Source organism: Odontesthes bonariensis, chromosome 4 (assembly GCF_027942865.1).
Source record: "Odontesthes bonariensis isolate fOdoBon6 chromosome 4, fOdoBon6.hap1, whole genome shotgun sequence".
Lineage (NCBI taxonomy): Eukaryota > Metazoa > Chordata > Actinopteri > Atheriniformes > Atherinopsidae > Odontesthes > Odontesthes bonariensis.
The window spans coordinates 3,780,102-3,924,280 of NC_134509.1; the positions used below are offsets into that span (position 1 = coordinate 3,780,102).

The 144,179-nt window shown below is 41.0% G+C and overlaps 6 protein-coding genes across 7 annotated transcripts; 3 read left to right on the forward strand and 3 right to left on the reverse strand.

Annotated features, from left to right (window-relative positions):
* Positions 1-7,190: 7,190 nt before the first annotated feature.
* On the reverse strand, positions 7,191-68,865 carry LOC142378248 (uncharacterized). The gene is made up of 66 exons (XM_075462536.1): positions 68,479-68,865; positions 51,373-51,540; positions 51,194-51,285; positions 50,993-51,114; positions 50,224-50,386; positions 46,849-46,971; positions 39,802-39,921; positions 39,596-39,724; positions 39,450-39,497; positions 38,782-38,823; positions 37,973-38,035; positions 37,815-37,889; positions 37,249-37,332; positions 37,092-37,148; positions 36,012-36,065; positions 35,875-35,928; positions 35,700-35,753; positions 34,502-34,555; positions 34,370-34,423; positions 34,244-34,288; positions 33,681-33,734; positions 31,335-31,379; positions 31,201-31,254; positions 31,069-31,113; positions 30,940-30,993; positions 29,750-29,794; positions 29,595-29,648; positions 28,661-28,705; positions 28,373-28,534; positions 28,222-28,275; positions 28,083-28,136; positions 27,959-28,003; positions 26,965-27,018; positions 26,808-26,852; positions 26,666-26,719; positions 25,843-25,896; positions 24,734-24,787; positions 24,529-24,636; positions 24,325-24,414; positions 24,184-24,237; positions 23,852-23,959; positions 22,856-22,963; positions 22,479-22,532; positions 22,305-22,358; positions 20,172-20,279; positions 20,022-20,075; positions 19,882-19,935; positions 19,742-19,795; positions 19,579-19,632; positions 19,348-19,455; positions 18,339-18,392; positions 17,913-17,966; positions 17,734-17,787; positions 16,451-16,504; positions 16,259-16,366; positions 16,127-16,180; positions 14,818-14,871; positions 14,621-14,728; positions 12,739-12,792; positions 12,573-12,608; positions 12,439-12,492; positions 12,017-12,329; positions 11,056-11,168; positions 10,895-10,963; positions 9,297-9,530; positions 7,191-9,224 (listed from the first exon to the last, which is right to left on the reverse strand). Exons 1-66 carry the CDS (start codon positions 68,558-68,560, stop codon positions 9,078-9,080), a joined length of 5,223 nt encoding a protein of 1,740 aa, XP_075318651.1. The 5' UTR covers positions 68,561-68,865; the 3' UTR covers positions 7,191-9,077.
* Positions 68,866-71,251: 2,386 nt separating this feature from the next.
* On the forward strand, positions 71,252-80,534 carry LOC142379192 (retinol dehydrogenase 8-like). Its single transcript, XM_075464330.1, has 6 exons — positions 71,252-71,509; positions 74,539-74,700; positions 74,796-74,975; positions 75,165-75,258; positions 79,048-79,231; positions 79,334-80,534. Exons 1-6 carry the CDS (start codon positions 71,404-71,406, stop codon positions 79,559-79,561), a joined length of 954 nt encoding a protein of 317 aa, XP_075320445.1. The 5' UTR covers positions 71,252-71,403; the 3' UTR covers positions 79,562-80,534.
* A 994-nt stretch (positions 80,535-81,528) lies between these two features.
* On the forward strand, positions 81,529-94,011 carry palb2 (partner and localizer of BRCA2). Of its 2 annotated transcripts, none has more exons than XM_075462537.1 (13): positions 81,529-81,616; positions 81,839-81,941; positions 82,016-82,075; positions 82,161-82,341; positions 83,193-84,584; positions 86,407-87,686; positions 87,769-87,921; positions 88,745-88,827; positions 89,115-89,264; positions 89,955-90,071; positions 92,571-92,658; positions 92,745-92,935; positions 93,013-94,011. In XM_075462537.1, exons 2-13 carry the CDS (start codon positions 81,864-81,866, stop codon positions 93,242-93,244), a joined length of 4,005 nt encoding a protein of 1,334 aa, XP_075318652.1. In that variant the 5' UTR covers positions 81,529-81,616; positions 81,839-81,863; the 3' UTR covers positions 93,245-94,011. The 2 variants fall into 2 exon arrangements, with proteins under 2 accessions (XP_075318652.1, XP_075318653.1); XM_075462538.1 differs by having other exon boundaries at positions 83,196-84,584.
* Positions 94,012-94,239: 228 nt separating this feature from the next.
* On the reverse strand, positions 94,240-99,443 carry plk1 (polo-like kinase 1 (Drosophila)). Its single transcript, XM_075464331.1, has 11 exons — positions 98,752-99,443; positions 97,902-98,070; positions 96,980-97,124; positions 96,795-96,888; positions 96,478-96,703; positions 96,316-96,358; positions 96,118-96,215; positions 95,926-96,003; positions 95,548-95,702; positions 95,250-95,432; positions 94,240-95,159 (listed from the first exon to the last, which is right to left on the reverse strand). Exons 1-11 carry the CDS (start codon positions 99,112-99,114, stop codon positions 94,965-94,967), a joined length of 1,749 nt encoding a protein of 582 aa, XP_075320446.1. The 5' UTR covers positions 99,115-99,443; the 3' UTR covers positions 94,240-94,964.
* A 912-nt stretch (positions 99,444-100,355) lies between these two features.
* Positions 100,356-112,376, forward strand: lgalsla (lectin, galactoside-binding-like a). Its single transcript, XM_075464332.1, has 6 exons — positions 100,356-100,489; positions 103,845-103,889; positions 104,958-105,041; positions 105,900-105,988; positions 107,702-107,882; positions 111,091-112,376. Exons 2-6 carry the CDS (start codon positions 103,845-103,847, stop codon positions 111,232-111,234), a joined length of 543 nt encoding a protein of 180 aa, XP_075320447.1. The 5' UTR covers positions 100,356-100,489; the 3' UTR covers positions 111,235-112,376.
* Positions 112,377-122,010: 9,634 nt separating this feature from the next.
* LOC142378250 (myelin and lymphocyte protein-like) lies at positions 122,011-130,850 on the reverse strand. The gene is made up of 4 exons (XM_075462539.1): positions 130,710-130,850; positions 127,612-127,779; positions 124,775-124,900; positions 122,011-123,025 (listed from the first exon to the last, which is right to left on the reverse strand). Exons 1-4 carry the CDS (start codon positions 130,797-130,799, stop codon positions 122,951-122,953), a joined length of 459 nt encoding a protein of 152 aa, XP_075318654.1. The 5' UTR covers positions 130,800-130,850; the 3' UTR covers positions 122,011-122,950.
* Positions 130,851-144,179: the final 13,329 nt, after the last annotated feature.

Consider the following 144,179-nt stretch of genomic DNA (forward strand, 5'->3'; position numbering starts at 1 on the left):
AGCTCACATTTGTTCATTTAATCTTGAATTTAATGTAAGATGTTGAATGTGTTCCTAAAAGCTTTTTCATGTGACATAAAGATTGAGGGGATTATTCATTAAATGTTCGTTTGGTCATTACAAAATATCACAATAAAAAGTAAACAGAGAATTAGCGGGGTTTGGTGCGTTTGTTTTAATGGGATGGGACATTTTATAGAGTGGTGTTGAATGATATTTAATGTGAGCTAAGATGAATTTAAAAAAAATCTATTATCTACAGACATATGAACAGTGGAGGAATAAATGCACAATGGAACAATGTTTTGATAATTAATTATATTAAATCAAAACTCAATAATAATAGAGAGAACAATAACTTTGTTCAAAGGGGGTGTTGAAGATGAAACATTGTTTTAGAAAATTTGATAAACAGCTAATGAAGATTTAGAGCAAGTAGGGTTAGATATAGAAGGCAACATGACAAGGAAAAGAAGAAGGAGTTGCATGGACAGGTTATGATTCAGGGGCATTCTTCTGCACAAATAGTAGTAGGATGAAACATTAAATCTGTAATTTTATTTAAGTTCCCTGTCGTTTTGGATATTAACTACTAGTATGTCAACGTTCGTTTTTATTGAAGGGAGCGTATTATTCAAAATTCACATTTTTTATAATGTTAGACTTTCATTTTGGTCTAAATTTGGCCTAATTTCAGCCAAAGTGTTATTTCTCCTGCATTATGCTAGATGTAGTGATCAATATGTTCAGTTTAAAAGTAAAAATGAAGGATTATATGGTCAGTATGAAAAACTGGGATGTACTTTATGTTATAATCTTAAGAGTCTCTGTCTCATTTAACTATACAAGCACTTGTTATGTGATTTTATGGGCAAATGTTTTTGTGTGTTCAACTTTAAGATCAGTGTGTTACTTATACTTAACGTATGGGATTTCATATTTATGGATGTGATAAGTGAGATTGTAATGGTAATGGAAAAATGTATTTAACAGTTAAATTTTTGTTTTTTTATTTATAGTACCTTTGTAGCGATGGTGCTGTGTCAAGGGAGGATGTTTATTATAAAATGGTCCAATCATTTAAAAAGTGTTTGGACCTCCCAGAAAAGAAAGAGAGGAAGAGCCAGGAGCAGAGAGGGGATCTTTTGGCAGGCCAATTAAAGTCATTGGAGGAAAAATTGGCAGCAACCATCCAGGAGGTGGATGTGTTGAAAAGCACAATCGCTTTTTGCGATGATGGTATGTATTTGAATAGTATGTAATGTTGGTGGTGGGTTTTATTGATGATTTAGTTGTTACTATGGTAATTCACATTTGATTGAACAACAAAATAACTGGACTTCTATTTTGTAGTTGAAGACATTTAGTTTCTTATCTAAGTAGGTTTTTCCAGTCAAAAAGCAGATTGTTAGAATTTTTGTTATTTTATGTTTGAGGATTTTGGAGACTGGATTTAGATGCAGATAATAAAGGTTTGTCAGGGTCATTATTAGCTGGGTGTCACTGGGGGGGCCATTTGCTGTTTAATTTTTTGAGTGAACTGCGCTAAGACATGATTTCAGATTTTTGGAAGTTATTTTGGTCAAATATCAAGGTAACAATGTAAGTGCTTTAACATTGTTTTTACGAGGCCCTAATGTTGAAACTCAGGATATTTGACACTTCTATAGAAGTGTTTTACAGAGTTTCACAATATTACCTTCTGATATATGGTGTAAAATATATGTATACATTTCATACTATATGTGTTCTATATTGTTGTACAAAGATGATTTTATTCAGTTATAGAAAATACTCCAAACTGTTATTTATCTATGATATGGCATATTGAATATTACACCACATTGCTTATATTTTAACCCACTGCACAGGACTGAAGCAATGCATAAAGTTAAGAAGTTTTCAATAGATGAAACATACAAAATGTTAAACTTATATATCTATTACATTACTATTTGGGTTAATAATTCCAACCCAAATTTGTATATTTAAAACAAACACACTGACACACAAACTGAAATAAAGATATTAACATTTATTTTTAAACATTTACACACAATACTATAACAAAAACATTTACAAAATCGTCAAAAATCTTAAAAAAAACTATGTATAAAAAATACAAATAAACAAAACTAAATTAACACACACATTTTTTGACAATTTATAACACTCTTCAATTTAACAGTCTCCTTCCAAGTCAGTCTGACTCTCCTTATCCGCCTTATCTAAAAAAATGTAATATGAAAAACATCAAAGTCTAGAACACATTTAAGAACATCTGGAAACTGGGTTCCTGCTCAGCGCCTCCATGAGCGTCCTAATACTAATACTCTTCCCCGTCAGCAGAGTCCAGGCCCACCTCTTCGTAGTCCTTCTCCAGAGCAGCCATGTCCTCCCGGGCCTCAGAACTCCCCCTCATCCATGCCCTCCCCCACATACCAGTGGACGAAGGTGCGCTTGGTCCAGGCGAGCCGAACCTCGGCTTGTACGGAGGAGCTGCCTGACTCTGTACCAGAGGCTTTGGTGCAGACGGCTCCAGGGACTGATACGCAGATCCGATCACTGAGGATGTGCATCCCTTTGTTGTCGTCAATATAAATGTATATATATATATATTTTATTTATTACAACACTCTACTACAATTGAAGAGTGTTATAAATAGTCAAAAAATGTGTGTGTGTGTGTGTGTGTGTTAATTTAGTTTTGTTTATTTGTATTTTTTATACATAGTTTTTTTTTTTTGACGATTTTGTAAATGTTTTTGTTATAGTATTGTGTGTAAATGTTTAAAAATAAATGTTAATATCTTTATTTCGGTTTGTGTGTCAGTGTGTTTGTTTTAAATATACAAATTTGGGTTGGAATTATTAACCCAAATAGTAATGTAACAGATATATAAGTTTAACATTTTGTATGTTTCATCTATTGAAAACTTCTTATCTTTATGCATTGCTTCAGTCCTGCGCAGTGGGTTAAAATATAAGCAATGTGGTGTAATATTCAATATGCCATATCATAGGTAAATAACAGTTTGGAGTATTTTTTGTAACTGAATAAAATCATCTTTTATCAGATTGTAGAAGTTTTGGAACTCAAGACTTAATACTTGGAAACCTGGAAAAACAGAAGTCATTTATAAATAACACAATTAAAGCTATGGTAGGTAATCCTAGAGAGCTAGCAAGAGAGCTAGCAAGATTCGAAAGTGTCCCCTCCTCTAAGCTCCACCCCCCCCTCCCCATTCCGTCAGTGCGTCATCCAAAGCCGGTAGAACCGCATGCGCACACGGAGCAGGGAGCTGACAGAGGGGGGCGTAGGCAGAAAGCAGAGGCATCTGATTGGTTTTTGTAGGCGCTCCAATCCGAGATCAGCGTCCCGCTGATCTCGGATTGGTCAGCTTTTTCTCAGTCCTGCAGCTGCCACAGAGGTCTGATTATTTTCGTCCCTTTTTCTAAATACATCTTGTATAGATTTCTCTCAGGACAGACGGACCATTTCACCCAGTATTACAAAATGTGTTTCTGAACAGGATTACCAACCATGCCTTTAAGGAACGTCGGAAGCGGGATTCGATCTGGGGCTAAGAAATTTGGCTTTGCATTGAAGTGTGTGCCTTATCCACTCTGCTATACATCACTCCTAGTAATACAGAGTGACTAAGAGGTTAAAGTCACAGGTGAGACAAATTGATATATGCAGAATTTGTGTTATTTGTATTTTAACTGGATATAGCAATAATGATGTCATTGAAAACGTGATTTTCAGTAATTGGTAAAATGAGGTAAGGAATTTAGATATAATTAATTTTTGGTTTTGTCAAGAGCCGTTGTTTCGATCTCGAGAGGCGTATTGCTGATCCACGTGACTTTGGCATTCCTTAGTTTCAATAGAAGTGGGAGTGTCGTTCTCACCTGTTTTAAAAATCGCTCTGGACAGATGTAGTCAGTTCTTAAAATTAAATCATGCGATTTCACGCGGGGGACAATTTTGGGTAACGTTTGGTGAGTTTTCGAATACGTTTAGGCCTCCCCATTTGCGTTTCCGCGTGGAAAAGAAAAAGAAGCCGGAATAATAATAATAGTGAAATCCTTCAGATACAATAGGCCTTGGCAGCGCTTAGCTGCTCGGGCCTAATAATAAAACGGGTGGTCTGTGGTGTAGTGGGTTGAGCAGGCGCCCCATGTACAGAGGCTATAGTCCTCGCTGCAGCTGGCCCCGGTTCGAGTCCCGCATCGGACGGCCCTGTGCTGCGTGTCGTTCCCCCTCTCTCTGCCCCCTGCTTCCTGTCTCTCTGAACTTTCCATTAAAGGCACAAAAGGCCAAAAATAAATAAAATTGCAAAAAAATAAAACCTGTGTTAATGCGCAATAAAATATTTATCGCCGTTAAATAATTGAAGAGTTAACGCGATAATAACGCGTTAACTCGCCCAGCCCTCATTTTTAGTCTTTTATTTTTTTTTTAAGTTATTTTTCCTAAATGTGTGTAAAAAAAAAAAAAAGTAAAACTGTGACACAGATCCTTCCTCGTCTTAGGCTCTGCTACATGTCTACGTGTTTGTCAACCTGCCATCAAACTGGGAATGAGCATGAATGAAATATTCGGCCATAATGAAGTCCTAGTTTTTATATTTATTCAGGACGACTATTTGCAGCATGCCAGTTCATAAAAGATTGAAACATTAAAAGTGCTTGTACTCATTAGAGTACAAGAGAGCAGGCATTCTGCCACTTTGACTTTAATTAAACACAGTGTGATAACATCCATGTCCCACCAACCATTAATTATAGCTGAACATTTAGCAGCCAAACACCTCTGGATGCTCCGGCTAACTGTTCACGTGCCTCCTCTCTATGGTTTCATCGTTCTTGGAAATGTTCCCGATGCAGATGTTTTGTTAAACACATGAGCAGGCAGAGGGAGAATAAATGGCTGGGCTGAGATGAGGGTGGGCTCGAAAAAAAAAAGAAAGAAACACTGAAGCAGGGAAAGAGATGCATGAATGATGCATGATCAGGCTGCAGCAGATGCTGAATATAAAATGAATGGCCACAATACACATTACAACCCTGTCACTACGGTGCAACAGTGTGTCAGACGACAGGAACCGATGACCTTTGGTTCAACCGATCATCAGGCCCATTCAGGAGGTTTGGAAGTCACATTTGATTCTAACCTCAAGGTTAAACAGGAAGAACCGAAGGTTAGTGGACTACAATACACTTTGGAAATGATACAATGTTCAATTATTTTTTTCTTTTATCTGTTTTTTTTTAGGTTTACATTTTGTTTTATATTGAGCATTTTTTCTTTGTACTTTTTTGTTTTTGTTTTGCTTCCTGTTTCTGTTTGCCTCACAGCTTTCTTCTGATAGTCTAATTGTCCATCATCTCATTCTCATCAGTCTTAAAGGCTAATCCATGTATATATATACAGATATATATCTGTATATATATATTTACAGATTGATTTTAATACCCAGTAGTATGATGACACTTTTATCTTATTAGATTTTGTTGTATTTATTGCTTTCACTGTTCTTTTATTGTTTTTATTTGTTTTTACTTATTCTTCTCTTTATTTATTACCTGCTGTAAAGCACTTTGGTACATTGTAATGATTGTCTGTAAAGGGCTGTATAAATAAAATACATTTACATATACTCAAACAAATACTCTACTTAGTTTCATGCTCCCATGAGCATGGCCTTAATTTTCCAAGAGGCTTTATTAAATTTCCCATTTGTTTCCACTCCTGCTCACTCGTGTCTTATGTCTTTATTTCAGCTCCATCCTGAGTTCCACCCTGAAACAGTTCAATATTGACTGTAACTCTGACTACAGGAGTTTTACAATCTCTCCTCAGGCTTCCAGTCACTTGAATAACACAATTCAATGTTTCTCTGAGGCATCAAAGAATTTTTGACCTTTTCAGAGATGAATTCATTCTGTGTCATATCATAATTCAGATCAATATGTTACTGATAACACCACATGTAAAATGTGTTCGTAGGAACAACAGAAGTAAGATCTGTCTACAACCATCCAGTTACAAGGTGCATGCGTTCTTGAGTAAATGTAAATTACTGTGAACTACATATATGCTAATGTGGTGTCTGCTCTCTCCAACAACCCTAAATAGGATGGTTAGCTTAAATCAGCTATTTAGTGAAATGCCAGAAGGAAAATGTGAAAATGTCCATATTCAACAAGTGTTATTGTCTAAGAACCATAAGTTAGTGCCAGATTTTCTCCCACTTCAACCAATAATGGAAAACGCCATTGTGTCGCATGGATAAACTTTCACCAAATGGAGACATTTTTAAATCCAGGTTAAAAACATTTCTTTTCTCATGTGTCTATGCATGAAATCTGCACGATATCTTTGAACTTATCTGGACTGTTGCTTGTTTTTAAATTCATTTAAATTATTTTATTTGTTTCTCTTTATATTCTTTTATGTATTTTTAATGCTTCTTCCACTCCCTGCTGTAATGCTTTTATTTTATGTGAAGCACTTTGAACTGTTTGTACATGAAATGTGCTACAAATAAATTTGATTTGATTTTAGATAGATAAAAACCTTCCAGAAGCAGGGCGGCTGTAGTCTCTTCCGGCTGCACCAGCTGAAAACCTCTAAACGCTACTTAATGATCCTCAGATTGTATTCATTTGGTTATCTCTCCAGCTATTTTTTCATTTGGTCACCAAACCCCATAGCTGTGAGCTAAAGCAGAAAAAACTGTAGGAGCAAATTAGCCAAAGAGTTTCGTTGTTATCGTAAATAATTTTATCCTTAAGATTTGCTTAAGACAGCTTTTTATGACCTCACTTACATTAGTAAACTGCTTTCGTCAACCATATAGTCAGCCACAAGAAGCTATAATCAAAGATACTTTGACCTGCTAGTTACACTGGAAGGAAAGTCAGAATAATGCAAAGCTAATTAGATAAATTAGACGGTGGATGTGCCAAACTTAATGGCAACCCTTTCAACATTTAAGTGACATGCACATAATTTAATGTACATTCCAGCAGCAAATGTTTATTTCTGCTGAGATCACTTTTTTTGGAATAACTGGAATATGTTTGTTAAATGTTTTAGATTAGTAACTGCATTCAATAAAATGTCATATTAAATGTACATTATGTACTTTTATTAAAATGTGTTTATCACTTGCCACACAAATATGAACAGAAAGACCTTGAGGCAATCACGTACCACAGTTTGGTTCAATATATTGACAAAATATAAAACATAGTTTCACAAGATAAAAAAAAAATAATAATAAAAATGCTCTGCCCCAAATCCCTTTTACAAATAATTTCACTCACTAGGACCTACATAATAGCACCATGATGAATTACACTGCAATATACACCAATCAGCTCAAACATTAAAACCACTGCTGCTGTTAAGGGCCCCCTAATTCTGCCGAGGGGGGTGGACACAGGACCTCTGGAGATGTTTGTTTTAGGGCTAGGCAACGATTAAAATGTTTAATCTAATTAATCACATGATTTCCCTGATTAATCACGATTAATCGCATTTGTATGCAAAATTAAAAAGTAGCGTATAGCCTTTAGCATTTAGTTTTATTTTAAATGTGCTGCCATATGAATGAAAGTGCCATAACATTTGTTGTGCAAACACACTTTTAACATCAGCATCTTTCTGTAGTTTTTATGTAGAAGCCTCGCTCCACTGTCTGTTTCCTTGAATGACTTGCTGCTATCAGTTGTGTGTTTTGCCTTTAAGTGATATTTTAGACTGGAACTACTACGCTGAGAAGACAATTCAACTTGGCTGTAAATGCAGGAGGTTTTTTTTAATTTATTTTGAAATATGTGCTTTTATGTTGAAACAAGTAAAACAGGAAGTAGCGCCGGTTAGCTCCGTGAGCTACACGCATAAAACTTTCGTTAATGCGCGATAAAATATTTATTGACGTTAAATAATAAACAAGTTAACGCGATAATAACGAGTTAAGTCGCCCAGCCCTAATCAAAACTAGAAGTAATGAGGCAAAACAATTGAAAATGCTCCTACTTTTTAACTGTAAAAAAAGACAGAAGTGTGGCTGTCCAATTTGTCCTCTAAAATCTGATCCCGGAGTTTTTTTTTAATTTATTTTGAAATACGTGCTTTTATGTTGAAACAAGTAAAACAGGAAGTAGCGCCGGTTAGCTCCGTGAGCTTCACACAGAGACCGAGGAGCACCTGTAGCGGTGATGTCCAACTTTGGTGTTTCGGCAGCAGAAAGCAACAGACTTTTACAACAATAAAACCTGCGTTAATGCGCAATAAAATATTTATCGGCGTTAAATAATTAACAAGTTAACGCGATAATAACGAGTTAACTCGCCCGTCCCTAGTTTTTTTAGAAGCTACGACGCTCACAGGACATTCTTCGGTTTCTGGGAGGTACTGATTGTGGCCCCTGTGGTTCTGGCCTGTTCAGTTGCTCCATCTGTTCCCAGATGCTCCATCAAACTGGGATCTGGACAGATTGGAGAGTCTGGCCCCTCCAGCTGTTCCTTAGTCGTTCTGGAATTGGGGTGGGATGCATCACAATGCTATATTCAGGAAGTCCACTTGTCATGGAAGACCTGTCAGTGGTTTTAATGTTCTGGCTCATTGGTGTAGACCACATAACATAGTTATTACCACATAATTACAGCATCAAACAAACACAACAAAACGATGTTTGACAACAAAAAACAGGGTTGGTGTGTGTTGCTGAAGTACAGTGAGGTTTTTTCTGTGTTTTTGGAAAGTGATTCATGATGTTTGTGTGCAGGAGGGGAACTGAGTGCATCGCTCGACCGTTGTTTGAGCTGACATGAGGGAAACTGTGAGAGGATCATGTACTCCTTCAAAGAGGAAAAAAAAACTCTGTCGCTGAGGATAGGCCAACATATAAAAGCGTGAATATTTTGACAAGAGAACACGGATGTAACGTCAACTTATAAATATGTTTTCTTTGAATGTAGTTTTTTCCCTGCATGTAAAAAGTGTCCATGGCTCTTCTTTCTATATTAAATTACTCCTGCTGTTGGCTCCCCCAACTTTGTTAACCGTTGAAGCACACCGGACCGACTTGGAAGCCGAATTTCTGGCTCCCTTTTCCAAAATCGTACACGGCCACATCGATGATGGGCAGCGTGTTGGACTGCGGAGCGTCAAACTCCAGCAGCGTCCTCTCCTGCCCAGAGCGTGTCTGCAGCAGAAAACAAAGATAGTTAAACGACTGACAAACAAAGCTGCGTCACGCTGCGTGCGTGCCACTCACCTGACACCCGTCGTACAGCGCGCTGATGTAATGTGAGTTCTCGTGCGTGAGCTCCTCCCCGTCGCTGCCTCTGAAGTGCAGTGCGTGTTCGTGGCTGTAGGAAGCTGTGTGCAGCCAGGCAGCGGAGTTGAGGCAGTGGTAGGTGAACGTCTGCTTAGCGGTGGCGCTCAGCAGCTTCAGGAAGCTCAGCTGGACGATGTGGGTTGAAACACCATCTGACCCCGTGTAGGAAAACTGGAGGATAGGACCAGAACCGTACATGTGTCTTAAGAGTATGAATGAATGGATAAGTACAGTTTGTTTGTGGGCACATTAAGGCCTAGTCCTAATGTAGACTTCCAATTAGCTAAAGCCTGATAGAAAATCATAGACATTAAAGGGATAGTTCGCCTCTTTTGACATGAAGCTGTATGACATCCCATGTTATCCCATACATTGATTACTGTAACTGGACTTAAACATCTGCAGCTCATCCAGAACCCGGACTAAGAGATCTGAACACATCACAGCAGCTTTAAAATCTTTACTCTGGCTTCCAGTCAGTCACAGAATAGATTTTAAAAGCCTGCTGATGGTTTACATCTGTGATGTGTTCAGAGAATATAAAGCCAGCAGAGCTCTTAGATCCAAGGACTCAGGCCAGCTGGTCCAGTCCAGAGTCCAGACTAAACATGGAGAAGAAGCATTTAGCTGTTATGCTGCAAACAAGTGGAACAAACTGCCAGTGGAGATTAAACTTTCACCAAATGGAGACATTTTTAAATCCAGGTTAGAAACATTTCTGTTCTCATGTGTCTATGCATGAAATCTGCACGCTATCTTTGAACTTATCTGGACTGTTGCTTGTGTTTAAATTCATTTCAATTATTTTATTTGTTTCTCTTTATATTCTTTTATGTATTTTTAATGCTTCTTTCACTCCCCGCTGCAATGATTTTATTTTATGTGAAGCACTTTGAATTGTTTTGGACATGAAATGTGCTATATAAATAAATTTGATTTGATTTGATCAGCAACATCATTTCTGAACATCTTCTTACCCCCTGCTGCGTCCTGTGAGCAGAGTTCCAGCCTCGTTTTGGTGTTGATGAAGGTAGTCCGGCTAGTTGGCTGGGGTTTAAAAAATAAAGCGTTTTGCTTCTCAAAACAATATGCGTTCAAAAGAGTAATACATTTGCATCACAAAATCATTCTCCAGGAAAAAGTCAGACCTCACAATCTCTTGGCCCTATTTTCTCTCCTTTCGTATGTATTAATGTATACAATAATGTATTACTCTGTTGAACGCATATTGTTTTGAGAAGCAAAACGCTTTATTTTTTAAACCCCAGCCAACTAGCCGGGCTACCTTCATCAACACCAAAACGAGGCTGGAACTCTGCTCACAGGACGCAGCAGGGGGTAAGAAGATGTTCAGAAATGATGTTGCTGATATGGGATGTCATACAGCTTCGTGTCAAAAGAGGCGAACTATCCCTTTAAAGCTGCTACAGTTTGAGTCCTCTACCCTCGCACAGTCCAGAAATTATATCAAATAATGTCCCGTTTGTTTTTTCCCAGTTGAATCATGAAAATAGGATTTAATTATCACGCTATACCTGTTTTCCTTTCCTGAATTTACTGTACCAGGTGCCAGGCTTTTCCCCTTTCCAGGCTGCCAACTTTACCTGAAGACACACGCACACAAAAAAAAAAGTCAACTCAGGTCATTAATTCACAAAACAGATGACGAAGATATCAAATTCTGGTGTAAACTCACCGACTGGAACTTCTTATCGGGGTACAGACACGTTTCTCCCTCTGCGGTGAAGTTACAGAACACCTTGAAAGAGTCTCTATGGCAACCCTGGTTGGGATCTATCCAGTACTCACCTGGAGAGAAAAACAGAAAGAGAGCAGATCAGAGGAGACTAACATCCTTTAGGCTAGAGCAGAGATACTCATTATGCGGCTCCTCATGCTTTAACTGGCGGCTCGCACTCGCATAGTAGCTTATAACAATATGGTAACAATAACAATACATTTTTTCAAATAACACACAGCGAATAATGCACAGTATTATGTATTTTTATTAAGTTTGCGTTTTTGTAGTATTATGTATTTTTATTAAGTATTAATTAAGGCTTAATGGTGTTTCCTAAAGGGGACTCTGTTAAACCTGGTAACGCAGCCCGCTTAAACCACCTCACACATGACAGCAGAGCACGCTAGCTCCTTTAGCCAGCGCGAGATGCAGGCACAATGGAACAATGGATCGGTTTTTAATTAAAAAACCAGCACAGAAACCATGCTCATCCTGAATGTCTCACTATGATTACAACAACAAACTACAAATACAACATGAAGAAAGTCGAGGACATGCACACCAGCTTCCGCTCATCCCAGTATTAAGGTAAATGTGGTCTTAATTGAAAATGTATTGGCTGTGCTGTTTCTTTTTTTGTGGGATGTTTTATATGTAGAAATGCATATTTGCAAAAGGGGACTTTAGTATGTTGTCGTAAAAGTGGCTCTTCCCTTGATTTTGCTGCCAATGTGGCTCTTGTGAAAAAAAATAGTTAGTATCACTGGGCTGGTGGCAAGGTTGACAAAAAAACCTGGAAAATAAAATTCCGATACAGCTGACAAATCCAGAAACACAAAAAAAAAGATAAACAAGGAGAAGTAATGAGCCTAAACATGAAGGGATGTAGCTGTGATGAACAGATTTCTCATGATACCATTGGGGAGCTCTGGGTGGAGGAGCCAGAGCTCTTTGCAGGTGCGGGCGGGGCTGTGGTACGTTCCCTGTGGGTTGCGCAGGCCTTCCACCTCCACCTTCATGGAGGAAAGCGACGCAAACACCTCTTCCATGCCTTGGTCCTCCTTATCCTTCATCCAACCGTTCTGCTCTGCCTGGTCCCCTTGTATCAATCCATCCTCTCCATCCGCTTCCTGCTCCTCAGTGTCGAATGCGGCGCCATCCACCATAGTGTGAGTTCTTCTTCTCCTTCCTCTCTCTGGCAGAGGCGCTATCCCAGTGGCTGGCCGTCCCTAAAGAGAGGAGAAATAGGTGAAGAGGGGGAAAAAAAAGGGATTATAAAGATGAGGAGAGTAAATAAAATCTGAATGCTTATCTTAGACTTATCTAAGAGGAACTCACTGGGGGTCCTGGAGGCCCCGAGGGTCCTGTGTCTCCTCTGGGGCCAATAGGGCCCTAAATAAAAACAGCAAAAGGTTTAGGTTCATAGTAATAGCACTGAATAAATCCAGCAAGGCAATAAACAACAAAGATACCTGGTTTCCTTTCGAGCCCTTTAAACCAGCAGCGCCCTGTGAGCGGTTGAAAGAAGAGAGAAACGATAAAGGTTAGAGGATAAATACCCCTTCAGCAGTCTCCACACCAACCAAATGATCGTGTATTTGTAGTTTGTGTGCTGCCGAGATTGTTCTTTTTACTCACAGACAGGCCCGTGGGGCCGGGAGGGCCAGGGGGACCTAATGGGCCAACTGGACCCTGGTAGTACACAAAGAAAGAAAACAGTCATGTGAACAGAATACGCAGATCAACTGGAGGTCAGTACGATAAGAATAAGTACTATAAGTACTATAAGTACAATCAGTACTATCAGTACTATCAGTACTATCAGTACTATAAGTACAATCAGTACTATCAGTACTATCAGTACTATCAGTACTATCAGTACAATCAGTACTATCAGTACTATAAGTACTACCAGTACAATCAGTACTATAAGTACTATAAGAGATGTTCTGAGTGATCCCACTGAGCATTTTTTTTGGGTTGAAAAGACATTTATAAGACATGTAAATAGTCTGTAGACATCTAGTGTTGTAGATGTCAAAATTTTGTTTGGAGATTCAGTTTCCACGGTGATGCCATATTTCACCATGATTGGTAATAAAAATAACTGTGCACCATTCAATGTAGGACTCACATTTCTCACCAGCTATTAAGCTGCACAGCAACATAAAAACAGGATAAACCATCACAACCTGCCAGTAAAAGCGTTGGGAGTTGTTACTCATGGATCATTACAGCGTTATATATTTATGTATTCAGCTGCTGCCTTTATGATGTCCGGAGGCACCTTGTTGTCAGCAAACAGCTTGTGAGGTTCCATATTTATGATTCAACGAGAAATCCTTTTTTCTTTTTTTTCCTGTCGACCACATTTCATCAGTTTAGAAAAATATTTTCCTTTGATCTAAAACTGTCCCTCTTTAAACTCACAGCCAAACAAAGTGACTGTGTGTTTTTGTGAGATTGAAGCTAAAATATCAGAGCTAAAGCATCGTGAAAAACTATTTTCTTTACATTGCTGCATTCGACTGCTTCTATTTCAATGTTCCAGAGGCATCGTGGATCACCACAGAGGCTGTTTATATAACATGTTATGACACAAAATGCGCAAAAAAAAAAAAGATCTGCCACTGTAGGCGAGTGCTGCCATTTGTTAGGGCTGATGGCTCTATTTACGGGAAGGCCATAGCTGATTCAGGCCACTTGAAACTGGGGTCTCAGTGTTCATATTTATTGTGCATAATGCAGAACAGTGGTCCACAAACCAATGGGTCTGAAAAGTAAAGCTGATAACAAATGATACTGATGATATGATATGATTGATCAAATGATATTATGTACATGTGACATTATTGTGGTCATTAACTCGTGTTTCCCTGTTCCAACAGGTATCCTTTGAATGGTGTTACAGTGGTTTTTTCCCTCTTTTCTGTCCTCTCAAACCCCAGCTGGTCGAGGCGGATGGCCACCCTTCCTGGTTCTGGATCTGATGGCCACCCTTCCTGGTTCTGGATCTGATGGCCACCCTTCCTGGTTCTGGATCTGATGGCCACCCTTCCTGGTTCTGGTTCTGATGGCCACCCTTCCTGGTTCTGGTTCTGCCAGAGGTTTCTTCCTGTTCAAAGGGAGTCGTTCCTCTCCACAGTCGCCTCAGGCACGCTCAGGACGGGAGATTGGACTGAAGACAAGTTTCGGTGCAATCTGCTGGTTTCCTTAGCTAGGAAATTGTTTTTGAATTGGCTCTATATGAATGAATTGGATTATTTTGTAAATACTTATGATTACAATGAATTGAATTCCAATTGGCTTGAATTGGACTTTATTATTTAAGTGCCTTGAGATGACATTTGTTGTATTTGGCGCTATATGAATAAAACTGAATTGAATTGAACAAAACTTCTACAAATGCCATCACAAAAAGGTTTCCAAGCTTCCAGCTCCAGTGGTCTCCTATTTAAAAAAGTGGATGATTGTTTGACCAAGATCCGGGTTTGTGTGAGTGTTTGAGTGTATTTCGCACCTCATCTCCTTTTGGACCTTGTAGTCCCTGGTTTCCTGGCAGTCCTCTGTCCCCCTTCTCTCCAATATCTCCCGGTGGCCCTATGAGACCTATTAGACCACCATGTCCCTGCATTGACATCATAGATGAGGTAAAAAAACAAAAACAAAGCCACTGCAATGGTCAATGTAAAGTTTGGTGTGTAAATTTGAGCGCACCTTGTCTCCCTTCCTGCCAGGGTCCCCCTTTAGTCCCGGTATACCTGGTGGACCCTGAGGAGAAGAAGTTATGATTAGGACAAACACAAGGCCCAGACAGATAAAAATACCAGGGCTGGGTGAGTTAACTCGTTATTATCGCGTTAACTTATTAATTATTTAACGCCAATAAATATTTTATCGCGCATTAACGCAGGTTTTATGTGTATAGCTCACGGAGCTAACCGGCGCTACTTCCTGTTATACTTGTTTCAACATAAAAGCACGTATTTCAAAATAATTTTTATTTTTAAAAACTCCTGCATTTACAGCCAAGTTGAATTGTCTTCTCAGCGTAGTAGTTCCAGTCTAAAATATCACTTAAAGGCAAAACAAACAACTGATAGCAGCAAGTCATTCAAGGAAACAGACAGTGGAGCGAGGCTTCTACATAAAAACTACAGAAAGATGCTGATGTTAAAAGTGTGTTTGCACAACAAATGTTATGGCACTTTCATTCATATGGCAGCACATTTAAAATAAAACTAAATGCTAAAAGCTATACACTACTTTTGGATTCATTTTTGGATTTTGCGTACAAATGCGATTAATCGTGATTAATCAGGGAAATCATGTGATTAATTAGATTAAAAATTTTAATCGTTGCCCAGCCTAAAAAATCCAAATGTTTATCAGCCTGACAGAGATGGCGGAGGTCATTAAGCTGCATAGCAACATAAAAACAGGAGACTCCAGGGCTGGATAACATCAGCAATCCCTGCTGACAGCCTGTCAGCGGAATATTCGAAGTTGATACCAATAGATCTTTGCAGCTTTTTATACAATTTCTGTCATACTGCCAGTAAACTAATCTTTTCTCTCAGAGAGGTATCGAGGGAAGGAAGCATTTGGGGACAGATTGTGTGTTAGGTCAAGATGACGGCTCACTTTATTTGATTTCCCCCTCCGATAGTCACTGTACTGTCTGAAACCAAAGCTACGTCTTCAGACTGTTTAAAACTATTTCCCTTTTGACTATTCTAGTCTTTCCTCGCTGTCAATCTTCGATGAGGTTGGACATGTTCCCTTTTAAGTTCTAGCCTGAATAAATGCACAAGAAGTGTTGCGTTTTAAGTCTCACTTTTTATTCATCTCCTCTGAAGAGTGTGCTTTTTTTTTCCATGACAAGGAGTAGTTTATTATGTAATGAAACACATTTAATCTGTTTGGTTTTTTTAGGTTTTGGTTTTATCCTCTGACTCTTGTCAGGGAAACAAATATATTTTGCAGAAGTATGTATTTTTTCATTTTATTCTTGGGGTAATCTTACCATGGGACCCGGTGGTCCTGACTGGCCCGGTGGTCCATTCAAACCCTGCTCACCCTGTCAAAAATACACAGAAAGGGAAGTGATTGGGCTGCCACCATGGTGTGCTTCAATCTTTTTCTGAAATGTACTTACTGCAGGGCCGGGGATCCCTCTTAGGCCCTGGAGACCAAACCTCCCAGGATGTCCCTGAGCACCTATGGGCCCCGTCTTTCCAATGGGACCCTCCAATCCAGGAGCCCCCTAAAGTGACAGAAAACAGGGACACCCTCAGAAACTGTTGAGCATTAATTAGATATTATTCAAAGAGATGTTTCTAACTCTCACCTTTGCTCCTTTCAAACCTGCTTTGCCTTCCTTCCCGGGTTTGCCCAAGTGGCCCTGAAGAACAACGTATTTTAATTTCATTTTAAAAATCTTCACATACTGTAAACTGTGAGAATGCTCCAACTTTACCCTGACAGGAAAATACATTTTAAACTTTACTTAATGAGACAGGAAACAGAAAATAAACTACTTGAAAAAAATAAAAAATAATCCTACTTTCTAATATTTTGCTGGTCCTCCTTTAGGTTTGATTCCAGCATGCATTTGCCATGCTTTTGTTTCAATAAGTCAGTACAGCGTCATTCATTGCCATCCACAGTTACATGAGCTTTTTGCCCGGATCTTGTATTGAGGATTGTATAATCAGACCGCTCTGTGGTGGCCAGTCCATGGCTGTGTTCCAAACCGCATACTACATACTACATACTTACATACTACATACTTACATACTACATACTTACATACTACATACTACATACTACATACTACATACTACATACTACATACTTAAGCTGATTCCGCTTAAGCTCTAAACTCTGTAAACTTAACCAACATTTGAAACATTTTCAGGTGAGAAAGTAGTCGTTTAGATCCCCAACGTGTTGAAAACCTGACAAAATACCGGCTATTTACAATTTTGTTCCCACGAATTCGGCGCTACTAAAGCTAGCCGCAGTGAGCAACGCACTTCCGGTTATTTTCACAAAATAAAATACCCGTTGCCTTTTATCATAGGGAAAGCCATTCCGATAAAATTGGTGCTTTTGTTTTGAAAACAGGAAGTGAACCTACCCTCGTTGTAGCTAGCTTGAAACTGCCGTTTTGACAGGAAATGACGATCGGCGATGTCACGTTACGTTGCATCTTGGGTAGTTTGAGTATGAATAGTAACCTCATGATGCATACCCAACATTTCGGAGAATCTAGTATGCATCTGGGAACTTCTCGCTTACTCAAACTCGCACACTAACTCAAAAGGTTAGTAGGAGTAGTAGGAGAAGTATGCGGTTTCGAACACAGTGTCAAAATGATATCTCATTCTCCCTGAATCCCTCTTTAACAATCTGAGTCAGATTAATTCATGGCATTGGCATCTTGGAAAATCTCATCAGGGGAGATAAAGCTGGTCATTAAGTGACTGGTCAGCTGACATAATTCTTTTGGACACATAATGTTGCTGAACAGGCTGCATGGTTGTGTCCTGGATCGAATCTTGGTCCTTGTTTAGTTTTTTTCTTTTTTGCCAGGCAGTGTACCGACAAATTACAACAAAAGGTACGCACCCTTCGCCCGGGTGGGCCAGATGGCCCAGGTTCCCCTGCTGCCCCCGGTGGTCCCTGAGAAATTGAAAAAGAAATCAAGTTGCATTGTCATTTACCATGTTGTTGATAACACCTTTCATTCTAATGAATTGACAGCTGTTATGGATGTCTAATTATGTAGAGAAGATAGGGAAGCTCACAGATTTTCCAGGATCTCCCGTGTCTCCTTTAGTTCCAGGGAGGCCATCGACACCCTAATGAGGAACAGAAAACCGTGACCTAAAGCACAATTTAACTGCACAACAGAAAGATCTACCGTGGAGTAGAACTGAGCAACTGAGGTATTACATCAACCTCGAGTTTATGTGATGATATGTAGTAGCTCTGTAATTTCACCTTAAATTTGGATATTCATATTCCCTGCACCAACTGTTCCTTAAACATCATTTTGGTTTAACAGAAAACGATCTGAATTCACATGAAATCTCAATGTGGCCCGTCTCCTCTCTGCGTTTCGTGAAGTTCAGCCGGTTAGTTTTGTTGCTAAATGGTAGATGTTATAAAAGGGAAACAACTTGGCAAAGGATTTGAAGGAGGAAAAAGAAAATCTCCAAGCAGACACTCACATTGGGTCCGGCCTCTCCCTGTTGGCCAAGGTCACCAGTCAGACCTATCGGACCCTGTGGGAAGAAAGAACGTGAGCTAGGACGCCATTAAATAGGACATTTATATAACAAGTAGCAACTTCAGAAGCAGTTTAGGATGGCAGAGTTTGAAACAAATGTCTTCTTTAAATGCTATTTGAGCACATTTTATCTATAAAATGTTCAGATTTCTCACTGTTATGGATAATCCTCATGAGCTGGAAGAGACCAACAAATGATGGGCTTTCACCCTTTCAGCTGGATTATTTATTGTCTGTAGCCGTAAGAGATAAAATGTACCTCTGTTCTGGTGTGTATGTGTGTGGATAATGAATTGCACTCGTATTTTAAGTTGAGCTGCGATGTATTAAACTAGTTAACTACAGCAGGAGCAACCACTTCATTTAATTAAGTATCAGGAAGTCAGTTCCAAAATACAATTTTCCCAAGTTTTGAATAGACATTTCCCAGTTTATTCAGTTTCGCCTTTAGTTGGCTAGCTTTAGCTACCTCACCAGCAGGATTTCCCTTGACCGAGTCTGTTCAGAAATGAGACGACAAAACTTAAAGGTTGTTTTCCTTATGGTTTTTCCCAACTGACATGCCCCTTTATGACACCAGTTGGACTTCCTAGATCTACTAAATCCAAGGAAGCACAGATTCTGATCAGGACCTTTAGAGAGCGTTCATATCCCTCAAACCATCTCCTGAACTTGATCTTTTAGACCATCGAATGAGGAGAAATATAACTTTGTTCAAGCACAACTATTTCTTAGAAAAGTTTGCTGAATTTATGTGCTTAATATGACCTAAATACATCTGGATTCAACAATGTTCTCATTCATTTACTTAAGTCCATTTTTACCAGTTTTTAGTCGATTATTTAGTGCTTTTCAAACTCAGTAGGCAAACAAAGTGATACCAAACTAAACTAGAATTCATCGTATGGTCTATGCTATAATACAGTTGTTTGTGTTGCATTGTCTCTCACAGCATTGCCCTTGGCTCCATCCTCCCCTGGAGGACCCCTGGCTCCTGGAGGACCAGCCGCACCTGAAGCGCCTGTATCTCCCTTCTCCCCCTGATCTCCTTTTGCTCCCTAAAGTATAGTACAAGCAGAGTGAGCAATTATGAGGGGTGGGGCGCAAGAGATGGATGACGACGACTTTAATTGTGTAAGACACGGTGAAATCATAGAATGTCCCCCAAAAAGTAAACTCACTAGCCTTCCTGGAACACCAGCTGATCCAGGGTCACCTGCCTCGCCATCCTCACCCTGAGCGGAGGAGAAATTAAGAGTAGAAAACACAGAAGGATATTCTTCAAAAATAATAGAAGGATATCAGTGTTATTATCTCAAGTGTGTTTCACAGTTTTTTTTTTACCTTTTCCCCAACAACACCTGGTTGTCCCGTCATTCCTGGTCTACCAGTTTGCCCCTGTGCAGCAGATGGTGGTTATCTTTTCAGAATTCAATACTTAATTTCAAGAGAACCAATAAACATCTAATTTACGGTATGCTTACCAGTCCCCCAATAGGTCCTTGAGAACCGGCAGGGCCTAGTTGACCAGGTGGACCCTAAAACCATGCAATTGTAAAATGAATTGAACGAATCATGTAAAAGAAAGAAAATTAGATATTTAGACGTGTGAGTATGAGCTTACCATTAGACCCACGTGTCCACTCTCACCCTTTTCACCTGGCAGGCCAGGCATGCCCTTGAAGAAAATTTACAAAATTGAAGGATTAGGGCGCTTCATCTCCTAAAATGACACTTCAAAGCTCTGCATGCAGATGACGGAAATAACTCTCACCTGTAATCCCGTCGGTCCTTTAGAGCCCTTAAAGCCACGGAGTCCCTCATCACCTTTGGGGCCGTACATGCCCTGCTGGCCCCGAGGACCCACCAGTCCGTCCACACCCTGGCACACAGAGAAGGGTCGAGTGAGTCTAAAGTCCTGGAGAACGTTATCACCCTATCATCATGTAAGACCTGCTGAAACTGGTTGTGTGTGCAGACAAGTGGCAGCAACGTTATGATTTCATGGGACTGGCATCAAGGCCAGCTTGTCAGAAATGGGTTACATTGGAAGTTGGATTTTCCTACATAGTAGAGCGGATAAAAGCAGAATTTGAGTGTTTTCTATTTGTTCTCTAAAGGCTTCTGATCAAATCTATCCGATTGGAAATTTGAAAATCCAAGATGGCTGCCAAATTAGCCACCAAAATATCCTTTGTTTGTTCCTGGTGGCCATTCCTATGTTTTCAAGTATGGTGAGTTGGATTTTGTGACTTCAAATAGGATAGAACACAGAAAAAAATCATTTTGTAAAACATTAATATGAGTATTTTTGCCCAATAAATAAATATATTCAACTTATGATGTCCATCCAATGTTTAAATAAAGTTTTAAATTAGGCTAGGCTATATAGAAACAAGTTTAGCAAACAATTATTCAAATTTGTTGTTCTTTTAAGAATTTCATGAAGTAATTCTTGATAATAGGAGGTAGTTGATAGTTGACTCAACAGTAGCTTATATAAAGAATACTGGCAGATACTGTATATTGATGTAGAAATACATTCTCTTTTTTCTAACATTTGCACCAGCATTCGCAGCAAATATTTATCAGGTTATTTTAATAGGCTATATTTTTCTGTTCCAGGGTCGTAAAAGCATCAGCCTTTGAAACTAAATGTCAGACCAGCCATGGCTGTTAGCTCTACAAGTAAATCAAGGACCACTGACTGGACCAAGTGTTGCATATGTCAACTAGATACAAAGGAAGATCTAAAGTCTCCCCAGACTATGTCTATATACAAATACAATACAGTATATCTTAAAGAAATATGTACACTTATTTCATTCAAATATATCAACTACACACATTTCTATGAAAAATGGAACTTCGGGAGGCTAATTTGGCAGCCATCTTGAAAAATGGCCACCATCTTGGATTTTCACATGTCCATCGGACAGATTTCATCAATAGGCCCTGGAGAACAACCAAAACAAATGTAATGTTTGTATCGTAATTTGCACGATTTTTCTGTTATCTGCTCCACTACACCTGGTGTGGAAAATATCAGGTACATGAGCAGAATAATACCTGTTTGGATGGTCAAAAATGAGGACAGCAGTACTCGCATCATACCAGAAAATGACCTACTACTACTACTACTTCTTTATTTATAAAGCACTTTAAAACGACAGCAGCTGCGACAAAGTGCTGTACAGACGAAAATCAATAAACATGCAAAATATGGAAAAAGAAAACAGAAACAATAAAACAGGATAACAGAAAGTAAGAGCAAAAGTCTCAACATGTGTTAAAAGCCAAAGAATAAAAATGTGTCTTAAGATGAGTTTTGAAAGTGGACCATAAAGGGGCACTTCTGATATGTAACGGCAGATCGTTCCATAGTTTGGGAGCAACAACACTAAAAGCTCCGCCTCCTCTGTGCTTTAGTTCAGACCTCGGTACCTCCAGCTGATCAGCTGACCTGAGGCAGCGAGCGGGAGAATATGGGTGACGCAGCTCAGAGAGGTAAGATGGGGCAAAAACAGATAAAAGAATCTTAAAATGAACCCTAAAATGCACAGGCAGCCGGTGGAGAGAAGCCAGGATAGGGCTGATGTGCTCCCTCTTCCCGACTCCGGTTAAAAGCCGAGCAGCAGCGTTCTGGACCAGCTGGAGACGCCTGAGGGATGACCGGCTAACAAAGGTGGGCAACTGATTGTTTCTTCATATTTAACAGACATGAAAGAGGTGTTAGTCTTTCTCTTTTGACTTTCAACTGTAACAATGGTTGAAGCTAAAAGAGAAAAAGGGGTTTTTTTTATTTTGGAGATTCACAAACCTCTCATCGTATTTTTGCCACAGTGTGATTTGAGATGTTTTTTTAGCTGAAAAGAGAAGCAGAATAAACAGGGAGATAAAAACTCACTGGAAGTCCTGGCTGACCAATTGGCCCCTGAGTGCCAGTGGAGCCCCGGGGACCCTGTGAGAGAAGAGTGAAAGAGAAAGAGACACAAAGAGACACAAAGAGACACAAAGATCAGAGCTGCTGGTGCTGTGGAGCACGGTCCATGTTGATGTGCTGCTCCAGCTCCAGACTCACTCCTTCCCCTTTGTCTCCTTTGCTGCCTTTCTGCCCGGGTCCTCCCTGTTCTCCCTGTGGACGCACACACACACAAAAGCTATCACTGCAGGGAACGAACGCACACTCCAAGTCATGCTTTCTGGTTATCAGGCACACGTGAGGACTTTTCACAAATGCCTTTTAAACCAGGACAGTAGTAACAAAGGTGAAATGGGCTGTGTGTGGAGGGGCGTGAATCATGGAACATGCCCCTGCATGGTGTCTATGGTGTCGTCTCTAAGCGACAAAATAAGTCCTTTTGTGAAAGGCCTCTGTCTACCATGCATGAATTACTAAGGGTCAACAAGGACGTCTTTTTTGTGCCAATTAGCTGCGTGAAAAGAGCCATCGTTTACTTTATCTCCATCATCTCCTGGAGGTCCCGCAGGGCCTGTAGTTCCAGGCATTCCTACTGGTCCCTGATCCCCATCTTGACCTGCTGGTCCAATGGGACCCTTCTCTCCCTGAGACAAAACAAAATACCCACTTTTAATATGTGATATTTGCATACAAATACATACACACATATGTGACAATTAGTGAAACCAAACATGGGTACATTTAATGCGTTTTTTTTCTTTCCATTAGTCAATTTGTGATGGTTTATTTCGTTTAGGTGTAACTATGCGATGTGACTGGAAACAAATTCAATCGAAGGGGTTGGCATTAAAACAGAGAGAAACATAAGCTGTTTTCACACTGAGATCCGCTACCTTAGCGGGTCCAAATTGCCACTTCATCCCGCGTCGAGCAATGTGAAAGCTTGGCATATTTGGTGATCCGTGCCGCCTGAAGCCGAGTTCAGGGGGCGTTGCCTAGTGGCAGAGCGTCACACGAAACACATCAAATGCTGGGCGTGTACAATGACGTAGGCACAAGCCATGCGTCGGAGGTAGGGTTAAATACACCTGTCTGCATCAAATTTTTCAAACCAACGATGGCGGGACACCTTGAGGACTCGTTTTTGTTGCTGGCTGTTTGTTCGGTCACGCAAGTGTATATGCAGTTCATGGAGATGTTATCTTACGGGGGGTGGATGGTCACAACGTGGGATGCCACTGAAGAACACATGCAGAGAATACAAGAGCACTATAATGTCCAAGTTGAGGAAATCCATCGACAATTTGAAGCAGAAGAACACACCACGCCACGCCCACGTCCACGTCCATCCAGCGTCAATTGCTTTCACATCAAATTCGGCTCGGCAAAAAGACTAGGGTCTGACGCGGGTCGAATGGCGAATCGAGTTGACACCCCAGCCCGGATCGTCAGTGTGAAAGGAACAGCGGACACGCTAAATTCGCGAATTAAACGCGGGTTCTTCCTCAGAGAAAGCTGTTAGGTGAACTCACAGGCTCCCCCTTTTCTCCCATCGGTCCAGGTCCTCCAATTGCTCCGGGCCGACCAGGCTGTCCTATGGCACCGGCTGATCCCGGGGGGCCCCTCTCACCTGTCGGGCCCTACAGAGAGCACAGCCGTCCTTAAATGTCTTAGTAAAATACTAAGATAATGAAGGGTAAATATAGACCTGCTCACATCTTTAATCTTCCAATGATGCCACAGTATTTGTTCAGTGGAAATATTGCAAAAGAATAACTATAAAGCAAAACTGGATGAATAGATTTAAGAAATAAAAACAATTTAGAGCGCAGGAACAGTTTCTAAGTGCGATACTATAACTCACTATGGCTCCTGAGGATCCACCAGGTCCTGATCCTCCTTTCAGACCAGGCGGTCCCTGTAAACATCATAGGTTCACTTTGTGGTCTATTTTAACATAATATTAAAAAAAAGCAAAAAAGTGGTGCTTGTTTTTTTGTGTTACCATAACTCCCGGAGCCCCTCTGCTCCCTCTGAATCCCTTCAGTCCTGGAGGACCATTCTTCCCCGATGTCCCAGGTAAACCAGGATCCCCCTAAAAGGCAAAAAAATTAAAAATCACTCACCAAAAAAGTAGATAAAATAGAAAACATCGTATAAAATAAAGACTCTCTATTCAATGACGTGTGTCTTGAGTTTGTGGACTGACCTTTCCACCCTCTTTCCCTGCAGCCCCAGGTAAACCGTGCTCTCCAGGTACACCTGGTGCTCCTGGGTGACCTCGGTCTCCCGTTGGGCCAGATTCTCCTGATTTACCCTGAAACACACATAACAAAGTCATTGAGTGACACACATCAATAAAATTACAAAAGAATTACCATGTTACAGTACTACATGCACACAGTGGCGCTTACCTGTGGTCCCACAACACCTGAGGGTCCTGGAGGTCCCGTCTTTCCTTGGAATCCCTGTTATGAAATAAGATTGGTATAAAACATTCTGGTGTTAGTGGTTGATGGTTTGATGGTTTAGAAGAGACTATTGCTGCTGTTAGATCAGAGAGATCAACTGGGCAGAAGCCGTCTGAATACAAATCAGGTTCTAAAGCTGCTTCTAAAGCTGCTGTACTTGATGATACATCAGTGATAATAATGGGAAGGACTCCATCTATCTTCTCTCTGATAGAAACAACTTTACTGATAAAGAATCTCATGAATTCATCACACTGGAAAAAATCTAAATCTTACCAAGTATATTTGTCTCATTGAGTAATTCATTACACTTGACATAAGACACAACTGCCTAACAAGTACTATTTCAGCCAGATATAGGGACTTGTTTTAATACAATACATCTGGAATATCTTGTTAAGTGAAAAAGTCTTGAAAACATCTTGTTTTGAGTCATATGATGTTTCACATGAAACAAGCTTTTTTTTTAAGCTAATTTCAAGATCACTTTTAACTCAAAAGTCCTAAATATCACATTTTATTTCAAGAAATCTTGACAAGCCGATTTTCACTAGTTCCATTGGCAGATTTTTTTCCTTATTTCAAGCAAAAACGTCTTTTATTTGTTGTTTTTCTTACTCATTTTTGGAGGGGGATTTTTACCAGTGCACTGCTGAGAGTTAAAGGAACACCTGGCTCAACAGAGCTCGGACTCTTTGTCAGACTGGCTACAGCGCTGAAGAGAAACCTGGGATTGTTCTTAGTCTCTTCTATCAATGATGAATAATAAGCAGTTCTAGCTTTACAAAGGGCTTTCTTATACGTTATTAAACTATCTTTCCAGACTAATTGAGACTCTTCTAAATTAGAGGAACGCCATCGTCTCTCCAGCTTTCTTGCAGTCTGCTTTAAAGCACGCAGTTGAGTGGTATGGCGTCATTTTTGTTACCTCAATCGTGTCAAGATCAGTACTTGTGATGAGTTTGGGCTATGCTGTCCACAGTGAGAGGAAGTCAATGCAGTTTGCTAATAATGACACCTGTGCAAGCTGACTGTCTTATGATCACACTCACCGGCTCTCCTCTTTGACCCGGGTGACCCGGAAGGCCATCCTTCCCAGCTGGGCCCTACAAACACAGACACATGCACAGAAACACCGAGGTGAGTAACAAATATAAGATCACACTGGAAAAAAATCAAAGTCTTACCAAGTATATTTGTCTCATTTCTAGTCAAAATATCTCATTACACTTAAAATAAGACACAACTGCCTAACAAGCACCATTTCAGCCAGATATAGGGACTTGTTTGAAGACAATACATCTGGAATATCTTGTTAAATGAAAAAGTCTTGAAAACAAATTGTTTTGAGTCACATATCATATGAAACAAGCTTTTTTTTTTTACATTTGAAGAGATTTTTAAGCTTATTTCAAGATCACTTTTATCTCAAAAGTCCTAAATATCACATCTTATTTCTAGAAATCTTGACAAGCCGATTTTCACTAGTTCCATTGGCAGATTTATTTTGCTTATTTCAAGCAAAAACGTCTTTTATTTGCTGTTTTTTTACTTATTTTTGGAGGGGCATTTTTTCCAGTGCATGCATTAAAAAAAATAGTCTAAATACGTTGCACCCAGCTTGCATTTTATAATTTGACTTGTCAATTATGCAAATAAGAATGCAAAATAGGTAAAACTAGGATTTTTTTTAGGATCTGTGGACAAGGTTTCTTCTTATTTTGCTCTTTTTCCCCAAAAGGAAGATGAGAAGTCAGAATGGTGGAGTATCTTGATTCAGTTGAAAGACTAATCAATCTAGTGAATGTAAGACTGGTGAATCAGGTATAAGTGTGTGTACGTGTGCTACATGTTAATGTGGAGGAATTCACTCACACTTGTTCCTTTAGGTCCTGGCTCTCCGTTCCTTCCTTGTGGCCCTTGAGGTCCCTAAAAAACCCACAACCAGCCAATAAAGAGAAGATTAATCATCAACCGATTAGTCAGTTTACACATGTATTAAGACAGCTACTCATACCGTCTCTCCAGATGATCCTGGAGGACCATCGTGTCCTGAGGCACCCTGTGAAGGATTGAGAGGGAAGAGCAAAATGGGAGCAGTGATGGAGAGCAAAGCTGAATCACAGCTAAAGGTGATCATATGGGACTCTTGGCTGAGCTGAGAGTCAGCTGACCTTTTCTCCTGATTTCCCAGTAGGCCCTCTCGCCCCCCTGGCACCGCGTGCACCCTGCCAAAGTGGAAACATGTATGAGACCAAACCCGAGCTTCTCCACGTTCTCCAAGCGTGTCCATATCTTAACCCATACTAACAAAATACTCCTTCTATTTCTGTTAACTTGTCAATATGTATACACCTAAATTAGGGCTGGGCGTTAACTCGTTATTATCGCGTTAACTTGTTAATTATTTAACGCCGATAAATATTTTATCGCGCATTAACGCAGGTTTTATTATTGTAAAAGTCTGTTGAATGCATCAAATTCACACAGTTACAGCAAACACCACGAAGCATGGAGTAATTTAATAAACATAAACTAGCAGGTAGCATCACCACTACAGGTGTGAAGCTAACGGAGCTAACCGGCGCTACTTCCTGTTTTACTTGTTTCAACGTAAAAGCACATATTTCATAATAAATTTGAAAAAAAAACTCCTGCATTTACAGCCAAGTTGAATTGTCTTCTCAGCGTAGTAGTTCCAGTTTAAAATATCACTTAAAGGCAAAACACACAACTGATAGCAGCAAGTCATTCAAGGAAACAGACAGTGGAGCGAGGCTTCTACATAAAAACTACAGAAAGATGCTGATGTTAAAAGTGTGTTTGCACAACAAATGTTATGGCACTTTCATTCATATGGCAGCACATTTAAAATAAAGCTAAATGCTAAAAGCTATACACTACTTTTGGATTCATTTTTGGATTTTGCGTACAAATGCGATTAATCGCGATTAATCAGGGAAATCATGTGATTAATTAGATTAAACATTTTAATCGTTGCCCAGCCCTAGTCTTCATATGAGAACTGTTTACACTCCAAAATGTTTTCTGATTCAAATATGACAGAAATCTTCCAAAAAGAAAACTGGAGTAATGAAAAAGGTTTGGCTGGCTTGATGCAGAATGAAAGGACTTAACATTCAACCGTTTTGGTAATCATAGACTCACATTTGGACCCCTCTGGCCTGCACCTCCTGGTTGCCCTGGAGGACCCTGGGTTATGGCAGAAAAAGCAGGTTATATCATCATATGATGTCCTGACACATAACTGTCACTGCTAAACTCTACTCACCTTCTTCCCCTTTTCTCCTGCAGCTCCCAGTGCACCCACGAAACCCTCAGAACCCTACAGAGGAAAAAGACACAAACATTACTTTGCATTTTACTGCCCCACTCATTAGTTTGCTTTAATTATTTCACTTTTTTTTCACCTTTGGCCCCTGTCGTCCTGGATATCCTGGCAGTCCCGGAACACCCAGTTTACCCTAAAAAATACAGCCAATATGAGACCCTTTAAGTTTAAAAAACACAACAACTTTTAGGAATTTAATGATGGCTTATCTGTTTTGATAAGTTATGTACCTTCTCTCCAGAAGTACCAGAAGGGCCAGAGTCTCCCTGAGGACCCAACTGGCCTTTCGGCCCTTCAGGTCCATCTTCGCCTCGGCCCCCTGTTGCTCCATTGTCACCGAAGTCCCCCTTTGCTCCCATCTCCCCTTTGGCCCCTGGAAAACCATCTTCACCCTGCAGAATGAAAAAAAAAAAAAAAAAGAGAGAGGACAGCAAAACAGATTTAAAATCAAGATCATTTCAGTTTTGTGCATTTTAAGACTGAAGAATATCTTGAAGATGAACATTTCGCTCTTTTACCTTCTCGCCTTTGCTCCCTTTTAATCCCCTGATTCCATCTGCTCCCTGTTAAATTGGAAGATAAACAATAAAACTGGAAATCAACAAGAGAGAAGAGAAAACATAAAACAAATATAACATCACAAATGCAACACAAGACATATCACAATTAGGGCTGGGCGAGTTAACTCGTTATTATCGCGTTAACTCATTAATTATTCAACGTCGATAAATATTTTATCGCGCAATAACGCAGATTTTTTTTACATTTTTTAAAAATTTAATGGATAGGAAAGTTCAGAGAGACAGGAAGCAGGGGGCAGAAAGAGGGGGAACGACACGCAGTACAAGGCCGTCCGATAAGGACTGGAACCGGGGCCAGCTGCAGCGAGGACGATAGCCTCTGTACATGGGGCGCCTGCTCAACCCACTACGCCACGGACCACCCCTGTTTTATTACTTATTTTATTTTGTAAAAGTCTGTTGCTCACAGGCTTTTATTTTGTAAAAGTCTGTTGCTGTCTGCTGTGGAACCGGAAAAGAAAGTAATCGGCGGATCCACCAAACATGGAGAAGGGTATGGAACTTTTACTCTGCCATTTTCATTTTAAAGTTCTTCCAGACGGCGGAGTCGACAGAACCAAAGTCATCTGTAAACACTGCCAAGTTGAATTGTCTTCTCAGCGTAGTAGTTCCAGTTTCCAGTAGTTTTCCACTTTCATTCATATGGCAGCACATTTAAAATAAAACTAAATGCTAAAAGCTATACACTACTTTTGAATTCATTTTTGGATCTTGCGTACAAATGCGATTAATCGTGATTAATCAGGGAAATCATGTGATTAATTAGATTAAAAATTTCAATCGTTGCCCAGCCCTAATCGCAATTTAAGTGAAATCATTTATAATTGGATTTATTATGTGTAAACATGAATTGAATAATAATCTTTTCTACCTTAACTCCTCGTTGTCCAGGGTATCCAACAGGCCCTTGCACTCCTGGAGGACCCTAACAATGACACATGATGATCAATAAACTTATTGGAGGTTGTAATGATATCAAAAACAACACACACACAAAAAAAAAAGCCACACAGACACTAGACTTACCGGCAGTCCTTTTTCTCCCGGAGTGCCTTCTCTTCCAGGGTGACCCTGTTGACAACAAGACGAGTTAATGTCTGCACTCAGGCATCTAGAAGTAATGGTGAGGTTCAGATTAAAATCTCAGAGATGGAATGTGTCGGTGTTACGACCCCAGGGTCGTATAGTGTGTGTGTGTGTTAGTGCTGCAGCCAGGTGAGCTGTCCCAGCTGTGGCTGAGCAGGCCTAATCAGCCGGGCTACCTTTAAAAGGAGGAGGAAGACGCCTCCGAGTGCCATTGGGGCAGCTATTGTTGGTGTTTCTGCAGCAGCTTGTGCAGGGTGTTGAGAGCATAACTCTTTCAGTGGAAGGAGGGGGATCGTTTGCATTTTGTTTTGGTTGCTCTGTTAATCCTGATTTTCTCAACAGGTTCCGTTAAGATTGTGGGTTTTTTGGGTGTTTTGTTTGCCTTTTTAGTTTAGCTTACAGCTGAATTTTATTTAGTTATTTATTTATTTATTTATTATTTATTTATTTATTATTTATTTATTTTGGGTTTAGTTTACTTTTATCTATTCATCCATTATTTTAAATATTTTTTTATTTTATTATTTTATTATATACTTATTATACACTTATTTATCCAGTGTTTTTCCTCATGGGGATCTTCCACACTGGGGACTATGCCCACTCGGTCTGTGGGGATGGCCCTGGTTCGGGGTGGCTGGGGGATCCTGCTCTGCAGCCCTGGCTGCGGTGTGGACACCGGCCTGCCCTGATCCGGGTGGTTCCCTGTGGTGGCGGCCTCTGTGGTCATTGGTGGGCTGGACAGATCCCCAAGATACCGTTTCCTCACTTCAGCGTCAAGCCAGATTTTAATGTTGATTGTTGTTGATGTTGCTCATGTTGGGGGGTGTTGGGGGGGGTGGTATGTGTGCAGTGTGGTTGTCGGTGTGATGTTGTGTGTGAGTTTATGCATGAATTGATTTGATTATTGATTTTATTATGTAATGCACTTTGTGCTGCTTTTTAGTATGAAACGTGCTGTATAAATAAAGTTTGATTTGATTTGAATAGTGTTGCCAACTCTTTAACCTCAGCCATCAGTTCTCCTTGTTTTATTTCCTCAGCCCGGGACACTTCGGTGTTACCCCGTCAGAAACAGTCAGTAAGGGAGCTTAGAGGTATGGATGGAAGTACTGATAATGTGTACTTACTGGGGGGCCGTCATTTCCAGATAAACCCCGCATCCCTTTCTTCCCTTGAGGTCCCTGTTAGACAAAGAACAGTCGATCGGTCAAGGCTCTTCAAGCCAAAGCTGAAAACATCAGCGGAGGCTCTCTCACCTTTTCTCCTGGCAGGCCCACTAACCCCTGAGGACCAGGAAAACCCTGCAGAAGATACGCTGCGTTAGCATTCAAACGGAGTCACCAGTGCTTTACTCAGGCTCACTTACTGTCTGTGTTTTCTGCTCTTACCAAGATCCCAGGATTCCCTTGCTGTCCAGATGCTCCAGTGTCTCCTGGTGGTCCCTGTTCACAGAAAGGAAAATGATGTCGAGGGAACTCATTTGTTATGTGGCAGCAGTGTCGGTTCCATTTAATGTACTCACGAAGTTTCCCTTTGAGCCTTGAGCCCCATCGATTCCTCGAATGCCCTGTAAGCAGAGACAATGACATTTAAGGAAAGGCATGCACTTTGTTCTGCCTCTTCAAGTGCACTTAAGTGGCCTCTTGTTATAAAACATTCAAGAAAGCACAAGAGCCTTTTTCTTTTAGGACACTAAAGGAGGATGAATCTTTTAATGAGCTGCCAGCTCCACAATGCGTCCTTGCATGTGGTGGATCTTCCTGTTACACGAGCCCTCACTTACAACAACAATCTGCTCACTCAAGAGAAAACACACATGAGGAGTGCGTTGCCCAGTACGTTTACCATGAAACTACAACTAAATGAAATTTAGTTTAAGATATTCTGCCTGCTAGCTTGAGAGTTTTCCTGCTTAATGAACCAACGTCGAGCATAAATATGTCATTTAAACCACGTAAACTGTGTTATCAAATACCGAAGAGAGCAAACTCGTGTTGCCACAAGTGCAAACATCCATTACACATGACTGAGAGAAACTGCTTCAGGCAAGTAAACTCAATTTGTCTGATGAGATAAGAATTGCACAATGTCGTGTAAACAAATTAGGAACCAACCAAACATTTTAATGAGATTTTATCATGTGGAATTGTCTAATGGACCACAGGGGTGAGAACTGTCTATGAGCGGAAGAGGCTTTTTCTGCACACAGGGAAACGCTTCTGGGACGCACAGCAGGAGGTGAAAGAGATGTTTCAGATTTCTTGTAATGGGGCCACTTCTGCATCAGACAGTTACACAGAATGGCCCCTCAGCGCACAGAGTTACACTGTTGCACACTGTTACACACTGTTACACACTGTTACACTCTGTTACACACACTGTTACACACACTGTTACACACTGTTACACACTGCTACACTCTGTTACACACTGTTACACTCTGTTACACTCTGTTACACTCTGTTACACACTGTTACACTCTGTTACACTCTGTTACACACTGTTACACACAGTTACACTCTGTTACACACTGCTACACTCTGTTACACACTGTTACACTCTGTTACACTCTGTTACACACTGTTACACAGAGCGCTGCGTCCCGGCCTGCTATCCCGCACGAACGTTCAGCAGTTCAGAAAGCGTAGCAACATAAAAACAATAGGGCTGGGCGCGTTAACTCGCCAATTATTTAACGCCGATTAATATTTTATCGCACATTAACGCAGGGTTTATTTTTTTTAATAATAATCTTTTTTTGGGGGGGGCTTTTGTGCCTTTAATGGATAGGAAAGTTCAGAGAGACAGGAAGCAGGGGGCAGAAAGAGGGGGAACAACACGCAGCACAGGGCCGTCCGATAGGGCTCGAACCAGCTGCAGCGAGGACTATAGCCTCTGTACATGGGGCGCCTGCTCAACCCACTACGCCACGGACCACCCCTGTTTTATTATTTATTTTATTATTGTAAAAGTCTGTTGCTCCCAGGCTTTTATTTTGTAAAAGTCTGTTGCTCACAGGCTTTTATTCTGTAAAAGTCTGTTGCTGTCTGCTGCGGAACCGGAAAAGAAAGTAATCGGCGGATCCACCAAACATGGAGAAGGGTACGGAACTTTTACTCGGCCATTTTCATTTGAAAGTTCTTCCAGACGGCGGAGTCGACAGAACCAAAGTCATCTGTAAACACTGCCAAGTTGAATTGTCTTCTCAGCGTAGTAGTTCCAGTCTAAAATATCACTTAAAGGCAAAACACACAACTGATAGCAGCAAGTCATTCAAGGAAACAGACAGTGGAGCGAGGCTTCTACATAAAAACTACAGAAAGATGCTGATGTTAAAAGTGTGTTTGCACAACAAATGTTATGGCACTTTCATTCATATAGCAGCACATTTAAAATAAAACTAAATGCTAAAAGCTATACGCTACTTTTGGATTTATTTTTGGATTTTGCGTACAAATGCGATTAATTGTGATTAATCAGGGAAATCATGTGATTAATTAGATTAAACATTTTAATCGTTGCCCAGCCTTAAAAAACAAACAAAAAAAACTGTCTGATGCAAAGTGACGCAATGTAAAATCTACAATATAGCTCTTATTCAACTAGCTGTTTCTAAGGTTTGGGTTGTTATAGATGGAAAAAAACATTGCTCCAAACTGAGAGCGCTTAAACAGCTGACTCCTGCAGGTGAGGCTCATTATCACTACGTACAAACTCATTTAAAAAAGATAAATAAATTAAAATGTCTATTTTTTTTCACTGGTATCTTTTATTCCTTTCTGTGTTTAGCATCAGCGGTGCATGTGTTTGACAGTGAATGTTGAGTATTGGAGAAAGTGTGTGGTTGTAACATAGGGTTCAAACTTACCGGCTGGCCTGGGGGTCCAGAACGTCCTCTGGGGCCATTCAGACCTCTTGGACCCTTGGAATACATATCACAGTTATAAATAATGACACATAACTGCGGGTAGTTGAGTTTATGTGCATTTAAACATCATTTTATTGTGAGCCCTCGTCCCTACTTCTATAAGGCTGTCTAAAAGTTAAGACTGGAATTACACACAGAGCCAAGCCAATGGCAAACCATGTAAGTATTATTTAAAAATGCATATAGATCTGTTTAAAAGTGTTTTTAACCTCTTTTTAAAGACAAAAAAGCAATTACTCTCCTCATAGACTTAATAAGCATGCTTTCAATCTGTGCAGTGAAATGCAAAAACATGCTAACTTTCAGTCTCCGGTTTAAGTTACACAAAACAAACTACGTCCCAATTCAACCGAACAGCATCTTTTATCAATTTCATACGAGTGGTAAATGCTTGTGTTTCTCCAACTTTACAGCTCTACATCTGAATCTAATTTCCAGAACAAAAGACACCAAGTTCACAGGCACGTCTGTATAAATATGTCAGATTTAAAGTCAACACTCACAGCATCACCTGGCTGTCCTCTTGGCCCAGGTGGACCTTCAGAGCCCTTTTAAAAAAAACATCAGCCACCATAAACACCTGCATACAGAAACATCGACATGAATTACAAACTACTGTCACCTCTCACCTTTTCCCCCGACTCTCCCAGAGGACCCACAGGGCCGGGCTTCCCTCTGTCACCCTGAGAAATGACACGCAGAAAGGTTGACAACTGAATCATCAACTCAAAACCGCCTGCTCTGTCGGGCAGATATCTCACCTTGTGTCCTTTGTTCCCTGGGAGACCAGGCAAGCCATCGAAGCCCCTGTCGCCCTGAGGCAAACACAAAAAAGAGGAGTCATGTTATATGATATGTTCCAATCATTTCTAAAAATATAGCTGCAAGCAGCGATGGGCACAATAGGCAAGGCTTCGGCTGCTCAGGAAGGGGTCATGAGTCCATGCAAGTTTGGCATCGATACATCAATGCATCGCAGAGATACGGCCTAACGTCCTGTTTGCGCGTCGGCGTAGAGTTTGATTGGCTGCCACGGTTAAACGGAAGTATGATTAAAATATCCACATGATAACTTGTGTGTGGCTTGGTCTGAAGATTCTATGTGCCAAGTCCCATGGAGATTGGACAATCTGCGTGGCCTGAAATGCTTTTTTAATTTTTTTGATCAAATTCCAGATGGCGGACAATCCAATATGGCGTAGATGACGTAATGGGTTGCGATGACCTCGTCTGCATCCAGGGATTCCAACAGTACCTCATTTGTGAAATTTGGACCAAGGGGTCTAAAGATGCAAATATGCATTTTTGCTACATATAGCGCCACCTATAGGCCAAACGTTACCAAAATTCTTGGGCCTCTTACCGTCTTGGTCATGAGTCTGTGTTATAAGTTTGACGTCATAACATCAAACGGTTGCGAAGATATGGCCTCACTTCCGGTTTGGTGGCGTTAACCTCGAGTTTGATTCGCTTTTATGGAAAATCGGAAGCCTAATTAAAAATTCCACACAATAACTTTTGTGCGGCTTGGTCTTAAGAGTCTATGTGCCAAATCTCGTGACAATAGGACTATCTCTGTGACCTGAAATGCTTTTTGAAGGTTTTTGATAAAATTCAAAATGGCGGAAAATCTAAGAATACGCAAATTGACGTTGGACTCGTCATGATCCACGAATTCCAACGATTTGTGAAATTTGGACCATGGAGTCCAAAGTTATGCATTTGGATGCACTTTGAACTTTGACGTGTTGGTGGCGCTACAGAGTACACTCTTGGCGCATGAAAATTCTTGACTTTGACTTTGGCACTTTGCTGATTACGTGTGCTAAATTTCACAACTTTTTACCATAGCGTTCATGGGGCTGCCATAGACTTCAATTGCAGCTGCTAGGTCCCCAATAATCACACTCCATAAAGACATGAGAGAAAGTAAGTGAAAGGTGTGATTGTGACATTCACCTTTGCTCCAGTCTCTCCTATTGCACCACGGCCCCCATCTGCCCCTGCTCGACCCTAATAAACATACAAATAGACAAAATGAGTGACTGAGAGCAGATTTTTTTTTTAACGATCACACCATGAAACCAAGCTTTAATACCAAAGAGGACGCCACTTATCAGAAAAACAGTCTCACCCGTTTCCCAAGTCGTCCATTCTGACCCGGTATACCTGACAGGCCTGGAGAGCCCTGGGGTTAAAAGGTGAGACATGAGTGTGAGACAATGAGATTCAGAGATTGGTGTAAAATGAGGAACTGAGCGGATAACTTACTGGTGGTCCCATCTCACCGCTCGTCCCCTTCAGCCCCGAAGGTCCTGGGGCACCCTGAGGAAAACAGTCGAGACAACAATCACGTCTCTTAATGAAAATAACACATTTCATCACACTCGAGCTATCCTGTCCGTAGAAATAAGGTAGAAATGTGTAGCCAGGCTTTTATGTGCCAACATATTTAAAGTAAGTTCAGTTTTTAGAAGAAAACAATGAATATTTAAATCCACATTTTTTTTAAATGGGGAAACGGTGGGAAATGTTTGCATTTTGTGATTATTACACAAAAAGCCACCAACATTTCAAACATTTCACATATGCATGTATATTCATGGGCGTCGCACCCGTGGGGGATGGGGGTGTTTCGACACCCCCACTTTTACAGCAAGATGATTTTCCCTTTTTGAATTTTCAATGACCAAATCAAGTTTTAACAAATCATAAAATGTGTTTTAAAGACTCTGTAGCCTCTTTAGAATAATTCCATCCAGATTTGAGCAGTCTAACTATTGTAGTTTCCATACAGGACCCAGTTTAGGGTGATCAAAATGCAAAACATGCTGTAAAATGGCCCTGTTCTGCATTTGTACAAATCAGAAAAAGGTTTCACAAATCCCAAACAAAGTTTTAATGAATCTATAGCCTCTTTAGAATAATTCCATCCAGATTTGAGCAGTCTAACTATTATAGTTTCCATACAGGATCTAGTTTAGGGTGATCAAAATGCAAACAAATGCAGTGAAATGGCCTTTTATGCCCATCCATTTAATTCGCAAATCGGATGCCAACTTCAGCGTCTTGTCTATGGGCTTGATGTGGCGCTCATGTAACACCCCCACATTTAAAATCACTGCTCCACCCCTGTGTATATTTATTGTTCACGTCTTTGGATACAGATACGTGCAAGGTGCCTCTGCCACAAAATTTATGTCGAAAAAGAATAAGAAGCAACATTCAGCTGGGGAAAAAACAGTCTGCAATGGGATTCGCCATCTCAATGTCTCTAGGTGCAGTAATATATATAAGCTTGTGTGAAATCTGGAAATACAAACACCAGAGTTTTTGCATAAGCTCGCTCACCAGGGGTCCGGGTCTTCCTCTGAGGCCCAGTGGCCCCGGAGGTCCCTTCATTGCCAGCTAGAGGAAGATGGAAGAAAGGGGAGGGAGGGGTCAGGTCAATTTTATTCATCTTTACAGCGACTCAAAAGTTCCAACTTTAGATGAACAGTTTCTTTACCTTGGTCTGCTGCAGGATAGCTTGAGCCTGAGCCTCCTGTGCAGAAACCACAGCACCTGTCTGCGGGTCGCCACCTGACTGGAACTGAGAAGCTCTCAAGTCAAACGCAATACTCCACTTAGTGGCCATTACACTGTACTGCAACTCAACTCTTTTACACATGAGATACACATGGGGATCCAATTAAAACTACATAAATAAATCAGAGGAAAACATAAGACTTCCACACAGGAGTCAGAATATTAAAACAATGTGATTTATATGGCAATAGAACCTGATCTCAGCCAGAATAACCCAAAATTTAAAGAGATCAGTTAAATAAAGTGCACACGTCTCACATCTAAAATGTTTGCCACACTCTGAAACCTGAGTACCAGAGGGCCTCAAAGACTAACAGATGGTTCATTTGTGTAACAGTCTACAGCCAGCCTGTTTCTCAGTAACATCATTCAAACAGCCCCATTTGCCCTCAGGCTTTGTTGAAGCTAACAGGGCCGACTGACTCCTGCAGCAACGTAACAGCAGCTCCAAAGGCCTCTGGAAACATGGAGGTGTCTTTCTGTTACCGGTATGAGCATGATGTTTCCTGGAGGGCCTGGTATCCCGTCGGCTCCACTCAGGCCCGGTCGCCCCGGAGGCCCCTGACAGGAGAGAGATGAGGACATTTAAGGAAATATTTCCGCGTGCTCAGACTTTCACTCGGCAAACAGAGGGCAGTCCTCACCAGCTCTCCAGGGTCTCCTCGAGGACCCACTGGCCCTGTGATCCCAGGAGGCCCCGGCTCTCCCTGCAAACCCAAACAAAAGATAGTCAGTCAGAAGGGAATCAAATCAAATCAAATCAAATTTATTTATATAGCACATTTCATGTACAAACAGTTCAAAGTGCTTTACATAAAATAAAAGCATTGCAGCAGGGAGTGGAAGAAGCATTAAAAATACATAAAAGAATATAAAGAGAAACAAATAAAATCATTTAAATGAATTTAAAAACAAGCAACAGTCTAGATAAGTTAAAAGATATTTCATGCATAGACACATGAGAACAGAAATGTTTTTAACCTGGATTTAAAAATGTCTCCATTTGGTGAAAGTTTAATCTCCACTGGCAGTTTGTTCCACTTGTTGGCAGCAGAACAGCTAAATGCTGCTTCTCCATGTTTAGTCTGGACTCTGGACTGGACCAGCTGACCTGAGTCCTTGGATCTAAGAGCTCTGCTGGGTTTATATTCTCTGAACATATCACTGATGTATTTTGGCCCTAAACTGTTCTGGGATTTGTAAACCATCAGCAGGCTTTTAAAATCGATTCTGTGACTGACTGGAAGCCAGAGTAAAGATTTCAAAACTGGTGTGATGTGTTGGAATGTGTTGGAAAAAATGATGGAATTTATTTTTAAGGAATTATTTGTGGCCGTTTCAGTTTTGACTGAATTTCCCACACACAAAACGTTTCTTTTTGTTGTTGTTTTTAGCTGGTATTCAGTGTAAAAATGTGTTCCGAGTTACAGGCCATGCAGTAAACTTGGCTTACCTCAGGTCCTGGAGGCCCATATGGTCCCGTAATCTGCGTTCCCTGCAAAAACAACAACAAAAACAGAAAACAGAAGAGCTTGTTTTTGCTGATGTAACCATTCAAACCAGTCATCTACTCGTCATGCCCATTAAATTCACAATGAATTACATCCGACTTTTACAGACCATTAGTTTAAGACCACTCCTGCATGTGAGAACACGTTTATATAAAAAACATAAAAACCAAACAACGTCAGCATTTTAGAATATTTAGGAAATATGGCCACAATATACACGGAGTGGAAAGATTACCATTTTACTCGTTAACAGCTTCTTCTATATAAATCCTTTCATAATTTCCATACATTTTTGGTTTATTCAGCAAATTGAACGGAAAGTCAAAGTACTTATGACTTGCATCATCAGTCCCAATGTTCCTAAAATACTAGAGAAATGAATCGATGGGTTCAGCATGACAAAATGTCTTCATATCATCTACATGTACTCATCGGCATTCAAACAATGCTTCTGTGGTTCTACTCAAAAGTCTCTGGTCGACACTGATTATGGATGTGATATTACTTTTCAAATGTCACCGCTGTACAGGATGAGCAGGTAATGTGTTTGTGAATGAAAGGCTGGTGAAAAAATTAGAGGCAAGTGTGGTTTTGTACGTATTTTTCCTACCATTCCAAGATAGCCTGGCTCTCCTTTCTCTCCTTTTTCAGGCAGATTCTGATGAAAGAAGACGGCAGAGAAATAAAACCAACGTGAACGGGTCTGATCAGGAGGGCTTTCGTGTTCTGAATGAATACAATCTTGGTGTTTCACACCTGCGTGTTAAGAGCGTACTCCCGTTCTCTCTCAGCGGGTCCATACCGCTCATCATATTCGTCCTCGTATTCATACTCATTCACATGAAAGTGATGTGTTGTGTTGTCGTAGTCCTCGTACTCTACGATCTGTCCGAGAAAAGATACAATAATTAAGAACAAGACCGACAGAATGAGCCAAGCTCCCGCTGTTTTGTTCCGCTCACCTCGTACTCGGTCACGTTAGGACCAGCAGCCAAGGTGGAAACAGAGATGGCCTCATCGAGGTCACTGTAGTCGTACTCGTCAAATTCTTCCACCACATGTTTCTTAGGCGCTCTCTCCACCTGAGGACCAGAAAAGAACAAAAAGAGCGACTCAAAGGCTACAGAAAAATCTCTTGTTTATCTTCACACAGAACATTCAAATGAGTAAATGTAACCAGAGGTGAGCCCTTTGGTTAAAAAAAAAAGAAAGAAAGAAACAAGCTTGACTAAAGTGAAAGTGTGTGTTGAGTTTTAAGCCAGGTGATGAATCAAACAGCAGCAGGAGAAAAGGGATTTGAAACCTTTTCTGGAAGTGTGGAGCGTTGTTACACAGAGCAGACTGTACAAAGTGTACTGAAATACAAAAAGAAAGGAAATAGGGCTTGGGGAGAATCTGTTTGTAGCCTTTTAAACAACAGCTTGTGACAATACGAGTCTGAGAAAGAATGAAATATATACAGCTAAATAGTGTTGAGCACATTGATTTACTCTTAACACAGTGAGGATTTTTCCAAAAACATCCATCCATCCATTATCTTCCTCTTCTCCAGGGGTCGGGTCGCGGGGGCAGCAGCTTAAGCAGCGAAACCCAGACGTCCCTGTCCCCGGCCACTTCCGCCAGCTCTTCTGGGGGGACCCCGAGGCGTTCCCAGGCCAGCAGAGAGACATAAGCCCCTTTCACACTGAGGAATAACCCGCGTTTAATCCGCGAATTTAGCGTGTCCGCTGTTGCGTTCACACTGCCGACCCGGGCTGCCGCGTCAACTCGACTCGCCTTTCGACCCGCGTCGGACCCTAGTCTTTTTGCCGAGCCGAGTTTGATGTGAAAGCAATTGACGCGGGTCGGACGTGGGCGTGGCGTGACGTGAGGAGTTTAAAAGACAGAATGGAAAGCTGATTCAGAACAACAGCGACAGGTGAGGACAAGTTTCACTCTGTTTTAGCCTACATCAAGTTCGAGACATTTTTGAAGATGGCCGCCTGGGGAGACAAGGAGCTCCGCGAGCTCCTCAGCCTCCGAGCAGAGGACGTTATTTACCGCCACATTTCGGGGACTATAGTGCTCATGTATTCTCCGCATATGTTCTTCGGCGGCATCCCACGTTGTAACCATCCACACCCCGTAAAATAACATCTCCATGAACTGCATATACAATTGCAAAAACGAGTCCTCATGGTGTATTTAACCCTACCTCCGACGCATGGCTTGTGCCTACGTCATTGTACACGCCCAGCATTTGATGTGTTTCGTGTGACGCTCTGCCACTAGGCAACGCCCCCTGAACTCGGCTTCATGCGACACGGGTCACCCTGACACGCCAAGCGTTCACATTGCTCGACGCGGGTCGCAGTGTGAAAGGGGCTATAGTCTCTCCAACGTGTCCTGGGTCTTCCCCGGGGCCTCCTCCCAGTGGGACGGGCCCGGAACACCTCACCAGGGAGGCGTCCAGGAGGCATCCTAACCAGATGCCCGAGCCACCTCATCTGACTCCTCTCGATACGGAGGAGCAGCGGTTCTACTCCGAGCCCCTCCCGGATGACCGAGCTTCTCACCCTATCTCTAAGGGAGAGCCCAGACACCCTGCGGAGGAAACTCATTTCGGCCGCTTGTATTCGCGATCTCGTTCTTTCGGTCACTACCCACAGCTCGTGACCATAGGTGAGGGTAGGAACATAGATTGACCGGTAAATCGAGAGCTTCGCCTTCTGGCTCAGCTCCTTCTTCACCACGACGGGCCGGTGCAGAGCCCGCATCACTGCAGACGCCGCACCGATCCGCCTGTCAATCTCCTGCTCCATTCGTCCCTCACTCGTGAACAAGACCCCGAGATACTTGAACTCCTCCACTTGGGGAAGGATCTCATTCCCGACCCGGAGAGGGCATTCCACCCTTTTCCGGCCGAGGACCATGGTCTCAGATTTGGAGGTGCTGATTCTCTTCCATGCCGCTTCACACTCGGCTGTGAACCGCTCCAGTGAGAGCTGAAGGTCACGGCCTGACGACGCCAACAGAACCACATCGTCCGCAAAAAGCAGAGACCCGATTCTGAGGTCGCCAAGACGGACCCCCTCGACGCCCTGGCTGCGCCTAGAAATTCTGTCCATAAAAATTATGAACAGAATCGGTGACAAAGGGCAGCCCTGACGGAGTCCAACGCTCACAGGAAACATGTCCGACTTACTGCCGGCAATATGGACCAAACTCTGACACCGGTCATACAGAGACCGAACAGCCCATATCAAGGAGTCCGGCACTCCATACTCCCGGAGCACCCCCCACAAGAGTCCCCGGGGGACACGGTCGAACGCCTTCTCCAAGTCCACAAAACACATGTAGACCGGTTGGGCGAACTCCCATGCACCCTCCAGGATCCTGCGGCGGGTATAGAGCTGGTCCACTGTTCCACGGCCAGGACGAAAACCACACTGTACCTCCTGAATCCGAAATTCGACTATACGGCGGATCCTCCTCTCCAGTACCCCCGAATAGACCTTACCAGGGAGGCTGAGGAGTGTGATCCCCCTATAGTTGGAACACACCCTCCGGTCCCCCTTTTTAAAGAGGGGGACCACCACCCCAATCTGCCAGTCCAGAGGCACTGCCCCCGATGTCCACGCGATGCTGCAGAGGCGTGTCAACCAAGACAGCCCTACAACATCCAGAGCCTTGAGGAACTCAGGACGGACCTCATCCACCCCCGGGGCCTTGCCACCGAGGAGTTTTTTGACCACCTCGGCAACCTCAGCCCCAGAAATGGCCCCACGTCCGAGCTCCCCAACTCTGCATCCTCATCGGAAGGCGTGTCGGTAGGATTGAGGAGGCCCTCGAAGTATTCCCCCCACCGACTCACAACGTCCCTAGTTGAGGTCAGCAGAGCCCCGCCCTCACCATACACGGTGTTGACGGTGCACCGCTTTTCCCCCCTAAGGCCGCTGGATGGTGGACCAAAAACTCCTCGAGGCCGTCCGGAAATCATTCTCCATGGCCTCCCCGAACTCCTCCCAAGCCCGAGTTTTTGCCTCAGCAACTGCCGAGGCCGCGTTCCGCTTGACCTGTCGGTACCCATCAGCTGCTTCCAGAGTCCCACTGGCCAAAAAAGCCCGATAGGACTCCTTCTTCAGCTTGACGGCTTCCCTCACCACTGGTGTACACCAGCAGGTTCGGGGGTTGCCGCCACGACAGGCACCGACCACCTTACGGCCACAGCTCCGGTCGGCCGCCTCAACAATGGAGGCACGGAACATGGCCCATTCGGGCTCAATGTCCCCCACCTCCCCCGGGACATGGTTGAAGCTCTGCCGGAGGTGGGAGTTGAAACTCCTCCTTACAGGGGATTCCGCCAGCCGTTCCCAACAGACCCTCACAATACGTTTGGGCCTGCCAGGTCTGACCGGCTTCCTCCCCCACCAGCGGAGCCAACTCACCACCAGGTGGTGATCAGTTGACAGCTCCGCCCCTCTCTTCACCGGAGTGTCCAGGACATACGGCCGCAAGTCCGACGATACGACCACAAAGTCGATCATCGAGCTGCGGCCTAGGGTGTCCTGTTGCCAAGTGCCCATATGGACACCCTTATGCCTGAACATGGTGTTCGTTATGGACAGTCCATTACGAGCACAGAAGTCCAATAACAAAACATCACTCTGATTCAGATCGGGGGGGCCGTTCCTCCCAATCCTCCAGGGACTCCAAGAAGGGTGGGTACTCTGAACTGCTGTTTTGTGCATAAGCACAAACAACAGTCAGGACCCGTCCCCCCACCCTAAGGCGGAGGGAGGCTACCCTCTCGTCTACCGGGGTAAACCCCAATGTACAGGCGCACAGCCGGGGGGCAATAAGTATGCCCACACCTGCTCTACGCCTCTCACCGCGGGCAACTCCAGAGTGGAAGAGAGTCCAACCCCTCTCGAGGAGGCTGGTTCCGGAGCCTAAGCCATGCGTCGAGGTGAGTCCGACTATATCTACCCGGAACCGCTCAGCCTCGCGCACCAGCTCAGGCTCCTTCTCCAGCAGAGAGGTGACGTTCCACGTCCCAAGAGCCAGCTTCAGCAGCCGAGGATCAGACCACCAAGGTCTCCGCCTTCGGCTGCCGCCCAGCTCACAAAGCACCCGACCCCCTTGGCCTCTCCCACGGGTGGTGAGCCCGTCAAAAGGGGGACCCGTGTAATTTCTTCGGGCTGTGTCCGACCGAGCCCCACGGGCACAGACCCGGCCACCAGGCGCTCGCCGGCGGGCCCCAACCCTGGGCCTGGCTCCAGGGGGAGGCCCCGGTGACCCACATCCGGGCGAAGGTACACGTTGTCCAAAGATACCATTCATCATAGGGGTTTTATGAGCTGTCCTTTGTCTGGTCCCTCATCTAGGATCTGTTTGCCATGGGTGACCCTACCAGGGGCTTAAAGCCCCGGGCAACATAGCTCCCAGACTCATTGGGGCACGCAAACCCCCCCACCACGGTAAGGTGACAGCTCATGGGGGGGGTCGGGATAAAACAGTCAGGTTAAAACAGTCGGGATAAAACAGTCGGGATAAAACAGTCGGGTTAAAACAGTCGGGTTAAAACAGTCGGGATTAAACAGTCAGGGTAAAACAGTCGGGTTAAAACAGTCGGGTTAAAACAGTCGGATAAAACAGTCGGGTTAAAACAGTCGGGATAAAACAGTCGGGATAAAACAGTCGGGATAAAACAGTCGGGTTAAAACAGTCGGGTTAAAACAGTCGGGATAAAACAGTCGGGTTAAAACAGTCGGGATAAAACAGTCGGGTTAAAACAGTTGGGATAAAACAGTCGGGATAAAACGGTCGGGTTAAAACGGTCGGGTTAAAACAGTCGGGATAAAACAGTCGGGATAAAACAGTCGGGTTAAAACAGTCGGGTTAAAACAGTCGGGATAAAACAGTCGGGATGAAACAGTCGGGTTAAAACAGTCGGGATAAAACAGTCGGGTTAAAACAGTCGGGTTAAAACAGTCGGGATAAAACAGTCGGGTTAAAACAGTCGGGTTAAAACAGTCGGGTTAAAACAGTCGGGATAAAACAGTCGGGTTAAAACAGTCGGGTTAAAACAGTCGGGATAAAACAGTCGGGTTAAAACAGTCGGGTTAAAACAGTCGGGTTAAAACAGTCGGGATAAAACAGTCGGGATAAAACAGTCGGGTTAAAACAGTCGGGATAAAACAGTCGGGATAAAACAGTCGGGTTAAAACAGTCGGGTTAAAACAGTCGGGATAAAACAGTCGGGTTAAAACAGTCGGGTTAAAACAGTCGGGATAAAACAGTCGGATAAAACAGTCGGGTTAAAACAGTCGGGATAAAACAGTCGGGTTAAAACAGTCGGGATAAAACAGTCGGGTTAAAACAGTCGGGATAAAACAGTCGGGATAAAACAGTCGGGTTAAAACAGTCGGGTTAAAACAGTCGGGTTAAAACAGTCGTGTTAAAACAGTCGGGTTAAAACAGTCGGGTTAAAACAGTCGGGATAAAACAGTCGGGTTAGAACAGTCGAGTTAAAACAGTCGGGTTAAAACAGTCGGGTTAAAACAGTCGGGATAAAACAGTCGGGTTAGAACAGTCGGGATAAAACAGTCGGGTTAAAACAGTCGTGTTAAAACAGTCGGGTTAAAACAGTCGGGATAAAACAGTCGGGATAAAACAGTCGGGTTAAAACAGTCGGGATAAAACAGTCGGGATAAAACAGTCGTGTTAAAACAGTCGGGATAAAACAGTCGGGTTAAAACAGTCGTGTTAAAACAGTCGGGATAAAACAGTCGGGATAAAACAGTCGGGATAAAACAGTCGGGTTAAAACAGTCGGGATAAAACAGTCGGGTTAAAACAGTCGGGATAAAACAGTCGGGATAAAACAGTCGGGTTAAAACAGTCGGGATAAAACAGTCGGGATAAAACAGTCGGGATAAAACAGTCGGGTTAAAACAGTCGGGATAAAACAGTCGGGTTAAAACAGTCGGGATAAAACAGTCGGGATAAAACAGTCGGGTTAAAACAGTCGGGATAAAACAGTCGGGATAAAACAGTCTGGTTAAAACAGTCGGGATAAAACAGTCGCGTTAAAACAGTCGGGATAAAACAGTCGGGTTAAAACAGTCGGGATAAAACAGTCGGGTTAAAACAGTCGTGATAAAACAGTCGGGATAAAACAGTCTGGTTAAAACAGTCGGGTTAAAACAGTCGGGATAAATAAGTCAGGATAAAACAGTCGGGTTATAGAGTCCAGAATGAATTTAATCAAGCCAGTACCTTTCCGGAAATGTTGCTGCTGCAGCTGCCGCTTAAGACCGTGGTGAAGTTGGTTTGATATTGGATATTCGACAGATATTCACAATAAGGAAATAAGGTGTCTTTTTTTTCAAACCAATATCAAACCAACTTCACCACGGTCTTAAGCGGCAGCTGCAGCAGCAACATTTCCGGAGAGGTACTGGCTTGATTAAATTCATTCTGGACTCTATATCCGACCACATGAAGACCTCGGGACACTTCGGTTTGGCTTTAGGGACCCTCTACTCACTACCACGTAAGTGTTATGTTGTTTTGGAGCTGTAGAAGAGGTATAAAAATAGCGTTTTGTAGCGGCGATACTCGATGCCCTCATCACTTCCAGGCTAACGACTTTTGGCTAAAAACGGTCAAATCGAAATTCTCAAAACACATCCGAATGACATGATTTTGATGTCAACTCAACGTATGTACTCCCAACATCCCGTAAATTGATCTAAAGTGCATTTTACTCCGGATTATCCCTTTAAAACAGTCGGGTTAAAAGGCAGTAATGAATGATGCATAGGGGATTCCAGAATATACATATGTGGCCTGCACAACTCAACCATTTATCTGTTTTTCATATCCGGTGACTGAATTAATCATAAATACATGTAAAAGGCTCCTTCACAATTTGTGAAATTAGTGGGCTGAGTAGAGTGAAAGGCTTTATTCAAACTACACCGTTCATAATGTTTAATCTATTAGTTGTTAAAAATGATAACTCACCTCCTCGGCCTCTGTCAATATGTTGTCATAAGGTAAAGTGGCGTGACAGTCTGGTATGTAGTCCTGACAGTACGTCTCTGCTGCTCTGGGATCATCGATAAGCAGCAGCTGCTGGATTTCTCCCTTTTTCAAAACAACACACACAAACAAAACCCTGAAAGTTAAAGGCTCCACAAAAGTAGTCAGGAATGCACATAAAGCATTAGGTCACATCAAAGGTGTCATCACTAGTCATAACTGTACGAGATGGCATTAATCTGAGAAATGACACGGCACTTCCATGTGTTTCGCATGTTTTTATCTTTGAACGTGTTCATTTAGTCAGATCAAAGTGACTCAACATGCTGCTTTTATTGTCGCTCTGCAGTTAATCGTCTCCAGAGTTTTACTCTCAAGCGGCGCCAGCACATTACATCCACAGACAGTCAGAAACTCTCACCCCTCCTCTCTCTGTGTCAGACGTGCGCACACATATTAGGAAGTCCAAGCCAAATACAGCGAGGAGCTGTTCAGTTAAACAGATGGCCCACCTGACATAACAAAGGTCACAGTCCGTCAAAATGACCGCATACCTTTTGTGTTCTGTCAGCAATGAATATGGAAATATCCGAGGTTACTTAGATGCGCTTACAGGGGTCATGCACGAAAGGTTCGGGGTAAATAAGGGTTGCTGCACTGAATCCTCACAACCACTTCAGAGTGGTGCAGAGAGATAGGCCTTTATTTGTCTTAATACGTCTGATAGATACATTTTAAAAAGCTCCAACAACCAGAGATGATTCTAAGTCTCAATTAAGGAACTTATAGTGGTGGAAAAATGTATTTTCTGTTCAATTCTTTATTAACATTATTATTATTTTTTTATCAATGAAGACCTTAATACCCCAATGGAATATTCAGACAGGTATCAGGTGTGGATTAAAAAAACAAATTTTACATTTCTGTTCATGGCTAAAGTATGGGAATTAGGATTAGAATCACATGTTAAAAGACAATGGAATTATAGCCAGATGTGAATGGATACCTTGTTTTATTTAAAGAGCAGGAATCTAACAAAGTCTGATCTGGGACACTGTGTTATGGCATGAAAAGCAGACATTTTAGAGGACTTAAAAAGGTTTTTAAAGTTTCTCCAACCATAGAGGCTGGTTTGATAAAGCATTTTTTTAACTCTCACATTACAAATCTGACCACTTTGTGCTTAGTTCCCAGTCTAACTAAATCCTGCCAACTTAAATCATTAAACAAATCATTAAAATAGAGTTTTGACTCTATCAATCAATGGACAAATTGATTGAAATGGGAGAAATTCAAGAAGACTTTTATTGTCCCGTGGAGATGTCATCCAACTAAGATCACTCCAAGAGAGAGAGCTGTAATAGTCAAGGCCAACAAATCTTGCTTGCTTGACTCTTGCAAAGTAAAAAAAAAAGGGCAACTTCTGTACCACTAACCCCTTCTCACATTGGTTAATATCAATATTCATGAATCCATCACCAGGAGAAAGCTGCAGAGTTGTGTGCATGGCTGCGCTGCAAAGATAAACCAACTGCTCTCCAAAAAACACAGAGCTGCAAGGAAAAGCTGGGGGGCGGCTTCTTGTGGGGTTTAGCAGATCGATGAGACCAAAAAAAAAGGAGAAGGAAAAAATAAAACACTGCATTCCAGCATAAAAAACGTATTCTACTGGTATCTAGATTCCACGGCAAATTGGACCAGGATTGCTTGTCGTCATTTAATGCTAATTCTAAATGAAAATACCAAGACATCCGTCCATGAACTGATTCTAAAGAGAAACTTGGTAGCTCACAAGGGAACGAGTCAACGAGGCTCCCTGGTTCGAGTTCAAGTCCTGACATCAATTCAATACGAAGGTTTTGGACGGACTTGAAGCTGAAATTCTTCCCAGCTCATGAACAGAACTGATCAGCTGAAGGCCACATCAGACACTGGTTCACAAACTTACTCACAGATATGTAATCACTAAAAACTTTATCTGTATGGATTCCTAGCAGAGATGGGGACTCAAGTCACTGTGACTTGGACTCGAGTCGCTGTTTTGATGAATTGAAAGACTTGAGACTCGACTCGGACTTGGAAGTTAAAGACTCGGCACTTGACTTGAGACACGATGACTTGAATGACTTGAGAGTTATTCAGTTCATGTTTTCAGTTTGAATATAAAATTAATAAAAATAATAATATAGATTACCCGGTAGGAGCGCAGGCTGAGAATGGCGACATGATTGGATCGTTACCCCGTCAATCAGTCATGCCCTCTCTACATACCTTACGTGTTTATTGGAGAGAATAAACTCATATCAGATATGCATCAACATGTCAGCGGGACCGAGAGTCGTTGTCTTCGGCTTTCATAATTACCATTTTGACAGCAAAAGACGAACAGCACAGTGCAAGACATGCGGCATCAACATCTCTTTGTTCGTTATTTAAAGATCCATTCTGACCAGTAAGTGCTCGTCAAATTAGCTAATATTATCCTATTAACCTAGTCGGTAGTTAGCTAACGTTAGCTTGATATGATCAAATCAAATCAAATCAAATTTATTTATATAGCACATTTCATGTACAAACAGTTCAAAGTGCTTTACATAAAATAAAAGCATTGCAGCAGGGAGTGCAAGAAGCATTGAAAATACATAAAAGAATATAAAGAGAAACAAATAAAATCATTTAAATGAATTTAAAAACAGGCAACAGTCCAGATAAGTTAAAAGATATTTCATGCAAAGACACATGAGAACAGAAATGTTTTTAACCTGGATTTAAAAATGTCTCCATTTGGTGAAAGTTTAATCTCCACTGGCAGTTTGTTCCACTTGTTTGCAGCATAACAGCTAAATGCTGCTTCTCCGATACGGGGTGGACAGGTTGGACACATTGGCCAATGATGTTTACTGACAGTTACTTATATCTTGCGTTTTCACTTTATTAAGATCAGATTCTGCAGGTAAAATTGCAATAATAAGGTGACTTGACTTTGACTTGACTTGCCCAAGAAGAAATTACTTGGGACTTACTTGGGACTTGAAAGCTAAGACTTGAGACTTACTTGAGACTTGCACATGTGTGACTTGGTCCCATCTCTAGTTCCTAGACTTGCGTAGAAAATCTGAAGGCATTTTAGGTCATATGAAAAAATGGCCACAAACTCCTAAGCGCCATTGAAAGTAATGAACTTCATTCTTTCTTCATGATTTGTGATTTTGCCAAATCCAAATCAGTTTATATCCGACAAAGTTGTATTTGACATTTGACAGGCTAAAGATGTTACTGGCAAATGTGTTTCAACTCCCCTCCACCGTCCAAGTTATACACCACATGACATTGTGGGACCCGCAGAAATAGGCCTACCTCAAACACATCCTCATCGAGCAGGCGTGTCCCAAACACAGTGACGCCGTCAGTGCTGACGCGGGGATCGTGACCTCTGAGCAGGTCCAGCGTGTCCACCTTCTCACAGTCCAAGTAGAGAGTCACTGTCTGGCCCTCCACGCTGTAGGCCACTCTGTGCCACCTGGCAACCAGAAAAACATCGAGAAAATCTATATTTTACAACTCCTTTCACATGTTTGTGTCCTCTGTTTTCATGATAAGATTAACAGTGGGGTTTTTTCTGTGTTTTTTTGCTAAGAATATTCTTTAGAATCTTCTTTCCCTGCAAAGGAATAAACAAACTGTATTCTTCTGTCCAGGGACTACAGATAAAACATTTTTCTAATCTGGCACATTTGGGCCAATTCTTTTAATGTGCTTTATCCCTGTTAAACATAGAAAATAAAACAAACTATGTATATAGATTCAAGATTCAAGATAGTTTTATTTGTCACATACATAATCATACACAGTACAATGTGCAGTGAAATTCTTCCATGTCCTGCTACCAATACAAAGATAATTCAAATTAAATATGAAATATGAATAAAAATTCATACAAAATATAAAATAAGAATAAAAGAAAATGTATAAGGTATCTGAAATATACAGTATTAACAGTATTAACAGTATTAACGGATAGAAGTGGAGTCCAGTTTAACGCTCACTGTTCAGCAGACGGATGGCCTAGGGAAAGAAACTTTTTATATAAATAAATATAGGCCCCTGTGTATGTGTAGTTACCCACTTGCCATCAGCCAGGTTGATCTTTCTAAAGGTGGGATAAAGTTCTGGAGTTGGTTGACCCTCATGGTCCTCATACAGGAATACAGGAGAGCGGGCGATCTCTAAACCCAGCTGCTGAGTGCCCTGATGAGTGCAGAAACACAGATCAGAAACAGGTCATGTGTCCAAACACACACATGGGTTTCAACAGACTGTTGCTTACCTGTGTGTCATACATGGAGAGGAGAAAAACCTGTGACCCTTTTACAGCTTTAACTGTCGTCACCAGTGAGAAATTCACAGGAAACGGCGAATCTGGAGGAAACGCGCACATGCAGAATAAGGTAAATATGGTCTGACACTCGGTGTTTGCATTAGACAAAGAGTTACATTAAAACCTACCCGGGAAAAGTTGCTTGGTGGGCGCGCTCAGTTGAATCTTCTTGTTGATTTTAAAGGAGAGGTCCGTCTCCTCGCGTCCAGTCCTGCTGGTACACAGTCCGGCCTCCAGTGACACGCCCTCCATGTCCTCTGATAGCTCCAGGACTTTCAGGACATCAATGGGATTAGCTGCAAAGACAACAGAACACTGTGACTGACGGGATCAGTGGGTTTCATTAGGATATGACTTTTAATACGTTCACTCTGGTGTTAACCTCGTCAGAATCAGTATCTACGCCAAACAGCCATAACATTAATACAGCATTTTTTTATTTTGTGTAAGTCTCCTTTGCTCTGCTTAAGCAGCTCTGATCCTTTGGGGCACAAACTAAACACTTTTGGAGGCGTTTGATAGTGTCCGAGATCAGGACAGTTTTGTATCATTTGGGTCCTTTGGTTGTGGGATGGGAACTCAAATGGAATAGGCATCTGCATGTCCCAGATGCTACCTGGGATAATGATCTGAGGCTTTGGAGGCTGAGGTTACTGCTGGTAAGGCAAGGCAGGTTTATTTGTGCAGCACAATTCAACAACAAGGCGATTCAAAGTGCCTTACAGAGACATTAAAACAGTAGAAATAAAAAGCATGATTTAAATTTTAAACAAAAAAGAAAGAAATAAGAACAATAGACAAAATCTGATAAAATGAGTAGTTAAAATGTGATTAAGTTTTGAGCTTTATTCAAAAGCAGCTGAAAATAGGTGTGTCTTCAACCTGGACTTAAACACACTGAGTGTTTCAGCTGATCTGAGGCTTTCTGGGAGTTTGTTCCAGACATGTGGAGCATAGAAGCTGAATGCAGCTTCTCCACATCTGGTTCTGACTCTGGGAACTGATAGAGACCGGATCCAGATGACCTGAGGGGTCTGGAAGGTTCATACTGGGTCAGGAGGTCCCATTGCCATGAGGGTTTGCTTGGTCTCCATCAAGATTTAGACATGTGGTTCTTGATTTAAGATAAACAAAAGAAACTTGTGCTAAAGAAAAAAAAATGGACCAGGCTCAGTGAATAATTCCCTATAATCCCTATAATATAGATCAGTGAGCAGTGCTGACCAACATGTCATTGGGGTCATCAGGTGGGAACCTCCTTTCATCAGTGTTTCGTCTAGTTGGGCCCACGACACCTCCAGGAGGCTAGACAATGGCTGTGTTCGAAACCGCATACGGGTATTTTATTTTGTGAAAATAACCAGAAGTGCGTTGCTCACTGCGGCTAGCTTTCGTAACGCCAAATTCGTGGGAACAAAATTGTAAACAGCCGGTATTTTGTCAGGTTTTCAACGCGTAGGGGATCTAAACGACTACTTTCTCGCCTGAAAATATTTCAAATGTTGCTAAAGTTTACAGAGTTTAGAGCTTAAGAGAAATCAGCTTCAGGCCGGCTGATTTCAGCTCGGGCTGGAGCGAAATGCATTGTGGGTAAACGCTCTGCATATTGTCTGATCGAGTATGTAGTATGTAGTATGTAGTATGCAGTATGTAGTATGCAGTATGCAGTATGCAGTATGTAGTATGCAGTATGCAGTATGCAGTATGTAGTATGTAGTATGCAGTATGTAGTATGCAGTATGCAGTATGTAGTATGTAGTATGTAGTATGTAGTATGCAGTATGCAGTATGTAGTATGTAGTATGTAGTATGCAGTATGCAGTATGCAGTATGTAGTGTGCAGTATGTAGTATGCAGTATGTAGTATGCAGTATGCAGTATGTAGTATGTAGTATGTAGTATGCAGTATGCAGTATGCAGTATGTAGTATGCAGTATGTAGTATGTAGTAGGCGGTATGTAGTATGTAGTATGCAGTATCTAGTATGCAGTATGTAGTATGTAGTATGCAGTATGTAGTATGTAGTATGCAGTATGTAGTATGTAGTAGGCGGTTTCGAACACAGCCAATGACCACTGGCGTCCCAGAGTCACCCCCCTAATGCCAGCCAACACTGCTCCTCACACCACAACAACCATCTTTTTTTTTTCCACAGCCACAAGCTAACCCAGCCTCTCACCAGCTGCACACCAGTCACAGCGGGGTGGGGATATAGAGGGTGCCACAGGTGGAGGCAGGACAAGACACACCAGCAGATTCAGCAGACAAACTCACCTAAACAGCCCTATCAACAATCACTAAAAATGCCAGCAAAAACCAAACAATTCAACTCACTCAAAGCCAACTCACCCAAAATGGCCGCCTGGTTTCAAAAGGCTCACATGGGCCCCACACTCCACTTAAATATCTTGAACTTCTTCTTTGATTCTTCCAAAAGTCTGTTTGTAAAAGTATCGAGCACATAAATGCCAAGAACCAAGGTTTGCCAGCAGCACAACACTGCACTGTAATGAGTCATGAAATTACCAATACTATCAACTTCAATCTTCAACCCAATCAGGAGATGCTGCTGTCCCCTTTGCCTCCTCCTCCCACTTTTCTGTTTCTAGAAGTCAGGTGAAGAGGCAGTTGGAGAGACTGAACCGGAACAAGGCTGCAGGTCCAGATGGTGTCAGCCCCCGAGTCCTGAAGGCCTGTGCAGAGCAGCTCTGTGGGATTCTGCAACACCCTTTCAACCTTAGCTTGACCCAAGAGAAGGTACTGTTGTAGAAGACATCCTGTCTGGTTCCGGTACCAAAGAAAACTCACCCTTCAGACATCAATGACTACAGACCTGTTGCCCTGACATCCCACATCATGAAGGTCCTGGAGAGACTCCTGTTGACCCACCTGTGTAAGCAAACCAGCACATATCAGGACCCCCTGCAGTTTGCTTATCGCCATGGAGTTGGAGTTGAAGACGCTATCATACACCTGCTTCAACAAACCCACTGTCATCTGGACAAAGCAGGCAGCACTGTGAGGATCATGTTCTTTGATTTCTCCAGTGCATTTAACACAATCCAGCCTGATCTGCTTAGTCTGAAACTCCAGAAGACTCAGGTGGAGGCCTCAACAATCACCTGGATTAATGACTACCTGACAAACAGACCACAGTTTGTCAGACTGAAGAATTGTGTGTCTAACCAGGTGATCAGCAGCACAGGAGCACCACAGGGGACTGTACTCTCACCATTTCTTTTCACTCTGTACACTTCAGACTTCCAGTACAAGTCAGACTCCTGTCATCTACAGAAATATTCAGATGACTCTGCAGTGGTCGGGTGTATCAGAGATGGACAAGAAGCTGAGTACAGAGAGCTGGTGGACCGCTTTGTGGCATGGTGTGGGAACAATCATCTCATCTTGAATGTTAACAAAACAAAGGAGATGATTGTAGATTTCAGGAGATACAAGGTCAGATCAAACCCTGTTTCCATCATGGGAGAAGAAGTGGAGGTGGTTGAGGAATATAAATACCTTGGTGTTCATGTGGACAACAGACTGGACTGGAGACACAACAGTGAAGCCATCTACAAGAAAGGACAGAGCAGACTGTACTTCTTGAGGAAGCTAAGGTCCTTCAAGGTTTGCAACAAGATGTTGCAGATCTTCTACAAGTCTGTTGTTGAGAGCGTCATTTCCTCTTGCGTCATCTGTTGGGGCAGCAGCATCAGAACCAGGGACCTAAAAAGACTCAACAACCTGATAAAGAAGGCTGGTTCTGTTCTGGGGACGACTGTGGAACCTCTGGAGACAATAATGCAAAGAAGGATTTTGCATAAAATCAAGAGAATTATGGACAACCCTGAACATCCTCTCCATGAGACTGTTATCGGAAAACAGAGTCTCTTCAGTCAAAGGCTTCTTCAGTTTGGATGCAAAACAGACCGCTACAGGAAATCTTTCCTGCCCACAGCCATCAGCATCTATAATAACTCTTTGATTTAATTGAGCTACATCAACATTTAATTTCCCTCTGGGATAAATAAAGTATTTTTGAATTTGAATTGAATTGAATTGAATTGAACTTCACCTGTCAGTAATTCAAATGTGCAACCAGTGTGATCTGCTATACTGGCAAATGGCACAAAAATGTGTAACAGTCAACCTTTAGCTGAGAGAAAGTCTGATTTTGGCACCTACATCTTCCTTTTCTGATGTTACAGCAACTGCTGGTGCCTCAGTCATTAAAAAAAAAGAGATGCACACACTGAGCTGATGTGTTTTACACTGTGAGATGCACAGATTCAGGCAGCAAGGGATTCCAGTGAGTGATACAGAAAAGGTAACACAGTTTAGGGAAACAGTTACAAGTTGGTTACACTTAGATTTGACAACTGCATTAGGTCATCTCCCAAAAACAGTAAGGCTAAATGTTAATTTCCCCATAGCTGAAACAGTCTATAAGCACCAGTAGTACTGATATCAATATTAAGTTTCAGTATTCAGTTACTTCTTTTCAAATTTGCTTTTATATTTCATATTTCTCTACTGATCTTTTTGGCCTCTTTTGACTCATTTCTGGAGTTTTCTCACCTTGCCTTATCTCCATAACAATGTCCAACCAAACTGTAACAATCCCATTAAGTTCATTAAAAACTAGCCTTTAAGTTAAAATACCCGACATGCATGCATGACATGTTCTTTTGAACGGGGTTTGAACACAACGGTCAGAGCTCTGCAGGGATGGACTAAGTTGAAAAAGATGGGACGTGAAAGAAGTCTGGGAGGGAAGACGGTGGAGAAATTAGCAACATATTGAAAGTGAGAAAGAAAGGGGATGAAGAGGGAACGTGGAAGAAATAATAGATGATAGAGGAGAGGAGGGCATGCCTCTACTGGTGTGGCTTCTTTTAACACGTTTTTCTGAGGCTTACGTAAACCCACCATCTGCCTTACACCTTTACACACACACACACACACACACACACACACACACACACACACACACACACACACACACAAATATGTAGATACATAATAGGTTGGCAAAATATAAGAGCCATAGCGGCAGATGTATATGTTTCCCTTCATGTTAACTTTATCCGTCTGTTTGTCCATCTGTTTGTTTGCCTGCTGGCATTCTGTCAGCTCGTAGCCTAATGCCGTCTGCCAGGAGTTTGGCACCATATATTCACTAAAGCTACGACTAAAGCTTTTAAAACCTGCCATCGATTTGTGTGTCTTAATGAGCCGACAAACGTCTGTGAAAAGTTCTGATTGGCATTTTGACTGTTTCCTCTGTGGTTTTTGCTCTGGTTGCAAAACTGCATCTCCACCGTTGGTGTGAAATGAAATAAAACAAGGAAAAATATTTTCAAAAAAAGCAAATGTTATCTTACTTTTCCACTGTGCTTTACATTTAGATGCACGTGATTCATATGAAATGTAAACTGCAGCTGAGGTTTAGTTCTTCAATGTATTTTACTTTGCTTGAAACTATTTTTTTTCTTTAATTATGAGTCAAATATTTCTTCATTTAGAATAGTAGCACAGACAAGCTAGCCATTCCCCGCTGCTTAATGCTAAGCTAAGCTGATAAACTTTAATGTTACATGAACAGCACAGACATGAGGGAGGCATTATCATTCTCTTCCAATCAAAATCCTCTCCTCTTCTCCTTATTTTACTTCTAAGAAAAGATCCAAAAGCAAAAGCCTTCTCCCACAAAAACATTTTTCACGAAGCACTGATAAACCATGTAAATGGTTCTGCCCAGTTTCTTTCCCCAGAGACCCTATTCATTCACAGGTTAGCAATAAAATTAAAAGGGGTTTTATGTTTCTGTTTAAATGTTAGTATGACCAGCTGTTAACATTCTTTTGTACAGCTATAACTTGGCTTCAGGGTAGATCTTGATATGTACACATGCGAGAGCCACTGCTCCTGAAGCTAGTCAGCAGTGCGTATAAGAAGAGGGGTTTCAGTCATACATACCAATGAGTGGGCAGCAATGATAACTGAATGCACCAGAGAACAAGACAAGACAGGGAAACTTTGTTCTTTCATTATATGCACACCTAAAAGCTCCAGCTAATGGTTCCTTTTTGTTGCTGATACATGAGTAGGTACAAGTTTAAAACAACACCCACGTCACATGCACACACGTATGTGCACACTGTGCATATACTGTTGTTCTCCTCCCTGACAGTCGCTGCTGCTGCTGTTATCCCGAGGCTCTAAGCTGTGGTGCAAGGGGCACCGCGATCAACATGCACACACATGCAGAGTATGTTGTGAGCCTCAAGAGAAAGTGAGAACAACTATCTTTTGAACAGAAAAGACCCGAACAACGGAATTTTCCTGACTGTCCAAGTCAGTCACGTGACTTAAATGCAACTAAAAAATGTGTTTCACCTGCAGAGGACCAGTCTAAAGTCCCCCAAACCCACAAAGAAGCGAGGTTGGCTGTGGTGCAGGTTTCAGAGAACAGGATCTGAGGTCCTGGTCCATATGAAAAATACATAAACATAATGATTGACTTATGTTACTGACCATTTATCCAGCGCATGAAGAAGCACAAACTAAACATCAAAACTAGGGCTGGGTAACGATTAAAATGTTTAATCTAATTAATCACATGATTTCCCTGATTAATCGCGATTAATCGCATTTGTACGCAAAATCCAAAAATGAATCCAAAAGTAGTGTATAGCTTTTAGCATTTAGTTTTATTTTAAATGTGCTGCCATATGAATGAAAGTGCCATAACATTTGTTGTGCAAACACACTTTTAACATCAGCATCTTTCTGTAGTTTTTATGTAGAAGCCTCGCTCCACTGTCTGTTTCCTTGAATGACTTGCTGCTATCAGTTGTGTGTTTTGCCTTTAAGTGATATTTTAGACTGGAACTACTACGCTGAGAAGACAATTCAACTTGGCAGTGTTTACAGATGACTTTGGTTCTGTCGACTCCGCCGTCTGGAAGAACTTTAAAATGAAAATGGCAGAGTAAAAGTTCCGTACCCTTCTCCATGTTTGGTGGATCCGCCGATTACTTTCTTTTCCTGTTCCACAGCAGACAGCAGCAGACTTTTACTAAATAAAAGGTGAGAAGACAATTCAACTTGGCTGTAAATGCAGGAGGTTTTTTTAGATTTATTTTTTAAATACGCGCTTTTATGTTGAAACAAGTATAACAGGAAGTAGCGCCGGTTAGCCCTGTGAGCTACACACATAAAACCTGCGTTAATGCGCGATAAAATATTTATCAACGTTAAATAATTAACAAGTTAACGCGATAATAACGAGTTAACTTGCCCAGCCCTAATCAAAACTAGAAGTAATGAGGCAAAACAATTGAAAATGCTCCTACTTATTAACTGTAAGAAAGACAGAAGTGTGGCTGTCCAATTTGTCCTCTAAAATGTGATCCCGGAGTATTTACAAATGGAGAGACACCTTCTCACACTGTGTAGATCTTATTGGGCTCACTGCTATTTAAGAAGGAATTAAACTGAATATTTCTAAATGAATTAATTGGACAAATGTCATTGTTGAACTAAGTAGAACTGTTATTAAGTGCTAGGTAACAAAAGAGAGCTTGATCCTTTCCTTTGCCCGGGCTTCAGCTTTCCATCTTCTTCAAGTAGTGTTTGCAACAACAATCACATACCTCCACTTTGGCTCTTTGAGGAGCGATGTGGAGCCGTGATGCAAACACATTTGAAAGTCTTTGGGTTTTCTGGAAGCCAGATGCATGTCCGTGTTTGTGTGCATGTATGACCGATGACTGTGCCAGTACTTTAATTGTACGTGCGTATGCCTGTAAATGTGTGTTTGTGATTAGTTTGTCATTACCTCAACCTACTTTTTCTTTGCAGAAACAAGAATTGGACTTAAAGCCTTCCACATTGCATCACAACACAAACACAGACCAAACAGAAACCACACCAGGGCTCAAACCCCCCATTGAGAGTATTTGCCCTGGGAGTCCTTTTCCTTTTTTACTCTTTTTGCGGCCCACGACCCTTCTTGCTTGCGTTGAACATCCCTCTGAACTTCATATAAGTCTCCTCGAAGACAAAACCATGCAAATGATATAAAAAAAAAGAAAGAGATGAAATCCAGACAGGAGAAAAGAGCACAAGAGGAGAAGCAATATGGAGTGAAAGGGACCATATGCTTCCTTTCCTCCGAGTTCATCTGGCTCTGATCAAAGATACACACTGGATAGTCTCCCCTGCTGTCTGACACACACACACACACACACACACACACACACACACACACACACACACACACACACACACACACATAGATTTACCTAAATTCATCCTTAGCCTCAGCGTCAGAGAGAAGAAAGCCTACAGACAGACACACATGTGCTCTTCATCTCCTTCTAGGAATGTGTGCTGAAACCACAGCTCACCTGAAGCCTAAACGCCTCAGTTGCAATCTTCCCTCCTCTTTCTACAAATGAACAGCAAAGGGATTCTTTCACATACAGTACATCCCTTCCAGCAAAGCTTCTCTCAAGGACTATGTCAATATTTGTCCATCACAGAGTTCAAAGTCATTGCTAACAGCTTCGCCTCACTTTAGGTGGCCTGTGTGCGCTGTTATTGTTGGACGTTAGATCATATCGGGGCTTTGATTTTTGGAGAACAAAGAGTGAACTCATTCCCAGACTCAAAAATTTGTTTTGACATGTTAGAAACATTTTTTTTCGCATCAAAGCCTGACATGGATCTACAAAACAAGGATATAAACACAAAGATGTGTAAGTGAACTGTCCAGGGCAAGATTAGGGGCATTAACCAATAAAGCAACACTTAATGTGTTCTATTAAATCGGCTCCAAGCGGTAAAGATCTGCACCTTCTTACTTTACATTCGGATTAAGAGTGTCCTTCGCTTGCACAATTCTTTAACTACTTGGTTACTTTTTTCAAAATGAAATGTAAAAAAGAATATTTATGATCAAAACATTTAAATCATCTTTAATACTTTGCGTCGTTAGTATAATTTGTTAAAACAATGGAGAAACAAGCAGACCCCCCCATTCACATTACAGGGCAGTCCAAGTTATGACTACTTCAATTTATTAAATTATTACAACTTCTACTCAATCTTTAGCTGATTGATTGCTGATCAGTGACAGCCGCTGCTTTACAAGTTAAGAGAACACTCTGGTAAAGATCAATTTGAACTGTTCAGTGAACAATAAATGACTTCATTATCTTTGATAGCTCTATAATATAAGTGTGTATTCAGAAAACAAACTTTTTTTTCTCAGCATTTTGACCACCACACACGCAAACTGGAGTTTTTGGTGACTGGAAACAAATCTTTTGGTAAACTTCATCCAGGACGAAGATATTTAGATTTTCCATCTCTAATGTTGCTCTGTGGACAAGGTAGACTTTTCGGCTAACTCCATTACATTGTGCTATTTTATTTCCTTCATTTGATTTACTCAAAGCTCCTCGTTGATTACATGGAAATGACAGGTGTGGACAGGACTTTTTACATGTTTGCACAAGTATAAGCTACTGTTTTGCTCTTATTCCCCATCTATATCAAGGGCATCAGAAAGTACCACAAAGGTGCAGCAGACTCTTCTAATATGAAGCCATGCTGTTGCAATAGGTGCAGTATGCATTTCGCATTGTCTTAAAGAATTTTGCAAGGCCTTCCCTGAAAAAAAAAAAAAAATCGCCTGGATGGGAGCGTGTGTTCCTCTAAAACCTGTATACACCTTTCAGCATTGATGGTGCCTTTCCAGATGTTCAAGTTGCCAGTTCTATTGGCACTAATGCACCAACATACTGTCGGAGATGCAGGCTTTTGAACTGAGTGCTGATAACAAGGCGGGTGGTTAAAGCTTCTCTTTAGTCCATAATTTCCAAAAAGAATTTCAAATTTTGATTTGCATGACCACAGACCAGTTTTCCACTGTTCCTTGAGTCCATTTTATATGAGCTTTGGTCCAGAGAAGATGGCAGGATCATGTTCACATATGGCTTAGGGATTAGTGTTAGGGCAGTGTTTCATAGAGAGGGATGTACATTATTCGGAAATTACTCCACAAATTGAAGATGATTGCATATTGATGAACCTCTGCTCATCTTTACTTCTGAGAGACTCTGCCTCTCTTAGGTGTTCTTTTATACCAATCATGTTCGCGACCTATTGCCAGTTAACCTAATAAGTTGTAATATGCCCCTCCAGCTGTTTAACACTTACATTTACAACCTTTTTATTTCTCCAGAGTCCCAACTGTTGGAGCTATTTATTCCTTATCTTCATTACATCATTTATTCTTGGTCTACTTTATATTTTGGGGGTTATTTACAGAGTTTATTTGTAGGTTAATAATTGTTTGTTTTTTGTTTCTTTGTTTTAAGTTAGACAGGAAGAACTGTGGGTTCCTATAAATATAGGGACTGGTATAGCACCAGTATGGATTGGGGTGGGGCCTATGGTTTTATTAACAGAGCAGGAGAAGCAGCAGAGAACAACGGAAAGTTTGATCTGTATTATTTGCTTGCCAGCTGGATAAATAAACCGTCAAACGCAATCTTCAAGTTTTGGACATTGGACTTCTTTTGCCTGCGTACGAAACCCAACCCCCGTTCAGTTTGGTTTGGCAAACAATCGCCACTACACCCAACTTTTTTGGATGTGGTCTTGAATGTATGACTTTCAATGTTTTTTTAAAACAAAGGGGGGTTGAAATTCTATTGAAAAAGTTAAAAAGCTTTAGCTATAAAGCTAAACTCTCAGAGTGGTGCTTTGAGCTTGATACTGATATCACCATGATAAAATGCTCACTGAAAAGTTTATGAATAGCGTGTAAACTAGAATTCAAAATTACTCATAAAAATCAGTAAAAATCACAAATTACAAGCCTCTCTATAACTGTAATTTCTTCTTTTTTTTCCTTTGGATTAGCTGAGTTTCCTCAGTGGACGATATTACATGTGAAAATAGTAAAAAAAAAAAATGATGTCAAGTTAGTAATTATGACCAATTAGTTTAGCATGTTTGCCTGCTAACGTCTGTGAATTTGTGTCATATATTGTAAGATGGACATTCACATGTGTCAGTACATAAATGACTTTAACCTGCTTTCTATCTCATGGTCAAAAGAGAGCAAATCCTCTGGTTAAAATAAAAAAAAATGTTTGAATTTTTAAAAATCTATGACTTCAGTAGAAGTCTAGAAGACTAATTTTTGTAGAATGCTGCCCCATTTAAAGTAAAAATAAACTCCAAAAAGCAAGGTATAGGTTGGAGGTTGACAAGGTTAAGAATGGTAAGTTGCTTCCTTATTGGTGTGCAAAGTTCCTGCCGTTCTCATTCAGATCCACTGATAGAATGCAGTATCTGAAATGTAAAACTCATGGAAGCAACATCCAAACCACTGTATGCAGTCTAAGGACAGAACTCAGGTGAAGAACAGTTGAGGTTAGTGCAAATGTCTTTTTGTATTAGCAGGACACTGGGAAGTGTAAATGTAAACAGATCTATATGCACAAATGGCCATGTGTGAGTAACTTTGCTTTGAAAGATAATTTGTATTGTCATCCTCAAATCAAGTCAGAACCTCCAGCTCCTCACAGAGGATTGGCTCCTGGAGATTAGATCAACCGTAAAGACTCTCTCAGGAGGTGGGCTGCCATATTTCTTTCAATTCCTTGTTTTCTCCTGTTCTCTTAGACTTGGGAGGTAAGTGATTTCTTATTGTATTCTATTTTATTTTTTTATTTCCTTTTTGGCTTAGACAGTTTAGTTTTGTTTGTTGTTTTGGCCTTTGCCCGTCCCACCCATGCTTTTCAACTTAGAAATAAACCTTCCTCCTGGTAAATCTTCACCATGTCTCTGTGGTTGCTTGAGACCTGAGGAAGATGGGTCATTTTTCATGTTGTATCTTGGCAACCTCTCGACAGGGCATAACACATGTCAAAAAGCTGTATCACTGCTGAAATGAGTTGTACTCTTTAAGCCCTTTAGGCTACGTTCAGAAACTTTCCCCTCAGAAACATCCTCAAATCAAGTCAGGAACGCCTTAACGAACGAACAACCTTGGACTCTTATTCAACTAAAGTTAAGTGCAACAATTGCTGCATCCGTTTTAGTCGCAGTAGTACAAAGTTCTGTCAGTAAAAAAAAAAGATTAATGCTGTCGGTCGCCAAACCCAATGCAAGAAGCTCAAGGGAGAAAGTGATCAATCAGAAGTTTGGTCATCACTTCGGCAGTGAATGTCAGCTGCATAGAACGCCTCCGGACTCCGCATTCTGAACGAGCTGACCTAAAAACCTCCCTTCAACAATTGTGCTCACACTGTCAGTTAAACAACCACGGTCATCAATCACTGCACATTTTTTTCCTCCCGACGGGCAGGCGAGCACCTTGCATTGCAGCTCCAGCGCCATCGCTTTGTGAGCACTTTGTGTATTACGAAAACTTAGTTATGTGTGGTTCCATGCTGACGCTGGCTCATAATCAGTTAATAAGACGTACAGCTCCCGAGGCTGTGAAAGCAACCAGATTTGCTTTTGTTTTTAAAGAAATAAAAATTCAATTCTGACCACGGGAGATTTGAAGAGCTAGTTTAACAAAAGTCTCATGGCAATCAATCCACTAGTTGTTGAATTATTCCAGTCTGGATAAAAATGGTGCCGCCGGCCATACTTACATAACTAAATACTAGGGCTGGGCGAGTTAACTCGTTATTATTTAACGCCGATAAATATTTTATCACGCATTAACGTAGGTTTTATTTTTTTTATAAATTTTTTTTTTTTAAACATTTTTTTCAGGCTTTTATTTTGTAAAAGTCTGTTGCTCAGAGGCTTTTATTTTGGAAAAGTCTGTTGCCGTCTGCTGCGGAACAGGAAAAGAAAGTAATCGGCGGATCCACCAAACATGGAGAAGGGTACGGAACTTTTACTCGGCCATTTTCATTTTAAAGTTCTTCCAGACGGCGGAGTCGACAGAACCAAAGTCATCTGTAAACACTGCCAAGTTGAACTGTCTTCTCAGCGTAGTAGTTCCAGTCTAAAATATCACTTAAAGGCAAAACACACAACTGATAGCAGCAAGTCATTCAAGGAAACAGACAGTGGAGCGAGGCTTCTACATAAAAACTACAGAAAGATGCTGATGTTAAAAGTGTGTTTGCACAACAAATGTTATGGCACTTTCATTCATATGGCAGCACATTTAAAATAAAACTAAATGCTAAAGGCTATACACTACTTTTGGATTTTTTTTTGGATTCTGCGTACAAATCCGATTAATCGTGATTAATCAGGGAAATCATGTGATTAATTAGATTAAACATTTTAATCGTTGCCCAGCCCTAATAAATACACTGCGGTAACATACTGCCATGCAAACAGATTGTCACTGAAAGGCTTCGGATTTTATCTTTTTGCTTTTTAGTCTAGCTGTGGAGGCACCTCAGAATGCAACAGCATTAAACTATAATGGGATTGACAATAATTTTTGGTGATAACCACATCAGCACTTGAATACTTTGGGAGCAATAAACCACGCAGGTCCGACTGATGGCAACATGTTATACACAGTGAGGCAGTTAGTTCAGTGTCTGAAACACCTCGGGCCAGATCGTGACATGCTTGACCGTAACCTGACCACATAGCTCTGAGGTTCACAATCATAATTCAGATGTTGCAAAAACCTGCTGACAGCCAGGTGTGAAACCGCATCTGACAGCGAGCACAATATCAAAACTGAAGATGGCTAAGTAGCCATGGCAATGCCAGAGTTTGTTCGGTAACTGAGGAACTAAAGATTTTTAAAGATGGTTAAAAAACACTGCATGTGTCCCTCTTTGAAAGAAGGCTTTTTTCTAATCAACTTTAATTTACAAGGACACCTTGGAAGATGCTCAAGGGTCCGCACCCTGAGTTTGACTGAAGGTACCGCCGAAGGTCCAGAGGTCACATCAGTCACTTCAGTAATGACCTCCAGAGACAGAGTGATGTTTGAACATGTTGCTGCTTCGTATGGGCTGGCACAATCATCCTGTCAAACTGTGATTCCCCTTGCAATACAACATTTACAGCGCATTATTTACCTTCCTCACAAAGACAAACCGTTGATGCTTGCTTTGAAGGTTGTTAAGGTTATTAAGGTTATGCATATATCGTACATACTATTTCAGCCTGTTCTCTGACAGAACAGGTGGAGAAAACACGAGGGGAGGGTTGGCAGAGTCACCTGCTCACTAAAAGGCTGAAGCAGTCCTCAATACACCAGTTACATGTTGACTTGCAAGTAAAATATCTACTAAGTGAGAAAAACAACAAATGTAATGAAGTTACGCTGCATTAATTGGCCTGAATTTAATTTAAAGACTTTTTCCATAATTTCTATAAGCGCTCAGAAATAGAACCACTTATATTCAACATTTTGTATACTACACCCTATCTTGCCATTTTGAGTCTTTTTGCTTCTTTAGGAGTCAGACAAGGAGGCATCCTCTCCCCTGTATTGTTCAATTTTTATCTGAATGACCTTTCTGAGCAGTTAAATCTGTGTAAAACTGGCTGTATGGTTGGAGAAACAGTTGTAAAGCACTTGATGTATGCTGATGACTCAGTGGTTTTTAGTCCAAGTTCAGCTGGTCTTCAGAAGTTGCTTAATGTGTGTTCGGTGAACTTTGTGACGTTAAATTCAACAGTATGTATCTTCCTCATTTTAAGCTGTCTGGGATCTTATTGAACATCTCAAATGAAGTAAATATCTCGGTCATGTGCTGACAGAGCGTCTGCCAGATGGTGAGGACATTTACCGTCAGGTTGGAATGTTATACGCTGAAGCTAATGCTCTAGTTGGGAAATTTGTATTTCTCCCTGATGAAGTTAAACTGAACATATTGTACCTCACTGTATACGGCACACTGATGGTGCAATTATAAAAAAAAAGCCAGCCTTCAGAGATGGAAGGTGGCTTATAATGATGCATTAAGACTTTTGTTAAAGAAGCTTATGTATAAATTTTAGGGCTGGGCAATTTAACTTGTTATTATCGCGTTAACTCGTTAGTTATTTAACGCCGATAAATATTTTATCGCCCATTAACGCAGTTTTTTTATTTTTTATTATTAAAGTTTTTGTTTTTTTTAACTTTTTTTTCAGGCTTTTATTTTGTAAAAGTCTGTTGCTGTCTGCTGTGGAACAGGAAAAGAAAGTAATCGGCGGATCCACCAAACATGGAGAAGGGTACGGAACTTTTTCTCGGCCATTTTCATTTTAAAGATCTTCCAGACGGCGGAGTCGACAGAACCAAAGTCATCTGTAAACACTGCCAAGTTGAATTGTCTTCTCAGCGTAGTAGTTCCAGTCTAAAATATCACTTAAAGGCAAAACACACAACTGATAGCAGCAAGTCATTCAAGGAAACAGACAGTGGAGCGAGGCTTCTACATAAAAACTACAGAAAGATGCTGATGTTAAAAGTGTGTTTGCACAACAAATGTTATGGCACTTTCATTCATATGGCAGCACATTTAAAATAAAGCTAAATGCTAAAAGCTATACACTACTTTTGGATTCATTTTTGGATTTTGCGTACAAATGCGATTAATCGTGATTAATCAGGGAAATCATGTGATTAATTAGATTAAACATTTTAATCGTTGCCCAGCCCTAATAAATTTATTTGCCGGCTAAATGAGTCTAATAATAGAATTATCCTACTGTTGACTAACATTAAATATAGTGCAGTAATATATACATCTGTATATTGGAAACATTGGTATGATTGCCTCCTAAAAGAGTGTTTTTTATTATTATTTTTTTATTTTTATGAATGTTCTTTTTTATGTACTTTTCTTCTTTTTTCTTCTTTTATCATTGATTGTTTTTCTATGTGATCTGGACTAGGAGTCTTTAATAAAAATCTATCTATTTACTGAATTATCCAGATTCATATTTACCAAGTGGACAAATGTGGTATTGTTGAAATTCTCAAAAAGATATGCAAAACAAGTATAATTTCCATATTGCTCCTGTTTTTAAAAGCTAACACAGATTGAAAAAAAAAACATTTTAAGTCCATAAGAGGAAAACACATTTGAAACAACTAACAAACAACATGACTCCATCTCTAATATGAAAAACAACTCCAAAACCTCGGAGTGAGCCTGCTTCCAGGAGAGTGCGGAGCCTTTCAGGTCTTCCGTGCCTTCATGGATACCCAGGTGAAAAAGAAAAAGAGAAGAAGAAGAAGAAGCAGGCAGCACATGCTGGGGGCATGGCTGAGGGCGACGGCTGTGACTTCAAAACCAAACAGAGGTCCTGATGGCTCATTCTTAGGACCCAGACTCTGATCACATGCTATGAAAGTTGAACCTACGGACTCATCCGTGTAGCATTTGATTATAGCAGTTTAATGCTATAATCAAATCTTTATGGTCCAGCTTCTTTGGACCAAGCAAGTTCAAACATTCTTGGTTTAATGAAGAAAGTGGGCATTTAACAGTCTCCTTTGAAGTTTCCGTCATTATTCCAAAGCAGGGGATAGTCTTAACATGTGGGTGCAGTCTTGATTTTTAAGTTGATAAACGACAGTAACACCAGGCTCTAACAGGAAGATTAAAGCCCTCTCCTGCTTCCAGTGCAGCTCCAGGGGCTGCTGCGCAGAGCTGAGCATCCCCTGAACTCTGCACAGCTCGCTTTAATTTGCAGGAGTCTGTTGCCCAGCTGTACAAGTTAAATATCTGCAGTATGAGAGAACACAGTGATGCAGCAGGTATGGCAGAACAAGTCTAGACAAATAAGCCTGTGCCTTTAGAAAGCTGCTAAACTTTGCGCAGAGGGTTCCTGGAGATCGGAGAAGGGTAGCTCAGTTCAATCAGCTTAAGGCCTGCATGATCTGGCACGACTAGATCATTCTTTCTTCTTCATGGAGAGAGTTCATGGAGGTCTAACCTCCCCTAATATCTGACCAATCAACAAACCAAAAGTTTGGCTGCATGTACAGGTGGATAAAAATAAAAGTGGTTATGTTGTTGACGAAGCGGATTAAAATAACTGTAAGGATGGCCAGAAGCCAGAAGGCTAAATATTCAAAGCCAGCCAGAGGGCAGGTGGTTCCAAGTGATGCGATACAGTTACAGAAGGAGTGAGCAGCAACCAATTCAACTGTTCACACATCACTTGAATTAGTTCATTAAGAAGAAAAAAAAGGTTTTTTTTTAAAGGTTTGAGCCTACCTGCTCTCGCGGTGCAGAAAGATGTGACGAGCAGCAGCAGCGGCAGCCACGCCTCGCGCATTAAACTCCGTCTTTCCATCATTTTTGCATTTGAAACTAATTAAATGACCACCAGTAATTCCCTCTTGCCTCCGCGGGACACGTGCAGTCAGAGGAATTTCAGCTCCGCGCGAGCTTCACCAGTTTCAAAAGTGAGTCCGGGCGCGCACTCCAACAGCTGTGGGAATCAGGAGTGCGCGTGCATGGAGGCTGATTAAACTGATGCTGGGTGATGCTCGGCGGTCCGTTTACTCCTCTTCTGGCTGTTTTACCCCCTCAGTGGACGGATGGAGACGGTAGAGCAGCGGGGCAAAAGGAAAAAACAAATACCTGATCTGGTAAGGTGTCTTCTGTTTCCCCCGCGGAGAGAGAGAGAGAGTTTCACCTCTCCTTACTTTCTCTGCCCTCCCCTCTGCGCTCCTTTCCGGGGCGACCCCTCCCTCCCTCCCTCCCCCGGGACTCCTCAGACTCGTGGGGCTGCACTGAACCATAATTACTGCTTGTGTCATCATTAGCATAATTATTGTCTGAGTGATTTAAGGGGCTACACAACGTCTCCATCTATCCCTTCCTCGCGCTCCCCGTTATTAATACGCGTGCGCCTGCACGAGCACAAACGGGATTGCCGTGCACGTTCGACTTGGCATCAAAAGTTGCTCTTTGTGCAGGATCCAATAAAAAAAACATCCAGCATGAACACTGAGTGCTCGTGCCACTCGGGATTTAATGCTGTCTGAAGAAGCACGCGCGCACGCGCACACATGAGCGCGAGCAGCATGCTAGGACAGGACAACGGTGCTGCCCAACTAATAAAAATATGCTGCTGCAGATTCCAAATTCCAGTGCCTGTCTGTCTTTGCCCACCCCGCGCATATGCTCCACGCGCGCACTGGATCTCACGACTTCTTGTTTCACGGGTTTACTCTTCACGGGGGGGGGGGGGGGGGGGGGGGGGGGGGTTAAGAAACTCTTTATGAGCTTTTAGCATAGGTTTATAGGCTGGCAGAAAATGAGCTCTGTACACGCACGTCGCGCACACATGCATACATGTCCTGCTTTAGCCATCATTTCTTTTAGTCTGTGGGAGAGGATGTTCCCTTTTTGGATCGCATATTATGCAAAGAAGAGATCTTTTTGAAGAGGGTATTCAGACTAATGCTTTACTTTTCAGTTTAACTTCATGCGAGTAAGAGGAACATTTCTCTTGGTATAGTTTTAGGGGCTCATTCCAGCAGCATTTTGCATAAATCATCCCAGTTGTTCTTTTGAAATTTCTTTTAAAATTGTTTTTGAACTTTTTTTTATTTATTATTAGAGTTACGAATGCAGAGATGCACAGACTGTGTCTTTTAAATGTGCTGGAGAGAAGAGATCTTATGGAGACTTTAAGCTTATTGTCACTTAATTCTAGGTTGCAAGATCAAATATAAAAAGTAGGGCTGGGTGCGTTAACTCGCTAATTATTTAACGCAGTTTTTTTATTTGGTTTTTTTTAAATTTTTATTATTGTAAAAGTCTGCTGCTCACAGGCTTTTATTTTGTAAAAGTCTGCTGCTCACAGGCTTTTATTTTGTAAAAGTCTGTTGCTGTCTGCTGTGGAACAGGAAAAGAAAGTAATCAACGGATCCACCAAACATGGAGAAGGGTACGGAACTTTTAGTCGGCCGTTTTCATTTTAAAGTTCTTCCAGACGGCGGAGTCGACAGAACCAAAGTCATCTGTAAACTCTGCCAAGTTGAATTGTCTTCTCAGCGTAGTAGTTCCAGTCTAAAATATCACTTAAAGGCAAAACACACAACTGATAGCAGCAAGTCATTCAAGGAAACAGACAGTGGAGCGAGGCTTCTACATAAAAACTACAGAAAGATGCTGATGTTAAAAGTGTGTTTGCACAACAAATGTTATGGCACTTTCATTCATATGGCAGCACATTTAAAATAAAGCTAAATGCTAAAAGCTATACGCTACTTTTGAATTCATTTTTGGATTCTGCGTACAAATGCTATTAATCGTGATTAATCGGGGAAATCATGTGATTAATTAGATTAAACATTTTAATCGTTGCCCGGCCCTAATAAAAAGATAATTTCAATGTGATGCATGATGATTATTAGAGGTTAATGTTTTGGTAATAGTGCGGATTTGGTTACGAAAGTCAGTTGGTTTCAGGCACACATAGATCCTGACTGAAGGGGGGAAACAAAGATTCCAGGCATATTTCCTAAGTCCCTTCCTCTTGCTTCAGGTAGGGTTGTCTTAGACTTCCAGCTGCAATTTCCAGTTGAAATGTCTGAGTTTTTGTGTGTGAGACAGTCACAGAGATGATTTATGACCGCAAGTGACGGTTTTTTAATATTTTCAGCAAGTCATGATTAAGACTTGTCTGACTGACTCTGTCAGAAATGATAAAGACTTATGCTCACGTGTTACAGAGTCGTATTGTAATCTGTCTTGGAATGAAACGTGAAACCTGGACCTCTGAACTATCAACAATAATGACACTGTCCACTAGGTGGAGCCAAATCCACGTTTTAAAAGACCTCAGGCGACGACACTTCTTTTTTATTTCTCTCCCACTCTTCACTGCTCGGCCCAGTTTTGCTTTTTAAAAAGTAAAGAAGAAGACGTGCTATATTTTCTGATATAGACACGTTTGCACCTGATGATATAGTTTTACTCTCCACCACTTTGAGTCCTACTAACCCACCACAGGACCGAGCGACACGTTAGATAATCTCAATCTTGTTTGCGTTATGGCTGTGCGCTCAGTCCATGTGACTTGCTCTGTGTGTTATCCTCTTACAGTGGCTCTCACTTCAGATCCCCGCTCATCCTGCAGAGCTGCTTCTATGCAAGACTCTCAGTTTGCCAACAAACAGCGGAATCATGGCGGGTCCCGGACAGAAAGTGGTGCTGATCACCGGCTGCTCCTCGGGGATCGGCCTCCGGATGGCCGTGATGCTGGCCAAGGATGAGAAGCAGCGCTATCACGGTAACTGCAGTGGGATGATAGATAGTATAAATAATTCTGTCAGTTTGCTCGCTGTGATATGTATAAATGGGTTTATTTAGGGAGGGAAATCTGCAAACAACCGATAACTAGACTCTACAAAGATAATACAAGAACTGGTGAAAATAACTGCATCTCTATCCTCTGCTATGCTCTTCTCTGTTAACTCAAAGTGATCCCAGCAGGACTGGATGTAATAGTGTTACATGATAAGTTATGGTGGACATCATTGCGTAAAACTCTCGGTTTAAAAGCATCTGATGCACAACAGTGGGCTGAATTCTGCCATCAGTGAAGATGCATGTTTACATTTCAAAGCTCCATAAAATAATCACACCTAAAAGCAACACTTCCTATAATGTATTTTTTTCCCAATCCACACATTGAGGTCAAAGGTCCCAGTGGACTTTGTAAAGAATTATTCATTCAAAAGCAGAGCTTCCACTGGAAATGTCTTTCAGGTTAAATCCACAACCTGCCGTGTTACAAGCTGCCAAAAAGTTGCTGTGCTAACATGGCTGATGGCATTAACTGTTTCATATCTGTGTAATTGTTATGTCGCTTATAAGACTCGAGCCTTTCTCAGGGAAAGGGAACTACTAAAGATAAACATATGTATCTTTTTTTTATATATCAACCTCGAAAGAATTAAACAAACTAACTCCAAACTTCACTTAATTAGTTCTCACTGCCAATAAATTAGACTTATTTAAGATAACGCTGCAGTCACTTAATCAGGTTTCTGTCACTTTTTGCCTCAAGGAAATTAAGTCAGTGTTTCTGTCAATCTGTTACACGAACGACCAAATCTTCCTCGACAACAGAGTCAAAGCACACATTATCTGTCTGCATTATATATACAATGCACAGTTTGATAGGAGAGCAATAACTTCACTGCTTTAGAATCAATAAAGAATCAAATTTAAGATTTCCTGCTTAAAGGGCAATACGTATTTAAAAAATGTGTCAGTGTTAACCGGACAGTTTTCTTAATGAACAGTCTGAGAAGTCCTCCACAGAAACAGAATAAAAAAGAAAACAGTGGGTCATTGGAGGAAGCCTCTGTCTATCAAAGTCCTGAGACCCTCATGGTACCAGCCAGTGAACACAAGCTTCCATTGTTGACTGTCATCACACCTAAAACGCACACAAAACTACCAGTATAGGACACTGGCTGGCCCAATGTCTTTATTGGAAATTTGATTTGAATTGATTTGGCCACAAAAGGTTACCATTATCTCACAAATCGCATAGGAATCTGGCTCCTTCACAAAAAAGTAACCAGTAAATTACTTTTAAAACAAACTTTGCATCACAGCTCACCCCATGAACACCATGCCACTGTTTTCTGCTTATTTGAATGGATTTTTAAGTGACCGTATACATTGCTGTACGATCATTTACAGCATACTTTTGAACATGGTAAGTGATCGTTTTTTTTAAGCCCAGGCGAAGGAGGTCAGTGTTAATTGAGATCAGAGCCTTTGGTGCCTCGCAATCACTACGGTCTGAATTAAAGATGTCTGGCGTAAAGGAAAGCTCCAAGCTCACTATACCTATCTGTAAGCCCTGTACAATTATCCCTCTGATCCCAATGTGGCCTTCTGGCTCCTAAGATAGTAGACAATAGTTAAAAACAGCACCACAGCCTAAACCTTAGGCTAATTATTGCCTGGCTCGTAGAGCTCGATTGTGGATCACAGGCCGGGCAGGACTATTCTGGGAGAGATGTGAGCACCACGTGAGCATAACGGCTAAGGCTAATGCCAGTGTGTAAAGTGGTTGCTGTAACAGGGCCGCTAATGACCACAGAGAGCTTCTTAAGGTTTATCTTTGCCTTGCTTTCTATCTTTGGCACAAGATTTCAAAAAGTGATTTCAGGTCAAAGAATACACCCAGATTTAGGTAAGGAAATGGATGGAAAGTATGTGAGAATGCCTTCCTTTGGTGTTTTTATAGGTTTGTCAGTATTCACACCTATGTTTGTTGCTTCAGTTATTCCTAGAATAGATAGATAGATAGATAGATAGATAGATAGATAGATAGATAGATAGATAGATAGATAGATAGATAGATAGATAGATAGATAGATAGATAGATAGATAGATAGATAGATAGATCTAATCATGCCTAAGCATTTTCTTCCAGCAGCAGGGGGTAGTTCTGGACTTAAAGGTAGGGTAGGAGATCCTGGATTTTGAGTCCAGCGAAGCAGCATTTTGAAAATACACAGGTAAAAAGTCCCAACCCTTTTCTTCACTTTCCCCCCGAAGCCACGCCTCTAGAGTACATGAACGTGCACGAGCACGAAGGTGCACGAGCGCTGTTCTGACAGCAAGCATCGATCGTTGCCGTATTTAGTATTTAGTATATGCTAACTATACGTTTAATAATGCTAGGTGCTAGCCAAGCTGGCTCTAGTTTAGCTTCCTGCCAAGCTTCTGGGCGCGTAATTCGTTCACGGAGCAGGGTATGCGCACAGGGGGAAGGAGGGGGAGGGAGGAGCAGATTGCAGTTTTATAGACGCATCAGAATCCAATCATCGTTAACGGTCCGTTCAGTATGATTGGATAGTGTTTTTCCTAGATTTTATGTTCTAGAGGCCACTAAAACTTTTCATTTTTGTGTCAAAACTTTTAATTAATTGGTTGCAATGGGGGTGTGAAGAGTATTTCAAGCAATATGTAAAAAAATGCTCCAGAAAAAGAACCCCTACCCCACCTTTAAATCCATTCACAAACTCACACATCGAAGCTGTCTGTGGAGAAAGAGGGAGCATGACTGCGTACTGAAGAGAGGAGAATAAAAACTGGATGATTTACTTGGTGTTGAAACACTTTTTGTACAACAACCTTCAATTTGTAGGAAAAAAAACACAGTTTGTCTTCGTGCCTTCCCATCCCACTCTACTTTTTACAGGCCTGGTGGAGATGCTACGCTGCATGTTTTGCCATCTCTAACAAAGCCCTCAGATCTTTGACTGTTTCCCCTTGTCGCCCAACTGTCCACAGTCATAGCGACGATGCGCGATCTGAAACGCAAAGACAAGCTGGTGGAAGCTGCCGGGGATGCGTACGGGAAAACTCTCTCTCTCGCTGTCCTGGACGTCTGCAATGACGAGTCTGTCAAACAATGCATCAATGGCATCAAAGACCGGCACGTGGATGTTCTTAGTAAGCCAGAAAAATACATTTTTATCAAGCTGTGTCTTGGATTACTGAAACATGTCAGAAGCATTGTTGACCACACCCCTGCCCTCTGTTTTCAGTCAACAACGCAGGTATCGGCCTGGTGGGTCCGTTGGAGAGCATCCCCATCGAAGAGATGAAGAAAATTTTTGAGACCAATTTTTTCGGGGTGATCCGCATGATCAAGGAAGTGATGCCCGACATGAAGAAAAGGAGAGGAGGTCACATCATCGTTGTCAGCAGTGTAATGGGACTGCAAGGTGAGCAGAAACAGCTGTTAGAAGTGGGGGAAGCGGGATGTGTGGCGCTAAATGCTGCAGAGATGACAGGTTTGTCATCTTTAGTCTGATGGATGGGTGAGTGGATGATGGACAAATGAAAGCATGGATGGATGAAGAGGCTAAGTACCTCTTAAGGGTCTCCACAAACCAGATTCTGCTTCTCTCCAGGGGTGGTGTTTAATGACGTCTACGCAGCCTCCAAGTTCGCCATGGAGGGCTTTTGTGAGAGTTTGGCCGTGCAACTTTTGAAGTTTAATGTCATGTGAGTACCCTCATTGCTATTACCATCAACATTAACGAAGCGGTGACACAGAAATGGGCGACTTATTCACAGGAAATTGATTGAAAACCTATTTTTGAAGGTTCCAGAAACTCCATTCGAAATCTCTAAACGGCCTCGCCCCATCGTATTTATCTGAGCTTTTAACAGTCCTGGCAGAGCTCTGAGGTCAACAGATCAGTTACTGCTGGAAGTGCCAGGTCAGAATACAAACCCTGGGGTGAGTGAGCCTTTTCCCAAAGCTGCCCCCAGGCTCTGGAATAAGCCCCCCGTCCAGCTGCGTCTTATTTCTGACCTAGGCCTCTTCAGATCCAGGCTAAAAACCTACTTATTTAGGATGGCTTTAATACCCAGTAGTATGATGACACTTTTATCTTATTTTATCTTATTCGATTTTGTTGTATTTTATTGCTTTCACTGTTCTTTTATTGTTGGGGGCCTAGCAGCGAAGCTGCGAAGGCACCCATTGTGTTCGTAGCTTTTCCTATTATTATTGATCCGTTTCTGCTGCAAAGTCTATGGTAGCCCCATGAACGCTATGGTAAAAAGTTGTGGAATTTTGCACACGTATTCAGCACAGTGCCAAAGTCAATGTCAAGAATTTTCTTGCCCCAACAGTGTACTCTCTAGCGCCACCAACGCGTCAAAGTTTTAAGTGCATTCAGCTGCATAACTTTGGACTCCCTATGACATCATTTTCCACCAAATTAGATTTTCCGCCATTTTGAATTTTATCAATAACCTTCAAAAAGCATTTCAGGTCACACAGATTGTCCGATTTTCACGGGACTTGGCACATAGACTCTTCAGACCAAGCCACACAAAGATTATCATGTGGAATTTTGAATTTCGCTTCCGTTTTTCCATAAAAGCCAATCAAACTCGGTGGCGACGCCGCCAAACCGGAACTGAGGCCATATCTCGGCAACCGTTTGGTGTTATGACGTCAAACTTCTAACACAGACTCATGACCACATCTTTAAGAGGCCCAATAAGTTTTGTGACGTTTGGCCTTTAGGGGGCGCTATATGTAGCAAAAATGCATTTTTGCTCATATCTTTGGACGCCTTGGTCCAAATTTCACAAATGAGGTACCGTTGGAATCAATGGATGCAGACGAGGTCAACGCAACTCATGACGTCATTTGCGCCATATTAGATTTTCCGCTATTTTGAATTTCATCAAAAAGCATTTAAGGTCACGCAGATTGTCCGATCTCCACGGGACTTGGCACATAGAATCTTCAGACCAAGCCGCACAAAGGTTATCATGTGGATTTTTTCATTTCGCTCCCATTTGCCCGTGGCAGCCAATCAAACTCTACGCCGACGCGCAAACAGGACATTAGGCCGTATCTCTGCGATCCATTGATGTATCGATGCCAAACTTGGTGCATGGACTCATGACGCCTTCCTGAGCAGCCGAAGCCTTCCCTATTGTGCCATTCTGCTAGACCCCCCCATCGCTGCTTGCAGCTATATTTTTTTATTTGTTTTTACTTGTTGAACGCACTTATTGTAAGTCGCTTTGGTTAAAAGCGTCTGCAAAATGACCGTAATGTAATGTAATGTAATGTACTTATTCTTCTCTTTATTTATTAACTACTGTAAAGCACTTTGGTACATCGTAAGGATTATCTGTAAAGGGCTGTATAAATAAAGTACATTTACATTTACATTCTTCCAAAAGATTTGGCCTCATTTGATCTTTTCATGGGCGGAGCTGAATTAATTCACTTTCCAAAGTCTTCAATTATACTGGCAGCTCATCGTGCTTTTAAAGCATCTTAATTTGATCTGACTTGAGCTCTATGTGCAGATGGTCTTTCATTTAAAAAGACATCTTCTATATCTCCTGCTTTACAGTGTACTTTTCATTTATCTTCACTGCCATAATGTATTACAATGTGTGTTTGGTAGTCTTCACACACTATCTGTTAAAATACAGAAGAGTACAAAATGCTGCCTCTGGTTGTTCTGCATGAACAAGCAAAGGCAAACAAGGGCATTTTTATGACTATGTGAGAGCAAAATCTTTGCATAAAAGCTTGTGAACCAACAGGAAAAGAAAGCCTTAGACGATTGAGTAATTATATCCTGTAAATTATCGCACCATGTGTTATTTTCAGAATTGTCAGAATGTTTCTTTGTCACTTTATGACCAACCTGCCTGAACCTGTGATGGTTTCTCACTGCTGACACACTTCAGAAAACACATCAAAATGTTACAAACTAACAGATGTTGGCTTTTGAGCAACATGACCATCTGCAACAGCTGCCGGAATAGAAAAGTTATAGAAATACTTCAAGCGGGGTCAAAAAAGATGACTGACCAACCAACAGATGAGCAGGACAACAACATAATGTTGAATATTTTCTCTTTTAAGTGAAAGTCGTCAAATGTTGACATAAATCTTTGAATTTAGTTAAAAGAAATCGTCTTTTTTTTTCAATTCAGAAGAGTTTTGAGAAGTATTGACAGTATTGTGTTTAAGTCCTGAGTCACCCCTTATTTATTTATATTTTTCTTCTGAGGAGGCTTTCTTTTCATATTTTGAAGTTGTCTTAAGAAACAGTTCTCCTGGCTTCTTGAAGGTCTTTCAAAGTTTTCTTTGTATCATTTTTGGTCCAGTCCTGATCCCTGACCATTGTCATTGGAAGGTTTGTTAAGCCATTTTACCCTATGAATCATTCAAACTAGGGCTGGGCAACGATTAAAATTTTTAATCTAATTAATCACATGATTTCCCTGATTGATCGCATTTGTACGCAGAATCCAAAAATGAATCCAAAAGTAGTGTATAGCTTTTAGCATTTAGTTTTATTTTAAATGTGCTGCCATATGAATGAAAGTGCCATAACATTTGTTGTGCAAACACACTTTTAACATCAGCATCTTTCTGTAGTTTTTATGTAGAAGCCTCGCTCCACTGTCTGTTTCCTTGAATGACTTGCTGCTATCAGTTGTGTGTTTTGCCTTTAAGTGATATTTTAGACTGGAACTACTACGCTGAGAAGACAATTCAACTTGGCAGTGTTTACAGATGACTTTGGTTCTGTCGACTCCGCCGTCTGGAAGAATTTTAACATGAAAATGGCCGAGTAAAAGTTCCGTACCCTTCTCCATGTTTGGTGGATCCGCCGATTACTTTCTTTTCCGGTTCCGCAGCAGACAGCAGCAGACTTTTACAAAATAAAAGCCTATGAGCAACAGACTTTTACAAAATAAAAGCCTGTGAGCAGCAGACTTTTACAAAATAAAATAAATAATAAAACAGGGGTGGTCTGTGGCGTAGTTGAGCAGGCGCCCCATGTACAGACGCTATAGTCCTCGCTGCAGCTGGCCCCGGTTCGAGTCCCGCATCGGACGGCCCCGTGCTGCATGTTGTTCCCCCTCTCTCTGAACTTTCCTATCCATTAAAAGCACAAAAGCCCCCCCCCCCCAAAAAAAAACATGCTATAATGCGCGATAAAATATTTATCGACGTTAAACAATTAACAAGTTAACGCGATAATAACGAGTTAACTCGCCCAGCCCTAATTCAAACATATAAAAGGAACCAAAGTCATGGGAAGGACCGACATCGTGTCTGCACAAAACAGACAACAGGCAATCTATGAAGAAATGAGGAATGGCTCAAAACTTTTGCACAGTACTGTATGTCACTTACTGAAGTTGTTATTTCAAAACTACCGGGGGTGATTTTGAGTATGGAAAACTTCCATTTACCATGGTCTCTTCCCCCCCCCTGGTGTACGTCACTCTCTGCAGACTGTCAATGATCGAGCCGGGTCCAGTGCACACAGAATTTGAAGCAAAGATGATTCAGGATGTGAAACAGAAGGAGTATCCGGGAACTGATGCTGACACAGTGCATTACTTCAAGAATGTCTATCTCCCTTCTTCTGTTGACATTTTCGAGGCCCTGGGACAAACACCTGATGACATAGCCAGAGTAAGATCACATGTGCTCACTCACCACATCGCCGATCACTTCTCTTTAAGTCTGACGGCAAACTCTGATTTTTTTTCTGTGTGTCCTTAATTCCCTTTGCAGTGCACCAAGAAAGTGATCGAAGCAAGCAGCCCACGTTTCCGTAATCTCACCAACCCGCTGTACACGCCAATTGTTGCGTTGAAATATGCCGATGAAACCGGAGGCCTGTCTGTCCACGCTTTCTACCACATGCTCTTTAACATGGGTCCTCTGATGCACGTCAGCATGAGCGCCATGAAGTATCTCACCTGCGGATGTCTAAGAAGCAGGACAATTTCCCCAAACTAAAAAAAACAAAATGTTTCGATAAAATGTGAGTGTGTGGACGACACACTGCCCTGGTTTTCAGAGGATCGTAAAACATACATTGCCCTATGTCATGCTGCAAAAGCCACCCTGACACAAATCAAGAAATATCAACAAATTTAATGTGAACAGCTTCAAAGAGATTGTCGAATTACTTGCCAGACTTCCTGCTGTAAACCCTCTCCTTTGTATGGCATTGTAGTTGAATGTGTAGATAGATCTTAGAAGTCCAATTGGGTATAAATACTACCTTATTTTAAGATTTGTTAACCTACCCAGAGTGCCAAATGAGTAGGGTCTGCAATTATGAGACAACATATCGGAAAAACCAGTTGATTACATCATCATTATCAGTCCAAGACTTGTTAAACTATATATGATTCAGAAATGTAGATCCACACTGTTATTTATAACCTAATTATGTATTTAAAAATACTGTGAGTGTGTCTGAGCAACTATTGTGACATCAGAGGTTGTAATTTATAATTAAACTACTTTAGAGATCAAGTAGCTTTTCAGCAAATGAGGCTGTGTATGACGGTCGTGACGATGACTCCTGCTCAGGTCTAAGGAAGAAAAAGAAATCTACCGTTACGATAATGAAACAACTAAATTCCTAATGGTTAAGTTACGCCCATCGATGCTAAATGTGAAAATACTGGATGAAAGACAACAAGAAAGAAAACACAAGGACATTTTCAGAAAGCACAGCAGCAAAACAGAACTGCTCCAGAAAGCAATGTTTTTAAAAAAAAACTTGTTTCTCAAAAACATTGATGTTTTATTGAATGAAACATTTCATTTGGTTTTAGTGAAATACCTTTTTTTTCCAAACATCTGTTCTGTGAAATGTCAACTTTGTTTTGTATTTTGCGTGGTGTGTTCTGGTGCAGTTATAGAAGGGCACCCTTCTATAACTGCACCTTTGAAAAATTATAACGTTTTGCTTTGGACTTCAAGTGGAGAAATGTTTGTGTCTAAATGGAAAATAAATTAACTGTGCTGTGAAAAAGGTTTGTAAGCCTTTTCTTTATGAATTTTCTTGAATAATTCTTCCCAAAGGTGATCCACTTTTAATTTGTGTCCTCTCTGGTGGACGGCTAGTTAAAGGGCTACCCACCATGTAACTAAATTGAACAGTTCATAATTATCAAAATGTCTTTATTACACTTATCATATGTGCTCGCAAGCAGTAATGCAATACCATCTGGAATATTGTTACAACCAATATATGGTATCAGTAATTCCTTTGCATTGAATAGTTGGATGACGCTGAAGTTGGCATCCGATTCGCCAGCCTCCGATTCGCGAATTAAAGGGATGGGCATAAAGGGCCATTTCACTGCATTTTTTGCATTCTGATCACCCTAAACTAGGTCCTGTGTGGAAACTACAATAGTTAGACTGCTCAAATCTGGATGGAATTATTTTAAAGAGGCTATAGATTCATTAAAACCTTGTCTGGGATTTGTGAAACCTTTTTCTGATTTGTAAAAATGCAAAATAGGGCCATTTTACTGCTTTTTTTGCATTCTGATCACCCTAAACAAGGTCCTGTATGGAAACTACATAACTTAGACTGCTCAAATCTGGATATAATTATTCTAAAGAGGCTATAGATTAATTAAAACCTTGTTTGGGATTTGTGAAAATGTAGAACGGGGCCATTTCACTCCATTTTTGGTATTCAGAATGCCCATCCCTTTAATTCGCGAATCGGATGTGAATAGTTTGTCTGTTTGTCTGACGGTTTTTACAGGTAATATCGCCTCGAAACGTCTCGATACATATTAATAGCAGAGCCATACGATGCTGAAAGTCATATGAAACTTGCCAGCGTGCTTTTGTTATCGTGTCAATAGTCGAAAAATATTCTTCCCACTAATCGAGCCATCGGGTTTCCATTGCTGCTGCCTGTTCGAGTCGCGGGAAGTTAGAGGTGAATCGATCCCCGGCTCATCGAACACAAAAACAAACTGTGATGAACATGTTGCAACTTCATGTCTGCCCTGAAGGTTTATGGACATGAAGTGAAAGGCAAGGGACACGTTTATCATTCTATATTCGTCTTCCTGTACATATATATTTAAGTGTCGCTTTTGGTTGTTGCTGTAACGTTACGTTCAAACTGTTTATTGGACGTTAGCGCGCTACGTTCTAAATGCTAATGTTGTGCTAGCTTACATGTTGTTTTAGCTTACATGCTGTGTGGCGGATAAACGCAGAGGTTACGTGTAAAAGTGGTCTGTTGTGTGTCAGGTGTGGGGGGTGCTGACTGAGAAGTATGGACACAAATGTGGGCGATATTATTCCCTGTGATGAGCAGTTGAGGACTACACTACACTGTGATGACAAGGAGAAGGTGATTTACTTTTACACGTGACTTCTACCATCCTTGTTGTGCATCCTCTGACATTCATGTTGTCCCCCTCGCAGCTTCGCAGGAAGTTGGCACAGTTGCAAAGGGAGTATCTTAAGACAGCCCAGAGACTCCAGGTGAGATATTTACCATTTCCCAGCACTTTGAAAAGGAAAATGTGGCTGTAGTTTTGTGTCATGCACGTGTCCCAATATAAAACAGCGTGCTGAGCGTGTAGAAGCTGTGAGGAAGCATGTCAGAAGTAGGATCTCCCAGCAGAACCAGCTGGACCAGAGAGACCCAGGGGTTACGCCGGATCCTTGTGTCGACCCCTCTTCGGTATCCAACAGCAGCGATGCCACAGTCAAAGGCACACTGTGCACTGTGCAGGGGCACACTGAAGGTAATTTGACCTTAATCTAAATAAATCTCTCGTAAATTGAATACTGTAACTCCAGTGTTAAAGGGACAGTTCGCCTCTTTTTACATGAAGCTGTATGACATCCCATATCAGCAACATCATTTCTGAACATGTTCTTACCCCCTGCTGCGTCCTGTGAGCAGAGTTCCAGCCTCGTTTTGGTGTTGATGAAGGTAGTCCGGCTAGTTGGCTGGGGTTTACAAAATAAACCGTTTTGCTTCTCAAAACAATATGCGTTCAAAAGAGTAATACATTTGCATCATAAAATGGTTCTCCAGGAAAAAGTCAGACCTCACAATCGCTTGGCCCTATTTTCTCTCCCTTCATATCACTGCCTGCTGTGCAAACCGAGCAGCAAACACTGTAACAGGTGCGGTTGTCGGCAGGCGGCAGCAGGCAGTGATACGAAGGGAGAGAAAATAGGGCCAAGCGATTGAGAGGTCTGACTTTTTCCTGGAGAATGATTTTGTGATGCAAATGTATTACTCTGTTGAACGCATATTGTTTTGAGAAGCAAAACACTTTATTTTTTAAACCCCAGCCAACTAGCCGGACTACCTTCATCAACACCAAAACGAGGCTGGAACTCTGCTCACAGGATGCAGCAGGGGGTAAGAAGATGTTCAGAAATGATGTTGCTGATATGGGATGTCATACAGCTTCATGTCAGAAGAGGCGAACTGTCCCTTTAACGCCTAAAGTTACAAAGAAACCATGCACTCAGCCCTTGATCACGATTACGGTCACAGGAAGCGCTTTGTCATATAGATTATATTAGAACTGAGAAATACAAGATGCAGTTCACAGATAATCTCATGTTTGACCCGGTCCAGTAGATTCGGATGCGTCCAGGAGGAGCCAGGTGATCAGGTTCATACTCCCCTCTGATGCTGCTTTCCCACAAACCCCAGATGCACACAGCCATGACAGGCTGGCTCACAGACCCAGCCCTGCCCTGCGCCTCCGGTCGCGACGCAGCCGCCTGCGCTGGGAGAAGAGGGGAGCCGAGGCCTGCTGGGGGAAAGAAAACGGCAAACAGGGTGAACGGCTGGAAAATGCCACAACAGAAGAAGAGGAGGAAGGAACAGTCGAGTCAAAGGGAGCAGATGTTATGGATGAGAGTGAAGAGCTATTTTCTTCTGCCGAGTCTCTGCTGCTTACACACTGGAACACACAAGGACACGGTGAAGCGGGACCTATGGAGGGAAGGGGCCAGCAAAGACTCCAACAGCAAAGGGAAAAAGAGACTGAAGTTGAAGGGAAATCTTGCAAACTGGCTTTAACCACTGGAGAAAAGAGACAAAATGTCCCACAGCATGGAACAGAGATGGAGAGAAGTGAAGATGGTGCCAGCAGCAGAGGACAAGGAGAGACCCCGGCATGTACAAAGACAGAAACTGTTGAAACCACTGAGCAAAAAGCAACCCCGACAGGAGAAAGTGGCGGAAATCACCACAAGGCTGTGGAAAAAAAAGAGGAAAGTAATGGGGGGAGTGAATGTGGAAAAGCTGTGAACTTCCTGGACTCCTGTACATTAGTGGAGGGACTGCTATTCCCAGCAGAGTACTATGTTCGAACCACAAGACGTATGACATTTTCCCACAGCCAGCCCGACCTGCAGGCTGTCATACTCTCCCAGCTGAGCGTTGGGCGGCACCGCAGGAGTCGGGGTCGCGGCAGAGCACCGAACAGGCAGACGCTGACCGGTGAACGCTCAGATCAGCACACTCAGACAGATTTCTCCTCTCCCACAGCTGCATCCACATCTTCAGATTCTCCTAACCCGTCCCATGTGCCGGCTCCCAGTGCGTCTGCCAGCCTCAGTCAGAGCTCCAGTGAGATTTCAAATCCCATCGCAGCCTGTCAGAGGGACGCTCGTTCGTTACCTGTGGTCGCCACTGCTCATCCCCCAAGAGGAAGGAGGAGGAGAGGCAGGGGCAGAGGGAGAACCCGAACCTCAGGAGATATCCAAACCACCGGCGCCCCATCGTCCTTCTCCCAGTTGCTCCATAAGGACGGTGGAGCAAACCCCCGCCTCAGTCCACATGAAACTGTTTTAGAACCAGAGGAAACCCGGCCTGTGTCCATCCACCTCACTGCTTCTCAGCCTTTCTCTGGAGTTAAGGGAGATCCGTCGAGTTCTCTCTCTGAACGTCTGGAGAAGGTCTATCCGGTCTTTCTAAAGAGCAGCATCAAAGCTGACAAACCCATCCAGCTGAGCAGAGGTAAGACTTAAAGTGATACTCCGGAGTAGATTCAACCTGGGGTCATTTGAACCGTGATATCCAGCCAAGTAGCCCACCCGCAGTTTTTTCGATATTGGCTGAACATCAGCTGAGTTACTGAGTTATCCCGAATAGCTTCATACAAGGGTTAATGGATCCTGGTCCGTATCTCCAAAATTACCACACTAAAATCACATGCCATGACACCAAACTTCTACAGTAGTACAAATATGGTCTGTACTCACAAAACGATGCATTTGGAAGTTTGTACATAGTCCAGGAGTTTATTATTATCAACACAAGCCTGATAGCTTCTCTGCTGCTAAAGCTGCGTCGACGTCACTTCAGGGAGCTGGGAGCTTCAAAGTAAGATGAGGGTTGATCTGCTACTGTAGACAACAAAGCAAGGCTGCTCAATTTCTCCATTGATAAAATAATTTCACAACTCTACAACATAAAAAATCATAAAAAAACATGTAGAATATAGCATATACTTTGTTGTCTACAGTAGTAGATCAACCCTCATCTTACTTTGAAGCTCCCAGCTCCCTGAAGTGACGTCGACGCAGCTTTAGCTGCAGAGAAGCTATCAGGCTTGTGTTGATAATAATAAACTCCTGGACTATTTTCAAACTTCCAAATGCATCGTTTGGTGAGTACAGACCATATTTGTACTACTGTAGAAGTTTGGTGTCATGGCATGTGATTTTAGTGTGGTAATTTTGGAGATACTGCCAGGGTCCATTAACCCTTGTACTAAGCTATTCGGGATAACTTAGTAACTCAGCTGATGTTCAGCCAATATCGAAAAAACTGCGGGTGGGCTACTTGGCTGGATATCACGGTTCAAATGACCCCAGGTTGAATCTACTCCGGAGTATCACTTTAAGGAGCGTGTGTGTAAGTTACTTTGATATGGGAGCTTCATTTTTGGAGCTTGTGAACTACATGGATATAAAAAACAACACATATATGTAATTGTAAATGTAAATGTACTTTATTTCTACAGCCCTTTACAAACAATCCTTACGATGTACCAAAGTGCTTTACAGCAGGTAATAAATAAAGAGAAGAATAAGTAAAAACAATTAAAGAACAGTGAAAGCAATAAAATACAACAAAATCAAATAAGATAAAAGTGGTCTTCTCATGTGTAAAACTGAGGTCTGTTTCTCTGGTTAAAAATGTAGTTTCTGGTTTCAATTAGAAACCAGATTTATGTTAACTGATTTAGCAGAATGAGTGAGAAATGGGAAATGACATCAAAAAATGATCATCCGTAGGTTGCAGTGATATAAACATTTGTCACCAATCAGTGGATGTGCTCCAAAAACTTCAGCTCTTTAAGACTCAGGTGATTTTTTTTATTAATTTTTTTAAATTTTTTTATTTATTGAGATGGCAAAATGTTTGAAATTTAGATTTGTGTGAGCCACACTTTAAATGACTTTAAACTGAATCTGGTCAGGCTTGACGTATTATCGTGCCGCATTTGTTGCTCCCCCTGCAGCGTAGCTCGAATGCACTTGTGACGGTGGGGTCGACATTTCAGGTCGATATCTTCATGCTTTCACGAGCTTTGGTGAAACGTCCTGATTTTATACAAATGGACGGGCTTTCTGAAACAGACTGGCGTTACAATTTCACACAAAACAGTAAAATCTCCAGATGATCCAGCAGCAGATGATCAGCTGACAATTTTTCCATAAAGTCACATCCTCTAAGTTGGATCATACTGGTTAATAATGCGTTTCTCAATAAATTCTTTGCCACTTAACATAATCTAACCTCTTTTTTTTCTTTCCCCACTTGTTGGCTACAGACTCATCAAGCTGGCCAAATCTCCTCTTGCCCTCCTCTTCACCAGCTCAAACATCTCTACATCCTCCCCCCTCCATGTTTTCTGGCTTCCTGGGCAACAACCTGATGTGTTTGGACGTGCAACAAGATTTTCATCTCCCAGACGAGCAGTTCGCCTCCCTGAAGCTGCACAAGCTCCGCCAGGCCATCGTGGAATCAGGGCTTGAGCATTTTTCGACGCCGTCTGGCAACACGCGCGGCAGCCTGCTGCGCTCTCACCCAAACTACGGCAGCAGTGAGCGGCTGGCGCCTCGTCATTTCCCGCTCAGCTACACGCCTACCATCTCAAAGTCCCCCCGTCCAAACGAAGAAGATCAACAGAACCTGTCTGCAAAGATTAGCGAGTCCTTAACCGAGGTGCCGTGTGAAAAAAACGTTCCAGAAACTGAAGAAGAGCAGCGAGCTGAAAACCTCCACAGAGAGACTGAATCTGTTTCTGTGGTAGAAGCGATAACGGAAGACGTTAAACATAAAGAAACTGTGGCTCCGCGCAGTCACAACCAGAGCAGCACATCTGTCTGTGTTTCCAAACCAGAGCGTCAGCAGAACTGTGCAGACAGAGGACATGTGACACATGTCACCAGACACTCAGATGAGCATAAAGCAGAGCGGACTGCCTCTACTAATCAAACCGAGAGTGGTGGTGTGGTCCATTCTTTAAAGAATGAGAGGTCTGTAGAAAACGGAGCCGTCGCTCTGACTCTTTCCTCTGATGAAAAACCAGAGGAGCCTTCTGCTTTAAAAGCCTGTGATGACACAGAATGTCCACCGGAGTTTCCTGTGAATGTAGAATATTCAGACCGACTGAAAGAAGCTCAGCCCTCACAGCTGGTGTTGAGTTCTCCTCTGGCTCCAGCTCCCTGCCCCTTCATAACGCCACGCCTGCCCTCATCGGCGCCAACCTCCAGCCCGATGCTGCCCTCCTTAGGACTCACCCCGCTCCTCCCACACTCCTCCCCCTCTGCCCCTTCTCTCGCCCTGCCTCCCCCTCACAGCCCATCCACTCAGGCTCGTTCTCCTCCGGCTCTTTCTCCCTGCGCATCCTCCACCCACTTCCCCCCCAGCCTGCCTCCTCTCTCGCTGTCCGGTCAGGCTCGGGCTTCGTGCGAGCCGCCAGCCTTAAGCGATCAATGTCAAGAAGTTGAGCCGGCGACCTGCCCGACTCCGTCCAGCCGCCGGCTCCAGAGCTCAGCCGGGCAGGTGGCGGAGAAACAAATGCTGAGGCGCACACACACGCTGAAGGTATTCAGGATGGAGATGCTGAGTGAAGTGTTGCACATGTGCAGAGTGTTGGTCTCTGTGTGTGACTGTGTGTGTTTTTCAGGCTGCAGCAGGAGGAGCTCTGGTGGATGTGTGCTGCCTTCGTGGGTCCTCGGGCGGTTTGTGTGTAGCAGCAGCAGGAAAGTGGGCCGTGTGCCTTTGGACTCAGACTTCAGCGTCTGATTGGAGTTTAAGACACACCTGGACGTTCAGTGAGGCGAGTTATTTATTTTATTTTGTAAAAGTCTATTGCTTACAGGCTTTTATTTTGTAAAAGTCTGTTGCTGTCTGCTGTGGAACCGGAAAAGAAAGTAATCGGCGGATCCACCAAACATGGAGAAGGGTACGGAACTTTTACTCGGCCATTTTCATTTTAAAGTTCTTCCAGACGGCGGAGTCGACAGAACCAAAGTCATCTGTAAACACTGCCAAGTTGAATTGTCTTCTCAGCGTAGTAGTTCCAGTCTAAAATATCACTTAAAGGCAAAACACACAACTGATAGCAGCAAGTCATTCAAGGAAACAGACAGTGGAGCGAGGCTTCTACATAAAAACTACAGAAAGATGCTGATGTTAAAAGTGTGTTTGCACAACAAATGTTATGGCACTTTCATTCATATGGCAGCACATTTAAAATAAAGCTAAATGCTAAAAGCTATACACTACTTTTGGATTCATTTTTGGATTTTGTGTACAAATGCAGGGAAATCATGTGATTAATTAGATTAAACATTTTAATCGTTGCCCGGCCCTAATTTATATCAATTTTGAAAGGTGTCACTCCACGTCTGGCAGGGAGAGTAACGCATGCTGCGACGGGGCTGAAATAACTGACACGTTTACCCTTTTTTTTTGCTCCAAACAATCAGTTTATCGGTTATATTACCGTGATACTTCAACGGGACCGGCGGCCGTTTAAAGGTTTATATGTTCGGTGAAATTCACTTAAAAGATGAAATACAGACTTTGTTTGTGTCCGACGCAGTAATTGAGAGAAATGGAAATGCTACGGTCTTATTGGCTTGTTTTTGTGTTTGCAGCCTGTGATCAACGTGTTTCCTGTCCCAGGTGCTGCCGGGCTAATGTGCGTGACTTTAGGTCAGCTGGAAATCAGAGAAGTGAGGTAAGAGATCTGCCCTGCATTTGAACATTTTGGGTGGGATTGTGCAAAAAGAGGGACATCTTTGAGTTTAAATTAAATCTACCTTTCTAAGTTTGTCCATTGAGTTCCCCACAGAAACGAGCTGCTAACGTTTCCGCTGCTCGGTAATAAGACGTAATCAGGGATCAGGCTTTGACTGGATGTGTCACTTGTGATGCTGCAGGCGTATGAGGCAAAGAAAACCTTTGCCTCATACGCCACGGTGACAAGCTGGATTGTGTTTTCATGTGTGTTGTTATTGTTTACAGAGTGCTGTCGTGCTCCAGCCTCATGCAGACGCTGGTGTGTGACGGAGTCATCCAGGCAGCTGTGGGGATCTCGGAGTCCAGAGTGGTTACCTCCTCCCACTCAGCCTCAGGTTCCACCCTGCAGGTGTTTCCGTTGTCAGACGGCAGTAGGTAAGGCGGTATGTTTTTACCCTCTCGTGTCTTGTCTCACTACCCAGATCCACAAATGTTTAGTGTCTCACTACCCGGATCCACAGATGTTTCAGTGTCTCACTACCCAGATCCACAAATGTTTAGTGTCTCACTACCCGGATCCACAGATGTTTCAGTGTCTCACTACCCAGATCCACAGATGTTTCAGTGTCTCGCTACCCAGATCCACAGATGTTTCAGTGTCTCACTACCCAGATCCACAGATGCTTCAGTGTCTCACTACCCAGATCCACAAATGTTTAGTGTCTCACTACCCGGATCCACAGATGTTTCAGTGTCTCACTACCCAGATCCACAGATGTTTCAGTGTCTCGCTACCCAGATCCACAGATGTTTCAGTGTCTCACTACCCGGATCCACAGATGTTTCAGTGTCTCACTACCCAGATCCACAGATGTTTCAGTGTCTCGCTACCCAGATCCACAGATGTTTCAGTGTCTCACTACCCAGATCCACAGATGCTTCAGTGTCTCACTACCCAGATCCACAGATGCTTCAGTGTCTCACTACCCACATCCACAGATGTTTCAGTGTCTCACTACCCAGATCCACAGATGCTTCAGTGTCTCACTACCCAGATCCACAGATGTTTCAGTGTCTCACTACCCAGATCCACAGATGCTTCAGTGTCTCGCTTCTTCCTTTCAGCTCCCCCACGGCTCGGCCTCTCGTGTCTCCTGGTGTTTGTGTCGGGGCCCTCGCGCCTGTGGAAGGACTTCCTGACGCTCTGATTGGTACAGATGAAGGTGGACAAATCTTCATCTGGTAAGTGAGATCAGGTTTAACTTATTGCCATGTTGGTCACCTGGCATCAAATATCAACCTTGGCCTATTTTGTGTTGAGGTTTTGCTTCTGGCTGCTACACTTTTCTGCTCATGTGTTGTGGCAGAGGTGGGTAGAGCAGCCAAAAAGTGTACTCAAGTAAAAGTACTGTTACTTCAGAATAATAAGACTCAAGTAAAAGCAAAAAGAAGTGATCCAAATAATTACTTGAGTAAGAGTAAAAAATTGCTTGGTGACAAAACTACTCAAGTACTGAGTAACTGTTGAGTAACGTCTGATTTATTTGTTAACACAAGCATTCAATCAGACAGACAAAAATACTAAATAATCATCTTTAGGCCAATTAGAGTTCATCCAATTGATAAAATAAATTAAAATTAATTAATTAATTACAAAATAGCTTAAATTAAAATAATCCAGGTAAATTCAAGAACTTCAATAAAGAATAAAAGAGACTTAGGAAATGTTTAAAACATATGTAACCCATATGTAACCTAAAAAACAAACATTCACCTATCCATGGGGGGAAAAACGAGTTTAGGAAACTTAGCGCTACATGTTTCCTCAAGTTAGATGCTGAGTTTCTGCTGAAATGTGCGTTTGTTTTGGTTGACACAGAAGACACATAATGTAGCTGCTGTTTCTCACTCTTTGTAAGGTAAACATGCTTTCAGTATGAGGCCTCGTCTGCGTCTTCATTTCCCACCGTTGGTTCTGACATTTTTCATCTGTTTCTTTGTTTGTTTGCTACGACTGCTAATGCTAAAGCTAACCCGTCCCGCCGCTGAGATTGAGTACGGTCACGTGACCAGACTGCACGGCTGCGTCTGATTGGTGGAACACAGTCAGGTGGTAGAGCCTTTGGCGGAAGTCTCTCTCTCTGTCAGAATAAAACATTAAAATGAGGCGTACGCGGGGGGATAAAAATAATGAGGCGTAGAATACCAAAGAGGTAAGAAGAAAAGTAACCAGCTCATTGTAGCCTAATGTAGCGGAGTAAGAGGACAGTTTCTGCTGCACACATCTACTCAAGGAAAAGTAAAACGTATAGAGATTTAAAACTACTCCTAGAAGTATATTTTTTTCAAAAACTTACTCAAGTAAATGTAACTCGTTACTACCCACCTCTGGTTGTGTGCATCTTCAGAGGTGTAAGAGTTACTGGCAGAGGATGACTCATCTCAACAGACAGCAGAAATTATACATTATTTGAGAAGTGAACCATTTTACTTTTTTTGACATTTTTTGCATTTGTGTCCTTGTTTGAATGTTAAGACTGTAGAAACATAGAAACAGAGGTACATGAAATCCAACTGAGGAACATTTTTGAGCGGCTCTAGAAGAAAAATGGAGACTGGTGTAGCCAGTTGCATTTGCAGCATCTGAAAGCTGAATTTTGCCTTTTAGTAGATTATTTTTTTCTTCCAAGGAATCAGATGAAGAACTAACTGTTCCTAGTAGGGCTGGGCGAGTTATCGTGATAATAACGAGTTAACTCGTTAATTATTTAACGCCGATAAATATTTTATTGCGCATTAACGCAGGTTTTTAAAAAAAATTATTATTATTATTATTAGTTTTTTTTATTTATTTTATTACTGTAAAAGTCTGTTGCTCACAGGCTTTTATTTTGTAAAAGTCTGTTGCTCACAGGCTTTTATTCTGTAAAAGTCTGTTGCTCACAGGCTTTTATTTTGTAAAAGTCTGTTGCTGTCTGCTGTGGAACAGGAAAAGAAAGTAATCGGCGGATCCACCAAACATGGAGAAGGGTACGGAACTTTTACTCGGCCATTTCCATTTTAAAGTTCTTCCAGACGGCGGAGTCGACAGAACCAAAGTCATCTGTAAACACTGCCAAGTTGAATTGTCTTCTCAGCGTAGTAGTTCCAGTCTAAAATATCACTTAAAGGCAAAACACACAACTGATAGCAGCAAGTCATTCAAGGAAACAGACAGTGGAGCGAGGCTTCTACATAAAAACTACAGAAAGATGCTGATGTTAAAAGTGTGTTTGCACAACAAATGTTATGGCACTTTCATTGATATGGCAGCACATTTAAAATAAAACTAAATGCTAAAAGCTATACACTACTTTTGGATTCATTTTTGGATTCTGCGTACAAATGCGATTAATCGTGATTAATCAGGGAAATCATGCGATTAATTAGATTAAAAATTTTAATCGTTGCCCGGCCCTAGTTCCTAGTTTTAGAAGAGCTGCATGTTTGAAACCAGCTGACGTGACCGTGGTTTATTCTCTCCAAAGACACAGTTCACAGTTTGATTTTGTTTTCTCCTGGTGGCAAAGAAAACTGTTTAACCGGTTTAAATGTTGAACTTATCGAGATAAAGTCTCCACGGTTTTTCTTTGAGGAGAAATATGACTCGAGTCACCTTGGAATATTCCCGACATGTGTTGCGCTCAGCAGCTGCTGCGGTTTCCAGCTGTTTCCGCACACTTATTTTTGTGTTTGTCGCAGGAATTTGAAGACGGGGCAGCTGCTGTGCAGAGTCCCGCTCGGGGATGGTTTATCCCACACAGCCTGCCTCAGAGGATACTCCTACTGTGTGAGTATCCGAGCCAGCCATAAGAAGAAGCTGATTGTGTTGCTGCCACTCTGGCTGATCGTGCTGCTGCGTGTTTTTCTGCACAGGGAGTGTTGTTGGTCCTGCTGCAGCATCACTTTCTAAGCTCCCTGGAGGAAGAGGAGAAGGTCGGGAAAATGAAAGACGTTTCAGAAGAGGAGACAAAAACGGCCTTTTTCTCCTTGGTCGGCGTCAACCCTCTGAGTGGGAAATCCGTCCTGGCTGCTCGGCTGTACCCGCCCACAGCCTGGTGGGGCAGGTGAGATGCAGGCCGACGGGGGGGCGAGGCTCCTGTGAAAACATCTGTGTGATCGCAGCTTCTTTTGTTCTCCGCAGGCTGTGTGAAGCCGACGTGAACCGCTCCAGCGTCCTGGGCCTGAGTCAGAGTGGCTGCGCGTGTGTGTGGGAGCTCGGGCAGCCGGGGGCCTCAAAGCTGGTGGAGGCGCCTGAGGGCGAGGACTGGCAGCTGGCCAGATGGGGGGGGCCAGACAGGCTGGTGATCGGACACCACGACGGAGACGTTTCTTTACACTGTTACAGTGCGAGTGGAACCTCACTCTGCAGCTGAGAAGCGGGTTCTAAGATGACAAATGATTCTAAAAAGACACGAACATACTACATTGCACTGTGCTCAGTTTATCTTTACTGGATTTGTCTGCTCTGGTTTCTTTATGTCAGCAAAACAGTTGTTTTTTTATACTGTAAACTGAACTCATCCTATAAAGCCCAGTGAAGAGCAAACTGGGCTGCTGAGCTGCTCTGACTGCTCATCACACACTAAACTTCTTTGCTTTTTAGACCACTGTGCTGTTCGTCTTAAGCATGTTATTGTATTGAAATAAAAAAGGTTGTATTAAAATGTCCATTAAACATTCGTTAAATCTTTAATATTTTTTAATACTGCCGTTGAAAAGAGCTCCAAGTAACAATTTGAGGATGAGCCAACTCAAAAATACCCTGTTTAGCTAAAGCAGCAGAGGTGACGTTTTGAGATCAGATGGCAGATAACACCAAAGCTGTGTAGATGAATGTTACTCCACCAGCTTTGGTTCGTATGTTCAAACTGTATATATGAAATATATATTTTTAATTGCAACTAACCTTCAGTAATACAAAGTAGTAGAGTTAACCCTGCCTCTACCAGCTGAAAATAAGAAGATAGTAAATACTATCTCAAACAAGATGTGGCATTAAGCCAAAAGACAGAAGCAGAGTTTTAAAAAAAGTGCATTTTTCTATTTTCTGACATAACAGCTTGGAAACAAGTTTTTGTACTTTTGTAACTTACTTTAAAACCAAGCAATCATCTCAAAAAAATAAAAATTGGACCTTTTCTAACACTACAGTGGCCATTTTGAGGTTAAACAGATGAATGTTGGGTCTATCGCTCTGAAAAGCTGTGCCAGAGTCACTGCAGGAGCGACTAAATGTGGCCCAAAACCAGGCTGAGCAGGTGAGATGAATTACTGAAGCCAGTGTTCCACTTCTTTATGTCAGACCCAGGTTGTTAAATCAGGTGTTTGTTTTATTGTAATTTTACTGAGTTGCGATCTGAGAAAAATCAGCCTTTCGGAACAATTTAATGACATCGTGTTCTTAGACCATGAGCTACACATAGTTTTAGTGCTCAGGAAAAAGCAAAAATACACAGAAAAATATATATACAGTACACACACACAAACATCACATTAAAGCCCTGGAATTTGCCTGTTTCAAGAGAATCTTTATTTAAACTTGGATAAAGTTATACCATCTTACGTGTATGCATATTCAGCAGTATGTACAAGTTTGTACATCTTGTTGAAAACAAGATCTAAAATTGTGATTAAAAAAAACAAAACGAGTATAAACTACAGGAAAAATGTACATGATGAAGACATAAACATGGTCCATTTCTCCACACACAGATAAAAAACAGAAACCAGAGACTCCGCCGCCGCCACACAGATGCACGTTTAAAGACAACTCGTGCACAAACTAAGACGAACGAAAGGAGAGAAAACGTCAAGGGAACGTTCAAACCTTAAGATGAATTCGAACAGATGTTCATCTTTGCTTCCGAGGCACATTTGAACATAGAAGCTTCGTCTGCCGTGCCGTCAGCGGGAATGTGTTCATCGAAAAGTTAAGAGTTGGGAGTGAGAGCTCATGGACAGCAGGGGAGAAGATAAAAATCAGAGGCTGATATTACATCTTCAGAAATGGAATAGGAAATATTACCATGGCCTCCCTTAATAAAAATACATTTAAAAGGTTTTTCTCGTTCAAACGTCTGGCCTAAAGCTGGCCTAGTGAGCGGCGGGGGGGGGCTTGCTGTCCAACAGTTTCTCCACCATGAGCTTGGCGTATCGCATGCGGCTGGCGAGCTCCTTACAGCAACCAAACTCCTCCAGCAGAGACAGCTTGTAGGTGCGGAACTCTCGCTTCTCGTCGATGTAGGTCACCGCAGCCATCAGCGGACACAGGATTATCTTGGTGTGGTCCTGGGGGGGGGACAAAAGAATCTGAGCATGATACGGAAAAACAGAAGCGTGCTTAACGGTGGAGAACAGCGGGCGTCTCTGGCGTCTAACCTGGAAAAAGTTGATCTGAACGGTGCCGTTGCTGAGGTGCAGGACGATGGCGCTCTTCGTCCTGAACCAGAGGGAGAGGTAAGGCAGCCGGGCCAGCTCGTCCCCTTCCCGCCGCGCCATGTTGGCTCCGGCTTTCAGCAGGTGCTCGCTCATGTAGTTGCGGAAGTATTTCAGCAAAGTTATCTGCAAAGAGCGAGATACGCAGACATCAACACCACGCAACACCTCACGCATCCACACTTAATGTGGAGAGTGAGACGGATACATGAGTGGTCCGAGGGAAGGGTGAACTGCCGACCTTCTTGTTGAGAGCGGCGGGGATGGAGCGAACGCTGAGGTAGGATTCAGCTGCCGCCTTGTCGATGTACTGCAGGCTGTCTCCGTCGGTGTACATGATGAGACGAGTGTAATCGTTGAAAAGGACGCCGACACTGTTGTCACAAAGCTGGTAGCCTGAGAAAGTCATTTAAAAAATGGCTCGTGAGGATAGTTTTCCACAACAGGAGCCAATAATCAGCATATCTATCAAACTGCATATGTGACCATCGTCCTCACAAAACAAGCGCAGTTGATTTATCTGGATCTCAACAAATGACTGTCACAGTCACTTTTCCGCACACCTACACTGGTTCATGTGAACCTAAAGAAACGCATGAAATCAGAGTCTAACGCCTACCTAGTCCGTATTTATCGGAGTAGTCGACCCATTTGCTGATCCAGAAAATGGGGATGCACGCAGGATCCTCTGCCTCTTCTGGAAACGCACAAAGACAAAGAGAAATGTCTGTGAGCAGGGTTCCCAGAAGCTGGACCTGGGAAATGTCCAACACAAACTCGAACAGGACTCTGGGCTGAAAGGTCTGCTCACCTTGACGTATGACAGGCTTGTCGGAGGGCTTGGCGGATATGATGCTGTTGAGCTGCTGCAGCAAGTCTTTCAGGTGGCTCTCGGGCGACTCGGCCTCCCTTCATACATAAAAATAAATTTATAAAAAGCAATACAGAACTGTCACATAACTGTCCCTTCCAGTATGCAAAGGGAGGATTTCCGTTTCAAAGGTCTCACCTTTGCATCGGCTCGTCTTTAATGTCCATTTTCTCTGTGCCATCTGGAAAAAACAAAAACAAACATTAGCACTCTTAAAGTTAAAAACTTATAATCTGGATATATTGCCTTCCAATAACCACTGGAAACTATTACTATTTCAAACCCTGCCGGGTCCCTTACCCTTGTTGTTTATAGCAGTCAGGGGGCGTCTCCGGCTGAGCTCCTGAGCTGTGGAGGGGGCAATAGAGAAGCGCGGGGGCACGGTGAGACAAGTGGTGGGCAGACGCAGGGGGATGTAGCCTGTGGTGAAGAACTCGTCCGTTTGCAGCTCAGCAATGGTAGGCCTCTGGGCAGGATCGGCATGCAGCATCCTCTTGATGAGCGACGACGCGGCTGGGTTGATGTGCTGCACAGAGTTGGGATTATGAGAGGAAATTAAATTTAAATTAAAAAAAACACCATGCACACCATGTGTATGCACTATCAAATAACCTTACCCAGGGGATTGTGTAATTGTTTTTCTTGATGCGACTGTAGGTTTCCTTCAGACAGGAGGTCTCAAACGGGGGCTTCCCCACCAACAAAGTGTACCTGAAAGAACAGACGAGGAGAAGACTTCTTCCACTGAACCACATGCTGCAATGCTGTCAGTTGCATGCGCCGCTCGTTGCTCTGCACTTACAAAATGCATCCCAGTGACCAGACGTCCACCTCGTAACTGTGGCCCTTTTTGAAAAGCACTTCGGGTGCAATGTAGTTGGGTGTTCCGCACAGGGTCTTCTTCCGTTCCCCATCGAACTCGATCTTAGTGGCCAAACCAAAGTCCCCTGGAGAAGAGGGAAAGGCAGTGATCAAAAATTAGTTGTGGAAAGCATTTATCCCGGAGGCGTGGAACTAGTGTGAGGACGGGATACGACCCCCGTCCTTCAGCACCGAATCCAACACATTTACTTATGTAAATGTGTTTTATTTATTACAGCCCATCCTTACGGTGTACCAAAGTGCTTTACAGCAGGTAATAAATAAAGAGAAGAAGAAGTAAAAACAATAAAAGAACAGTGAAAGCAATAAAATACAACAAAATCGAATAAGATAAAAGTGTCATCATGCTACTGGGTATTAAAGCCATCCTAAATAAGTAGGTTTTTAGCCTGGATGTGAAGAGGCCCAGGTCAGGAATAAGACTCAGCTGGACGGGGGGCTTATTCCAGAGCCTGGGGGCAGCTTTGGGAAAAGGCTCGCTCACCCCAGGGTTTGTATTCTGACCTGGGCACTTCCAGCAGAAACCGATCTGTTGACCTCAGAGCTCTGCCAGGACTGTTAAAAGCTCAGATAAATACGATGGGGCGAGGCCGTTAAGAGCTTTAAAAACAAACATTAAAAGTTTAAAATCAGTTCTATTAAAGGACAGGAAGCCCGTGGAGGGAGTTAAGAACAGGAGTGATGTGCACACGTCTGTTGGTGTTGGTTAAAAGACGGGCAGCAGCGTTCTGCACCAGCTGAAGGCGGCTGAGAGAAGATTATGGGTGCCGACACTGCATTCTAATCCATGCATCCGGCACAACAAAAAGGAGGAAAGGGCCACTCAACTCTCAGCCAATTACCTATCTTGACATCCATGTCATCGTTTAGGAAGATGTTGCCCAGCTTCAAGTCTCGGTGGATGACTCTGTTGTTGTGCAGGTACTGGACTCCCTTGAGCAGCTGAGTCATGTAGTAGCGAGTCTCGGGCTCAGTCACAGCCTTACGACGTTTGTGCAGCTCCAGCAGAGACTAAAATGGATGACAATTAGGATTAGCCGGCACAACATAAATAAAAACAAATAAATACAATTTAAAAAAATGTGACAAAACACTTTAGATCTCCTGCTGTGTGACTCAAAGGGGCGTTTTTCCCCAAAGCCATAATCAGTCTCAACTCTGACACTCAAAACTGTTGTGTGCAATATATCCTTTTACTTGAATTTACTTACACCTTATTTATCTATCACCACTAACACTATATTTTATTTACCGTAACAAAAACTGTTGCATCTTACACCCTTCCCTTATTGTACATACTTATATATATTTTTTAAACATTTTTATTTTCTCTTTGCACTATTTTGGTGGCTTTAAATCTCGCTGTACCATGTACAATGACAAATAAAGGCATTCTGATTCTGTGACAGTAATGCAGCCACTAGGAGTACTATAGAAAATGGATGAAGAGAGAGTAAATCCACGTTTTGTTCCGTAATCAGAGTGCAATAAGAAAACAAAGTGTCGAGCATGGCAGCGTTTATGCTGATCATGTTCAGAAGTCCATTGGCTTTTCTACAAATTTAAGCCTCCCAACATTGTAATAAGTGAAAGGTGGGGGAGGGGGGGCAGCGGAAGAGGCCGCCGTGTTTAACCGTTGGTCCTCCACAGTGTATTCACTGGAAATGAAAATGTCTCCTCGTTCTCACTCACCCTTCTCCTGCAGATTTCCAGGACCACGAAGACAAAGTCGTCGTCCTCGAAGAAGCCCTGGAACCCCACGATGTTGGCGTGATCCAGGCTCTTGTGAATGGCGATTTCAGAGGTCATCTTTTCCCTCTGGTGCTGCTTCAGGATCAGGGACTTGGGCACCACTTTGCCGGCGAAGACCTGCTTGGTCTTCATGTCTGTGATCTCGTAGCATTTCGCGAAGCCACCTTTCCCGAGGAACGTTCCTCTCGTGTATTTCCTCATCGTGCGTGGGTCGACCAGAATGTCAGGGATCGCTTTGAGGGGTGCAGATTTCGGATCCGCGTGTCCCGGCGGATTCGCCGGCTTTGCGATACCAGCACTCATGGTGGATCAAAAGTGCTCTTCGGTGTCTTAACAGAAAACGCTTAAAATTCCCCAGCAGTAGAGGTAGCGATGAAAGCTGCCAGGGTCAAAAGTATTGTTAACCCTAACTCAACCGACGCTGGATTAGCCTTGGAAACTAGCTTAGTCCCATACACCTCTGAGTTTAAATCAAAACTAAGGTTAACACTCTTTGGAAATAAGAGTTAATTAACTTTCGATTCGACTGTATAATGCATACGGATCTCGTAAAAAAAACAAAAGACCTGTAGTATATTTAAAATTACTTGGCAGACTTCTTCCTCGGTGGTTGCTGCGTTGACCCGTCCTGGCTTTTGACAATAGTCTCCGATACAAGTTTAAAATGCTGCCTCGCTCGTTACGGCGCTCGCTGATTGGTCCGCTTGATTTGAATTCCAAGGCTTTCCAGCAAAGCATCGTGGGAAGTTAGTGCAAAAACAGCCAATCACTGAACGACTACGTTGAATCCCGTGCTATGATTGGCTAAATGGCTATTGATGGTCGCCCCTTGTTTTCCTTAAGCAAGTATTGATGGGAAATGTAGTCAGAATGTTTTTTAATTCCAAAATGTGTGTTGTGGAATTAATCGTGGTTTAATTCATGAAGAGAAACGTTTTATATCTAAAAAAAGAAACAACCACTGATGCTCTTTGTAAAATGTTTTCTTCTTGTCTAGCTGTCGAAAACTACTTTTACTTTTATAAAATCTAAATAAATAAAACCTAAATATACCTGAGGATCAAAAGTTAAAGTAGTCTACTCTAAATAAGTTATAGTTGTATTGGAGTCTCACAGCAAAACTTGATAGACGATTTTCGCAGTTTGTTTTTGTTTTTGTTTTTGTGCAATGGACGCATTAACAGCGGGGGAACACTGTGGGGTGCCGTTTGTAAAGCGGCTCACGCTGAAAATAACAGCAACATTTTGTCACATTTAGCTTCAAACAATGTTTAAAAAACTGGTGTGAATTTTTGAGCTTCACTTTTTTGCACATTTACAACAATATTTGTCAACTTAGAGATATTTTAAATATTTAAATCTAAATGTTAAATCTAAATCTATTGAATAAAATAAAAATAATAGATAAAAATCTTTGGCACCAGAGATTTACAATGATGACTACACTGGCTGCTCTTTCACTCATGTTGATATGCTGCTGCCTGTTTCCTCTTGCATCAGCTCAGCCCTTTCCTTTAACCACATGTCCTTTAGCTTCCTCCCATTCTCTCTCTCTTTATGGAAAATGAAATGGAAAGTTTCAACAAGGTTATTTAGCTCTAAATCCCACTGAAATGTCATAACCACAGATAGAAATAAACTTTTCCAGGAAACGGTTCCTTGCTCAGCTGCAGACTTGGTAAGTTTTTTTTACTCCAGAGTCCACCTTTATTTGTAGTCATCTGAAAAGTAGTCTTTATCAAATTCCTCAACTCAGTACTTTAATATGCTACATTGTATTTTGCTATCATACAATGATGGTCACTTACTCACTGTGGAAAACTACAAAATGAGAAGTTTCATGATCTAAGGTGCAGATCCATGTTACTGTACTGGTTTAATTCGTTTTGATGAACACATTTGTTTATGTGGGGCTGCATGGTGTGCTGGTTAGCAATTTCACTTAACAGCAAGAGGGTTCCTGATTAGAATCCCAGCCGGGCCCTTTTTGTGTAGAGTTCCCTGTGTATTCTGGCTTTCTCCCACTTTCCACAATGTCAGATAAGTTGGCGATTCTAGATTTACCCTAGAAGTCAGTATGTGCTGTTATTTGTCTGACGACCTGTCCAGGGTGTAACATGCCTCTTGCCGATGAAAGCTGGGATTAGGCTCCAGCCCCACCACGACCATAAACTGGATTAAGTGGGTATAGAAAATCGATTAGAAGCAACATGCTCTTCATGATGAAGTCATTGGTTATCTGAGTTGGCATGTTACTAATTCAAATCTATCCACCAGCTTACCAATGTCTACTGGATATATAATATCTTCGCCTAATTTCAGTGGGGAATCCATTTTTCTCCTAGGGACTGGAAAACCCATGTAGGAAACAATGGAGTGACCAAGGGGGCAGGGGTGGAGCAGTGATTTTTAAATGTGGGGGTGTTCCAGGGGTGGCACATGAGCACCACATCAAGCCCACAGACACGACGCTGAAGTTGGTATCCGATTCGCAAATGAAATGGATGAGCATAAAGGGCCATTTCACTGCATTTTTGTATTTTGATCGCCCTAAACTAAGTTCTGTATGGAAACTACAATAGTTACACTGCTCAAATCAGAATGGAATTATTCTAAAGAGGCTGTAGATTCATTAAAACCTTGTTTGGGATTTGTGAAACCTTTTTCTGATTTGTGAAAATGCTGAACAGGGCCATTTTACTGCTTTTTTTTGTATTCTCGTCACCCTAAACTAGGTCCTGTATGGAAACTACAATAGTTAGACTGCTCAAATCTGGATATAATTATTCTAAAGAGGGCACAGTGTCTTTAAAACACATTGTATGTTGGTGCATTACGAGGGTGGGCAAACCGTTAATATAATACATCCATGGGCCAAACGGGTTTACCTTTGGAAAATGTGGGGGGATGAAATCATCTTGCTGTAAAAGTGGGGGTGTCGAAACACCCCCATCCCCCACGGGTGTAACACCCATGCAAGGGGGCATGGTTGGGAGGACTAGCCTCCATGATCTGAACCCAAGTGGTGTTTTGTTCTTGGAATTTTGTGCGAGTCATGGATTGTCCATAACGAATACCATGTTTGAGTGTGAGGTCGCTCATGAGTTTTCTTGGTACTATGCCACCTAAGGTTAAAGTTTGATGATCAGTTTTGTTGTATTATCAGACCTGCAGCTGAATGTCTTGAACACTCCATTGAAGATAGGGGCAGAGCTGTCAACTCATCCCCACCTGGTGACGAGTTGTATCCAATGTCAGGGAAGACTGCCAAACAGACCTGGTACACATAAATGAGCAGTGAGGGGTTAATTTGGAACATCTGATGGTGATCTCTGTCTGTGAAACCTTCCATACATTCCTCCATAGGAGTTTTTCAAATGTACCAGGGGAGGATGGGGACATAGAATCTAAATTGGCCATGTTCAAAGCCTACATTGTGAATGCAGCTTCCAGGAGCTGAGGCTAATGCTGGTCATGGTAGTAACCAGAGGACCCACTGGTGGACACTGGCGGTGTGGGAAGTTGTCAAGCTGAAGAGGGGGCCTTTTGATCCTGGTTGCCTCGGGGTCACCAGAAGAAGCTCACAGGCATCAAATCAAAATCAAATCAAATTTATTTATATAGCACATTTCATGTACAAACAATTCAAAGTGCTTTGCATAAAATAAAAGCATTGCAGCAGGGAGTGGAAGAAGCATTAAAAATACATAAAAGAATATAAAGAGAAACAAATAAAATCATTTAAATTAATTTAAAAACAAGCAACAGTCCAGATAAGTTCAAAGATATCGTGCAGATTTCATGCATAGAAAACATGCTTCCATGACCCAGCCTCAGATAAGTGGAGCAAAATGGATAGATGGCTGGATGGAGCTTTCACCCTAAATTTTATTTATATAGCTTTCCTCTTTTGTCTGCACTACTGCAAGCCATCACTTATTATTACTTCATGGTCTATTTAGATTTTTTTTAATGCACTTGTCTCAAATTGTTTTTATCTTTATGTTAGAATTGAGAAAATATTAATAAGAACGCCACACCACACAAACACTGCCATTCATTTCACATTTAGTGTCTGAGTGAACTGCGTTATCAAACATACAGGTAGGCGCAGTGGATAGATTGTTGCTTCAAGGCACACATTTGTTAGCCTGGCTGACGCGTCCACATCTCGATGAGATGGTGGTCTGGGAACTAGGTGTGCATTTTCTCGTATTTGAGGCGTGGTTTACGAATGCCTAGAGCCGTTTATTGGGCGCTACGAATGTCTATCAAATGGCGTCTGGTTCTTCCCATGCTGCTTTGCGTGCGATTCATAGCCAATTGTATCACTTATACCAGATGACGTATGTAGAGCGACAGAAATTCGACGAGGAAGAAGGCAATGAAATCTTTCAACGCCAAACGTTGCTCTTTTTTAAAAGTAAACTTGCGTTCTAAGCTACTTAAAACACTTTCTAAGGCTGCATCGAACGGTAACGTTGTGTCCGCTGCCATGTTGGATTAACACTCTACAAGCTTCGGTGTCGCGCATAGACGTCGTCATCGTCTTGTTGCTGCCCCCCCCGTTCTGTGATTGGTTCCCTAACTCAGGCAAAAATAAGGGCGGTGGTTTCCAGGCTGCCTTTGCAGTGTGAATGAAATCGCGCGCAAAGCAGCATGGGAAGAACCAGGCTACACATTTGTAGGAATTGTTGCCAATATCAAAGAATGTGATAGGAAACATGTTAGCTGATTCAAAAATAAAAACAGTGTTTGAATTTAATTTGATTTGCTCTATTGTAAGGTATATTCACGGCACTGAAAATAGGCAGGGAGTTGCCTGCAGTTATAGCCTAACAATGGGTCTGCTTGTTATTGACCTGAGAGAGAAAGGCATGCAGGGGCAGCTGATTATCAGAGCCGTGTTGTGTGTGCTGGAGCGTAATGAGGCAGGTTGAAGATTTACGTCAGTGTTGATTCAGTTGACACGAACAGTCAGAGGCAGACAAACTGGATCTGCAGCTCATTCCTCTGCTGTTTACTTCCTTCAGATGAACATGGCTGAATCACACAGAGTGACAGCGCAGGGCAGGAAGGTAAGTTTACACAACCGAGCAACAAGCAGAAGATCAGAGACGATTGAGTGGGTAACACATTGACAGAAAGAAATTAAACAAATTGCTCCACTACACAACTTCTGTGAAATCACTTTGATTTCTCAAGTGGAAGTTTGGACACAACTTGAGTTTTCATGGTTTTGAGAAAAGAATTGAAACTCATTTTGTAACAACTGGTGTCAAGTTGGCAGGAACATCCAAAACTTCCAGACTGAGCTAGTAAAATAAAATCCTTAGTAGACCACAGTTTATGGCTGGGTTTAAAAAAAAACTTTTTAAGGTTAAATTACTGAAATGAAAATAAATAACTAAAAGTAAAGCTAGGGGAAGTAATTATGCAAAAAATATATGTACTGCATAGCTGAAAATCAAACTGTATGTATTGAATTAAGCAAAAATATGTAGGCTATTACATAAAGATTACAAAATTGGATGAAAAAACATTTAAGAGCACCATGTTGAATTGATCCCAGTTTTGTAAGTTCTACTGCTGTTAAATACACTTTGATAATGATGATAATGATGATGATGATGATGATGATGACGACAGTATGAATTCCATCCTGATCAACAGTTGGTTCACAGTATCATCCAGTACTGAAGTGTTTTGTTTGTTTGTTTGTTTTTACAAGAAAAGAAAAGCTTATCTTATATCTAACTGACCAATTTAAGATAATCAAAGAACTTTAACCTCCTGCCTCCTGTTTTCACCAGCTGCAAACTCCCCACCGATTCCTTATTAAAAGCTTTTATTTTGAATGTTACTAACAATTTGTTGAACTTCCCGTTCTGGTCAGGATTTGACGCAGCACGTGTTGCTCACAGTACGTGTGACGTCACACTGTAAAATTAGTGCCAGCATTTTAACAAGGCAAGAGTGGCATGCATATACAAAGATTTGGATATTTTCTTAAAACATACAAACTGAAATCATTATTTAACATTAAATTTTTTTTAATAAATCATCCCTGTCTGAATTTACAGATTTACAGACACTTATGAAATGACATGCAGTCAAATTAAAGTATTTTCTGCTTCCCTTTTTAGAGATGGACTCTTCCACAGAGAGGTGAAGCTGATCAAAGCAAGTCGAGCACTCGCTGCCCTGACAGAGACACTGAGAGCAAACTGGTAATTCAGTCAATTTCATTTATCACATGACAACCAGAAAAACACAGACCCATAACTGTGAGGGCTACCAATACAACTGACAAAACTGAAAAGGAGGGAAATATTATAAACAGAGAATCAGAGTGAAAAAAAGCTATGTTCGATCCATCCTATACTATCCCGGTTACCATTGGGTGAGAGGCGGGGTACGCAACAGATGGGCCGCCAGTCTATCATTAGGCCCCCAAAAAATTCAAACTTAAATCAAATAAACACAAGATCAACAAAATATTAATTGTTCAAGCTAAGTGAGTGGCACGTGAATTAACTTCACTTTTGTTGTTGTTGTTTTTATGCTTCTTTGTGTCATTTTGCATCCTCCTGAAGAAGTTTTGTTTTTCATTAGTGGCAGTTTGATGTCTTAGAACTGCTTTTGTGTCTTTTTATATGATAGGTATGCAATGCTACCATCAAAATGCAATTTTACCTGTTCATTGATAATTGATGAGTTACTGCATTCACTGGATTCACATAGAATCCCCCAAAAATCACAACTTCTTCTAGTTTTATGTTTTGTAAAAGTATCTTGTTGTATTTTAACATTCCAGTTTAAATCTCTGATTGGGCTTACCTCAAAATACAGTATGTAGAAAAAAAATACAGTTAGTTTTACTATGAATAATAGGAAGAGCTTTGTGGTACCATTTTATTCTCATCTCAATTGCCTGTTGTAATTTCATTATTCACGTTTCTACATACTTGTACTGTGACTACATGCTGTATTTAAATTTTGATCAGCTGATTTCTGCTTTAACCCTGAATATTTAATCACAATGAGTCATAGTGTCTTTGTTTTCATGCAAATGTTTGTGTGTGCAGGCGGTTCCTTTCAGAGGTCATATCTCAGGTGGAATGCGGCCAGGGAAGAAGGTTGTAGTGGTGGGTGTTGTAGACTCCCGTCCTGACCGGTGAGAATGTGTTCATTTAAGCTTTGCTGAACTGTACATGTTAATATCCACCCTAATTATTTTATTGCATCACTTAATCCACCCTACTTCTTTTGTTGTGTCACTGGTAGATTTACATGCTGTCTAACCATGGCATGTTTTGTTAATCTTTTGTTAAACACTTCTCAGCATTCACTGACCAAAACTAAGTTGTTTTCATGGTCCCTAAAGGATATATCTTGATGATGCTAGTAACCTTTAAACTTGACCAAACAATATTCTTTGAAACAAAATGGCAGCATAAATTTTCCTTTTCTTTACTTAAAGTCTTAAGTCAAATCATTCGGGGACTTTTTCATTTCATCAAACATATTTCTATAAACTTTCAAATAAGTCAAAGTTTTTCAGCCACACGAGAATAAATCCAAGTTGTCTACTGTATCATCATTAATTTAGTTTCTGTTTCTTTAAAGGCCTCAAAGTCCAAAGCTAATCTCTTTCCCAACACACTCCTGCCAAAGGTTAAAGTTTCCACACATATTTTAATGCAGTATGGCCAGACCTCGAGAAACTTACAACAAATTAGTTCAGGTCAGACCTCAACAGTCTCACATTCTTCTTCTTGAATGTCACCCTTTGTAAAAAACTATCTACCATGAGCTACATGCAAAACAAACTACTGGGCCTGGACAATTAGAATAAGATTAACGGTCAACCAGTAGTCAAAATGCGAACTTTTTCTATATTTAATTTAGCAAAAAATTAAGTGTGGAATGACCCAAATCCATGATTCGGCTAAGATTAAAACCAGAGCATGGAATATTGAAACCCCTCAACCTGCGTAAGAGGCATAAATATTAGAATTAAATATCAAAATTGCTCCTGTGTAATGATAAGTTCCTGTGTAATGTACAGTGAAAAGAATGAGCCAGCATAAAAACGACATTGTACTTTAGACTATGGTATTTACCAGTGTTGTATAAAGTACTGAAATCTCACACTCAAGTAAAAGTATAGGTACCCCTCCAAAATATGACTTTGGTAAAAGTCCAAGTCACTGACTGAAATGTTACTTGAGTTAAAGTCCTAAAGTATCCGAAACGTCTTGTACTTAAGTATGAGAATTACTGTAAAAATAGATGTAGTTAAGTAATGTAATGAGAAGTATAAGTAAAAAGTAAACAAGGCAAATGCAGTTTGAATGACATTTTTTATATTTTGGTAAACTTTGAAGGTCAAATACACTTAAAAATCTACACACAACCAAGTGCAGGCAAAATTTAGACCAGGTTTAGACAGAAAATATAAACTTTGTGAACCTGCAGCTCATCTGGCATCTGAAGAGGAAGACCTTTTTTGTAAAACTACCTTAAAACCTAAAAAAGGGGAGTTTCTGTAACAATTTTCACGTCTTTGGGCAGGCATAACATGCATGGGGTCAAAACACTGTTGCGTTTTTTTTCTCTCTCTCTCTCTTTTTTTGTAACGAGTAACTAAACGGAACAATGAAAATGTATGGGAGTAAAAGTATGCAATTAAGTTTGGAAATATAGTGAAGTAAAAGTGAAAGTTGTCAAAAAATTTTAAACTCGAGGAAAGTACAAAGTACAAAATATACTTAAGTACAGTAGTGAAGTATTTTTACTTCGTCACTATACAACACTGGTATTTACTCTGCATTATAGGACAGTCTGAAGAAAATTGATTTATATCTGGCATATGTCCTTTTGTTAGGTTCTACATTGCCCTGACTTGTGGCTGTGGGTCCAGGGAGCCTCCACCTAATGTGGCGCTGGAGCTGTGTGTTCAATTCAGGGGCCGACAAGTTTTGCGAAGAGCCTGTATGTCTGGATCCTGGGGAGATGTCGACAAAGCTATCCCATTCTTCCCCTTCATCAGGGATCAGCCATTCAAGGTAGCAGCATGTCCATAAACTCTTAACTGTCTGTTCTGAATTCTGAGTCAAAGAAATGATTCAACCTCTAATTATTTATTTATTTCTGAATACACTGAAGCTCTACACAACAACTGGTAGTTCAACAGTCAGAATCAGGCTGGCAGAGCTGAGGGGGAGAAGCTCTGTTTGAAGTAATTTCCTTTTTCACCCACTTGTTTCTTTCTGTAAATTTGACACAGAAATGCACTCGTGGTATGAAAACTTAATTGTTATAATAATCTTTCCTCAATAGCTGTTGAGCAATGGAACAGTCATTTTGGCATCTGTGGAAAGAGGTGCATCACGTTGTGGGATTGAAATAAATGAAATAAATATAAAATAACCACTGGTGGTATTACTGCTGCCCTAAATTTCCACATCTTTTCAACTTCTTCCTTCAGCCCTTGGTATTTTTCAAGCTTCTCGTGTTGCTTCTTCTTGATGTTGCTGTAACTTGGAGTTGCTACATCTATCACCGCTGTCTCCTTCTGTAGTTTGTCAAACACCACACTGTCCGTTTGGTTTGCCATCACCTGCTTATCAATCTGGATCTGGAAGTCCCACAGGATCTTAGCTCTTGTGCTAAGCTCTTAGCTCTATTGCTCTTGTGCTTAGGGCATGTTCTTGAGCTGCCATTATTACTGCCTCTGTGCTGTCTTTCAGACCAGCTTTTTCTAGCCACTGATAGGATTTCTCGATAGCAGCCATTTCTTTAATCTGTCAATGGTACATGCCATGCAGAGGCTCATCTTTCCATGATAGTTCCTCCTTTTCCTCTTCGCTTCCCCTGGGTTTCAGCAGCCCGAGGCACTCATTTAGCATTTCATCACTGGGGGTCATCTTCCTGATGTATTCTTGAATCTTTGTTGTTTCATCCTGGATAGTGGCTTTGACACTCACTAGTCCCCGGGCTCCCTCTTTCCTCTTATGGCGCATTTCCACCAGCTCGGCACGGCTCGATACGGCTCGGTTTGGTTGTGTGGAGTGGATTTCCTCTGCGAAGCCTTCTCGTAGCAGTACAAACTGAAGCAGTAAAATTTGGAGTCTTGTCTCGAGTCTTGTATTTATTTACATTCTAGTCGGTCGTCGCGCGGTTATGACGCTTCCAGTGACGACACTCATCGGCCAATCAGTGGAAGGCAGTCGGCTGTTACGTTTTAGAAACGCTTCGGCTCGCTTGGAACCAGGGCTGAGGTGATACCAAAAGTCTACCCGGTTGCAGGTACTGCGTGCTAGTGGAAACACGCCATTAGTGTACAATCTCTGGGTGCTGGACCTGGGGGAAACCCTCCATGCATTGTGAGGATCTTTCTTGTCTTGATATCAGTGATTTCCATCTCCTCCATTGGCCAAGTTATTATGCCAGCGGGGTATCTGATGACAAGCAGGGTGTATGTGTTGATGGCTTGGACTTTGATCTTCCCATTATGCTGACTTTTTAGGACTTGCCTTACTCTTTGCAGGTACTTGGTTGTGGCTGACTTCCTTGCAGCCTCGTCATGGTTGCCGTTTGCCTGTGGGATCCCAAGGTATTTGTAGCTGTCCTCAACATCTGTTATGGTGCACTCTGGTAGTTCAACCCCTTCAGTCATGATCACCTTGCTTCTCTTTAATATCATTCAGCCGCATTTATCTCGTCCGAATGACATCCTGATGTCCTCGTTGTATATCCTAGTTCGTTGTATCAGTGAGTTGATGGTAGATACTGCAATTGATGTTAACTTGTGCAAATGGCTTGGAATTGACCTCCAGGGTTGTCTTCCACAGTCCCCTTGAGTTCCTGATGAAGGCTCTTAGCGTCCTGTTGATGTTGTAGAGTTCTAAGCTTTCCAGGATACATGTGTGCAGCATGGAGTCGTAAGCTTTCTTCTAGTCAATCCAGGTGGTGCACAGATTTGTATGTCTGATTTTATAGTCTTGAGTGACTGTCCTGTTGACCAGTCGCTGGTGTTTAGCTCCCAGTTCCCCTCTGGCCCCAGTCATGTACTGAGCCAGGTGCCTACTCATCTTGTCTGTTATGATGCCTGCAGCTTCTATTTTATGCGGAGGCAGGTTATTGGCCAGTAGATGGATGGAACTTCATGATTAGGACCATCTAACCTTGGATTAAGTCTGGTTGGGTCCCATCCATTAGCAGCTGGTTAAATTGTGCTGCTAGGCGTTCATGGAGTGCTGTTAGTTTATTTAGCCAGTAGTGTATCAAGTTAGGGCCTGATACAGTACAGGTCTTCATACTTGAGACTCTGTCTTGGCTGTCTGCCACCGTGACAGTTACTTCTGGTCTTCTGGGAGATTGCGGTGATCAGCTCTCAGATCCACTAGCCATGCAGCATTGTTGTTATGTGATGTTATTCTCTCCTATATGCTGTTTCTCTCTCCCATATGCTCTTCTAATATTCTTCAATCTCAGCCCTTGGTGGGTCTATCCTTATCTTATTTTCCTGCCACTGAGCATAATGGATCAGTGGAGAACATCCTATTAGAACACTGAGTCAGAAGTTTTTCTTAAATAGTTTAAATGCTGGGTTTCAAAGTATTCATTGGTCCCACATCCTCCGCATATATTCCCTCTCGCTGGGATTGCTGGAATAGTAGCATTCCAGCAATGTGAGATTGTCCACTCTATTCCATGACTGTCTTGTGCCATTAGCCCGCTTACTCACAATATATGTTCATATAGAAATATATACATGTATAAATATATTTATATTGTCGTCGTCTTCTTCTCCTCCTTTCGGTCTCTCCCTTAATCAGGGGTTTGTCAAAGCGATTCAAATTCGCATCATTGATTTGGCACATGTTTTACGCTGGGTGACCTTCCTGACGAAACCCTCAACATTTATGCGGGCTTGGGACTGGCACGAAAAATACACTGGCTCGCGCTCACACTCGCACTTAAGGACAATTTAGAGTCACCATAATTAACCTAACATGCATGTTTTTAGGGGGTGGGAGGAAGCCGGAGTACCAGAAGAAATACAAATGTATATATAAATGTATATATATATATGTATATACATGTACATATACATATACATATATATGTATGTGTATGTGTATGTGTATTTTTTGTCCTAATGTAGAACTTTTGAGTTGAAAAAACAACTCTCCTGAGAAGCTGGTTCATGATGTTAACAGGCTTAGCTTGTAAAACAAATTGAACCAAACGTCTGCTCTTTCCTCACAGATTGAGATCCACTGTGAACAGAACAGATTTCGTGTGCTTGTGGATGGCCAACAGCTTTTTGACTTTCACCACAGACTGATGTTGCTCTGTGACATTGATACGTTATGGATTAAAGGCAGCATAACCATCACTAAACTGGCTTGAAGCAAAGGACTCCGACGTTGAGCACTCTACTCACGTATGAAGAAATGCACCTCAAGTTTATAGTGCCTAAACTGCCAGGGCTCACTGTATCATGATGGGATGAAAAAATGAAGATAACACTTTGGGGTTAAGCATTTTTGTTGCCAAATGAAGAAGCAGAACCTACAAGCAAATATCATACAATTTAAACACAGATCTGTCTTTTTGGTCCATTAGAATTTAATGTGAATGTGAAAAAACACTCATGTGAATTTGTTGACAAGAAGCAGATAAAAGTGTCTCAAATCCAGGCATCCAGGCATTTAACAGTCCGTAAATAAATTCAAACCCTAATACAAATACAACAAATGGATATACATCGTGAAGCTTCTGGCATTCATTCAAACAGGGTTGCTTGTATTTATTAGATTGTGTTACTTTTGCTAAAATATGTTGGCATAAGTTTTTTGGAAAATATATTTGTGAACACATCATGACCTGTAAATCTTTGGATTTGCAGATCACAAAACAAATATTTGGCGAAATTGTTTATCAGTGTTTTTATTCCTCTGTCATTGTTGTTGTTATTCTATAACACAGCTATGTTGAAGATAAACATGATTTTTTTTTATGTATTCATGTTTTTAATTGTACATTAAATATATAAGCCTCTGTAATCACATTTTTCAGTAAACTGAAACTTATCCAGATGCAAAATATAGGATTACTACCTTTGTCCACAGAGTAGAATCTGCTGCTGCCACCCATTATGAAATATGCTCAAAACAGACATCTGTGTTAATTTTCTTAACTAAGTAACTTTTTCTTTTATCATATTTTGTCTCTGTAAATTTATCAATAACTGTAATGATGCATTTTCCCTAGGGGCATCTTGTGAAAAATACTGCCATTTGTTTGTATAATTTATTTTCTAAATAAAGTGATTAATACGGAGCCCGGTGGAGATCAAACAATATCTTTTTCAGGGGGTTTCAAGAAAGCGTTCTCTCACTTTTCAAAGTGTGCCCTCGCTTTATTAAATCGTGCGCTCGTCTAAATAAAGCGTGCGCGCGTATACATAAACCGTGCGCTCACTGCCCCTCAGTCGTGCCCACATTATATACCTTGTGAGCACAATAAACAAAAGTGTGCCCACGATCTGTAAGACGTGCCCACGACATTCTGTATGGCAACAATAAATCCAAATTGCTTGAAACGTTCGCACCTTGTATTAATTGTGGCCACGAAATCTGTTACCATTACAGTGTGAGCATCTCACCTTTTTAATCTATTTGGAAGTTGCTTGGAATGGAACAGTAAGTGCATTGTGCTATGGCGAATGTATGCCTAAGCAAGTATTATGGGACGAACAGTGTCCCTTAATGTAATGTATAATTCAAGTGCTTGGTCTGGACTGTTTGTCAACTGTAACCCTCGTTCTTGCATTATGCCTGTGCAAAAATCAAATACATCGATGTCGCATGGTATGGAGTCGAGGAAGGTGCATTTCCACTTGCAGACGGTCAGATTGGCTTAATCGAGAGGAAAGAGATGATCTTCAGCCCCCCACAGATGCGGATGCCCTTGGAAGAGTGACACACACACTCACACACACACAAAACATCTGAAACTTGATTGTCTTAATTAATAAATAATATTCATTTAGTTTTAATCTGCTCAGATGACTTGAATCTTCCTCTTATGCCATGCTTTCAATTTTTTTTCAATCTAATTTGACATTTTATTAGCTTTTCTAAGATAGGTTCCAATGTCAAATTGGCCTTTGGATATTACCCTCAAATTGTTTGAAGATCAAATTGATAAATTTGAGAGATTTGAATCATTTTAGATTATTTTATGATACTTCCTGATATTTTGTAAATAATTATTTTGAACATGTTCCTATATTCTGGTATTTATCAGTTTTTTTTTTTTTTTTTTCTATTTATTATAAGATATTTTTCAGCATATGTTTTACTTTGTGGTATTTTTTTAAGGAAATTTATTTTATACGATTAACTTTATTTCTTCTGAATGGAAACAGTTACAAGGTACAAGTCAGCATTACAGAGCAGTTCATTATTTTGGGGGGAATTTTGCTTTTATTTCACAGTGGACTAGGGGAGATAACAGGAAATGGGTGTAGAGGATGTTTCTGTCTTTTACCACCAGGCCACTAGCTGGAGATTTAAAGCAGCAGCAGAGTGGATGAGACAGGAAACACCACCACAGTACAATGGTTTGACCTCAAGATGGCGGCAGAGTTTTGGCTATTTGCAAACATGAGGCACTACATTTAATAATTAGTATTAGTATTTATAATTATATAATTATGTATGAGTATTATTTCTTCTGAATTTGAGCAAACAAATATGTAATGAAAACAAAGAGAAAGTTATGTAGGTAAGAAAAAAAAAAGATATTTGGGACCTGATGGGCCAACTAACATACCTAACTAAATACCTATCCATAGTTCCATCAGATTATCATTCTACTGCCTATTGCGTCACATCAAATATAAAGATTTTTTATCATGGATGATAGCATGAATGTTTGTTTTGTTTGTCTATGTATCGATGCTGTGATGGGTTGGCGACCAGGCCCAGGGTGTAATTTGCCTCTCATCCCATAGTAGCTGGTATAGGCTACAGACCCCTTTTTATGCAGATCAGGGTAAAGATGTTATGAAAAAAAAAAGTAAATTAATGAATGTCGAGGATTTGTGGCAGTGGGCCACGTACCACATTTGTCTCTAACATCAAACTCATCAGATTTGTTACAGAACAATAATCTTCCTGTACAAGTGTGGTATTGTCCACGTTTACACAAACACAACAGCAATACAAATTTGTGATATTTTTTTATCTAAAATATTAAAGCCATCTTGGAGGAACGCTGACAGACTCTTGAATGTTTTTTGTCTGTAAGGCTTCAAAACTATTTTGAGTTGTCTGTGAGAGGGGTGAATATTGTGAGCAGCCTCACTTGACTTTCATCTTCTTCAGTTTCATGGAGATGGTCCCCCATTATCACCTCCTGCCTTACCTCATCAATAATCCATCACAGCTATAGTTCACTGACCTGCTACATGGTTTGATCAACCTCACAATGTGTGTGTGTGTGTGTGCATTTGTGGTTATACTTTTAGTACTCACAATGTAAAGACTTGCATTTGTTTACAAAGTCACAATTTTGGGAATTTACCTCATTTTAAGGAGATTATGGTACAAATAATCAGTTTAACGTTTATGTGACTACTTGGTTTAAGGTCAGGGTAAGGGGTAAGTAAGGGATAGGGTAATGTCCTATGAAGTAACACATATATACATGTGTGTTTGGATGTTGTTTTGTTCATATGTCTCAAAAGTCTAATTAAATCAAATCTGCAGCCTTGTTATAACAACCCTCTAAAATCTAAAGATTTTCTGAAAACTTCTAATTGTCAATTTTAAACGTTTATTCAATAACAACGAACAGGCCATTCTAACTAGAATAATGATAGTCTACATGTCCAAATTTTGCATTCAGCAGTGCGATTCAGTTACACCTGGTTAAGTCCATTTTCTCTCCATCTCTTCTCTCTTCTTATAGATTTGACTTTTTTTTAATCTTAACAACACAAATTATATCCAGATAACAATGGTCTTAAATGGAGGTAATGGGAAAGCATTCCTCAAGAGATAGCACCAACGTCCCAGCATACAACACTGCATGAAGTATGGAGAATGTGAAGACGTGTCAGTTTGTTTGGTCACCAAATTGTGTTCTTGCTTGGTCTGAGGTAGTCTTTTATCTGCTCAGATAGGAATAGGGTTTTGACACTCAAAGTGTAGGATTAGTCTTTAAGTCAGTCCATTTCTAATCCTCTCTACCTGTGAAAAAAGTCAAATTTTGTAATGAGTTTTATTATCAATATAATGACTCATAGAATTCCCCACGTCTTCATAAAATAATCATATTTATTCATCTATTTGGTAGAATTATTTGTTTTACTTGAATAAACTAGCCAAAAGATGGGGGTAAGATTTTGGCAAAAAAAAAGACACTTATTGATTTGTAGGTCTTGCATTCAGCATTTGTTTCAACTAGGTCCATTTTCTCTTCTTTGTTCTTTTTCCTTCCAATTCCTCTGTTCTCCACTGCAGATTTGGCTGCTTTTAACCAAACCAAACAAAATTTAACAAGGCAATGGTCATAAGAACAGGTAATGGGGGAACACAAAATGGTTCACAAGATGGTACTATAATGTTCTAGAATAAAACACGGTGTGAGAAATCTTCACATTCTCCACAGAGAATGCTCAGTTGACATCACACATTGGTTTGTTTGGACACCATTTGTATTCCCACTTTCTCCAAGGCTGTGTTCAAAACCGCATACTACATACTACATACTACATACTGCATACTCATCGATCAGACAGTATGCAGAGCGTTTACCCACAATGCATTTCGCTCCTGCCCGAGCCGAAATCAGCCGGCCTGAAGCTGATTTCGCTTAAGATCTAAACTCTATAAACTTTAGCAACATTTGAAACATTTTCAGGCGAGAAAGTAGTCGTTTAGATCCCCAACGAGTTGAAAATCTGACAAAATACCGGCTGTTTACAATTTTGTTCCCACGAATTCGGCGCTACTAAAGCTAGCCGCAGTGAGCAACGCACTTCCGGTTATTTTCACAAAATAAAATACCTGTTGCCTTTTATCATAGGGAAAGACGATACAATTGGTGCTTTTGTTTTGAAAACAGGAAGTGAACCTACCCTCGTTGTAGCTACCACAGCCCTTTTACATACAGCCGTTTCGCTTCCTATTCGCCCCATTATACAAAATTTGGCTGCAGTTCAGTTGATTTTGTCTGGGGGCGCTGGCGAGCGAGTGCAGAATGAGATTGGCCATACAGCTGGCGCTAATAACTCAAAAAATGTCCCCGCTAGCAGCTGAAACCTGAAAATATTACTGTGATTTCTGACAGAGGGATGTGGATTTATATCAAAAGTACAATAACCTGGGAGTTATATCTTTCTGTTTTCTTACTGGTCTGGCATTTGCGAGTCAGTCTCCGCTAGCATCTAGCTAACGGAATCTGAAGAACGCACGGCTGATTACGACCGGCTGCTTTACGGCACTCGTCCACTGTGCCAGAGTGCTAACCTGGTGCTGCTAACAACAACCAAAGCTAAACCAGAGGCTAGTTCTAAGCCAAAAGGGGGTGCGCTCTTAATGAGTATCCTGAATGAACATTAAACATGACACGAGCTGAAATCTGTAACTATTTGAGCTAACACCCCTCTGCTAGCTCAGCGCTAGGACTGACCATGCCGTAAAGTGATGCCACATGCGTGACGTCACTCGTGATGCAATACTGACAATAAATGTGTATTTTAAAAAAATCTAGTGAGTCTAAAAAATCAAACCAAGTGCCGTTTGAAAGGATAATTTATCCTGCCTTTAGGAAAATTAAAAAGAAAAAATATAAAAAATTCTATCCAAAGCAATGGCTGCATCTAAGGTGGATCTCATAGTACCACATTCATTCTGACTGCTCTGCACTGCTTCATTGGTGCCGCCCTAGAGTGCAGTACCACCCGGAAAAAGCCGCCAGCTTTCTCTCTCCTCATACATAGAAACTCTCTGTAGAAACCAGAGAGTTTTTTTTTTCTTTTCTTTATTGAAAACCACAATGTTACAACAACAACAACAACAACAACAATCTACATTGCAATACAAAACGTGAATTTTCAATATACAAGTGCTTATATCAATATATAGGCAATAAGAAAGAAGAAAGAGAGAGGAAAGAAGAAGAAGAAGAAGAGAGAGTATGCTTTCTGAGTTGCCAGGGGGGTTCAGGGTTCGATAGTTCTTATGGCTTTGGGTTTCTTTGAGTTCTTGATTGAAAGGATGTACTGTTTAAATGTATTATGAAATGCTTTAAAGCTTGGCTTCTTCCCTGAGTACTTGCAACAATGAATATAAAATGTAGAAAGTATAATCAAAAGGTTAATCAGGTACAATGCATCACTTTTGATTTGGCTGTTCTTGTGTATACCAAACAGTACATCCTTCCAGAAAAGAACAAAGTTTTCCACAATATTATTAACAACAAAGTCACAGAGTCTCTGCCAAAAGTCTTTCACAGCAGGGCAGAATAAATGTACATCAATTTCAGGACAGTCATTACAGAAGGTACAGTTTACATCAATGTCCTTGTTAAATCTAGATTTAATATACATTTTGGTTGGATAGAATCTATGCATAAGCTTAAAAGAGATTTCTCAAACCTTGTTAGTAATCATATATTTATTTGGTAATAGCCAGACCTTTTTCCATGGTATCCCAACTTCTAGGTTGTCCCAATAACTTTGAACATAATGTAAAGACGTGATGTCTTTTTGAAGTAAAGCACGAATGGATCTGTTGTTGTTGACTGGAGGGCTGGAGAAACAGACTTTTCCTACTGGTGTATTAACTACACACACTGAGGAGAAATAACTGAGGTTAAGTCTTGGTTGACTCTTAAATAGCATACACACACCAGAAGGAATGGCTCCAAAGATCTTGGCATAGTCCCCTGGGGTAACAGGAATGTTAAATTTCTTCAGAAATTCTCCATATGAAAGGAGTAGCCCGTCATCATTGAACAACTGATCCACCCATTTGATATTGTGTTCAAACCAGTATTGGAAGAAGAGAGATTTGTGCTTGTAGAGAATATCCTTATTGTTCAATATAAAATATCTGTGAGGAGAAAAGTTATGCTTGTAGATGAGAGACCATGAGAGAAAAGCCTGGCGGTGAAAAGTAGACATTTTAACAGGAATTTTGTTATAGTTGCAGACAAGGAAGAAATCTATACCACCTAGTTTGGACATAATATGGGCTGGAATAATATTCCAAATTGAAGGGGGGTTTTTAATTAGTTGCTTTATTCAATTGATCTTAAATGTATTATTTAAAGTCTGAAAATCCCAAAAATTAAGACCACCATTCTCATAAGAACCCATTACAACAGACTTTAACTATTTATTGAAAGATGTAACCAAAAACATGAACCTTAAAGGACAAACAGGATAAATGCGTTGACTATGTATGGCTGTATTGGGAACACAAATGTACCGGAATTGCTAAAATTGTCTTAATTTGACTTATTATTTACGGTTAAAGGCAAACACCTTTGGAGTCATTTATCAATTTTAGTTTTTTGTCCATTTTAAAACGATGGACAAAAAAAAAAAAAAACTTATATCTTTCTATGACTTCATCCTGCTTTCTTTCTGTTCTCTTTCCTGTTCTTTTCCATTCTTCCTCATCTCTCTATCCTTTCATCTTTTCATTGGTCTTCGCTTCTTTCTTCTTCCATTCTTTTTTCTTCCTCTAATCTTCTAATCTTCTTCTTGCGGCGGGGCATGACGCAGGCTTACGCTCCATTTTCAGCCAATGATATGCCAGAAACCATTTATGGCGTTCGCCTGGGCGTGTAAAGTAGAAGATTTCATTCTAGTGTTAAGAGTTTGATAAAGCAAAGATAACTCAATTTCTTCATTCCTTTGTCTTAAAGGGGAACTCCGGGGCATTTGAAGCGTGTTTCCATTGCTAGGGGTTGTCAAATAGTGATAGTAGGACACTGAGAGGTGCGTATCTGCGCTCCCTGTGTGAAGATCGCTCTGTCCGCGCAGCATGTCATGCGAGGCTAATACGTGGTGGCTAGGGGCAAGCGCTAACCCTTCCACGTAAAACAACAACTTGCACACTGCAGAAACGTCACACCACTTTATAACCCATCTGACAATAAAGTCACAAGCCTTACCATCAAAACCATATGCATGGTTCTCACATTACTGGCATGGGGACGTTACAAAACAACTTTATTAACAGCATGTCACTCACCGGCTGGTTGTAGGCTCGCGCATGTGAAAGCCCAAAAGAGTCGATGGAGAATAATCCCATATACAAACAGTGTTGGGTAATTTACTTTAAAAATGTAATCCGTTACAGTTACAAGTTACCTTGTTTAAAATGTAATTGTAGTGTAACTTTTTAGATTACTTAAAAAAAGTAATGTAACTAATTACTTTTGGATTACTTTTGGATTACTTTTACCTATTTATGGTATAGGATAATCTGTATATTATCTGTATGATTCCATCTGTATTTATCACATTTATTTATACCATGCTATTTTTCTTTTCATTGTACTGCCATAACTACATTATACATTCTCTGCACATACATGCATTTCCCTAGGTAATTGATCTATTCTGCACATATCTATTAACCATCTTTCCTTACACTAGCTGTAAATAACTGCATTTTATCTCTAAATACTGCATGCTATACAATCTGCACGCGTTACACTTGATAAGATGCCAAACTGCATTTCATTAATACATGTGCAATGACAATGAAGTGCTCTACTTTAGTAATAAATAAGCAAAGTAAGACTTTTACATCACATTTTATTTTTCTTTGCGCACCCTTGCTTGTGTGTGTGCGCCAGTACTTCCGGTGAAAACCTCCGGTGATTTGACAGCTAGCGCGTCAGGTTAGGGCCAGTGGCCGTAAACAAAGGTTAACTTATAGCCGAGAAGAAAGATGATAATATAACGTAGCTAAAAAGACTAGCTTTCTTCAGTAGCCTAATGCTTACCGATTTAGCAAGCCTAGCAGCCTCGTTGCTAATGCTAGCCGCCGTAACGTTACCAACCATACCCGACGTCAAGGAGTTGGCTGAGCAGGGGCAAGAGTATGGGGCTGGCAGAGTTAACTTCATAATGGGTGAGTGCAGGTTTCATTCACTTGTTTTCATTCTTTCACAGGATTGATTCACTTCATTGGTTTATCCGATTGCTGGCTGCCGAGCCATTATGTGTCTGGGTTTGTGTAGGTTACTGATCATGGTTGTTAGCAGGCGATAGTCAGGTTGTGTGACGTGTGAGTGAGTGTGTATTTTTTCTATGGGTACATGCCATTGACTGTATGAGCGGCCTGTGCTAGTTTTTGTTATTTTTATTTAATTAGATTGGAGATACTAATTAATACTGAGGGGGGGCTGGTCCCGGGGAAAATTGCCAGGGCCGATTTTTTTCCCCAGTCCGACCCTGCCGCTCTGTACTTCTGTCACTGCAACCTCGCACAAATTGTAATCCTGTTAAGTAACCCCCATTCTCACTGAATGTAACTGTAATCTGAGTACATCTTTTTTGCTTGTACTGTAACGGATTACAGTTACTTTTATTTTGTATCCTTTTACCGTAACGCCGTTACATGTAATCCGTTACTCCCCAACCCTGTATACAAAACAATTATCTTCTCTAGAAAAACTGCGTTCAAGTATTTAAAACATTACAACAATATTACTGGGCATGTATTGTTGTAATGTTTTAAATACTTGAACGCAGTTTTTCTAGAGAATATAATTGTTTTGTATATGGGATTATTCTCCATCGACTCTTTTGGGCTTTCACATGCGCGAGCCTACAACCAGCCGGTGAGTTACATGCTGTTTATAAAGTTGTTTTGTAACGTCCCCATGCCAGTAATGTGAGAACCATGCATATGGTTTTGATGGTAAGGCTTGTGACTTTATTGTCGGATGGGTTATAAAGTGGTGTGACGTTTCTGCTGTGTGCAAGTTGTTGTTTTACGTGGAAGGGTTAGCGCTTGCCCCTTAGCCACCACGTATTAGCCTCGCATGACATGCTGTGCGGACAGAGCGATCTCCACACAGGGAGCGCAGATACGCACCTCTCTGTGTCCTACTATCACTATTTGACAACCCCTAGCAATGGAAACACGCTTCAAATGCCCCGGAGTTCCCCTTTAACACACATTTGTCCAGAGGATTCTGAAAACACCACACCATGTTAAGATATGAAGGTAAATACATGAAATAAATGTATGAAATAAAAAGACATCAAATAACAATATAAAATACATAGACAGCGGTTGTGGATCTTGAATACTTCTCAAATTCAGATGGATATTTGTAAAGTTATGAATAAAGAACCAGACAATGTTATTTTCCCGTGTTAACCATGGAAAACATCAGGAAACATTGGTTAACAGTTGCATGACTTCATATAAATGTGTAGTTGCTGAATTCATTTAGATTTAATGATTCAATACTACAGACCACTAGGGGGCAATGTGGCTCCATAGAGAAGTTAGTCATTTTCGCAAAAAATAATTTTTTTCCCCCTTATTATACCTTATTTAACACAGTTTTGTGAATCCGGTGAAACGTCTGTTCCTCGTCTGGCTGGATCAAATCAGATAGGTCTCACCTTTGATTTACATTGTCTAGATAAGAAGGAAGCAACAGTTGGCCTGGTTGCTCTCCAATCGTCATCTAAAAGGGTTCTTTGTTTTTTCAACTTAGTTAGCATTTGGGTGTTAATGCTTTACCCATAAGTTATGGGACAGGTGTAATGGTAAATTCAATGTCTCTTAGAACTGCTTGAGAAACCCCCACAACAGGCTTTCCAATCTGCATTAACCATTTGCCTCACCAAGACACAATAATTGTTTTTAACTATTTGCCTCTTGCACAAACATTACCACACAGGGATGTTTCTGGGGCCTTCCAAAGGTTAAGTTTCATATTAAATCCACACTTGAGTTTGCTACAGATACTTATTTGACAAATTCACAGATTGCAAACTATGCTGCTGAGTTTACTCAAAATAAATTGATAAGGAAACCAAATGAATGAAAATAAGAATTAATAAGATTGCTTATGAACAGTGTGCTACAGACAATTTTTGGAATAAAATTAACAAAAAAAACAACGAAAACGTTTCAAAACAAACACATTTATTTATTTGCAGTTTCCAAAAAATTACAAAAATTAAGCTGACAACTATAAAGGCCTACATGACAAAATAAAAAAAAGGAAATAAATCATCATACACAATCCGGATTCGGTTTTTCAGTTCTGATCCATAATTAATTTAATTCTTATTTCAAATTACATTTAATTTCCCTCTATTTGACAATGATAATACATTTATAAAAAAAATTACAAAACAACCCAGATCTTTTCTTTAATCAGCTGATAGTAAAAGAAGAATACCAACCTAAAGTGCTTTATCAAAGTAAAAACCTAACAAAAACCTGAGCCTGAAAGATGAGTCTGTTGGTGGAGCTTATTGGCTTGTGGGAGCCATGTGCTCTTCACTATACACAGTAATACACAGTAAAAATAATAAAATAGAAACAGAACCTGGTGAACTTTCAACCAGTTGTGTAAGTACATTTACTCAAGTGCTTGAATTTTAAGGTAACAGTTCTTGAATATTAACATTTTATGCTGCTTTTAAGCCTAATTTTAACTGTGATCCTCACTGTCAGTGGATTAGATCTGAGGATTTATTTAAATACAACTTAAATGCAAAGTTAAATGCATAATTTCTTTAACTTTTTTGTTTTACTTCCACAAACTGGACTTTATTGTCTACTTCATGTGTAATCTGTGTTTCTTGTGTTATCTCCCATCTATTGCAGTACTTGCGTTGTAAAAAGTCCAGGGGGGCATCTATGGATCCATTTGTATAAGCTGTCCAAAACAAGCCATCAGGGTAGGCTCAAACTAAATGCTCAACTGTGTGTTAACATCGTACTTCTGACAGATGGATACTGAGATGGTGTGATAAGCCAGATGTTTCTTCACAGTCTCAATGACCATCAGCCCTCCCTTCATTTCAGCATGAGGTCATGAGACTGCAGAGAGAAAAATCCTAGAAAGATTTCCATCGAATTGCAGACAGTATAGTGTGGATAAAGTAGAGGAGTGTGGTCACGTAAGAGAAAACCTGAAAAGACAAAGAGAAACTTAGTGGAGTGTGACGAGCATGGATATAAATTGATAAATTATTGCCACAGCACCATGCAATTAAAGAATTGTTTAACTCATTGATAACTGATCCTCCAGTTCAGGTTAGAAGCTCAAACATTTGATTGATGATGATTTTAATTGTTGTTTGGCTTGTGGAATTCTTTTCTAGGTTCTAGGTTCAAGTAGGCTAACCCAGCTAGGTGTTAAATTCCAGCTGCTGGATCTTCTTACAAACACTGAAATGTTTCCCTCCAAGAAACGTATAAATGGCTTGCAACATATTATCACAGAGGGAAAAGATAATCTTAAGAAAAATACTAAAGGATGTTGTCGAGTGCCGCTGGTTGAATGAGTACTGAGGCTGAGTACTCACTGCAGCTGTCCCAGGTCTAAGTCCCGACTTGTGCAACATTTTGTTGCATGCCTTGCCGCCCTCTCTCAGCCAAATTTCCTATCTCTCCCATTAGTTAAAGGCAGCTTGTGCCAAAAAGGGGTCAGCTCTATGTTCCCATGGCCCATTGGTCCCACATTGCTAAGAATTTTTAGTTTTTTCAAAATTAAGCCCATTGGTCACACATCATAAAGACTTTTAACATTTTTTTTAGGCCCATTGGTCTAAAATTTAGAATTTTAATGAAAGTTTTCACTAATCTTTATTGTCACTTAGCACAGTGAGGGAGGCCCATACAGAATTTTTATGTGGGGTCTGCATGGGAATGTTCCGCAACTACATGAGGAACACATATATCCAATAAATACATTTTATTTTATGGCAGCTTACCACCGGGTCATGAATGACACTGGTCAAGTGCGCCACCCCGGACTGTGATGATATTTTATAGGCCACTTTTTATTGTGTAAAGCCAATTTAGCCATGAAATACATATTATTATTGTTATTATTAGTAGTACCAGTGCAGTTGTAGGTGTTTTTCTACTTTTGGAAATGAAGCTAAAAAAACAGCTGAGGAAATAATAATAAAAAAAAAAATTAAAAAAAAGGTTAGCATGTGCAGGCCAAATGTCTTTACACCTTTTTCGCTATTAGTTTACTCAGAAATGTGAGAACATGGAGTTGTGGGACATAGGGCCTAAGCTGTGGGACCATTGGGCCGTGGGAATAGACACGCTCCCGCCAAAAAAAAACTGCTGAGAGTTTACTGACATGGATTATCTGCTTTAAAACAAGTTCAAAGAAATATCAACTTTAGAAAATAGATTATGCTGGGCAATGTGCTTATTCCCATTCTTGTGTTAAACTGATACTGCTCTCTTGTCTGTAAAACTTCAGTAGGAAGTACTGCAGCTAGAAGTTTAGCTTAGCTAACTTGAGAGAATCTTCAGACAGTCTACAAGGGGACGCAAGAAAACTACAATGAGATGCAATGGGACTATAAAGATGCAAAACCGCCACAAATAAGGTAAAACTACAATGAACAGACAAAAAACTACACAGAAACAAAATGGCCGCAGGGGGACACAAACTACAACAAAAAGATCCAAAACTCTCAATAACAGACACAAAACAACAACGAAGCTCCCATCTACATTGTGTGTATGACAAATCTGTCACTGGATGGAACCATAACAGAACATCTCAATAAAAGCTTTTTTTTGGGTGCCATCAGGTGTGTTTATTACTGAGTGTGGTTTTGTTTTGTTTGTTTGTTTGTTTATAACTTGTATCTGGGTCACATCACCATTGGCTCTTAATAAAAAAGACTCACCACTGCAGAGATGTCCAGCTGGTAGTTTTGGAAGCTACTCCCGTCTTTTATCTCAATGGTCACTTTGGCCAAAGCTACTGAAGCACTGAGGTAGAAGAAGGCCGCAATGGCGTGATACACAAAGTCCTGACCAAGGAGGAAATAAAGAGGAAAACAGGATGAGACAAATAGTTTAATTTTTCATTTAATGGTAGTATCAGCTACAACTACAGCAAGAATGCAGCTTACCGTAACTCCATAAACTCCACCTTAATCTTAACCTCTACCATAACTATTTAAACTTAACACCATAAATTGATTGTTTTCTTTTTTAAAGCCCAGTCTCAGGTTGTCTTTTTATCCAAATGTAGCACAAATTACAACCTAATTTTGATAAAATATGCAAAAACAATACGTGACCATTGTCATTTGAATATGATGGTTGGATTGTTGAGATGAACAGCTGATAGTTTTAAGTCTATTCATCCACCATATAAGATGAGTATGCCATGACCTTAAGTATGAAAAAGAAATCCATTCAAAGCTGAATTTGTGAAAAATACTGTTAAAACCATTACTGTTGTGTCATTTTTCAATATGAGATAGCAATACAATACAATACAATACAATACAACACGATAAAATTGCCTCATAGCAGACGTGAGTCATGTGCATAATGCATCACTAGTCCAATTTTGTTGCAGTTCATTGGATTATTAGCATGTGTTTACATAACAAAAATGTGAATAATATTAAACACACCAATCACTATTTTGTTCGCATAAGATTTTGAAACCAGGAACTTTATATCTCCAAAGATGTTTACTGACTGTACGACAGAGGGTTCCTCACCCTTTCTTATAAACTAAAGCAATGACATCACATATGCAAAAAAAGTTAAACATGTTGGTATATTACATGGATTTTAAATCTTAAACTGTAGGATCACCCTTTAAAATCATATTTCAGTCAATTGCTAAACTAATTTTAAACCTCTGTCCACTGTAAGCAAATAAATCTCACCTTTAACTCATAAAATCCACTGTGGGCTGCACGGTGGTGTGGTGCTTAGCACCGTCGCCTCACAGCAAGAGAGTTAGTGGTTAAAATCCTGGCTGGGATCTTTCTGTGTGCAGTTTACATGTTCTCCCTATGCAAGTTTGTGTTGTCTCTTGGCACTCACACTATTCTTAAGTTCTTAACAATTGAGTTATTTGGCTGTTATTTGGGTAATATCTGTGCATAAACATGGTAAAATAATTTTCATGCGTATTTTCTCTTTTAGTTTTGTATCTTTACAAGAACCTTTATTGCACACAGTAAACTATGAAAGCCTGTTTCCGCCACTTAAAGGTGGGGTAGGGGTTCTTTTTCTGGAGCATTTTTTTACATATTGCTTGAAATACTCTTCACACCCCCATTGCAACCAATTAATTAAAAGTTTTGACACAAATATGAAAAGTTTTAGTGGCCTCTAGAACGAACAATCCAGGAAAAACACTATCCAATCATACTGAACGGACCGTTAACGATGATTGGATTCTGATGCGTCTATCAAACTGCAATCTGCTCCTCCCTCCCCCTCCTTCCCCCTGTGCACGTACCCTGCTCCGTGAACGAATTACGCATCCAGAAGCTTGGCAGGAAGCTAAACTAGAGCCAGCTTGGCTAGCACCTAGCATTATTAAACGTATAGTTAGCATATACTAAATACTAAATACGGCAACGATCGATGCTTGCTGTCAGAACAGCGCTCGTGCACCTTCGTGCTCGTGCGCGTTCATGTACTCTAGAGGCGTGGCTTCGGGGGGAAAGTGAAGAAAAGGGTCGGGACTTTTGACCTGTGTATTTTCAAAATGCAGCTTCGCTGGACTCAAAATCCAGGATCTCCTACCCTACCTTTAATAAAAAGAAATTTAGAAATACTAAGTCAAATTATGGCTGCACGGTGGTGTGGTGGTTAGCACTGTCAGCTCACAGCAAGAGGGTTCCAGGTTCAACTCCCAGCTGGGGCCTTTCTGTGGGGAGTTTGTATGTTCTCCCTGTGCATGTGTACTCTGGCTTTCTCCCACTGTCCAAAAACATTCCCAGTTGGGAATTGAACCTGGAACCCTCTTGCTGTGAGGCAATGGTGCTAAACACCATGCAGCACAAGCAAAATCTTAAAGTCTATATTTCTTATTGTATATGTTAGATCGTATTTGCAGCTGTTGAAAAGAGATTCATTTTTAATTGAAACATGAATTCATTAAAAAATTACTCTGTATGACCTTGGCATTATTACTATCTATATACCCAAGGTGTTTGTTTAGTTTTTATTTCATTTTACTTTCTATATACCCAAAGTGTTTGTTTCGTTTTTATTTCATTTTACTTTCTACATACCCAAAGTGTTTGTTTTGTATTATTTTATTTTACTTTCTAAATACCCAAGGTGTTTTTATTTTTAATTTACTTTCTATATACCCCAGGGGTTTGTGTTGTTTATTTTATTTTACCACCTGCGTACCCAAGGGGTTTGTTTCATTTTTATTTTACTGTCTGTATAGCCAAGGAGTTTGTTTTGTTTTTACTTTATTTTATTTATTTATTATTACTTCTACTCTTTATTCTGGATGTGCCCTCACATTGCCGTTGATATGGAAAATTCAATTAAAATATTTTTGAAAGAAAAGAAACATGAATTCATTGTCATGTGTACAAGATTGCAGCCCTCTCATTTATTTCAAAAATATTTTACTATACACTGGAGTACTTCTTCTACTACCATAAATCAGTCAAGATCCTACAGTTAGAAGTATTATGTTAGTAGTATACATACAGCAGTAGTGCTTGGCTTTGATAAAAAGATAACTTACTGCTGCTGCCCAGCTGCCCTTGTTGTGATGCCCCCCACAGGCAAACACCACCATCCAGATGAAAGTCATGATGAAGCAGAAGACAGAGACAAACATGACCCAGCCCTGAGGATTCGGTGGCACCACGAGTGTGCACGCAACCAGGATCCACACCAGTCCGCCCAAGATCTGCAGAAACACCGGCGACACATGAGAGAACACCCTCGTACACCCTCAAAATAAAAATCCCACATCCTACTGTACCTAACTGTTTTTAAATGTCCTGAACAATCTGCACATTTTATCTGAGAAACAGACAAAACCCCTCCAAAGAATAAAAAGAGAAACAACCAGCAAATACCATTAAGAAGCCTTAACATGCCATTTAAATCGCCTCAGAGATTTATGGATATTGAAAATAACTGCAAGTTCTGTTGGTAGTTATTCTGTAATCTCTAAAATTACAGCTCAGTTGTTCAGCATGATGTGCATTCTAGCAACATCAAAGAGCAGAAATGCAGAATATTAGCTCAGTGATGTCAGCTTTATGCAGAGGCGCACCTTGTCAACAGGCAAGGCATGCAACTGCTGGGAGCCCCTGAGCCACTAGGGGGCCCCCCGAGAGCTGAGGTGCATCAATCAAAGATTGTCCAGTTACTTTATAAACTGTCTCAAACAGTGGCGAACGTTCGTGGTGAACATGTTTTCTTTGAACAGTTAAATTTAAATGATTTAGTCAAAGATTGTCTAGTTAACATGCCATTCTATAATTCCATAATTGCATTGTTGACTTCGTCAAACTCACGTGAAGTTCCACTGTAGGCTATGTTCGCGGAGAACAAGCCCCTCAGAGTGTTTGCGATTGTTGGCAACGTTCGGCGGAAATTCAAGGCTAGTGGAAAATAAAAACCATACTTATGAAATCGATATCATGAAAAGCTTTACTTGTCACAAAGAATCTTTAAATGAACACAATTATTATTGGATGGCCGGCTACAGCCCGTAGATAAATAGCAACAGGCGAATATCAAGTGCCAACGTAGACAACGTAGTCTTTTTTAGTTATTTATTTATTCTTTATATGTATATTTTAAAAATAACAATGTTGTTCATGTTTGGAATATGTTTGGAACATGTTTGGAATAAAAAGAGGTTTTATTTCATACATTTTTCGTTGGTGTCAGATGTTTTGGTGACGAACACTGGTCGGTAGGGCCCCCTAGGATTTTTTTGCTTGGGGCCCCCACAGACTCTAGAATCGCCACTGACTTTATGAGCTTAAACTGTGTTTTTTTCCCGCTAGCAGGCATCTCCCTTTATGTAAACCAAGTTCAATCTCATAGCTGAGCTGGGCCAAACACATGTGACCATAACTTGTATTTGTACTATTTCGTCTGCCTTCTCCTCCCAGCTCGGTCTGCAACACAGAGCAAGGTGTTGTTACCTTCGTTAACTCTACACTTGTAATGAGTGAGAGGCTGCATTATTCATGGCGCTCGACCCTCCTCCACCTGCTGCCATTACTGTTGGATTCCACCTGCTCACGTGCTTTGTTACTGTACGTGTATGTGTACCCTTGAGCTCTTGCATGAGTGAATTTGAAAAAACCGGCAACATTCCGCTGACTTGTTGATGTCCCCTGATGTTAGATTTGTTGTATGAAATCTTTTCAGCTTTCTCATATCAACTTGTGTCATCATCCTGATTACTCCTCCATTATGCAGGCGCATTTCAGGAATAGTATTTGTTCTATCTGTTGTCTGTGACAGTTGGGCCCTCTGACCCTTAACGGGCCTAATGTACATACTTGGCATTTCTTTTAAAGATAAATCTCCTCTTCACATTTACATGAACATTAATGGTGGAGGTTCCAGCTTTCAGTCAGGTAAAGTGGCAAGGCAAGGCAAGGCAATTTTATTTATAGAGCACAATTCGTACACAAGGCAATTCAAAGTGCTTCACAGCTACATAAAATCACAAGAAGGCAATAAAATCATTAAAAAAATAAAATAATAAAATAATAATATTAAAAAATAAATAAATTGAAAAATTAAAATAATAATAATAATGATAAAAATTAAAAAAAACTAAAAAACCCATTAAAAATAATCATTCATTAATTCATTTAAAAGTGAAGAATGCAGATAAAATACTTTTATGTTTTCAGCCTGGATTTAAACATGGTCAAAGTGAACTGCAGCTGCCTGGCTGTACACTCAGCAGTGCTGTGAAGCTTTAAATTAGAGCCCACATTTTGCTGTGCCGCTTGGAATTTAGTCTGCCCAACATTTGCCTGATACAATCTGAAAATGCACTTTTGTTGTAAGCTCTAGCTAATGCGGGCGCATAGAACCAAACAGGTGTGACACTATCTAAAAATGTTTCAGTAATCAGATATGCTTGATTTTCATTACTTGGTATTTGGTTTGTTGCAGAAAACTACTGCAGCTTTTTGCACTTACTGGAGCTTAAGATAATTTTAGGGATGGTTAAACATTCACTTCAGGTACTACTGGCCTTACGTTACTGTAGTGACATATCAAAATGTTTCTAAATGACATTTTTAAAATAAATTGCTTGCAAATCGTTAACACATAAAACATGAACCGCTCCTCAAGAGTTGTTTATGAAATCCCTTTTCACATTACTGTTAAAATGACAGAATCAATCAAATACTACAGTCTCCGTCTCATTGTCTGAAAGCTGTTAGTCTGATCCTACAAGAGTGACATATGAGTAAAGCACAAATATGGAGCCAAATCATGCACTGAAGGCAGAAACCTACCAAACATAAACATTTAATCTCAGTTTCTACCTTTACAGTTTAGGTTTGTTGAGCAAATAACTCTGGAATAGTGTGTCTTTAATTTCAAAGAGTAAAAATAGCCGCTGAGAAAAACTTACTGGATTTGTTGAAATAAATCAAACTGAATCTGAAGTGTTTTCCTTTCTGGAGGAAAAAAACAGACTACGAGTTCACAGAGTCTGTCAAGAGACTTCAGCCTACCCAACAGTTCCACACACTCTGCATACGGCTGTTTTCTACATAGAACTAGTCTGTTCTAGGTGGATATTTTCATCTGTACGTAAAAGCACCTACCACCACTACTACTTCTTACCAGTTCTGGCAGGTACAGGATGTCAGGAATGGTAGTACATATTCCGACTCCGCTGGGGAGGTTCCCCATTGTTGCAGTGTTGGACGCCATCCTCCTGCTGCTGCTGCTGCTGCTGCTGCTGACAGACACACACTGAGGTGGGCTCGCACCTTCAGTGGTTTAAAACCAGGAGGAGCCGACTAGAAAAACCGGAATTCCCATCCGCTGAGAGCACACCACGCTCGGCGGCCCACTGACTCCAGGAATGTTCAGGGTGGTTGAAAGTCAGCTGAAAGTGTCCTGCAGGGTCAGTGTGTGAGACACACGTATCCATGTTTGACTAGTGACTCATTTGTTGCCATGGCAACCTGAAGCAGGTCTGTCCACTAACAGCAACAACAACAAAATGTTATCAGCACCAACGCAGGAGCATTAGGATCAATAACCTGGTTGGTACAAAGGCTTACCTGTATGATTTACTCTTGCCTTTATTTTATTTTTTGCTTGAGGCCTAAAATTAAAGATTGAGAGACTGATTAATTGTATTGAATGCAACTCAGTTGAATGATAGTTCATTAATTCCTTTGCTGCAGTAAAGATTATTGTAATTGGCCCAACACTGCAAAAAGTGAAATCTAAGTAAAAAGAAATATCTTAGATCAAAGGGATATATGCTTATTTTTTGTCCGATAAGATAGTTCTTCTTAGTAAGCAGTTTTTATGTCTGACTGTTTCACTTGTTTTAAGTGTTTCTGTCCTTAATTATCTAAATAAGATATTACAGCTTGTTACTGAGATGTTATGACCTGTTTTGAGTAAGTACATGCTTGAAGTTTCCAAGCTGGTTTCAAGAAATATAAGGCCTAGTGCACACCACTATGTCAAGATAATGGCTCTAGCATTTACTTAATTCAAGAATATTTTTCAATATATTGAGAAAATAGGCCACGTGTATTTAATTAGAATCAAGAAAAATGTACTTGTTATTAGTTAAAATACACTAATTCTAAGGTATTTGTGGGTTAATTGAGATTAAATATTTTTACTTCTTTTGAAAAATCTTGACAAGCCACATTTTCTTGTTCCATTGGCAGATAATTTTGCATTTTTTAAGCAAAATGCACCTAATTTTTGTACTTTTTTTTCTTGTTTTTGAAAGCTGGCTTTTTGCAGTAAAACTGGAAGCTGATTCCACAAGAGCCTGAAAAGTAAAAGCCCCACCTCCCATTTTAGTCCTAAAATTTTCTAGGAATGACCAGGAGGCAAGCAGCCATAGGAGCAGAGATTTCACTTTGGTGGAAGAGGAAAAATTAGAATATTGATATAAAATAGTTGTACCATTATGTTTAGTTTAGTTTAGTTTATTAGCTTATTTGACAGGGGCCATGTACAAGACAGTTCTAGTACCAGAGTTAGCTAAAAAGCTAATTTACATCTGTGTACCATTTGTTGTCTTGTGCTTCTGGACATTGTGTGAAAATGTTTATCAGCTATACTCTGGCTCTCTGTCAGCCTAGCTACAATGGTGAAAAGAAACTTGGGATTGTTCTTATTTTAGTGAATATTTTAGTTTAGAGTATGTTGTTCCACATAAACTCATTGCTTCTTTTTACATTAAATGAGATCTTTCCAGGCTAAGTAGCACTTTTCAGGTTTAATAGAATGGATGTTTGCTTTAAGCACTCTCACCAACTATTTTCTTCCTGAGAGGAGCAACATTATCAAAAACTGAAAACTGAAACTGAGGCTGCGATGCTTTATTTTGTGCATACAACCACTGAAGAAAATATCTTCACAGATAAAATTAGGAAAGTAGCCTTCTATGTATGTGACTGATTTTATGAGGCCTAAAACAAACCAACAAACTACATAAAAAAAACAGAAGTGCTGATAAACAGTATATCGCTACAGCTTTTGCAACATTATATGTGCAAGTCAGCCATGTTGGATTTTCCTGGTTCAAATTTTACATTTCACCTTTAAAGTAAGCATTACTAAAAGACACTAAAGCTAATTTGTAGAGACACCTCACTATTTCACATGCTAACATCAAAGCTCAGCTCTGTTTGCGACCATGCAGTCTTTAACACCTCGCACTGTAAACAACAGAGCCATGGAAACGTCTAGCGTCTCATTTGGCGCCCCGGGGCTGTTGGGCACGTGAGCTCTTGAACAAACACCTTGGATAATCGACTTGCTAGATCTGGTTTCCTAGTGTCATCCTATCCTCCTGCCTGGTAAACTCAGTCCTGATGGAGAAACCACCTCTGAGACATAGGACAAAGACAAAACCCTTGTCTCAAAACTCATCTAGACAGGAAACAAAAGTCTTTCGCTGTTTCTTTAAGTCTACACTCAATACACCTCATCCACTGCAGAATCCACTCGTTGCTAGTAATTTACTGCACCAACATGGCATTTAGAGCAAAACACTCATTCAGTGTCACGTAGGTTTCTATGGAAGCCCGTTTCCGCCACTTAAAGGTGGGGTAGGGGTTCTTTTTCTGGAGCATTTTTTTACACATTGCTTGAAATACTCTTCACACCCCCATTGCAACCAATTGATTAAAAGTTTTGACACAAAAATGAAAAGTTTTAGTGGCCTCTAGAACGTACAATCTAGGAAAAACACTATCCAATCATACTGAACGGACCGTTAACGATGATTGGATTCTGATGCGTCTATCAAACTGCAATCTGCTCCTCCCTCCCCCTCCTTCCCCCTGTGTGCGTACCCTGCTCCGTGAACGAATTACGCATCCAGAAGCTTGGCAGGAAGCTAAACTAGAGCCAGCTTGGCTAGCACCTAGCATTATTAAACGTATAGTTAGCATATACTAAATACTAAATACGGCAACGATCGATGCTTGCTGTCAGAACAGCGCTCGTGCGCGTTCATGTACTCTAGAGGCGTGGCTTCGGGGGAAGAGTGAAGAAAAGGGTTGGGACTTTTGACCTGTGTATTTTCAAAATGCAGCTTCGCTGGACTCAAAATCCAGGATCTCCTACCCTACCTTTAATAAAAATAAATTTAGAGATACTAAGTCATAATTATGAGATACTAAGTCATGAGATACTATCTCATTATTTTGACTTACAATCTCATAATTATGACTTCCATCCATCCATCCATCCATCTTCTGTACCCACTTAATCCGTCGGTCAGGTCGCGGGGGGGCTGAAGCCTTTCCCAGCGGTCATCGGGCGAGAGGCGGGGTACACCCTGGACAGGTCGCCAGTCCATCACAGGGCCACATAGAGACAAACGAGACAAACAACCACACACACGCTCACACTCACTCCTAAGGACAATTTTTTTTAGAGACACCAATTAACCTAACATGCATGTTACATGTCTGTGGGGGCCCCAAGCAAAAAAATCCTAGGGGGCCCTACCGGCCAGTGTTCGTCACCAAAACATCTGACACCAACGAAAAATGTATGAAATAAAACCTTTTTTTTATTCCAAACATGTTCCAAACATGAAAAACATTGTTATTTTTAAAATATACATGTAAAGAATAAATAAATAACTAAAAAAGACTACGTTGTCTACGTTGGCCTGTTGCTATTTATAAACGGGCTGTATCCGGCCATCCAATAATAATTGTGTTCATTTAAAGATTCTTTGTGACAAGTAAAGCTGTTCATGATATCGATTTCATAAGTATGGTTTTTATTTTCCACTAGCCTTGAATTTCCGGCGAACGTTGCCAACAATCGCAAACACTCTGAGGGGCTAGTTCTCCGCGAACATAGCCTACAGTGGAACTTCACGTGAGTTTGACGAAGTCAACAATGCAATTATGGAATATTAGAATGGCATGTTAACTAGACAATCTTTGACTAAATCATTTAAATTTAACTGTTCAAAGAAAACATGTTCCCCACGAACGTTCGCCACTGTTTGAGACAGTTTATAAAGTAACTAGACAATCTTTGATTGAATGCACCTCAGCTCTCGGGGGCCCCCTAGTGGCTCCAAGCAGTTGCCTGCCTTGCTTGTTGACAAGGTGCGCCTCTGTCTAGGAATCCCTTTGTGAACCGTGAAGGATGAATGAGCAATGAAAGCTAAGACACTGAGCTTTCAAGGTTTTGTGTTTAGATCTGGTGTCAACTTGTACACTTCAATACTAAATAATCTGATAAACTAAAACTAAAATTAGAGCCAAATAAGAGACATTCAGAAATAAAAATAAAAAGATATGCTATGCCATGAAAACAATCTAAACTAGTACGGTGATTTAGGATTACAAACCTGCTAAACATCAGCAAGCTAGAATTTGTCACTGCCATGGTTTTCAATTGTTTTACAATTAAACTATACTTTGAAATGTTTTTAATAAAAAGTACAAAATGAAAAAAGTTTTGAGCAATATGGAAATTTTAGGTGTCACTGTCATACATATTTTACGGAGCCCGGTGGAGATCAAACAATATCTTTTTCAGGGGGTTTCAAGAAAGCGTTCTCTCACTTTTCAAAGTGTGCCCTCGCTTTATTAAATCGTGCGCTCGTCTAAATAAAGCGTGCGCGCGTATACATAAACCGTGCGCTCACTGCCCCTCAGTCGTGCCCACATTATATACCTTGTGAGCACAATAAACAAAAGTGTGCCCACGATCTGTAAGACGTGCCCACGACATTCTGTATGGCAACAATAAATCCAAATTGCTTGAAACGTTCGCACGTTGTATTAATTGTGGCCACGAAATCTGTTACCATTACAGTGTGAGCATCTCACCTTTTTAATCTATTTGGAAGTTGCTTGGAATGGAACAGTAAGTGCATTGTGCTATGGCGAATGTATGCCTAAGCAAGTATTATGGGACGAACAGTGTCCCTTAATGTAATGTATAATTCAAGTGCTTGGTCTGGACTGTTTGTCAACTGTAACCCTCGTTCTTGCATTATGCCTGTGCAAAAATCAAATACATCGATGTCGCATGGTATGGAGTCGAGGAAGGTGCATTTCCACTTGCAGACGGTCAGATTGGCTTCATCGAGAGGAAAGAGATGATCTTCAGCCCCCCACAGATGCGGAGCCAGGTGCATTATATCCGGTATTCCAGCCGGAACACCTGGGTTTCTGGACGGACGGATGCGATGTGCATTCCATGTGTCTTGGATGCTGTTCAATTCATCCTGGGGAAAAAATTAACGAATGCAAATAAATATTTTAGGATTTTCATTTGGCTACAGCCCTGACTTGGGCGCCTTACAAGGCAGCCTTGAGAACAGGTGAGGGTGTGTGAAGTACTTTGAGTCAACTAGGCTCATGATGATGCCATGACTGGACGCCAAGGTTGAAAGAATATTCTTGTATTCCATACCTAGCCCATGGTAAACCCTGATTAAGTCCATTTCAAAATGGTGAAGAATCATATCCTGCTGGTAAATTGGGCTCATGATGTTATGAGTGTGGAATCATGGCCACGCTTTGCTTACTTGTGCCCATTTTAATTAGGCTATACATTTCTTAAATAACGTTAACACGTTTTGTGAATCATGACCACGCTTTAGTAAATTGTGGTCACGAGGTATATAACTTTGTTACTACAACGAGAGCACGAAACTACTAAATCGAGCGTTGTATTTCAACGAGAGCACGTTTTGGTTAAATGAGAGCGCACTTTGCAAAGTGAAGACACGTTTCAGTAAATTGTGCTCACGAGGGATGTAACGTGAGTACGACTGTATTACAGCGAGTACACGACATTAGTAATTCGAGCGCACGATTTAGGTAAACGTGCGCTTGCTATATTTTAAGGAGAGCACGGTTTGGTTAAATGAGAGCGCGCTTTTTAAAACGGGTGCACGCTTTCTCGACACCCCAATATATTTCACCTTAAGACTCAAGGGGCTCCGTAATATTTGAGTAAAACAGATGTAAAATAAAATGACAAACAAAAACTGTTTAGTTTTAGCCCATGTCCTAAAACACAGAAGAAAGACAATCTAAACCTTGTGTGAATAATGAGTAATTGGTCGGGCTTTATGAGCTCAGCTTCCAGAAGCATTAAAGGACAAGCCAACAAAAAGGGGGTGGGGCAGAAAAAGAATCTCCACAAAGTTCTGATCCTCCATGCAACCAGGCTCTCAACCCTGATCCCTGGGATTCTGTTTCCACCGAATGATGCAACTTGAGCTGTAGGCAACTTCCTTCTTCTATCCTTTGCTCTTTTGTCCTGCTGATGGTGATATTAGATAGCACACTGTCTCCACATCTAATCTCCAGCTCAGAATACTCAATACTTAATGAAAAGATGACAAATGCTACAGACCAGATCCAGATCCATACCTACAGAGAGCGTTAGTTTGCTCTAAAACCCTTACTACTTAATTCAATTCAGTTTTATTTATATAGCGCCAAATCACAACAAATGTCATCTCAAGGCACTTCAATCATACAGTCCAATACAAGCCAATTACAGTCCAATTCATTATAATAATAATGCAACTTTCACAGGCTTTCGCTGGCTTCAAAAACCAAATATCAATGACTCATTGAAGGATGTATTTTCAAACTTGGTGATTGACAACGTTTGGCTGTGCCGGTCTTGGCACAGCTCTAGAAATGATCCGATGCTCATATATGATTGCCATGTCCATATAAGTCATTGCTGTTGTTTCTGAAAAGTTATAAACTGATAGTCACTGACAGCTGAGCCTTTATGTATAGAAGCATTCACTAACCACTTAAAAACACACAGTGAAGGTTCACAGAGACTTTTACACACAATGCACTTCATAGAGTGGTTTACAAATCAGATTTGTACTTTAGAAATTAACTCCTCCTTTCATTGGGAGGTTTACAAGCCACACTGGTGTCATTCAATTGTTGATTCCCTTTGTTATAAACCCACAAACTCTCACTGGAAAATTGTGATACTGAAGAAGACTAAAGATATGACCAACTTCAATCACTTTTAATCTCTTCTGTGTGCCCACTTTCAGTGGTGGAACCAGTCGCCAATTTGTCAGTCCTCCCCTGTCTTTTGTTTAAAGAGAAGTTGCTTCAAGTATCTACAGCCTTAAAGGGCATCGTCTACTTCTTCATATGGAGGAAAGATTGCTTTATGCATTAGGCAACACTTAATGTTTCAGTAATTAATAATCACAACAGTTTTTGTTTTGTTTTTTTCTACTAAAACATTTGACTTTATATAAAGTCCTTGACCACAGCAGTATTGATCTTTTCATGATTATGTTTTTGCAGTTCTTGTTTAAAGGAGAATTGCGGCCATTTTACAAACATATCCCATCTGTTGCGAGAAATTTTCATGCCCGCTGCGCAAAGTTGTCCGATTGCGCTGATTTCCATGAAAGCGGGCTCTATCGGGCAAGCGTTTAACCTTTCCTGAGGCTCTTAACGTGTATCAAAATACTTTTGACCGAATTGGCCGTGGTGTCAGTAGCAATACAATTCAACCCAGGGGCTAACCATACCATTAGCTAGCACAGACATGATACATTTTGAGATTTCAAAAACAGCGCACCTACCTCTCTCAGCTTCCGTGTTCCACAGGCGTGCGCACAAATTGTTTGCCGAAGTCATACACTATAGTATTCCAAAATTGTCTTTTTGTCCACCAAAAACGACCCTCGGGAACCGAACTACACATTGCCATGTTTGTTATTGTTTCCTATCGAACAGCTAGGTATGACTATAGTGTATGACTTTGGCGATCAATTTGTGCGCACGCCTGTGGAACACGGAAGCTGAGAGAGGTAGGTGCGCTGTTTTTGAAATCTCCAAATGTATAATGTCTGTGCTAGCTAATGGTATGGTTAGCCCCTGGGTTGAATTGTATTGCTACTGACACCACGGCCAATTCGGTCAAAAGTATTTTGATACACCTTAAGAGCCTCAGGAAAAGTTAAAAGCTTGCCCAAAAGAGCCCGCTTTCATGGAAATCAGCGCAAGTTTAATCAGAGAAATAAAGGATTTAATAGTGCTAAAACAGGAAGTTTAATCAGAGAAATAAAGGGTGTAATAGTGCTAAAACAGGAAGTTTAATCAGAGAAATAAAGGGTGTAATAGTGCTAAAACAGGAAGTTTAATCAGAGAAATAAAGGGTTTAATGGTGCTAAAACAGGAAGTTTAATGAAACAGAGCAACTAATCGGTGTAGCAGGAAAAAGGAAAATCTGTTTTATTTGGTTGTCTCAGTTCTGGAGCCACAAGCAGAACAAAAACTGCCGGATGAAAAACAGCAACAGTAAAATGAATGTCTTTGTTAAACAAAAGAGGTAAGAAAACTAATAGTTGTATTATAAACAAGAGACAAAACAAATGCATACCGGGACTGATTTGGACTCTGCTGGCCAGCATGCGGCTCTATACATACCACGTTGTAATCAGTCTATAGCAGTGTTTCCCAAATCTTTTTTCTGGGTACCACTTTTTAAACCTTGATAAATCCTTGTGACCCAATTTACACGAGGCCAAGTTTCTCAGAAAAATTATTTGTGCATTAATAAACATTTATGACTATTATCACAATTTATACTTACTTGCTAGTCTTTAATATTTTAGGTATAAAGCGCTTCGTATCTGATGGGACAGTTGTCTCCTTTGAGAGTCAAAACATCCACACCCTGAATTCTTCTGGCTGTTGTAGAGTTCATAGATATAGCACTTTAATTATTCCACAATGTAACAAGGTGGATACTGAAGCAAAATATTAACAGAATTTCATGGATTTGAATGAGGACACTCTTTTCCCTAAAATTTAATCTTTATATTTTGTAGTTCGAACAAAAGAATATGCTAAATCAATAATTATTTCAGCTGTCATTAATTTTGTAATTTAAATCTGACTTTGCTCTGCTCTGTTGTTGTTGTTTTTTGTTAGTTAGTACTTTGACTGCATCATGTATTTATTGCTGAAAAAGTAACATACTGTGCTTTATCTCAGCAATGTCACTTGAGGGCTGCACACTTTTATCATCAGTTGATCTGACCTGTTTCCTCCTTAAGGAACACTTAGGAATCCAAAGAAGCCAAAGAATCTTTTATGAACCATGAAAATCGAAATATTTCACATAGGTTGTGTCTTTGTCTTTGAAAAAGGTGTGGATGCTGTGGTGGAAATTTTAGTAAGGCACAGAGTCAGTTATTTTCTGAGGAGATAAGATGCTTTAATAATCTTTAATATCTTGCAAGAGAGAACAACACAGTACAGAGTACAGAGCTGCTCTGACCACTTGGGCAAAAACAATTCAGTTATAATACAGATTATTACATAATCTCAATATGTACCATCTTTCCTAGCCTGGCGACGCCATCCTACGTACTTCCGCCCAAAGATTTTGGCTCCGCACATAGTCTGGCCAAATCCCCCTACCTCGGTTCGCTCAGTGTTTTGCCAATTACATTACGTCATTACATTACGGTCATTTTGCAGACGCTTTTAACCAAAGCGACTTACAATAAGTGCGTTCAACATCGGTAGGCAAAAGAACTTCAGGTCACAAGAAATCATAAGTGCATTTCCTTCCACTACCAAACAGCTAAGAGCAAAACTAGTGCTAGAGTAAGTGCGATAACCAACCAGCCTCTCACCAACTGCACACCAGTCACAGCGGGGTGGGGATGCAAACCCTGGTTCGGGTAGGGGGTAATGAAAATATAGAGGGTGCCAGTGGTGGAGGAAACAATAAGTGCGTAAGGAACTAGGACGGCGCAGGTGCTGTCCTAAGAGGGCGGATCAGTTGCGAGTGGTGATGCAGAACTCACGCGCGGAGTCCATTGTAGTCCATATAATTGTAGTTCAACCGCAGCGGAAATAAACATGGCGACGGAAGAACGCTAGAAGCTATCCATGAAGTTGTCTCAACTCTGGAGATCATTACACAATTAAAACGAGAGCAAGAGGAATGCCTCGTCAATTTTGTTAGTGGCAAGGATGTCGTAGCTCTCCTTCCAACTGGCTTTGGGAAAAGTTTGATTTATCAAATGGTACCGGTATAATGAAAGCGGATGTGGGAAGCGTGATTCGCGAGCTAGAGCCTCGCGAGAGTAAGCATGAACCTCGGCGCATAACCAACGTCATTTCTAAACATTATGATTGGTTAAGGGAACTCCGTTACTCCAATGAATTTAAGTTGCTGGGTAAGGTCCCGCCCTCCATGGAAACGGATTCCTCTTGGGTTTTCCCAGACTGTTTGACAGAGTCAACAGTCGGCTTTCGCCCAGGCTACATCTTTCCCACCATCCTCCTTAAAGTTGTTTAATCATATAACGAGCACACAATGCCCTCAATGAAAGAAAGAGAGAAAAACAGGTGGTGTCTTGCAGGAGGTTATTACAGGTTACACACAGTAACATTCAATACAATGCAAATAGGAATACATTTTTCCCTTACAATGCTCTTTGGATATTTTTATAGATCAGCTAATTCTTTCAGCTTCACTGTCTGCTCAGAGGCCGTTCTTTTTTTGTTGTAACACTGTAATACTGTGTGCACTGTTGAATATCAACTGAAACAAAGATTTGATTAATGATCTTCTGTTTTTCTGGACTGCTGACAGGGCAGGACATTAGGCTCTTTTGAAGGTGACATTCCTGATAAATGATCTGTTTGTGTTCTTGGTTAACGTCACACTGACGTCAAGAAAACATATCGCAGCCTGATCAGAGATCAGACTTATGATAAAACTCCACTTGCATGTATGTCACAGAGCAACACATAGTTTGAATTCTAATTATGATACTACAATTGTTATTATTATAATCTGTATTAGTGGACACTGTGGAAGGCTGTGACACTTCTTCCACTTGTCTGTTACTCAGAAGATATTTTGGACTATACTACCCAAATCTTCATAAACCAACTCTGGGCTCAGATGCAGAATTAAGAACTGATGGTTAAAAATACATTAAATTTGAAGAATAATCTTGTGTATTGTAAAAATGTAATTGAATTTTGGTTGAGGCTAGTTTTGCTCTAGAACATGATTGTCCTTGGGAAGTATGGGTGTGAACACTCTGGTAAGTTTCTGGCTGAAGGAATAGTTAAGGAATGTTATGAAAAAAAAACAGGAGACTAAGTACTGTGGGGAGAGTGATTTGTGACAAGGTACAGCTGAGGATAGGTGGGCACAGGTGAAAGGAGTGGAGCTAATTACTAGGTAGGTGAGGAAATGGCAAGACTGACAAGACTGACAAGAAAATGCAAAACACAGATCATGACAAGATGCAGATTGTGACAGACAGAGGCATTGCACAGAACTCTAGACTAGGGCTGGGCAACGATTAAAATTTTTTAATCTAATTAATCACATGATTTCCCTGATTAATCGCGATTAATCACATTTGTACGCAAAATCCAAAAATGAATCCAAAAGTAGTGTATAGCTTTTAGCATTTAGTTTTATTTTAAATGTGCTGCCATATAAATGAAAGTGCCATAACATTTGTTGTGCAAACACACTTTTAACATCAGCATTTGCAACTATTCACCAGACAAACAAAAGATAAGAAGTGTTTGGAAGAATCAGTGTCATGTCCTGAAAAAAAATCACATAAAAGACCCTCTCAGCAGCCAAGGCTTCGTTATTAGTTCAGGGTAACTCTTGAAACATGGTGGTGCCTTTGTGTGCATTGTAGTAATTTAATAATAATTTCTTAGTTTACACATAAAAATATATTGTAGAGTTTGGAAGAAAAAGAGACAATGGTTTGCGGAGTCTCTGCTACTTTGTTCTTCTCATTACTCCACGTCAGAAGAAAACTCATAAAACTGACAATAATTGACACTAACTGACAAAATTTGCATTTCAGTTTTCATGACAACAACCGTTGTCATGGAGACTAAATATAACGTCATTTGTGCATTCTAAATCAAGTGTCGCCCCGATATGTGACTTTTTTTTTGCCTGGAGATTAAAAGAACTGATATTAGATCCTTCACCTTCAACTGCAAAACAGTTGTAAAGCTGCTGATTATCATGACCTGTATGTTCTCTTGAAAATGTTGTATGCCTCTCTGCCAACACCGACCCCACCCGCCTGCAGACTACACTCACCTCTACCTATAGTCATATACAGAATTTAATCATGGCAATGCATTAGCTTCCATATTCCATGTCTGCATGTTTTCACTCCAACTACGTCCTCCAACAATGTGTAGTACAAAAAACATATATTTAACACTGTGTTTATTACCTCTAAATAATTTCTTGACCCCTCTCCTCATACCTGTGGTTTTCTACTTCCGGAGGGTTTCGTCTCTTTTTTTACTTTACACAAAGAGCATTGATTATCAAAAGTGCTATTTGAATATTGGGTTCTTTGATGGGTATTATGGGTAACAGATGGTTTACAAATCCCAGAACGGTTTAGGCCCAAAATACATCTGTGATCTGTTTTTTTTCCTGTTGTAAAGCACTTTGAGTACCAGTTGGTGATTGTAAAGGCCTATATAAATTAAATTTGATTGATTGATTGATTGATTGATTGATTGATTGATTGATTGATTGATTGATCTGTTCAGAGAATATAAAGCCAGCAGAGCTCTTAGATCCAAGGACTCAGGTCAGCTGGTCCAGTCCAGAGTCCAGACTAAACATGGAGAAGCAGCATTTAGCTGTTATGCTGCAAACAAGTGGAACAAACTGCCAGTGGAGATTAAACTTTCACCAAATGGAGACATTTTTAAATCCAGGTTGAAAACATTTCTTTTCTCATGTGTCTATGCATGAAATCTGCACGATATCTTTGAACTTATCTGGACTGTTGCTGGTTTTTAAATTCATTTAAATGATTTTATTTGTTTCTCTTTATATTCTTTTATGTATTTTAATGCTTCTTCCACTCCCTGCTGCAATGCTTTTATTTTATGTGAAGCACTTTGAACTGTTTGTACATGAAATGTGCTATATGAATAAATTTGATTTGATTTGATTTGGATTTATTTTTGTTATGCTGTTGCATCAGCTGAACATGTTTGCTTGTGCATGTAGGTGCTGAGTTTCAACTGTTCATTAACTCTACATATACCAGACACACACAGCATTTCTTTCTTCTTTTTTAAGACAACACCCATCAGACTAGTGGTGCTGAGTTCTACTGGTGTGGTTTAACCCTTTGTGCGGTCTTAACATTGTGTTTACTCCCCTTATCCTACGGGTCAGAAATGACCCGCCCTACCAAAGCCCCAAAATAAAGCAACTTAATTGAATTTTAAATCCAAAATCTATTTTGTATGATGAAACCACCTGTTATTTATCTATTCAACTCAATTCAATACATTTTTTATCATGTATTTTTTGTTACACAATACAAAAAGACATTCACCAGTTTTCAGGATTACACTTTTTTTTTTTTTTTTTAACCACAAACCAACTGTCAGTTGGACCAACAGTTTTCTTGTTTTCTCAGTTTTCTTTTACATAATAAAGGTTTATTATTGCTGATATATAAATGTGAAGTAATTATGTCTGAATTAATTATATTGAAAGGGAAAAAAACAGTGAACTTTTTTCTGC

Bases quoted from the DNA above. Each gene is read 5' to 3' on its own strand.
- palb2 (XM_075462537.1), top strand. From the start codon at position 81,864: ATGGACACAAATGTGGGCGATATTATTCCCTGTGATGAGCAGTTGAGG. The intron at 84,585-86,406 runs GTAAGACTTAAA...TGTTGGCTACAG, and splicing joins ACCCATCCAGCTGAGCAGAG to ACTCATCAAGCTGGCCAAAT. The intron at 87,922-88,744 runs GCGAGTTATTTA...TTGTGTTTGCAG, and splicing joins ACACCTGGACGTTCAGTGAG to CCTGTGATCAACGTGTTTCC.
- plk1 (XM_075464331.1), bottom strand. From the start codon at position 99,114: ATGAGTGCTGGTATCGCAAAGCCGGCGAATCCGCCGGGACACGCGGAT. The intron at 96,889-96,979 runs GTAAGTGCAGAG...CTGTTCTTTCAG, and splicing joins TGGTCACTGGGATGCATTTT to GTACACTTTGTTGGTGGGGA. The intron at 95,160-95,249 runs GTTAGACGCCAG...TCCCCCCCCCAG, and splicing joins TTCAGATCAACTTTTTCCAG to GACCACACCAAGATAATCCT.
- LOC142378248 (XM_075462536.1), bottom strand. From the start codon at position 68,560: ATGATGGAAAGACGGAGTTTAATGCGCGAGGCGTGGCTGCCGCTGCTG. The intron at 34,556-35,699 runs GTGAATGTCACA...TGTTTGCCTCAG, and splicing joins TAGGAGAGACTGGAGCAAAG to GGCGACAGGGGCTTCGATGG. The intron at 22,964-23,851 runs GTGAGTTCACCT...GTTTTGTCTCAG, and splicing joins TGGGAGAAAAGGGGGAGCCT to GGAGAGAAGGGTCCCATTGG.
- LOC142378250 (XM_075462539.1), bottom strand. From the start codon at position 130,799: ATGGCGTCCAACACTGCAACAATGGGGAACCTCCCCAGCGGAGTCGGA. The intron at 127,780-130,709 runs GTAAGAAGTAGT...GTGTTTCTGCAG, and splicing joins TCCTGTACCTGCCAGAACTG to ATCTTGGGCGGACTGGTGTG. The intron at 123,026-124,774 runs GTGAGTCTTTTT...TTGTCTTTTCAG, and splicing joins AGCTGGACATCTCTGCAGTG to GTTTTCTCTTACGTGACCAC.
- lgalsla (XM_075464332.1), top strand. From the start codon at position 103,845: ATGAACATGGCTGAATCACACAGAGTGACAGCGCAGGGCAGGAAG. The intron at 105,042-105,899 runs GTAATTCAGTCA...TTGTGTGTGCAG, and splicing joins GAGACACTGAGAGCAAACTG to GCGGTTCCTTTCAGAGGTCA. The intron at 105,989-107,701 runs GTGAGAATGTGT...TCCTTTTGTTAG, and splicing joins GTAGACTCCCGTCCTGACCG to GTTCTACATTGCCCTGACTT.
- LOC142379192 (XM_075464330.1), top strand. From the start codon at position 71,404: ATGGCGGGTCCCGGACAGAAAGTGGTGCTGATCACCGGCTGCTCCTCG. The intron at 74,976-75,164 runs GTGAGCAGAAAC...GCTTCTCTCCAG, and splicing joins CAGTGTAATGGGACTGCAAG to GGGTGGTGTTTAATGACGTC. The intron at 75,259-79,047 runs GTGAGTACCCTC...CACTCTCTGCAG, and splicing joins CTTTTGAAGTTTAATGTCAT to ACTGTCAATGATCGAGCCGG.